The sequence below is a fragment of the Python bivittatus genome, unplaced genomic scaffold (assembly GCF_059951505.1).
Source record: "Python bivittatus isolate LINGU-HERP-01145 unplaced genomic scaffold, Pbiv_v1 ctg000070_np1212, whole genome shotgun sequence".
NCBI classification, from domain to species: domain Eukaryota; kingdom Metazoa; phylum Chordata; class Lepidosauria; order Squamata; family Pythonidae; genus Python; species Python bivittatus.
This window is the reverse complement of record NW_028277034.1, coordinates 33,269,691-33,379,253: the sequence shown is the minus strand read 5'-3', so window position 1 is coordinate 33,379,253 and position 109,563 is coordinate 33,269,691. Positions and strand designations below refer to the sequence as shown.

Sequence of the window (109,563 nt, the reverse complement as noted above, 5' to 3'; positions counted from 1 at the left end):
GGGTCTACCTAGCCCATCTGGCAAACAGGGTTTGGTGTGCCCTGGGAATTTAGAATATGGGACTGATTCAGTAAAATATAGGTGCTGGTGGAGTTGGGAAGTTCTCCCATCCAGTCTCTGAGAAGTATCAATAGATACCTCAACCTCAGAGGAGTTAGGTGGCAGATCTACTGCAGTTAATGGAATAGTTGCCACCTTTCTCCATGGCTGAAACAGCAGAAAACAACTGGCCTGACATGTACTTTCCCCACAGCACATTGATCCCGCTTCTGTTCCCTCTGTTCCCAGCCTCATGACTTCCTCCCAAGCAATGGATGACATACCTAACAGATTCATAGGCTGGGTATATGAGAGAAAGGCTCTATTGTAAGGACACAGCAGGAAGATGTTCCCAGGTCAAGTTTGTACTGTGCATAGGTACAAGTGGGGAAATCCCAAAGAGGATTCATGGCTTCTGATTCATTCAATGAAGCATGCTCCCTGGGAATTATACTAACGTCTTGGGCATGACTACTTTCCATTGGACCAGTAACTACAATTTTAAAATGTTCATATATAAATTGTTTCTTCTTTTTTCTCCATACAGATAGTCCTTGTTCAGTGACTGCATTTAGAAACCATTCAGTTACACAGTGATGAAAAAGCAAATTTGCCACCAGTCCTCACATTTATGAACTTCACAGGTCAGTAAAGCAAAGGGAAGCTGAAGTAAGATCATAAACAGTCCTGGTTTCACTTAGCAACTGCTTTGCTTAACAACCGAGTTGCCGGTCCCAACTGTGGTTGCTAAACAAGGATTACTTGTACTTTCTAACATGTTTTCTAATTGTAGTGAAGTGGTTATTGCTACTGTCTTCTTAGTAGTCTTGATAGACTTTGTTCCAGAGAATGCTGTCTCAGCAGACTGATGCTTCTGGTTGCTGCTTCTGTGTTCTTCCTCACACGCTACTGCAAACTTACTTTCATTTATTGTTCATATGCTCCTTAATGGCAGTACCAAGAGCTGCTGCCTTAGAAATCTCAGACCTTCCTGTTTTAACCGTGCAGGCACAATGAATCACCACCATTTATGTTGTCAAGAATCCAGTTGACTTCTTGGGGATCATTATCTTGTACTCAGATTGTTTCACATATATATTTATGAATTATTATGAATATTTAACTGCCTTTTATTTTCATTGTAGAAAATATTAATATAATGTCCAGTGACACCCAGGCTGTGCCAGCAGTCTTCCAATTTTGTGTGTGTGTGGTGTGTTCTTTGAGTCACGGTTGACTCCTGGCAGAAAACTGTCTCTGCAGTTTTCTTGGCAAGGTTTTTCATTAGTGATTTGCCATTGCCGAAGGGGGGACTAGAACTCACGGCCTCCTAGTTTCTAGCCTGGTGCTTTAACCACTAACCAAACTGGCTCCAAAGGTTTAGTAATCATAATTTATGGATAAGATCTTCATTGCTTTGTAGTTGATTTACCAATTTATTTTGAAGATCCTACCTACAATCTCAAGCTATTCTTCAGTCCTTAATGCCTACAGCCTCTCTACTAACCTAGGGAAATGCATCTTTGACATGCCTGTGCTAGGATACTGACCATACTGTAGACTAACCTTGCCATTTTCAGGGGTTTATCATTTTTTACTGCAAAATTATTGTGCACTGACTATATTGTAGACTAACCTTACCAAGAGGATTCCTACATACAACTATGCCAGTTGAAATACTGGATTAAGTTACATTTTTTGGCAGGTCTGATTTTGCTAGACAGTTTCACGACTTCATGAAATCCAGGATGGTTGCACACTTAAAATATTTTGGACTATAAATTCTTTGCTTGATCCCATTCAGCCCAGAGACAGTCAGGTTGGAATTAAAACAACAGGCCCTCAACCCTGACATTCCATAGTACTTACCCAAAGCTCATTTCTTGTATGGAGTAAGCTTGTTTGGGAAGCTGTTCTCTTATGCTAAATATATATTTTTTTAAATCCTTGCCTAACCTATAGGAGAGCCTTTACCCTCATCTGGTACAATATCTTGTCATATTCCTTCTTGGAAACAAGATTTCATAATGAATGGTCTCCTGCATCCTTTTGTGACGTTCCTTTAGATGACATGGGAAACAGAACTCGTTAGCACTTAACACACAGCGATAGTGGATTGGAAAAGGAGATTATTTGCTTCCTCTTGACCTGACAGATCATCAGAGACAATATCTCAGAAGGGTTGCTAAATTTGTTACAATTGCTATTGCTGCTAGACACGTAATGATCTGGCAATCTTAATCATTTGGTTTTTCTCAAGATGATTTGTATTGTATATGTATTTTACTTTGCATGTTTTTAATATGTATATTTGTTTACATTCACATGTTTTGGTTTTTGACTAAAAATTGAATCAATAAAAATATGTTGGATTCTGACACCAACTAGCTTTTTTTTTTCTGACTCAGCATATAGTTCTCATTCCATCCTCTATCATCCACTTCCCACCCCTCCATTTGTTGTTCAACCTGATGCTTCTAATTTATCCTTAGGAACTATGCTTCTAACATAAGTACCAGAGCCATCAAGTTATCCAAAAAGTATGCAATAATTCAGAAGGGCAGGGGAAGAAGTTTAGAATTGAACCCCTGAGAATATGTAAAAGCTCTGACACCTTTGCATTTCAATGGGCAATCAAGTACAGGTAGTCCTCACTTACTGACTGCTCATCCAGTGACCATTCAACATTACAATGGTGCTGAAAAAGGAGATTTATGACCAGTTCTCAAACTTGCAGCCATCATGGTGTCCCCATGATTGCGATTCAAGCACTTGGCTACTAGTGCACATTTATGACACTCACAGCATCACATGGTCATGTGATCGCCATTTCTGACCTTCACAGCTGGCTTTTAGCAAGCAAATTTAATGGGGAACTGGCAGGAAGTCACAAGTCGCAGTCATTTGACAACACGTTTAACAACCATGGATAATTCACTTCACTTCACAGCTGCAACTCATGTCATAAGTCTGACACAGACATGTGATGTGTCACTTTATGATCACGTTGCTTAGCAATGGAGTTGCCGGTCCCAGTTGCAGTCAGTAAATGAGGACTACCCGCATTGTGGCTTCATTCTTGTCTGCAATAAAGATTCTAATCTAGCTGTGTTGTGTCTGTACATTTTCTGCCAAGTCAAGCTGAGAAGTTGAACTAAAGGTGGTTTATCTGGTGATTTGCATTAATCATAATTTCAGATATGGTACACCCTCGGAATCATGAGCTTTTGTTGCTCTTCAGGTCTTCATGTCCTCACCTCACCAGCATCCCAGTGAATAAATTGCCCCATTTGCTCAACTATAAACTGTCTTGCCAGAATGGAACCTGCCTGTTTGGGTCTGAACAGATAGAGAGCACATTTATCATCATGAGTAGTACCCAAAGAAAAGAAGTATGAATGCTCAAGTTAGGAAAATAACATATTGTTGTTTTGTTTAGCAGAACATTATCTTACTCTGCTTTGTAGTCTGTCATCCAGAGTTGCTATTGATTGGGGTGTCTTATAAATATTGTAAAATAAACTTCTGTGCCAATAAATATTAGTGGAGGGAAGTACAGTATATTATATATATATAATGCTGTACCCAAATCTGCCTCCTTTATTTATCCTTTATTTATACTGTACAACACTTAAAGAGTTTTCTTCCTTATGAAAGAGGCTGTCAGCTTCATCCCTAAGCTTAGCAGTAAATCATCAAACTTTAGATACCTTCCCCTAAGTTTAATTTCTCAGCTTGCCTTGGTAGCAAATTCACTGATACAAAACCTAGATTAGAATCTTTATTGCAAATGAGAAAAGTATATGCAAATTAATATAAAATATGAATGCAAATTGAACTTCTTATGCAATCCTTAATTGGATTGTCTTATTCCCTGGCTCTGATCTCCTAACTGTGGCTCCTAATCCCATGTAATGGTTGCATACCAATTAATTGTAGTTATAAACAAAAACAAAAACATTGAAATAGGCACAAGTATGTTAAATTCCACTCACTCATCATTTTAACACAAGGATGTGCAATGTGTGGCCGTCCTGTTACTGCTGAATTCCAGTTCAAAGCAGACTTGCCCACAGTCCCCAATACTGAGGCGTTGTGAGAAATGCAGCCTAGCAATATCTGGAGAACTTTGCTCTGCATTAACACTATCTTCAGTGAATACAGGAAAAGCTTAAATGGCTGTGAATCAGTAAACTGCATAGAAAAATAACTGAAGTGTTTTTTCTGTTGTGTGTGTGTGTGCCTTCCCTAATGAACTGTCACTTGTTCATTAGAAACAGCAATACTAAAATATTTCTGAATATGCCTTTAGAATGCATATTAAGCACCTTCCTTAAGTTCTTAGAGCAGAGAGATACACGTTATGTTCACGTCCTCATGGATAAGATTTTACATGATTTCCACCCCTTTCCAATAGGTAAAGAGGGGAAATTTCTCCATTTTTACATTAGTGTTATTGTGTATATAGTGTATATCCTGTGTAACACTCTTATTTATACCGACCACCAGGAGGCAATACATGACCAGTTTTGTCCTATATGGTTCTCTTCAGAAATACACAGCCATATTTTTAGATAACTCTTTAGAGCAGTATTTCTCAACCTTTGCAACTTCAAGTTGGCTGGACTTCAACTCCCAGAATTCCCCAGCCAGCCATGATGACTGGGGAATTCTGGGAGTTGAAGTCCAGACATCTTCAAGTTGCCAAGGTTAAGAAACACTGTTTTAGAGGATGTATCTCTCTCTCTCCCGAGAGCTTTAGGAAAAGTGGATTGTAGGCCATCATAAAGGTAAACTCTATAAACTCCAGCTGGATCCTCTGAATCATACACCCTTGTGGCTGAAGCCACTACAGCAGGTCTCTTAAAGCTATGGCAGGTACAATCATAGTAAATTGAAGTGAGAGCCAGTTTGCTGTAGTGATTAAGGCATCAGGCTACAAACCAGGAGACTGTGAGTTCTAGTCCCACTTCATGCCTAGCTTTAGGCATGAAGCCATTTGGGTGACCTTGGGCTAGTCACTCTCAGTCCTAGGAAGAAGGCAGTGGCAAAATATTTCTGAAACCTTGCCAAGGAAACTGCAGGGACCTGCTCAGGTAATCGACAGGAGTCAACACTGACTCAAAGGCATTAAAATAAATAAACTGAAGTACCAGTTTGAAACAAGATGAACACAGGCAGCTGAAGACAAGATGGTAGCAGATTATTAAAAAAAAAAAAAAGGCAGCACAGAGGGTGCCAAAATATTTGAATCAGCTTTGTACATAAACTTATAAAAATAAAGAATAATTGCAAAAAGTCACTGCAGGTCTTAAACATTTGGACTTGCTTTTAGGTCTCTGAATGTGCCAGAAGAAAATATATCTTGAAAAATATTCAGAAACCAAAGAGGATAAAAAAGAGGGCTTCTGCATTTAACATTTTGGAAACAAAATATCTGCTAAAAAGGGGTTATTCGGACTGGAAGTCTGCCAGACAGGGAATTTAATTCTATTAGTTCAATCCTATTGCAAATTGCCCCCTTCACTAAACTATTATTTCCCTTGGGAAATAATAAAACATTTCCTCTGGATGCAAATAAGAGTTTTTGAGCAGGCATGTGGGAACTTGGGACCTTCCATATTTAATTGTACTACAACCCCTTGCAAGTCTAAACTCTATGGGCAATAATGCTGGATATTGTGGTACAGCAAATATACAGATGGTCACAGATTCCCCATCTCTTTTTACAGGATGATTAATCATCCCTTTCCAAATATAACATGGCTTCAATTATTTTTTTTTCTTGCAGTAGCTATTTCGATTACAATCACATTAAGTTCAATTTTTAATGTAGCATAGAATTTGCTTTGTACTATTTAGGTGTGTGCACAAAAAGGAAAGTATGTTTTGTTTCAAATCCAAAACAAACAGGATGCATTCCAGAAGTTCTGCCTAACCATTTCCAGACTGACCATGGGTTGGCAGAAATGACATTTGGATTTTTGTCATTCTGGGTTGGGCTAAAACAAGACATGATCCAAGAGTGCTTTTACAGCATGAGAAAGGCAAAGGTGATGGGCAACCTCCCTTCCCTTCCCTTCCCTTCCCTTCCCTTCCCTCCACATCCCCACCAAAAGTGGCAAGACAGGCTACTTCTATATATAAACAGGCAGCAAACCCCACACTCACTCACACTGATGATGTTACCTAGTTGTATAAATGAAACATTTGCAGGCAAAGAACCAATCTCAGAGAGCACCAAGAACTCCATGTTATAGCTTTCACCTTTTCCAAGCATGTGCAAAAATACTTCATAAACATACATGCTAGCATTCATTTATGCAAAATTCTAACAAACTGATCTACAAAAAGGATATGAGCCAAAAATATTGCAGACATGATGAAAAGCTGCAATGTATACAAAGCTGTGACTTTGAATCTATAATGGAAATACTTTTTCTGAGTTTGTTTTTGCAGATATATGAACATCTAGGTAAAACATTTTCTTCTTGTGCTTGGTGACTTATACTTATATGAAACAACCATGCTGAAATAATTATGTTATTGTCTGGGTTAGATGGGAAGAAAGTTCACTATTAAACTGGCCTTTGGGATCAGGAACAATACTGGCATTGTCCCAAATGTATTACCACAGAACATTTTAAATGTTCAGAAGGTTAAAAGAAGTGGAAAATTAAAGATTTACCATCACTGATGTAAGTTTAAGATATAAAGATTCTTCAATCTTTCTTATTTCCTGAATGATCTCCCTTTTCTTGTGTTGAATTGCTGACTCATAACATAGGCCATATAGCTCTGGGTAAAGCCATAGTCAATGAGCACAATGTACTTCTTATAGTTCCTCCATTTCCTTTTGAGACTATAATCTTCATTTAATTCACACAATTCAGTTTTTCATTTAGCCATGATTCCATGTTCCTTTTGAAGACACTTCAAAGGTCAGCTGACGTGAATGGAACTCTTCATCATTTGCAAGCTATCAACATCCACAAAAAGGGAATTTTCACAACTTGTATGCAACTTTAAGTAGATCTTTTAAGTTGTTCATGTAGATATTGTCTTTCTTTCAAAGCTCTCCATTCCATTTCCTTTTACAATATTTATTTTTTTTAGTAGGAAAGAACCAATCAAGTGTAATATGCCATCACCATCTTGTGATCTGAATGGAAGCATTGCAGTTGCTTTATTTATTTATTTTTCAATTATGAGTACTTGTATTTTTTAAGTATTTTTAATATTTTATCTTTTCTAAAATAAAATTTGATTTTGTTAATCACTAATGAGATTGCTCTATCTCCCAAGGAAGGATTGAAGCTGCATTACATATATTTACATTTTTTCTTTTTATCCTTTTATCCACCAGAAGGAAAGTACAAATTGTGGGAGCCCTCTGTCTCTCACAGACAGGACTTAGGAAAAAACAGGTGACAGGTGAAACACCCCCATAACAGATAATAGTAAGCAGGCAGGGCCAGATCCACAGACCTAGAGGCTTCTGGGAGAAGAGTTTGAGGCCTACAGCCATTTTCATTATACTTGTCATTAAACAAATTTCTATCCTGGTAAATGCCACATTCTTCAAGTGTTAACACCTTCAGAAATAGAACTCTATTTGGGTTTGCTCCTTCACTGATACATTAAATTCTTGTTCACAAGTAAATATGCTACCAGGAAGGATTTGGCAATAATCATGGGAAAGATATTAAATGACATAATTAATCTAATATCACTCCAACCCTCTGACATGATATAAAGTCCTGAGATGCTTAGGCATAAAGGAAGGCAGACAGATAATCAATCACATCTAATAGGAAACAACAGTTTACTGTTCATGGGAACTTTTTGAAGCTTTGGGTATAGAATTAGAATGTTCTAATAGTTATGCTGTGTCTGAAGCTTTCTTTAATGCATGTTTGCTCAGAAGTAAATCCAACTACCAGTGATTTTAATTGGACCTTTAAGCAGAGGGAGGGATATTTTTAAAATATTTTTGACAGTCAACAACAAATTCAGACTTGGTTTCAGTACTTCTACTAAATTCAGCTAATTTTCCAATATTTTCAGGAAAAAAGAAACACTTATTTCTCTTCTCAGAAAAGTGATAATTTGACTCTCTTCTTTAACACTCAAGTATTTACTGTAAAGGAATACAAGAAATGTTAATGTTGGAAGACTTCTTGATACTTTTCTACCATTCCTCACCATGAGTTGCTTTTTCTTTCTTCCCATCTACACTATATGTATAGGTCAGGCTGCTATGAAAGTCACTGAAAGAGACCAGATCTCGTTTGTTGGTAATCTGCTGTTCTGTTAAATCCAAAAGCCCACAACCAGAGGGCATGTAGTAACTTCAAAGTTCCACTGTACAATCCTAAACATGTTTATACTGGTTTAAAGCCTACTGAGATAATATAAGAATGGAATCTTATTACATTGCAACCCTAGATATTTATCTGAGAATATGCTCCAGTAAACATAATGGAGCTTTCTCCTAAGTAGATACACATAGAATTGTCATTTGTTTCTTGTATGTTCATTTTCAAGGCATTTTGAGCCTTATATGCTCTATTCTTGGACGTAAAATTATATCTGATTAGTTTTAAGACAAGAAAATTAAAATATTCTCAGGTCTTCCATTTATGGCTAGACGTAGATGGGAGTTAGTGTTTATTTGAACCAAAAATAATTCAGTGCAGATTTGCCAGGAGAAATGACTTGGGTTTACTTTTTCTATTGGCATGAACTTGGGGGGGATGCCTTTCACTGAAACATGAGCACAAATAGGAAACCAGATTCTTCTATGGCCAGTAAGGGACCTATAACATTATGCTGCCTTATTAGAGAATCCTAACATAGAACTCTCCCACATAGAAATCTCCCCTCCATTGGTTCAGAAAAAAATAAATACTGGGAAATCTGAATATCTAATAGGAAGTGATTCAGTTACTGCAATGGTGCTTCCACCATATAAATTACTGCAAACACCACAAAATATGTGGTTTGATATGAAAATTCTCCATATGGTGTTTCAAACTGTTAGTATGCGGAAGGATTAAATCACAGAATGGTAACTTTAAAAAACCCAAAAGTAGAAAAGTTCCATTACATTGTTTGGGATTCTGAATTCACATAGGGGAGGGCCTCACAAACAGGAGTATGAATCTACGTTGCTGACAGCAGAAGTAAAGGATTAAGTCTTTCCTCAGTAATTTTTTGTATTCCCTAACACTGGTTCTTGAAGACATTTTGGAAGAGTAAGAGAGGGAGAAGGAAAATGACAGGTTATTTTTTTTAAAGTTTAGAGGCTCCACTGAACTTTTTTGTGAAGAAAAAGTAACACAGTAGGTGGGTAGATGATACAGAATGGCCAGTACAAATTCACTCATGTAGGTTTGGCCAGGATTGTCAGGAGTTTTCTTCTAGTTAGGGAGAGATTTTTGACTTTTTAATCGAAGTTAAGCCTGCTATAGGGCTTACACTACATTGAAAGGGCAGAAAACCATGTTGTCCATTTTCAGCAGGTCCACAAAAAAGTGACTGGGCTTTGCATGCATCCCTGGGACCACAGGTTCTCCATTTCTGAGCTAGTCCAAACTTAGTCACAGTAGGAGTTGACCAGTGAAGTCACCAAAACCTGAGTTAATAGGAAAGTGCTCTTTCATGGCAATGTGGCATTACAATTTTTTGAAGATAGAGATAAATTTTGCCTATTTCAGGCAGCCAAATGTGTTTTGATCAAAAAAGAAAGGATAATTTGCACTAAAGTATTTAAAATCAGGGGGAAGTTTAGTCTTTCACACAGCAGGGATATTGAGCATTTTCTACTAGACAGGTAACCAAACACTTTCTTCTAATGTGTCTAGCTATTGCTGATATCACTGTGCATATAGTTTCTGAAATAGCTTCGTTTTTTTCATATTTTATTTTATATTTTATTATTCTTGCTATATTATCAGCTTTTATATAAACAAGAAATGCATTTTCTCCTTTAAAAAGCTGTTCTTAATCTATACTTGCAAAAATGTTAATAATTTTATAACATTTGCTTTAAAACAGATGTTCTGGTAATCTTCATTAGAATTCCTGGTTAAAAGACATTCCTGTATTACTTATCTTTGTGGTTTGCATAATGTTGTCATGCAGTTTTTAAGAGCTGGTTCTGCAATAACTCTGACTGGAAGAATACAGTATTCATAAAAACATTATGGTTAAATATTAGTTGAACTGAATTTTCAATCCCTAAAGATACGTATTTATACAGTTCAGGAAAACAAAATATGATCAGTTATCCCCAAATGCCCTTATTTTTGTAAACAGTTTGAAGTTTAAGGGTAAGAGATTAAGAATATTGATCATAATAATGAAAGCAATCATCTATCTCACTTAAATAAAAATAAAAATTGATAGCTTTTGCTGGATATTGCCCTATTGCATGTATGAAATTCCATCCTAATGTGAAAGCTTACAAAATAAATTAAAATACAGTTATTCTCCAGATACTCATATAAAACATTACAATAAAACAATGCCAAATATTTAAAGTATATAGGAAAAGTTGAGCATAGACTTCTAACATAGTGCTGGCATATAAAAGTTAATGGAGCTAATATTATTGGAAGGGCATAATTCAGAATGAAGTCCTAATATCTTCTCTGAATTATGCTTCCAATGGGATTCAGATCACAGTAGTGTTTTAAAATATGAAGTAGTGTCCAGCCACTCACAGAACAGCATTTTGATGGTCTGATTATATATATCTGAGGTGGAATGAAATTTATATGGAGATGAACAATTTTTCAACTTCTGTTTCCCAATTCATACTTTATTTCAATTCTGAGGGATAAAAATACCAACTAATAAGTACATAGTATGTTACAGACTTATGGGATTTTTCCCAATGGTCTAATCACATAATCTAGAATGGCCAAAAGAACTCCAAGTAATTGTATTATACATTTGTATTTCGTTTCTAATGTGAGTGACAGAGACATTCTGCTTAAGAAGATGCTACAGAAAAATCAATGCTGAGAAAATCAGTCATAATCAATTTTTTCCAGTGATACACTTATATGATTTGATGTATTTTGTAACCAATATGATAGAAATGGGGATGGAGAAAGAAGAGGGCAGGCTATTCATATTACTGTTACTTACAGTATTCAGACTCAAACCCTAAATTGAGTAAGGAGTTGAGCAACAATATTACCCACATTGCAATCATTCTATGTCATTACACAAACCATGCAATGCCTTCAAGAACAATTAAGACTGTGGTTCATTTGTTCACATGCATTTATTCCTAAAACACTACTTAAACAAGCAAATGCATAGCAAAGAACATTTTGAGAAGAGAGGTACAGAAGGAAATATTTTGGGTATTAGGCAACTTTGCAGAATTAGGATGAGCTTGCATTTTCTAGCAATGTATTTGCATTTCATGGGCTATATCTTCATTGTGCAAGGCATACAAAAAGTTGATTGGGGGTATGAGGGGGAAAAGGTGCACTTAATGTTGAAGTCATTAAAGCTGTATAGTTACAGTTTAGATGGCATACAGGAGACCCTTTCTGATACTGTGATATTTTGGATTATCTAGAATGGACCCCAAGAGTAAAGGAATTATGGATAATTAAATGATAATACCAATGTCACATCTTTCCCTCAGTTGGCTTTGAAGGCAGACATAAGAACACTCCATTTGGAGCAACAATGACACACAGAAACATGGGCTTCATTGGTGCCTGTACTATAGAGACATTTGCAATAGCCTCATCTTACCATTACTACATAAATATCCAGGGCACACATGACAATTTTACACCACTCTATTGCCTTCAGATATTATCCCTGCTACAACATACAATGTTGTCAGGTTCTGTGCAGCAGCGCTCAAAATACATCAGATGATGACTTGTAGTTGGGGTTCAACTTTGTAAACTAGATTTAATGTATACCTAGTTTGCCATATTAGGGTGCTTTGTAACTTGATACATAGTCTTCTACGTACTAACTTTTTATGCTTCTCTACTCTCAAATAATCCTTCTATACCTTTTTAGATTCTCACTTTATTTAAATTTTTATATAGTTTATATCTACTAGCTTTTCATAATTCTTTTTAGATTTTCATTTTCACTATATATATTTAGATCCTCATTGCAGTCAATGACCAGCTTTTTTTATTGACTGTACCCCAACCCTTATACTGATCCATGGCCATAATAAAGTTTTGATTTGTTGATTTACAAAGTGATGTGATCTAGTTCTCAGCTCAGAATTTATCATGTTCTGTTACCACTTTATTCCCAATAAGAAATATTTATTTAAACTGAAAGTGTATGAGGTGCATTAAATCTGCACACTTCACAGCTTCTTTTTGAAGGAAGTGGGTTGGGTGACTTGCACCTGTAGTGCCACATGTGTAATCACATACTCTTTCTCTTGGTCAATTGTCAGCATTCACCACTGTCATTTCTCTCCCTACGTCTGCCCCTTTAAGTTAGAATTTTCTCCCTGTCCCTTAAAATGCAGTAACCTGTTTTTCCATGTTAAAGCATCCAGATATTTCCCAACAGCATGTGATGCTGACAAAGGGAAAGACTAACTACACCAGAGGGGAAAGGGGGTGTACTGATACACTCACCAATTAGGAGGGAGCACAGTTTAGCACCAAGCTGCTGCAGATGCTAAGGAGCTATGATGGAACTAACAATCCAGAGACCTCAATTTATGATACTAATACTTTCTGCTGACAAAAAATGGAGATGGTTGGCACTTCAATCCACTATCGAAAATAGTGCAAATTACATATCAGTTCTGAAATTTTGCAGGATATATCTTTGGTGTATTCATGGGAGTTAATATTTGAAGACTCCCCTTCTAAACAGGATTATCAGACATCCAGCAAAAGGAGGACACATTCTCATTTTTGTCCTCATATCCTCTCTCTGGCAGGCATAGCCTTAAAATCAAATATTGTCCAGCTTTTTGAATATCTAACAAGCTGTCTCTTCCTTTTTTAGATAATAACTTAATTTTTTAAAAAAAGGAGCAGTAAAAACTAACAAAAATATTAAGAGAAGAATAAGAAGAAAAAAGAGAAAATTGAAAAAAGAGAAAATAGTAAAGATCAAAAGTGCAGAAAAGAAAGAAACAAAGAAACAAAGAAAAAAAAGAATTGACTTCCGATCCTTGTTGCAACAGATATAAGTAACAGTATACATCAAACTCTTGCTCTAAATTTACAACGTAACTTCCATTATTTCCATTAACCTGTACTATTTCTAACCATCAAATCCATACAACATAATTTCATTTTTTTCTGTTTCCTGCAAAAAGTCCAAAGAAGGTTTTCAGTAAGCATTAAAATGTCTTATCTCAAATCAAAGCCGTCAATTTCACCATCTCAGCCAACTCCATCATCTTCACCACCCATTCCTCCACTGTAAGTAATGTCTTATCTTTCCACCCCTTTGCATAATATGCCTTGCAGCTGTTATCATATATAAAAACAAAGTTCCATGGTTTTTTTCCAACTGTTTATCCATCAAACCGAAAAGGAAATCTCTGGTTTGGCTTGATTATTAATCTTTAAAATCTTCTGTATACAAATATGTATCTCATTCCATTTTTTTTTTTTTTTTGCTTTTTTACAAATCCACCAGAGATGATAAAATGCCTTCTTATTGTTCACATTTCCAGCATACATTCAATATACCTTTATACATTTTAGACAGTTTTTCTGGTGACAAGTACCAACAATACATCATTTTATAAAAATTCTCTTTAGGTTATAACATAATGTAATTTTCAGTTCTTTCTGCCATATATTTTACCATTGTTCCATCTGTAGCCAAAGTTTTTAGCCCATTTTATCATACAGTCATATGTCATCAGACCTGGGGATCTTTGGGAAGTGGAGACATTCTTAGATGGCTCCACTGTGAGTTCTCTCTCTCTGTGGGGTTTGTATATTTTAACATTTAGCATTTAAATTTTTAAAACTTTTTGATGAAGTTGTATTTTAATAATCACTTTTTAATCTTTTATGATTGATTTATCTATTTGTTATTTTATTTGATATTTGTATGCCACCCACAGTCACTTTGTGTGAGATGGGCGTCTATATAAATGTGATAAATAAATAAATAAAATACAGTCCGTGTTCATCTTCTGTCTCTAGTTTCAATAAAAGTTTATACAACTTTGCAATAACATGTTCATCACTAGTACATAATTCTGGCAAGCTATCTCTTCCTGAACAGCTTTTTTCCACCACATAGTGCTTCCCTAATAAGTGCTAACGCAAGTTAATGAGCTCTGCTCTGTGACCTTAACTAGTTGATTAGTACCCTCCAGCCTTGTACTGCTGCCTGAAATTGACAACACCTTAACTGGTTGCATGCTGAAGACTTTTGTTTCCTAACCAGCTGGCAGCCAGAGCACTAGGCAAATAGCCAGCACCAGCACATTCCTCTCAGTGTGTATTCCCCAGTGTGCCTGTTTACTCACTTGTAATCCCTTCCTCTCCTATGAATGTAAATGCAAATATAAGACACTTAGTGTGTCCTCCTTTCCCCCCCATTTGTTCTCCTTTCCAATTGTTAGGGTCCTCCTTTGCCTGTTCAGATATCTGGTAACCCTACTTTTAAAGTACCTTCTTGTAATATCCTTCTATAGTTATTAATCTAAGAAATCTCTGTCTTTTATTCTAACAATAACCTACAGAAAGGCTTAGGGCAATAGTCATATTTTTAGGACCCCAAAAATGTACATTCTTCTTGCACAAGCTTGCTGAAATCTGCTAAACTTCAATAAATCATATAATTCATACAGAGATGTATCTGTCTTCTTAACACCATAGAAAAAGCCATTTATTTTTGAAAATATGTTTATTCCGATTTTAATTATATTTTTTCTTCCTAATTATTGCAACGTGCAAATGAAAATTTTATTGACACAAACGATATGACGGTAGCAATGCAAATGCCTCAACCGTCAGGAGTCAACCTAAATAAGCATAGCAGAACTTTTGTGCACAAAACATGGGTCCATTTCTGTGCTGGGAATGTACGATAGGTCCCCCTCCTTCCATGGTTAAACAAATATTTTATACTAGCAAATATTTAGCGCTAATTTACTTTTTAAAAAAGAATGATTAGGACGCTAATTCTATCATCCGCACAGCATATTATCCTATGCAACCGATGTAGTCCATCCTAGCCTTGAAAAAATGAAGAACGCGTGCCCTAAAAAAAATAAAAATAAAATATCGTTCATGATGATTTTATTTACAAGAATTATTTCCACCATTTATATACTTTCCTGGAAAACATCACTTTCCTCAAACACGCGGGAGCAGAACTTTTTGCCTTCTACGAGGAGCCCAGAAGCGACGACGTCACTTTCTTATGACGTTTCTTAATTCCGCCTCTGTTTCCGGTTTAAGACAGCGGAAGTATCGCGTGAAGTAGGCGCTGGAGAGGCAGCGACTTTTCAGTGCACGAGTCCGTCGGACGAGGATGAATAGCCGCTTGCAGGAGATCAGGGAGCGGCAGAAATTGCGCCGGCAGCTTCTTGCTCAGCAGGTACCTACCGCCCGATGACCGGGCGATAATCCTTGGGAGGGCACGTCCCGCCTTCAGGAGGCTGTGAGGCCACTCGTGCGCGTCCCGGGGCTCACGATTGAAAGGAGTGCGGGGGACTGCCTTTCTGAGGGCCATTGGCGCAGTGTTGTGATGTAAAGGCGTAGTGGGACTGCGTGGGTTGGAGTCACTTCCGCCGCTGCTTTGTCGTCATGGAGAAGGATGGGCGGCAAAGCACTAAGTTGTTTCCCGGTGGGCTGCGAAGTCTTGCAGCTTCTTTCGCAGGAAATGCCAGTTTCAGCTTTATACACTGCCCAGCATGTTATGAGGCGCTTACAATCATCTAGTAAATAATAATGTTTAAAAATATGGTAGTAGTGATTGTGTTTGTGTATGACGCTGTTACTTAGTTATTAGCGTTATTTGATTTTTATCCCGCCTTTGTAATATATAACTCAAGGCAGTGAACATACCTAATACTCCTGCCACCTATTTAGTTAATTGTGGTTTACCCAATTAGCACAATTGTCTGGATTCATTCAATACAGTGAATCATTAATTAATACCCTGGGTCGGATTCGCATAGCTCATGAGGCTAACATGTTTTTGACAAATCTGTAGTCCAGAATCCTGAAAATAGAGACTTTATGTTCCCTTAAAGTGGGCAATATGTGGCCTGTCAGATGTTAGACTATGACTCATTGTTTACCATTGATTGCACAGGCTGTGATGATCAAAGTTGGAATTCAATATCTGTACAGCTATGCATTGTCTGCCCTTGCCTTAAATGAGTAACCAAATCACCAAAAAGTGGTGTTGGAGGCCTTTCTTAGACCTAATGAAAGCTCTAGTTCAAATCCCCTGTCACACATCAACAACATTACTGGATAACTCTTAACTTGTCTTTTATAACTTACTTCATAAGGTTGTGATAATTGAAAAGTAGACCATGTATGTAACTGAATGTTTTAGATGAAAAATAACAATATACAGTAACAATAAAGAGTTTTACAGTACAGCTGAACATGGTAGTGGCATTAAGAAATATCAGTTAATTAACAATGCAGCTTTATCTCCGCTTGCAAAGAGTAAGTACAGTATGTAAATAAATATATCCATTGTAATGTACTTACATCTAAATAAGTACAGTGTAAAGCTTTGACTTTGTGTGAACTTTTAATTGGGGAATTATGTTCTATTAAAACTCAGCGTTGTCAATCATTTGTGTAGTCAGAGTCTCATTAGGCAGTATGTTCTTGAAGAGGAATAGATAGTTCAGCTTCTCCTGTAGTAACTTGTGGGTTACCTTTGAAATTAAATAGACCATTGGCAGACGCACTGAGCACTGTCTGTTTTCTGGAAAACCAGTGCATCATATCAGCATGCAGTGTAGGAGGTTCAGTTAATGCATCCAGCATATAAACTAGTAGGATAGAAGATAGAAACAGTTCTTGTTTCTATCTCGAGCATTTTTATTTCAGAGCTAGACATGCAGCAGAAGCAGATTCTGTGCATCCAGTAAAAAAATGCAGCAGGCTTATTTTGCTGTGATAAAGATTTGTGAACAAATACATGTCACTGCCACGCAGCCAGCTTGTTTTCACTGTTACACATGTAGGGGGGAAAAAAACCCAACCTGAACAGCCAGCACATAAATCAAGTAACCCAAAAGCAGAATCAGGAAACATTCATTGTCTCCTTTGTGTGTTCCCTGTATTTGTTAAGGTTGCAAATATTTCATTGTTCCTTTTTACTTCTAGAACAGGTAAAGGATTAATCTTCCATTAATAACTCTCATGAATATAAAGTAGCCTAGTATAAAAGTTAGTAATGTTTGTGGAATAACTTACATTTGTGCATTAGCAGTTTGGGGAAAGAGGGGGCAGGAAGCATATACGTCTTTTAAATTTTACTGATTTATGGTACAATACTAATGTTGTCCTGGACTAATTTTAAATCTGAAGAAAGATTTTTTTGGAATAAAGAATGTGAAGCATTTGACTGCTATAAATGCCATTAGATGGATTTCTTGTCTAAGAGCAGTAATACAGCTTCTGGGTCTGTTTAACTTCACTTTAACTTTTGGCACATTGCATCAGCTGAATTTCACTTCAGCAATAGATTTTGAATGTGACCAGGAAAAAAAAAAGATATCTTGAATCTTCTTAAAATTAGAAGTAAATATCTTTAACATACTAGAAATTAAAAAAAAAAATAAACACCTTATTTTATATTAAAACTTTTACTGCTCGCTATTAATAATTATTATTCCTTTTTCTTTTTTCCCCCATGTTTTAGTTAGGAGCTGAAAATGCTGATAGTATTGGTGCAGTACTGAATAGCAAGGATGAACAAAGAGAAATTGCTGAAACAAGAGAAACATGCAGGTTTGCATTAAGTAACCTATTACTCTTCATTTTATAATGAATACATCACAGAGAGACAATGTTGACGTTCCTTGCTAAGAAACATGTCGATTTTGCTTGTTATTATTTTAACCCAAATTGAATTTTCAATTTCCAACCAAATATTTGAGAACAGATTCTGTCCTAGAATTTGAGTATTTATTTATTTTATTTTGTAAATTTATATCTCTAGTAATAGAGTGATCTGAATTTTATATAGACCTATTGCATATATACCTAATTAAATATTTAATATATCTATGATAAGGCTTTATGCAGAGTAGGAATACCATTGTATCATCAGACATGCAATGAAAGCTTTTACTCAGAAGAGGATTACAATGTTTAATATCATTAATATGTAACAATGCAGAAGAAAAGAATATGTGCACATGTAAAATTCATACATGAAAGGAAATGAGTTTAAATCTTTCCAGGCCAAAGATACAGAAATGAAATAAACAGTTAAAAGAATGCCTTCATGCCCTTTCATAGTTATGATTTCAACCCCTGAATGCCAATGAATTATCTTGAATTCTCAGTGAAAGGTGGGAGAACCTTTTCAGCACTGAGAGTTCTTTGAAGGACTGCATTAATTTGATCCTTTTCTATTTGCTAAGTGGCTACTGAATCCCAAAATAATAGAGCCAGTACAACAAGGATCCACACATATTAAATTAATTTTTCACAGCATCTTGCTTATGTAATCTGTTTTAAACTAATACACATTCAACTTTCATATTTCCAGGGCTGCTTATGATACATCTGCTCCAAATTCTAAACGCAGATATCCTGATGAGGGAGAAGCTGATGAAGAAGAAATAGAAGAATATAAAGTAAGGCAGTGATTTTTTTTTTTAAAGGCAGCCTCTTTCTAAAATAGAAACATGTTTCTGAATCTTTCCAATAAGAATTATATTAAATGCCCAAATCTGAAACATTAGCTTAAAAGATTTTACTGTAAATATTTAAAAGTATTTTAGCAATGTTTGTTTACAGACATTTTTGTTTGTTTTCTCTTTAGAAAGGACACTATTCTTGGATCATATGAATAAGTGTAATAATCCAAGCATGGTGTAGTTTATTACATCATGTAATAAATGTATGTATGCATAAATTTATGTGTAAATTAATGTAGTTCATTATTTATACATACATACAAAAAATTAGTACCCCATTCACAAAAGAGATTCTAGGTGATTTAAGTAACGGAACTATGAAGAGAAATCAAGCATCAACCAGCTACAAAACCAAATAAAATCACAAGAAAGTGTGATCTCCTAAAATAGATGATCAAAAGGATCAAAAAGGGAAACAGCACACATGCTGGTTAGAAAGATCTGCTTGCCTTCTGATGTACCATCTATGAGAACCAGTGTATGATAGTGGTTGAAACATTGGATTGTCACTAGGGAAGCCCATCCTCAGCCACAAAAGTTAACTGGATGACTTTGGACCAGTTATTCTCTCTCAGCACTGAGGTGCTCTTGTAGGGAAGAATAGGATGGGGTGCTACAGATGCTGCCTTGAACTCCTGAAGAAAAGGCAGGATATAAATCGAATAAGTAAATAAATCCTTTTGAAGTAAGCAATAGTTACATGCATTCTTTGCCAGCTTCAAAAGACATATCTCTGATAGAGTGGTTCACCCAACAGAGAACCATAGCAGGACATGAACTGTCCAAGGCACTGCATGCAGTATGTGATATATAAACATTTTATTTATTTCTTGTTTAAACAGTGTTGTTGGGAAAATGTAATTGGTTCACTGACTGCTTTCCCAGACTTACACTGGGACTACTCATGATCTGCTGTTGCAGGAAGCCAATATTCATAGACAGCCCTCTTCTTTCTTCATTAAGAAGTAGAATGCTAATGAGAAGACCCTGTTTCTACATGCATATAAAATGTGCTTTATTCCAAAGGATGAAGTGGAGCTGCAACAAGATGAAGAGAACCTACCATATGAAGAAGAAATTTACAAAGACTCCAGTACTTTTCTTAAGGTAAATAGTTATTATTTTTAAACTTTGTATTATGTTTTATATTTACTTTATTGATTTGTATTTTTTATTTGCATTTTATATCTTATTTTTACATTCAGAGAACTTAGGTCATTATGTGACATAAAAGGGCTGAAAATAAATTGACAGAGTACTTCAGCTTTAATGTTTTACCTTCCATTTGGATGTTATTATTGAGATATCTGGTTATACAAATTTAGGATTTAAATACTGCTTTTAAGATCAACAAAAGTGTCTTCACAGACATTTTATTCATCCATTTTAATGTAGCCAGCATTATTTCATTTTAATGTAGCCAGAACAATATTTCAGAGTTGCCAATAATACAGGATCATCCGCTATGCAGTATGGTGGTTTGATGGAAAACAGACAAAATGTCTCACCTAAAAATAGCTGTTCCTTATTTGGTGTACTATTTGCTAAAGAAGAAAACATTATCTTGAATATATCAGTCATGTATTCTTTGTTGCAAAAGAGACAAATGGAATAGATTTTCCAGAAGTCTTTATGGTAATAAATTAATATATCAGCAGTCTGGAATTATAGCTAAGGTCTAGGAAACATGGATAACTGTTTCCATGTACAGGTGATAATATCAAATCAGTGTATCAGTGATGTGCCTTATTTTGTTAATGTTTATTCTTAGGTGATTTTCTTCCCTTAGGGGACACAGAGCTTAAATCCTCATAATGATTACTGTCAGCATTTTGTGGACACTGGACACAGACCTCAAAATTTCATCAGAGATGTAGGTATGTCAGAGGAATATATAACAGAAGATTTCTGTGTATGGGTTGTAAGCGGTTTTATTTACTCTTCCTAGAAAAGTACAGGCTTTCAGTTTTCGTTCACAGATAAGATTTGAACTATCAGTCAAATTAATGGTACCAGTGGGGTTGGGCATTATGGATTTTCAAAAATGTGGGGATCATCAATTTTATGGTCTTAGGTTTCCTAGTGTGATGGAATGGAATTATGAAGGCCAGGCTCAGGGATATAAACATTTTCTTAGCTCACCAGAGGAGCGTGGGAAATACAAGAGGATGAGACTGGCACCTCCCTGAGGAATTCACACTGTTGTGGCTGGATGGCTTGGGAGCTGGAGTTTCAGTCTGGGAAGATTCTTGCTAGAGGTTGTAGCTAATAAACAAAGCTGAACTGAATTTGCATTGTCTCTTGGAGTTCCTTGGGCTAGGCCTGGCATCAATCTTCCCAGACTCTAATGATGTTAGATAATAATATAATAAAAATTCTTAATAAAAATTATATATATATAAAATGAAAAGACAGTAAACATTCACAGCTAAGCATTTTGAACATGCAAGTTAGAGGTACTAACAGTTGTTTCAGTTGTACACGGCCAAAATAATACCAGTCATGCCAGAAATAGTTTCAAATAAGTAACAGCTCTTATTACGCCTTAAAAATCCAGACACAGACATTAACTTGCATTCAGGCCTAGAAAAATTCTGAAAACTAATATGAGGAATTTTGTGTTATATAACATTGTTTATGCATAGTGTTTCATAGTAATATAAGCACATTGTTCAAATTAATATATGTATGTATGTATATATCTTTAGAAAATGTGCACTGAAATGGCTACCACTCTGGAAAACAATACACTTTTATTATGTGTTTGGCTAAATTGTGCTGAGCTGAAATCATAATGAAAAGAAACAATCAGAGCTGTGGTCTAAATCAAATATGTTAGATGCCTATTTTGTGACACATGTATTTGAAAGTTATTTTCTGTAGCATAACATTTATATGTTTTCCTGTTAGGTTTAGCAGATAGATTTGAAGAATATCCAAAACTCCGGGAACTCATCAGGCTGAAAGATGAGCTAATATCTAAATCTAACACGCCTCCAATGTAAGTACTTTTAATAAGCTGGATTCTTTTGTCTAGACAGGCTTATCTTTAGCTGATTGCTAATTAAGATTCTTTCTGTCAGCACCTGTTGACAATGGGAATGCTTTATTCTTGGGTTGTGTATATAAGCTTCAAAATAATTGATCCATTTCCTTTGGTGTGCTTTCTCAGTGAATTTTTGCTCTTCCACACTTTCACAGATTTCCTTTTTGCAAATATCTACAGTCAATGAGCCTTGGTTTGAAATGTGTAAATAAGACACATTTACTACACTAGTGGGCTGTAATAAGAATAATTTTCCTGGTGGAAGGGGTTCCTTGTTAATAAATCAGGAATAGATAGCCTGTGGCACCTGGGATAATTCCCCTCATTCTTAGGGAGCATGACTAATGGATAGGGATGATCTAGTTTAGCAATATCAGTTACAGCACAGGTTGCCTACCATACAATAGTCTAAACAGCTTTCTGGATGAAAGGGGCTTTAGAAACCATTGACCTGCCTCCAACATTATACAGCAAGACTTGCATTTCCATAGCTGGAATTCTTCTTCCTTGTGCATCCCCCCACACTTGGTTATCATTTTGTTTTGAAAGTTCCTCACCCCTTCAGAAAGTATTTTGAAGGTGACGGGGCAGGAGTGAAGAAGGAAGAATCTGTTCAGCTGATGGATGATATTTCAGCAGTTAATAGACATTGTTGGATACAGCTCATTTAAATTAATTTTGGAAAAAAGGTGGAAAGTGGGTTTTTAAATTTAACTTAAGTTGTGCTTATTTCAAAAGTTGCTTCTCCCAGATTAATTTATGTTCTAATTAGGAAGGTAATTTCACAGCAGTATTTGTAAATTTTAATAAGGTAATGGCAGCAGATCAGCTTTCAGAATTTAGTTTGTGTGTACTAAGCTAAGCAGTGATCAGCATTTTGTTTACAAATTATTCTACAAATGTGAAATGCTTTCTCAAAGCAGGAATACTATGTTTTTGTGCTATGCTTTCAAAGTGTGTAGCATATGTAAATAACGTATCCCAATCTAAGAAAGTTACACAACTTTTTTTAAAAATCACAGTTGGAGAATAGACACTATGAAATTGTCAACCTAGAAAACTATAATAATCAGAACATACCAATGTGTTTTTCCTTTGTATGGATAGGTATTTACAAGCTGAACTGGAAGCTTTTGATCTTCGTGAACTCAAGTCTAAGTTTGATGTGATACTTTTAGAACCACCATTAGAAGAATACTATAGGGAGACAGGCATTACTGCTAATGAGAAATGCTGGACATGGGATGATGTGAGTTTCCTGAAGAAGACATTAAGACTGACCTGTATTGTTTTTGTTTTGCATGAGTTGGCTTCTTTGTCCAGCTGTTTTTCAGAATTCCTGTGAATGTTCTTTCATCACCTGTTTAAAATATGAAAGAGGAGCAATACCTTCATTTTTTTAAAACCATGCATTAGCATTAATTCTGTCATGTTAGCATTTAGCTAACCTTAACATTGCAGCTGCAGTAGGTCTACCATCATCTGTTTCTAATTGGTAGATTTAGAAACAGTTTATACAACATATGATGATGATGCAATGAAGTTAGTTAGTCAGAACTGTTGTATAAAAATAATGTGAGCCATAAGAATTCTTCACTTACTTCTCTTAGAACAAAATAAGTAAATAACTAAATAATCAAACTTTGAATCTTTGGTGGTAGTCATAAGTACGCTTTTTTCATCTTTTATCAGAGTTTGCTGGATAGCATGTGCCAGATAAATGATCACTGTCTGTACTGTATGAAGAACAATTAAGATAATAGGAAAGAAGCAATTAAAATTCTGTATTTGAAGTAGTGGTTGAACCTCATAATAAAAGCAACTTTTTAGGCATGGTTCATGAGTTTCTAATATTAAATCTCTGAATTTAATTTGTTGAAACCATTAATCTTTAACAATTATGAAAGTGATATAGAAATAAGTTATAAAGAAATTATTTCTATGTCTATGCCTCTATAAGCTAATGTTATTTATGCATTTCTAATATCAAAAGTGAATATGTGGTTTTATTTTACTTCCTCTGTTCTGATACTTCAGTTCTAAAGATGTAGAAAAAAATGATGTAAGAAAGACTGTTTGTTAAATCATATTTTTAACAATAATAATGAATGAAAAAATAATGTAAAGTGAACTCTTAGCTGAAATGTTTTCTCAGAAATATGCATTTTGATAGTTAAGTTAGTTAAGCTAAATCTTATTTGAAGCTAATAAAAATTATACCAGAATATATTTGGTTCCTAGGCTATAACCTATTTGACTCTGCTTATTGAATTACATCCAGTACCATTTCATGTTTTCCTGTAAAAAAATAGAAAGGATTTTTTCCCTCACCTTTACCTTGTTTTATGGATTTGGAAACTGTCTTTAGTAAACTACTTTATCAAAATTAACATGTGATATTTGTCTGTAAGTCAGTTGTGCAGATTACATTTTTTTTAGATTTTTTTTTATCCCCCCTTTATTATTTTTATAAATAACTCCAGATGGCGAACATATCTAATACTCCTCCTATTTTCCCCACACAAACAGCCCTGTGAGTTGGGCTGGGCTGAGAGGGAGAGACTGGCCCAAAGTCACCCAGCTGGCTTTCCTGCCTAAGGCGGGACTAGAACTTAACGTCTCCTGCTTTCTAGCCTGGTGCCTTAACCACTAGGCCAAACTGGCTCTTAAAACATTACACATTTTCCACTTTTTGCAGATTATGAAGCTGGACATTGAAGAAATTGCTGCCCCACGATCATTTGTCTTTCTTTGGTGTGGTTCTGGTGAGGGCCTGGATCTCGGCAGGGTGGTAAGATGATGTAGTTCTATGCCATTCAGACCAATAATTACAACTTGTTCAGTGAAGCTTTCAGATAAGGCCAGCATATATAAGAACGTCTATAAAGAGTCTCTGACTAAAACAGCAACTATAGGAAGTCTTGAAAGACTAATCCTATTTTTGATTAAATGTAGCAGCGCTTCAAAGCAGATATACATATGATTGTGCCATTAGTATGTTTAATGTTATGGGTAATGTATAAATCACTCATATGAGGTGATGTACAACATATTTAAAGAGATTTTGAAGGGGATTCATATAGATACATATCTTAATGGAGGCATTGCTTGAAAATATATTAATTGCTTAAATTTTAGCAATCTGTCTCTAGGAAAACTGCATAAGAAATTAAGTTTTTTTCTAAAAAATATTTTTAGAACCAATATATTGGGTTATATCCAGAGTTAAACCTACTCGGTTAGCAGTAATGGATCCCCATCCTCCCTATACTTGTATTTCAGTCCTCCTGTAAGAGAGGATTACAGTTCCTACTGAATGGGATAGGCTGTAGTTCAGGAAAAGGGAGGTCTCAAATTATGCTGAGAGGTAAATTAGTGATGCACTACCTCATTCAACAGGATCACCCAACTCTCTCTTCAGGAAAGATTACTGAAGGGAAAATGTAGAGAAGGAATCTATTTCCAGCAACCTTGTTGTCTATGTCTAAATTTGGCTCCAACTCATTGTTCTTGTGCTTTGTTGTATTGTACAAAAATTCTGTTTTGTTGAAATGTGGTAGTGTTTGCGCAAATGGGGATACAGAAGATGTGAAGATATCTGTTGGATTAAAACGAATAAAAACAATCCTGGGAAGACTAAGACTCTGGACCCTAAAGCTGTTTTTCAGAGAACAAAGGTATATCTTTGTCTGAATTTCTCTTTGTCTGCATTATATCAGTGGATTCTTTTTTAAAGTGCTTTGTTGCTGTTGATCTTAATTTTAGTTTTATGAACATAGTTGTAGAACAAGTGACTTTCTTGGTACTTCAAAAAATGTGTTTACATAAGAAAGGCATGATTGTATCTGAGTAAATATTGAAGCTCCTCTGCCTGCAACATGAAACTCTGGAAAATTCTGGGAAAGCTCTTACTCACTTATTTTATTGAAATGCAAATCAGATTAAAGTTTCATGGAAATACTTTACCCTTTTTTCACCTTTCAGAGGGATAATGTAGAATGCCTTATTTTCTTTATGCTGAACAGTTGCTATAGTTGGAGTTCAATGTGATCGGCTTTCCTTTTGTCCTACATTGAGATATAAATCAAATGAAAGAATGGTGTGGGGCTGTGATCATTTCTTCCAGTATTCAGTCCTTCAGCAATGTTTGGACCTATTGTTTTGACAACTGCACTTACTGCTACAGCAACTGTTTTTTAAGAAGAGCAGATTTTGAGATATTTCTTTGTTTGACAGAATTTCATGAAATCTTTCTCAAGTTTTGTCTAATCATGGATCATAAAATAAACATTTGGAAAATGGGATACTACTCAACTAAACAAACACCCTTACTACCAATGTTTTAGTTTTTGGCAACGTAGGAGTTCATATTTTTTAGTGATCAGGATAATGATTATAGTACAACATTATGGAACAAGACAATGATTATGGTACTACAGGTAGTCCTCGGGTTACGATGGTAATTGGGTCCAGAATTTCTGTCGCTAAGTGATGCGGTTGTAAAGTGCAATGTCATGTGACCACATTGCTTAGGGATGGAAATCCCAGCAGTCCCTGTTGCCATCATTAACTGAATCCCACGCAGTCATTAGGCAAGCCCCCCGCCCCCCCCAAGCCATTCCTGGCTTGGTTCCTCCCAGCTCCAAGCCTTGGTAAGGTAAGGGACTGCCTCCTCTTGAACTCCCCGGCGCCTATCTCCTTCCCATCTCTGCCCTTTTGGCCACCCTGCACAGCAGCAGTCCATGGTGGCAGCAGCAGTACCAGCAGCTCTGGGGCTGACCTAGAGGCCTGGGGATTCAGTAATCTCAGCTGGCCACTCCTGCTGAGCCTCTGCTTCAGCCCCAACCCCACGATCGCCACTGAGTGCCACCTTAAGCCCTGTGCTGGGGCTAGCCACCCCAGCACAAAGCCCCAGTCGCCCTGCGCTCCACAGGCCCTGCCATCCCAGCTAACCTTCACCATCTTCCTCCTCCCTCTAATTTCACACATGAGAAGCCATGTGTGAAAAACTAAGTATACCCTTACTGCTTTCATAGGTATGAAGTGGCTAAGAGGCAGCCAGGTGCTGCTAATCAAATGCCCTTGATCAATTGATCATCAAGTGTGACTACCTCTATAAAAGCTGAAGTTTTAGGAGTTTGCTGGTCTCAAGCATTGAGGTGTGTGTTAACACAATGCCAAAGAGTAAAGACATCAGCAGTGATCTTAGAGAAGCAACTGTTGCTGCCCATTAATCTGGGAAGGGTTATAAGGCCATTTCCAAACAATTTAAAGTCCATCATTCTACAGTGAAGAAGATTATTCACAAGTGGAAAACATTCAAGACAGTTGCCAATCTTCCCAGGAGTGGACGTCCCAGCAAATTCACCCCAAGGTCCCAGCAAATTGCAAAAAATCCAAGAGTTACATCTCAGACTCTCCAGGCCTCAGTTAGCATGTGAAATGTGAAAGCTCATGACAGTACAATTAGAAAAAGACTGAACCAGTATGGTTTGTTTGGAAGGGTTGCCAGGAGAAAACCTCTTCTCTCTAAAAACAACATGGCAGCATGGCTTAGGTTTGCAAAGTTGCATCTGGACAAATCACAAGACTTCTGGAACACTGTCCTTTGGGCAGATGAGACCAAAGTGGAGATGTTTGGCCATAATGCACAGCGCCACATTTGGCGAAAATCAAACACAGCATATCAGCACAAACATCTCATACCAACCGTCAAGCACAGTGGTGGAGGGGTGATGATTTGGGCTTGTTTTGCAGCCACAGGACCTGGGCACCTTGTAGTCATTGAGTTGACCATGAACTCCTCTGTATACCAAAGTATTCTAGAATCAAATGTGAGGCCATCTGTCTGACAGCTAAAGCTTGGCCAACACTGGGTCACGCAACAGGACAATGATCCCAAGCACACCAGCAAATCTACAACAGAATGGCTGAAAAAGAAAAGAATCAAGGTGCAATGGCCCAGTCAAAGTCCAGACTTCCACCTGATTGAAATGCTGTGCGGGACCTCAAGAGAGCTGTGCATAAACAAATGACCGCAAAGCTCAATGAACTGAAGCAATGTTGTAAAGAAGAGTGGGCCAGAATTCCTCTACAACGATGTGAGAGACTGATAAAGTCATACAGAAAATGATTACTTCAAGTTATTGCTGCTAAAGGTGGTTCTACAGGCTATTTAATCATAAGGTGTACTTAGTTTTTCACACATGGCTTCTCCATTTTGGCTTTCTTTTTGTAAAATAAATGGCATGGTGTAATATGTCATGTGTTGTTGTTCAATCTGAGGTTGTATTTACCTACTTTTGAGAACTACTAAAGACCAGATAATTTTTATGTAAAACCATAGAAATCAAAGAGGGTGTACTTTTCTTTTTCACATGACTGTACATACATACAAACAATTCATCTGGAGGATGCCAGGTTAGAGAAAGCTGGCTTAGGACAGTATCTTGTCTATTCCAGCTAGTGCTGTTTGCCAGAGACGGTAAAAGTGAACTGCCATCTGTGTCTGAAGGGACATTTTTGTTTCCCTGGTTTTTCAGAATTTGGAACTTACACAGCCTTTGGGAGAGATCTGGAAGTGATTATTCATTCTTATTCATAATTTTGTAAAAACCATCTGGTGACTTCAGTAAAGCAGCATGTAATGATTTGTGGAAAATTGCCCTTTTGGATATCGCTCTTCCAAAACCAGATAAATCTACCCACCCCAAAGCTAATTGTGTAGACTTTCTACATGGAGGCCTCTTATACAATTGCATTCCAATATGACCTTACAAAAGAATACACAAAATGTAATTGTCCATGGGGGGGGGGGTGTTTAAACCAGTTTGTTCAAATTCGATGTTGCAATAAAGTTCTGTAAAAAACTAATACTTCTGGAGATGTTTTAGACTCTGTGAATGTTTATTTCCCTAAAATTCTGGTTTATGAGTATATACTAGGAATTTTTTTTTTTTTTTTTATCTGCGCTCAGTCGTTACCGACTCTGCAGTGACTGCTTGGACGAGTCCTTGCAGTTTTCAAGGCAATTGTTTCGGAAGTGGTTTGCCATGGCCTCCTTCCTAGGGCAGAGCCCAGCTGGCAAACGCAGGAGGCGGGGTTTCCGTTGCTTCGCGCCCTTTTTGGGCATGCACAGTTTTTTGCGCTTACCGGCAACTGCTCCCGACTCCCGATTCCGATACTAGGAATATGCAGGGCTTTAAAAAGCCCTTTAAAAAGATTATTTAAGAAAGTGTTGATCAAATCATTTCAAAGCATATTTGCAAATCAGTGTGGGACTGTATTGAATCAGATGGGTTTGAAGCAGTTCATAAAGCACTTTGCAGATTTAGTGTTTTTTCTGCTGCTTCTGGCATTGCTAGAGATAATATATACAATGCTGAAATTGAGAGAGAGAGAGAAAATGCTGAGGGAGGGTTGAGTGGTACGATGCGTTCTTTGACACAGATGTGAGTAATTGGTCAATAAAATTTATCATAGCATTTAACTCTACCTATCAGAGCAATAATTTGGGTGGCAAGGCTAGCGTTACTTTGGGTCATCCATTGTTTCCTAACCTGCCACATAGGATTGTGCCAGATAGGGATTTCATACTCTTACTGCTGCTTAATAATTTTAATTGTTTTCATTTTAGTTTTTATGGAGATGCAGGAAAGCCCTAGAATCTCTGTGTCCATAATGATTTTTGATGAATTATATAACTGAACTTACAAAGAAGCCACATTCTCTCTTTTAATTTCCTCTATCCCTCCCATCTTTTCTAATATACTTTATGAAAAAAATTCATTTTTGTTCTCTCTTTAGGAACATTGCCTTATGGGCATTAAAGGAACAGTCCGCCGTAGTACAGATGGGGATTTTATCCATGCTAATGTTGACATTGATTTAATTATCACAGAAGAGCCAGAAATTGGCAATATAGAGAAACCTGTGGAAATATTTCATATTATTGAACATTTTTGTCTTGGAAGAAGGCGGCTTCATCTTTTTGGACGAGATAGTACCATCCGGCCAGGTTAGTCTTAGTCTTCTTTTCTACAGAATCATTTCAAAGGCTTTATAGAAAAGATGAAAAATTCATAACATTAATTTGTGTGCTTTGGAAGGATGTAGATTTTAGAGGAATAATTCTGGCCTCCAGTGCAATATTTTACTTCATCCAGTTGAGCATAGAGGAGAGCTTGAGCTTCCTTACCACGACCATTTTCTTTTTAAATGGACTGCAGATACAATGAGGATATATGCATTTAGCAGACATGCACAAATGTTTTGAGCTCAGAATGGTTGCTGAGTGTTCAAACATTCATGCAGTTCAAGAGTTTTGTTCTATCCTCAATTTGTCATTTCAAGCAATAGCAATTCAGGTATTTAAATAATAGAAAACAGCCCTGAAACTAGCCATTCCAGAGCTGTTTTGTTCAGAGCTCAAAACAAAACTAATTTCCCATTTGCACATCAGAGCATTTAGATGTTCAGGCAGAGATGGATATTAAACTGACAACTAAGATGAAGTAAAGGTGAGATACAGAAATAAATATATCATGTCCAGAAGTGATACATTATTTTTTATAATTTTATTAATAATTGAGAGAGGATTATTGTTCTCATATATGCTTTTAAACTTACTTAGTATAGCAAGCTTAAAATCAGGGGAATGGCTCATAAGATTGAAATTCTCTCCTAGTGGATTGATTTTAAATATCTGTGGTTTTGAAAAATGTTGCCATGGAAGAGGAAAACTAGATTTGTTTGTATTTTGGTTCATTTCAGGTAGTCATGCTCATTGAGATGAAAGGAACATTTTTGCTCACAAGAGAACTAGTTAACTCTTGTACTTTTATGCTGATCCTACATATTTTAATCAAAATAAACACCTCCTTGATATCAGCAAAATGTCTTGGTTTATAATATTTTACTAGCAATTAGTACTCCCATCTGATTTTTCTTTTTTTCTCTTTTTCTGCAATTATTAGGCTCATGATTTCTTCTCAGTTCTTTTGACCAGAACTAAAAATGAATTCAAATTAAAAGAGAGATCAAGTAACTTCTCAGTGCAACATATCTCTTTAAGAGATGAGACAAATGAAAGATATTTCAGCTCTGACAGGATGGTTCCAAATTTGAAGAAAATTTTCTGTAAAGAAGTATGTCCAAATAATTATTTGAGCATACTCTTAAATTCTTGTGATATATTGCAGAGAGACTTGGTCTGGCATTAGAATGTAAGATATACTCCTCCCCCCTCCTCCAATTTTCTATGTGGGGACAGGGTTCTGTTAGTAGTGTTAAATACATACTTCTAAACACTTGTGTTTTAATAAGAAATAAACAAGATATAGAAAATGTAACATTGAGCAGTGGATTCATAGCAATGTTCATAGCTGGTGGTGATGGTGTTTTTATCTCAAAATGTAATTAGGAATATTTTACACTTCAATAGTAGACATTCAGCTATATCATGTAGAGTTTTATTGCTAAAGCTACTTGTTCTTACTTCATGGGAATAGTTTGCTTTAACTCCTACTCTGAAAATACAAATTATACTAAATTTAGGTAGCATTACAACAACCAATCAGGAAAGGATTAAGAGGTACAATTTTGTATGCATCTCACTCTTCCCTTTTGTTCCCTTCCCTCCCCTTAGGCTGGTTAACTGTTGGACCCACACTCACAAACAGTAACTTCAATGCCGAAACATATACGTCGTATTTCACAGCCCCCAACTCCCACCTAACTGGTTGTACAGAAGAGATTGAGAGACTCAGACCAAAATCACCACCACCAAAAGATCGAGGAGGTGGTGCGCCAAGGGGTGGAGGAAGAGGTGGGACTTCAGCTGGCCGAGGAGAAAGAGGCAGAGAGAGAAACCGAACTAATTTCAGGGGGGAAAGAGGTGGATTCCGAGGGGGACGGGGAGGTACTCACCGAGGTGGCTTTCCTCCTCGCTAAGCAGTGAAAATTTGTTTTTCCCCTGCCTTTATACTACTGGCTTTTTGTTTAAAAAATGCAATCTTAGTTCCGCAGTTATGTTTATTAGCAGCTCACTCGAGAGAAGTGCTACCAAAATGTTTTTGTGCCTATTATGGACCAAACCAGATATGGTACAATAATCCAGGTCTTACAATAAAACACATTTACTATCAAAGTTGAGTTGCCACATGATGGTTTTAATTATAGTTTTAAACAGTCATGTGCTTTATATTTTCTAATATTGTTTTTTTTAAAAAACTCTTAATTTGATATTAATCATTCTTTATAAACACTGAAGTATTTCTAGGACAAATATTGCTCTTTCTGTTACTTTTTAAATGAATGAAATGCAACTCAGGTTCTAAGAAGAGAAAATAGGTGCTCCTATTAAGGGAAACCTCAAATATATATTAGTCTCATAGTCAGCCACCTTCTAAAACTATTGTAAAAATGCAATTATTAGTATTTTGTTCACTTATCTGTATAACAACATAGAGTAAGTATAATCAGTTTCAGTAACATGTTCTTGTCAACAAAAAATATTTTTAAAAAAGAGTGCTTTAAGTAAACTACTTTTCTCTTGAAATGGTATTGTACTGTAATGCTATATTGCTTGGTGTCCAAGAACCTTAGGACACAGAATCATAATCCTAGATGTGAGATAGACAAAAACTTTATAAAATCCTTTAAAATAAGCCAGGATTTTAGTCATGATTTATTGAAAGCCCATCATATCCTGGTTCATACCTAACCCTAAGCTGAAAACCAACCAACCGCATAATGGCTTAGTAAAGTGTGAGCCCAGCCATTAATTAATTCCCAGATCATGTGATTCCCATTTTGAAAGTTAAAATCTGGAAAAAAATATAGTTAGCCAATGATTCTAAAGCAGTTAAGACAGAGTCGTGTATGAACTTGCTGCCTTAGTCAAATAAAGAATTTTATTTTGGGAATAAAGTAACAATAGTATTTTTGAAGTGGTAGTCTTGAAGTCTTGAAAGTTAGTATGTTGTACACGTTTAAATGTTTAAATGTTCATTTACTCCAACAGTCATTCTAGTAATAGCAGTTGCTACCTAGTTTTTTGCAAGGCATTAAATTTTGCTACGTTCTAAACCAAAGAATCACAAATCCCTTAATGTTGTCTCATAGAGAAAATGTTACAACTCAACTGCTTTGGCTCGTGTACAGTAATGGGAGCGTGGAGTATGTTAACAAAGCTTTGGGTGAATGACCTTGTGGAATATGTTGAGGCTGCATCTGGGCATGGTCAACACAAAAAGATTTTCTGCCAAAATAAAAACTGCATGTAAAAAAAATGAATCAACCCCAGAAAAATTGGCTTCCTTCCTTCTTATTCCCCTTAAGTAAACTACAAAAAAGAATTAATTTTAAAATTATTTACAAAATCAACAGGTGAGTGGGAGGCACATATAGGCCAGTTATACCTGGAAAGCCACAATTTCCAGTGGCCCCAGTCTTTGGCTATTTTGCTGGGGCTGATAGTCCACTATTTTGCAAGCCATGTCACAGAGCACCATAGCATGCAAAATAATGAAAAGCGCAAAAAACACTGTACATTAAATGTCTGGAGGTTGAGTCATGGCAACTGGACTTCTTTTCTTTTTGGTAGAGACATTTCACTATTTGTCCAAGCAACTTATTCAGTCTATACTGTACATTAAATGTGAGCTAGCAGAAAAAAAGTTAATAGGCCAGAATGTACAGTAACAAGAACCAAAAAAATTACATGAGTAATACAAATCATACATAACAGGACTTAATGCTTTGCAATTTATTAAAATTTATGAAATGAGAACCACATGTTTTACACAGGTTCCAGGATTCCAAACCTCGCCACTAGAAACTTACTTCCTTTTAAAGAAGGATAAAGGCTCTCCCATAGGAGTTATACCTGAGCACATACTTGCCTAGTCTACATAAATGTAGGTGGCTACATTATTATGAAACAGGGCACTAATCTATGAAATTAGAAACTGTACAATAAGGTAGCAGTATAAAGCACCTTGTGGTGGTTGGCCATTCTTGAATAGGTTCTGAACAAATGCAGAGAGAACTAACATCAAAGCATCCATTAGTTGAGAAGCTGACATATTTCTTTATGAACACAACATAAGAAGTCCACATAAGAAGCTCCTCCATAGATGTTCTTGTCTTCAACCAAGAACTGTTTGAAAACCATCTCTGTCTGCTCTCTTTGCTTCACAATGAGGATCTGAAAAAAATGAATGAACAAATGTAGAAATTCTGCCTTGAATCTGTTGACATTGCTCAGCTTAATTAAAGAACAAGAAACAAGGTTATTTAAATGTTCTCAAAGGAGGGAATTCAGCAACCATAGACTAGCTCTTTAATTAAAACGTAAACTTTTACCTTCATGGAATAAGGTGTTTTGCTTTGGAGCTGATCTATTATAGATCTCAGTTTTGAAGAGTAGGGATTATCCAGTTCTGGAAGACGTGTCTATATGTAACAAACAGAATTAGCAGACATGAAAATTGCTATACTGGCAAAACACAGACAATATGTCTTGTGGATACTTGCAATGGATTTGAAAGGTTAAAAGTTGCTGATGGTATGTAGAGTGGAAACTGGACCAAATTATTTGGTATAGGAAACATTTCCTTAAAATTATCTGTGAATGTAATTCACTGACAACCTGCCAAGATGATTGATAAATATGTTGTTTTATTTATGGTCAAATAAATTACAAGGAAGATTAGGAAGCTAAAATATAATTTCATCAAAACAACTACTATTGAACCACCAACAGTAATGATAATTGAACAGTACAATTTAGCAAACCTTCTGGAGGTAATCTAGGGCCCATTGGTTAATAGGACAATATTCTCATACAACTTGCCACAACTATTAATAAAGAAGGGCAATATTAGATCAATGTGCCAGGGCAGGTAAAAAGGCAAATATAAGGCAGATGTTAACAAACAGGAGCAAGTTCAGTGGACAGCAACCAAGATAGTGAAGGGACTGGAAACCAAGTCCTACGAGCAATGGTTAAAAGGTATGTTTATCATGCAGAAGAGAAAGCTGAGAAGATAGATGATAGCAGTCTTCAGATATCTAAAGGGTCACACAGAAAATTGAATGGCCTTGTTCTCTTTGCCCACTAGGGTAGGATCAGAAGCAACTGTTTGAAATCTACAGGGAACTAGTTTCAGGTTAACTATAAGGAATTTCCTGACATTAATAGCTGTCAACTAGTGGGATAGATTGACTTATGAAGTGGTATGTTTCTTTTTGTATTGTCGAAGGCTTTCACGGCCGGCATACAATGGCTGGTGTGGGTCTTCCGGGCTGTGTGGCCGTGTTCTTGAAGTTTTGTTTCCTAACGTTTCGCCAGCACCTGTGACCGGCATCTTCAGAGTGCAGGAGCACAGACAGGAGCAGTTCTCTGAACTGAACTGCTCCTGTCTGTGCTCCTGCACTCTGAAGATGCCGGTCACAGGTGCTGGCGAAACGTTAGGAAACAAAACTTCAGGAACACGGCCACACAGCCCGGAAGACCCACACCAGCCATGGTATGTTTCTCTTTGCTGGAGTCTTCAAACAGAGGCTGGATAGTCATCTATCCAAAATATTTCAGCAGGTGTTGCACCAAGCAGGTGATAGGACTAGGCAATCTTTGAGGTCCCTTCCAACCTTTATGATTCTATAAAACTTTTTTAAAAAGGGAATGATTTATATCTAATTCACATTACTTTCAACTGTAAACCGTGTGTTTCATTCTGAAAACTTGCTTATACAGTGGTACCTCTACTTACGAACGCCCCTACTTACAAATTTTTCGAGATACGACCAGCTCCGGCCCCAAAATTTACCTCTACTTATGAACTCGCCTCTACTTACGAACAGGATCCGCGGCCATTTTCCCTGCTGCCACGCGGTCGCGGCTTCCTGTGGGCGAGATCGCGGTAGCAAGGAGACGTTCGGTGAGGCTTGTGGTGTGTTTTGTGGCGTTTGGAAGGTTTTTGTGGCGTTTGGAAAGTTTTTGAGGTTTAAAAATAAAATGCATATGTTTCAGAACTGTTTAGCCGTATTTACATTGAACCTTATGGGGAAATTTGCCTCGTGGTGCGACCAAATTCGGAGGGCGGAACGGATTAACTGGATTTACATTGAACCTTATGGGAAACTTTACCTCGACTTGAGACCAACTCGAGTTGCAACCAGAGTCACAGAACGGATTAAGTTCGTAACTAGAGGTACCACTGGCGATATATCTCTGCAATTCTGGCTGGTTTCAGGGAGAAGATGGTAGAGGCACTATTTGGGAAATCAGTATGTTCCTGTAGACTTGAGAAATCTTGTAGCTGCAGAAACCTACCTGCTTTTTCTGTGCTTGTTTCTACACATCTGTGTTCTCAATTTTATAAAGGGAGCAGTGATTTCAAGGTTGCATTGTTCATGTCATGTCATCTGACATTTGCATCATAGTCAGCTTGGAAACGAAGTATCAAATACTGAAATACATAATACTATACTCACAGCCTCAGTGCTGACATGTGCAAAGGAAGGCACATTAAATATCCCTTGGACAAGTTCTGGTGGGGCACTGACTCCGAGCCACAGAAACATGTGTAGAGAATTTGCCAGTAGGAATACTCCTCCTTCAGACAGACGTTCCTCCGAGCAGCGAACAGCAGGAGGAGCTGCATCTTTATTTACATCCATAGAGTGCTGTAGAACAACATTTAAGTTCTTAGATTCATTGCCTTTTTTAAAAATTCTAAAAAACCATGAGAGCCAGTCTGGTGTAGTAGTTTAAGGCATGAGGGTAGAAAGTGGGAGACCGTGAGTTCTAATCTTGCCTTACACACAAAGCTGGCTGGGTGACTTTAAGCCAGTTACTATCAGCCCTTGGAAGAATGCAATGGCAAACCACTTTAAATTGCTTGGACTTGTCCAGATAGTCGTCAGCAACACACATACACATAAAAACCACATAATTAATATTATGATTAGTCTTGGGATAGGCAATCTTATAATTGTGGGAATATGGGAATTACCATGGGAGACCGGGCAATGAGACTCAACCAAGTCGGATAAAAGGCCTGTGGTAGGAATGTGGGCAGGGCAAGACGTTCAGAAGAGACTCTCCCTAGTTTTCGAGCTGTAAAGGGGATGGGAGAGAGAAGTACTTTGTAACCATACAATAAAATAGAATTAGCTCATCTGGTCATGTTTCCTATCTGGTCTACCATGTAAGGCTGACAATTTTTTTTATGCACCCAGGAGCTGTGGTTTGGCTTTTTAAATGACTCTGAGGGCAAGTTCAAAAACTGCACTTCAATTTAGGAGGAGCCTGAGCAGAGGCATCCAGGGGCATGTGTGTGTGTATGTGTGCATGTGTGTGTGTCAAAAAAGTTAGATGGCAGCTGTGATCATGCTATTGAAGGTCCAACCTTTTTTCACCTATACTCCATGCAGTACACACAAGTGATGAGCAGGGTGCTGATCACACAGCTGCCATCTTGACTTTTTTGACCCTATACTGATTCAGTGAGCTGATGACCCTACACCTATAAATTCAGGAGACAATACTTCTACAGTTTCTGCAACTTTAGAAGTGGCTTCGTAATCCACATTATGATCACAATGGCCAGATGCATATTCCTACATTGGCAACTCTAGATCTTGTGCTGTATATACAAAGGATAGTGTTTTAGGCACAAAAATGAGTAGAGTATTCTTAAGATGAACAGATTTGTAAAATAATTTATTCGTAGATGAAAATCTACCTGCAATGATCCCTTCCAGGTTTATGCAGGGGAACGAATGGAAAAGATGCTCTGATTTTCCTTTACTTACCAATACTTGCCAATGTTCCCCAAGTGACTGCTGTCTGGCTGTTTTTGTCACTGCTGGGGGGTCAGCAACTACTTGCCTGTTGACAATAGCCACGAGTTGCTCTAGAGCAGTGTTGTCCAAACTTGGCCACTTTAAGATGAGTGGACTTCAACTCCCAGAATTCCCCAGCCAGCCATGCTGGCTGGGGAATTCTGGGAGTTGAAGTCCACTCATCTTAAAGTGGTCAAGTTTGGACAACACTGCTCTAGAGGGAAGTGTGGTTGAGCAGCATGAACTGTGCTTCTTCAGTGCCATGCCACTATCATACTTATATTGGCTCTTCCCAATCTCTGGGGGCTGAAGGAATTACAACGGTAGAACCAGCAACTCAGGCTAGATGGACTGAGTAGCATCAGCAAGAGCACCCTGGAGGTAGCATTGACCCCTAGCAGATTCTCAGAGTTGCAACATCTGTCCTGCCCAAAATCTGCTGCTGGCAAAACACTTACAATTGGCAGAAGCTGTGGGTAGAATAAAAGTTGAGTGCCAGCAACATCCATTGACATGACCAGCTGTCTGTGAAAAGTTCTTTCATCTGTGGGAATTTCGGACTTGCCCAGCAGCACACAGCTTTTCAGAAGGCAATTCATGTAGACAGGAAGCACCTTCATTGCATCAGGAAGGATAAGCTTAAAGAGAGGAAAATGCATCAGACAAAATGTCCTGTCATTCCTGTACTCCAAGTCCTCTCTAGCAGGAGTTGCATTTGATTAAATCCATAAAGCATCAGCTGTTTTTGTCTGACTGGCTTCTATAAATTTAGCATAAGTTTAATTTAAATGGTTTTTCTTTCTCCACATGTCACAACTGTTTCTACTTCAGTCAACCTATAAATGAGTTTTGTGACAAAAAATATATTCAGTAGGTAAAAGAAAACAAATATGAAAACCTCTGAGAATATATTCAATTTCTGAATTTTTCTCCCTGCCTATACACTCTTACTTTGTATCTAAAATATAAGGGTGAAATCTGCTTTCTGGTATCATATAAAGATAGTACAAGTCAGGGAGTCACATGACTTAGGACTTAATCTTGCCTTCTCAATCATACTACAATGAAAACTGTTCTTTATGATCAAAACTTGGTAACTAGGAAAAAATAAATCTAGCAAGTGATTTGAGACTGAACAAGAACCCTCCTAATTTTCACAAATTGTATTTTTTAAAAATAATACAGAAGTACAAGTTTACAATTGCAGTTCATTTTCAGTGTCTAACAGGACAATACAATATTCTTCTTTTATGAATGAGCATTTTGTCAGCCATATACCAAGGGAAGCAAACATTATTAAAATTTATATACTAAATTGCATGTAGTTAAAAACGGTCTTGAATGATCTATAACCCAAATGGCATTTAGAGATTATCTTATCCTGCACATATAGAGATGCCAAGATTGTTGAAGGCCAAGATTTTAAGCAAGCAGTTGCTACAAAATCCAGTGAAACCACAACACAACTGTGTTGGGTTGGGAGTGATAAATACAACATTTAGATCTTTCATCATAATCAGCCTGGGCTAACACTGACCATAAAAGGTGCTAGCTAAAGCTGGAAAACATTTTCAGTTGAAGAAATATGGATAAAATGAGAGGCAATGAATTCGATGCCAGGGTGTTCAGCAGGTGGTATCTGCCCCCTTCCCCGAGCTTTAACTTTGAATTCTGTGCAGTGCTTCTTCACTGAATAATTAGGTTTTACGCAAGTGCTATTTTTGTATTCCGGTTTATATTGTATAATTTATGGTCCTGCCTACAAAAATAATTGAGGGAAAATGTGGGTGAGGGAAAATGTTTATTTCAGATTGCAGTTTATGTCTTTGTAAGGTTACTTAAAAATCAGCATACCAGTGCAAATCAGTTAACATTTGGAGGAAGCAATGCACAAAATCTTACAAACATTGGCTTGGATCCTAGCATTTTGTTCTTTGAATTGAAAATAAAAATCCAGGGAGCACGAAGCATCCATATCTATTATTTTAAAATAAAATAACTGGAATATTAAATAGTGCCATGAGAAATTTTTATATTACAATTTTATCTGGCTGTGTCTACACTGAGAAAGTTCATAGTGTCTTATGTTTATGATGATTCTCAGTCATCCAGGTGGAATTGTCTGGAGGTTGAGTCATCCCATCCATCCATCCATCCATCCATCCATCCATCCATCCAATTTCTAGGCTGCTCAATTCCATAGACTATTCACAAAATTAAAAACAGAAAAATGTAATATACAGGTAGTCCTTGAGTTACAACAGCAATTGGGTCCAGAATTTCCATCACTAAGCGATGCCGTCATAAAGCACAATGTCACGTGATCACATCGCTTACCAACGGCAATCCCTGCAGTCCCCATTGCCATCGTTAAGTGAAGATTGTAGATCAATAAACAAGCACCTCCTTGCAACTTCCTGCCAGCTTCCAAAAACCAAAGTCAGTGGGGAAGCTGGCAGGAAGTTGCAAGCCCCAGGCAGCTTGCAAGCAGGCCAGCAGGCAGGTAAGTGGCTGCTGCTGGATAGAAGAGGGAGTGAGTGGGTGTGTGGGTGACCGGAGAGGTGCAGTGTGAGCGGGGCGGGGCTTGGGGAGGCTGCTGCTGGGTGAGGGGAGGTTTGTGAGGGTGTGTGAGTAGTGGGGGAGGCACAGCACAAGCATAGTGAGGCTCAGAGAAGATGCATGAGTGGTCAGGAAGGGTGTATGAATGGCTAGGGAGAGTGTGTGAGTGGCCGGTGAGGTGTAACACAAGCACCCTGGGGCTGGAGACGGTGTGCAGATGGGGGAGATTTATCCAAGCAACTTGCGACCTTACCTCCCAGCTTCCCCACTGACTTTGCTTGTGGGAAGCCAGCAGGGAAGATCACAAATCACAATTCCATGACTGTGGGACGCTGCAACTGTCGTAAGTGCAAGCCAGTTGCCAAGTGCCCAGAACGCAATCACATGATTGTGGGGATTCTGGGATGGTTGGAACTTCGAGGACTGGTCACAACCACTACTTGTTCAGCACTGTCATACAAGCAGTCACTGAACGAGTGGTCATTAACTGAGGACTACCTGCATACATAAAGCACAATTGCCTCAAGGGAACAATGAAAATAACAATATCCCGCATCACCCCCAACTTAGAATGGCCCACCAGACACCCTACCCAAAGACCTGAGGGAAGAGCCATGTTTTGGGGGCTTGCTTGAAGGTGGGTATGTGGGGCTGAGTGAATCTCTGGGAGGGATGCTGTCCCAGAGAGCAGGTGCTGAGGGCCTCCTTCCTAGGTACCAATAGATGATATTGCTTAATTGATGGGATCTGAAGCAAGCCAATTCTGTTTAATTACCCAGGACAGGCACATAATACAGGAAACAGAGGATCTCTCAGATAGCTAGGCCCTATGCCAGGTAGGGCTTTATAAGTAATAACCAGCACTTTGAACTGCAGCCAGAAGCATACCGGTAACCAGTGCAGCTTACAAAGCAGAGGTGATACATGGGCATAGCAAGGCCTGCCCATCATTGCTCATGTTGCTGCATTCATGACCAGCTGTAGCATCTAAGTGGTCTTTAAGGGCAGCCCCCTGTAGACCATGTTGCAATAGTCTACTCACAAGGTGACTAAGGCATATGTGACTGTAAGGTGAGCCTCTCAATCCAGGAATGGGAGCAACTGGCACACAAGTTGGATTTGTGCAGAGGCCTTCCTGGGCTCAAATGTCACCTGCTCCTCAAGCAGGATCTCAAAGTCCAGGAACACCCCCATATTGCTCACTATTTCCAAATGGGGGAATGCTATCCCATTTAGGACCAAGAATGAAAAATCCCAGAACCAAGAGATCCAAACACCTGCTAACACTTGGTCTTGCTAAAGTTAAGCCAGAGCTGTTTTTCCCCCATCCAGATCGATATCTCTGAGAGAGATATATCTCTCAGTATACTGAGATTTTGTGACAGCTGAAACAACAATCCCATATTATTTTTTATCTGTTGACTGCTGTAAAAACTCAAAAAGAATGGTGCATATTAAAAGTAAAATATCATACATACATAGCAATTTCTATCACATTGGCAATTATAATGTGAAGCTCTAGCCAAGTAGAGATGTTTGAAGAATATGTTTTGTCTTGTAAATTTGCCTCTATTTGATCTCTGAGTTGCCTCTATTTGATATACTGAGTCAAGTCCTTGACAGCATCACTTGGCCAGAGATCAAGATATATAACTGAGTATCATCTGCTTACTGATGATACCTGACCCCAAACCAATGAATGAGCTCCCCCAGTGGCTTCTTACAGATATTAAACAGGAGGGGTGAGAATGTCAAACTCTGTGGCACCCCACAAAGTAGGGGCTTCAGACTTAACCCCCCCCCCACAACACAGCCTGGAATCAGCTGTGGAGAAAGGAGAAGAACCACTTCAACACTGTTCCTCCCACTCCTGTTCCCTACAGCTTGTCCAGAAGGATACCATGGTCAGTTTTAAAAACACTATGGAGGGCTGGAGGTGGTTAGTACTGGAATGGAAGTCCTCAAACAAATCCCAGGGCTGTAAGTTAGGTTGGAAGATAAAAATCAAAGCAAAACTGACAAAAGGCAATGGTAAACCACTTCTGTAATGTTGCCAATAAACCATATAGACATGCCCATGTAATCCCTAGAAATCAAGTTCAGCTCAAGATGGTTTTCCTTTTCCCAGGATTAAAACTTGTAAGGAGACAGAAGCCAAGAGAAATACCTGGTGGCTGGGTAGAGGCACCCAATAATTCGGGGCAACTGGCCACAGTTGAACTTTTAAAAACCTCTCATTGGGTAGCCTCACAGATGATTGCTAGTGGAGTTGACCAATCACAAAATGGCTGCAATAATGGGCATAACCATTCACAAAATTTTGATTTTGCAGAAGTCTAACTGGTGAAGATACTCTCCATCACTCTCTCTATACTTCACAGAGATACTTATAGCATACCCATTTCTCTTTTGCTTTGTTGTGGAGGCAGTGGACACACCTTCCAACAAAGCAATAGGCTCTCATTACTTACCATCTTTTATTTTGAAAATTTAGCCCCAGATTCTTGAAATAGAGTTTGCTCAATAATGGAGTTCTGCAGCATACCAGCTTTCAACCTCTAAAATAATTTAGCAATAGGGAGTGTGGCAGAAGGCTCACTAGTGTTCACAAGCACCTAGGCTACTTAAGGGAAAAATAAAATTTGAATATAAAACACTATGGAGATGCAATATTTCTGAACTTGGTATCACATGTTCTCTGCCTGCATTTGAAAACAAGAGCCAAATAATGCCCAATTAAAACATTTGGAGCTGAAAGTATAAAATACCTGGCTCACTGCAGATGGGGTAGCACAGTTCTTTCGGTAACACGCCAACATGCGAGCTGTTTGATTCACCAGGATCTCACGGACAGTCTTCAAGGGCTGGCTGAGAATGGCTTTATAAGCTATAATGATATGAAGGAGTGATAAAAAGATATTTCTTAGGTTACCCATTATGTCTTTTCACAGAAGAAAACAATTCAGACTTCACGTATTAAAAAAAAAAAGGTTTCATTTAATATACGCTTTCTAAACATAGTATAGAACTAGAATGTGAGCTTATTAGTTTTAAATTATGAACTGTGTGAAAATGATTCACCTCGCATCACCACACTCCTGCTCCAATGCTGTCATAGTGACTTAACAAGAGTGATCCTCTATTAATATTACTATGGTAAACAGAAATTCTGAACTAAAAGTACAAACTTGTGATTTATCCAGGGACTTAAATTATATATATTAAAAGCATTCAGTAAATGCTCAGTGTTTACAGTCAATCTCTTATGTCAATTTCTGATATGTCTGTGACAGGAATTGATTATTCCTGATTTATAATTCCACGTGTTTTAGCATATGTTAAATGTCCATCATCACTTTCCAGCCTCTCTTCCCACTCCCAAACCATGCATTATAAACTTACCTGATTTTGCAAAGAAATTTACTAGGGCATCAGTCTCACAGCTCTTGTAGACATCAGCTAACTGGGAACTACAGTTGAGTCCAAGGTTATGTACGCGCAGACGTCTTTGACCAGTCATGGATGTATAAAGGACTGCACACTGCAATGACAAAGACAAGGTGATAGGTAACTTGAAATTGTTTTACTTGCATTTGCTATGAAAGTGTTTCAACTTGCTTTTAAAACAGTATTTTGGGATGGTGACTTAAAATTATTTATTATTTTATTTTAATTAATTAATTAATTAATTAATTAATTAATTAATTATATGAATGTATATAGCCACCCATCTCACCATTGCAACTTTGGGTGGCACACATAGGGTTAAAACCTAGGATAGCACTGTAATAGAGTAAAATGTGAAATGTTACAAGTAGAAAAATTCAGATGGAGTTTTACTTTCTTCTTTTGTATACAAACCCAGATGAACTAAGACATAACAACACATTATAATGAGTTCGACCAAGGTCCGTTTTAAGCCAGTATGGTTCATTCTGACCACTCGTTGACTTCCAAGGTTCTACGTACAGGTCCTTCCCAGCTCTACAATTAGACATGCCAGGGATTTAACTATTTTCTTATTCACATGTACCCTACCACTCAAAATTATATAACTAAAGCTCATGAATTGCAATAAATTTGATTTTTTGCCATGTGGCAGTTTTCCCAGATTTACAAAATTATATGTCCCCTTTAAAAATATTAAGGACTTTTCATGACTTACACCCACTTATTTTAATTTACCTGACTCTGTCCCTTATTCCCAGGAAAAGCACCAATCACTTGCTTTGGCATGTTGGAGCTTGAAATAAGGGTATATTTTACTAAGGAATGATGCTTCCTTTACCAAGGATCACTATTTACTACCCTTACATGAGGATTTCTGACATTTCAAGGTATACAAATAACTATAATAGTAGAAAAATGTTGAGGTAATTTTGGAACTCATTTATAATCTGCAGGAAAAAAGAATGCAGTCTTGACAAAAAACAAAAGTCTTCACTACAAATGATGGTTCACAGGTTACTTATGTTTTAAAGAAAAGGCAGTCTTCATCATTTTAAAATCAAAAAGCTTGGAAAACTATAACCAGTAACAAATTAGGATGTTAAAAAGGCCCACTTACAGTTGCCTTCAATGCTGCTGTATTCGGCTGAAAATTTTAATAAATAAATAAATAAAAAGATACTAAGAAAAAAACTAAGACAGCATCTGCTTGTCTGAAGCAGGAGATGACTGAAAGTAGATGGGAACTTCTTTTCCTTATTGTGATGAAGATTCATAATCTTGTCACAAGCAACTAAACTTCAGTATACTTTCTGCTAGGAAAGCAGAAGAGGGCTGCATGAAGAAAGCAGCTAGTTGTATCGACTGTCATCGGCCACGCAGAATGCGTGATCCAATGAAAATTCCACTGTTGCATTCAGCAGATGTCACTCACAGTAAAGGGAGCCAGAATTTCCCTGAGAGAAATCACTGATCATATGTTAGGGAAGTCATATGGCACTACAAGATGCACAACACTGCCTGTACGTATTAATTGTGCATACTGATGTACTGATCACCCAGAAAGACGCCAAAATGGCACGTGACCCAGGAACTTCTTACCTGGATTAAAGCCCCACCATCTTCACTCAGTTTATCATCATGCTTGAACTCCACAGTCACGGCTTTGTCACAGTCTATTGCTGCCAGCTCAACATCTGTGGTGTTGTTCATGAAAATAGCTCCCAGGAAGTCTGTTGCTCTAAAACCTAGGGAAGATTTAAAACGACTAAGTTGTACAGTTAATAACAGCCACCAGCACCATTTTTGCAATAGGTAAGATAGCTGATAGCCCTACTCACCCACCCAGTGCCATTCTTAGTACCAGTCTGAATCCTATTTAATGTGGGAAGCTGATCCATTATAGAGTCAATACCACAAGCACCATGGTCACTAGAAATATTAACCCAAAACCAGCAAAAAGTCCCATTATTTCTAGCTGAAGCAGTAATGTGGAAACTTACTTTCAAAAAGAGAACTGTGCTTGAAATTAAGACTGATGATCATATATTTTTTTTTTCCAAATGATCCACTATAATTATCCCAACAATGATGGATTTATTTCGGCCTATGTAATTGAAAGTTTCAGTAAAAAACCTGGGTGGTTTCTCATCTAAAAACCAAGACAAATCCAGAATGCATTTGGAATGATTGGACAGATTTTACATCAAGGTTTACTAATTCCCAATGCCTCACAATTTATTCCTGTAAATATTAAAACTATCTCTTTATATAAAACAAACAAACCAATCAACTTCTGTAATAATAATTGTTACCTGTGCTAGTTCGAACTCTCATAATAGCATCAAAGCCCACTTTTTTTTCTATATCCTTCCTCAGGTCATTCAGAAACTGATGACTATCAGAATGTATCTAAACCAAAACAAGAGATTGAGACAAACGTGACTAAACAGTGTCTGCCACTGGATGGCAGCAGTGCAACATAAATTGTTTCAGGATGTAACTGTAAGGAATTAATAGCACTAAATCACTTCTTTAATAAAGAATTTGGTTAATACTTGCAGGACTTCACGCTCTCACATGGTCATGCAAATTAAAAGAAAAATCAACTACATGGAAAAAAAAATACAATGCTAGTAAAGAAAACCCATTCTTTCAAAATGGATTGATGAAAAAGAACAGATATTTAGAAAATAGCCTACCCTTCTATTTAAAAAAACAACCAAAACTAGAGTAAGCATGCATTTTATGTTAGGAGTTTGCTACACATTATATGTTCCCAATTTAACAAAATAATTGTTTTTCATGATCTTCCAAGATCATGCTGCGGATTGTCATCTTAAACATAGGCAACAGATGGGAATGGGAAAAGAACAGCGTGACTTACAGTGGGGCAAAAAAGTATTTAGTCAGCCACCAATTGTGCAAGTTCTCCCACTTAAAAAGATTAGAGAGGCCTGTAATTTTCATCATAGGTATGCCTCAACTATGAGAGACAAAATGGGGGAAAAAATCCAGAAAATCACATTGTCTGATTTTTAAAGAATTTATTTGCAAATCATGGTGGAAAATAAGTATTTGGTCAATATCAAAAGTTCATCTCAATACTTTGTTATATATCCTTTGTTGGCAATGACAGAGGTCAAACGTTTTCTGTAAGTCTTCACAAGGTTTTCACACACTGTTGCTGGTATTTTGGCCCATTCCTCCATGCAGATCTCCTCTAGAGCAGTGATGTTTTGGGGCTGTCGCCAGGCAACACGGACTTTCAACTCCCTCCAAAGGTTTTCCATGGGGTTGAGATCTGGAGACTGGCTAGGCCACTCCAGGACCTTGAAATGCTTCTTATGAAGCCACTCCTTCATTGCCCGGGCGGTGTGTTTGGGATCATTGTCATGCTGAAAGATCCAGCCACGTTTCATCTTCAATGCCCTTGCTGGTGGAAGGAGGTGTTCACTCAAAATCTCACGATACATGGCCCCATTCATTCTTTCCTTTACACGGATCAGTCGTCCTGGTCCCTTTGCAGAAAAACAGCCCCAAAGCATGATGTTTCCACCCCCATGCTTCACAGTAGGTATGGTGTTCTTTGGATGCAACTCAGCATTCTCTCTCCTCCAAACACGACGAGTTGAGTTTAGACCAAAACGTTCTACTTTGGTTTCATCTGACCATATGACATTCTCCCAATCCTCTTCTGGATCATCCAAATGCTCTCTAGCAAACTTCAGACGGGCCCGGACATGTACTGGCTTAAGCAGGGGGACACGTCTGGCACTGCAGGATTTGAGTCCCTGGCAGCGTAGTGTGTTACTGATGGTAGCCTTTGTTACTTTGGTCCCAGCTCTCTGCAGGTCATTCACTAGGTCCCCCTGTGTGGTTCTGGGATTTTTGCTCACCGTTCTTGTGATCATTTTGACCCCACGGGGTGAGATCTTGCATGGAACCCCAGATCGAGGGAGATTATCAGTGGTCTTGTATGTCTTCCATTTTCTAATTATTGCTCCCACAGTTGATTTCTTCACACCAAGCTGCTTGCCTATTGCAGATTCAGTCTTCCCAGCCTTGTGCAGGTCTACAATTTTGTTTCTGGTGTCCTTCAACAGCTCTTTGGTCTTGGCCATAGTGGAGTTTGGAGTGTGACTGTTTGAGGTTATGGACAGGTGTCTTTTACACTGATAACAAGGTCAAACAGGTGCCATTACTACAGGTAACGAGTGGAGGACAGAGAAGCCTCTTAAAGAAGTAGTTACAGGTCTGTGAGAGCCAGACATCTTGCTTGTTTGTAGGTGACCAAATACTTATTTTCCACCATGATTTGCAAATAAATTCTTTAAAAATCAGACAATGTGATTTTCTGGATTTTTTTTCCTCTTTTTGTCTCTCATAGTTGAGGTATACCTATGATGAAAATTACAGGCCTCTCTCATCTTTTTAAGTGGGAGAACTTGCACAATTGGTGGCTGACTAAATACTTTTTTGCCCCACTGTATATTCATTTAATGTCAGGAAAAGGACCAGAATACTACTAAACATAAATAAGCAAAGACAGACATAATTCATATAGTTCTTTATCCTATTTGGAATGGAGAAGAAAATCAGATTAAAATTTTAGTTCTGATCATATACACGGCTGCTAGACAAAGTTTTTTCCTCACTTCACTACTAGAGAAATATGAATTGCATCCTTCATTATTTGTTCCTATAAGTGCTCAAGACTTGTCATATATTTTTTTTCCCATACAACAACCCTGTGAGATAGTTTGAGCTAAATGACTGTGTCCTGTCAAATTTTCAACCCTAATCCTCTGACTGAAGGTAGACTTGGACCTTTAACCCCCTGGTCCTTGTCCAACACCTTAATCACTGCACCACATTTTCAGAGGTCTTATCATAAAGTTTCCTGATGGCCAAATAACACATTATGCTTATCATACTGTTGATGAGTGGCTCTCCTGATCTGTATTTCCCATCAGACTCAGCTAAAATGGTCAGTGTTGAGGACTGCTGTTGAGGATTGAAGTTGGATGTGAAGGTTATTATCTAGTGGGAAGTCCTCCAGAACAATATCCAAAGAAAGATTTTGGGCCTTCCTGTGCCTGTCGAAGATGGAGGTGGGATATCCTACAATCTCTAACAGAGAATTCACACTACATTTATAAAAATCATCAATTGATTTGCTATGTATGGACCACTATTTTTGGGACCGCTACATAAGCTTGTTGTTGGCAAATCGTCATCAGGTGATATAATAATGCTTGTGACTCCTTTATCCACAATGTATGCATCCCAGTTTCTAAATAAATAGATAAAGTTAAAAATGCACTGAAATCTTGCAAACTTGACAAAATTTAATGAGATTTCAAGAAAGAACAAATTTTCGGCTATTTCAATTGTTTATGTTATTTTGACAGCTGTTCCATAAACCATCTACAATATTGTCAGAGTGATCTACTAACCCCAGGTTGCAAAGGAGCTTTTGTCAGTTACCTGAAAATTGTTGTACTTGTACAGTGTTCCTCCAGTATGCAAAGTCACAAGGCCCATGGAAGCTATATCTGCATACTGGTTTGGGAAAAGGAACAAATCTACACAACAGCCGTTAGCAACACAGTCTTTGGCCAAGGCCTCGTAAGTATTTGTCTGGGGCTGAAACAGCATCTGGAGAATGTAAAGTAAGCATTCTAAGTAACTGGCAAACAAAAGAACAAGATTTCGCCATGAATAAAGAGGCAAACAAAAAAGTAAATGCAATTAAAATATAGTTTTAAGAGTTAAACAATTTTCACCAGCACAGGTATCAAACACAAAGGCAGCTGCATGTTTTCTTGAAAAGGATATATAATCTGTTTTCAGGTACTAATCAAATATCTTAATGTACTGAGAAAGAATTGTACAGTTTGCACTGATATGTTCATTAACTGGTACAGACAGTCCTCATTTACCGATGGTCATTGGGACTGGAAACCGTCACTAAGCAACGTGGTCATAAGGCGCAATGTTATGACAGCGGTTTTGGCAGTCCCACTTGCCATCATTGGGTGAATCCCATGTAGTTGCAGCATCCTGTGGTCACATGATCGCCATTTGCAACCTCCTGCCGGCTTCCTCATTAACTTTGCTTATTCGAAGCCGGCAGTGAAGGTCACAAATGGCGATCGTGTGAACTCATGACGTTGATTCTTTGTATTTAGTACATATGTATTTTATTACAGTATTTTCTTTTACCTATTTTATCTTGAAATAGACCTTGTATTTTGCCTTTGTTTTATTTTATTTTATTTTTGATATGGTCCTAAGAATAATCAAACAATAAACTATCTATCTTAGTTAACAAGATACATATAACCGGCTATGCCCAAATGAATAATCCACACTATGTTCCTAACCTGATAGTCTAGTTCATAAAATGTTATGACCAATGGCTGGGTTAATATGACATGCTGAACCACAAGTTACTCATCCCCATTTTAACCTAGTCTTATCAGCTAAATGAGAGAAGCCGTCATTCCACCCCCATAAGAATGTTTCCAAAATTCTCTTCTCTTTTGAAATAATTTCTAAAGCTAATTTTACTCCATCAAACTGAATAAAAACTAGCAGAAAAACAATGCAAAGTAATTTCTATGCTTGACAGCAATACATCCCAAAGCAGAGTTAAAACATATTAATTAATGCTGAAGGTTCATATCGCAGCTTTCTATTCACTACTACTACTTAATACTACTGCTACTTTTATCCATTCGTTTTATTAATTCATATTCATTTTATTATTTATTCTATTTTTGTTCAGAGCCGTTTTCATAGTTTGTCATCACTGCTAACTGGATGAGTTGCAAACAATGGCAGCTTCCCACAGAGTTTGTGTCAGTGCTACTAGGTCAGAATGCCTCAATAGTGAAAGCATCTTCTGACTACAACTGTCTCTGCTATACTGAGAATTAAACTGGCTACATTAACCTAAATTCAATTTGTAAAACTTTTATTGGCAAAAAAAACAATTACAGATGAACTTAGTAAAAATGAACTGCAGCAAACATAACCACGTTTACTCTTTTATGCGGCAAGTTGTAGAATAATTCCTTTGTTTAATGAATACCTTCTCTTTTTCTGTATTGACCAATTTTCTGTCATCTCTGTTCTTCAGCTTCCCTGGTGCCTCTGCAGTTGGCAATGAAGAGTGGAAGATAAACAGTTTTCCAGTGCACTCCGCTGCCTGTAACAAAAATAGAAAAGAAAAAAAAGAAAAAAACAAAAATGACCTTTATTCTCCCGCAGATATAAACTTCTGAGATAAAGCCTTATACAGTTCTGTTATTCCAGTATAAACTCTCAGAGACTTTATAAACTAAATACTCCATTTGTTTAGAGCTTGAACTTCATTTGATACCCTAATACTTCTCCCACCAACCAAAAAAAAAAAAAAAATTGAAAATTGAAACCTAGTATCTACAAAAAAATCTAACATAGTAGTATTTAGGTCATGGATATACTTAAATCTCTCTCTCTCTCTTTCTCTTTCTCTCTCTCTCTCTCTCTCTGTGTCTGTGTGTGTCTGTGTGTGTGTGTGTACACGTGTCTTTGTATTAACAGGCACATCAGGAAAGTTGAGATTGTCCATCCGCAAAGTTTAATCCAGTTAATTACAGTGAACGACTTTAGAACTTGGGGGCCCTGAAGTGCCCATTAGGGACAATCCTTCAGCTCAAGACTCAGCGTCATGAATAGGGGAAGGAGATAATATGACAGATTCTCTGTACAAGTACAGCAATACAGGGTTTGTAGCATTAATTTCACTCATGTTCATAATGCTGTTGGCAATAGAGAAAATGATTCCATATGGAACACAGTGTTGACCAGAGTGTGGAAAAACAGCATGGGTTTATCTAAAGATTGTTAGAATGGACATACAAGTTTAAACATCTTGATAACGAAACTAGCCAAAACACATCACTAAAATAACAAAGTTTATTCAACTGCACTTTACAGTTATACTTTAGGGCTACCTAGAAGGCCCAAGTCAGGAAACAGAAGAGTTTCGAGGCAGACCAGGTCAGGAAACACAAGAGTCAATGGGACTCTCTTGTTGTAGGAGTAATAATGGAATCTTGAAAGCCCTACCAAATTTTCTTCTGTCCTCTCATACACTATTCAGAATCACAGACTTATTTTAAACCTGTTTCTTAAACTTACTACTTTCCCAGGGCTGAGATTTCTTGAACAGTTTCTTTTATCAATTAACAGCTCTTGAGTTTCTTCACCAATGTTCACTCTGACTCACTTTACAGATGGCCACACTTGGATTAAATAGAGAAGCAAAAAAAGTTTCCACAATATTTATTTTATTTCAGAGATATCTTCCTAAAATACCCGGAATACACAGACATCTACTATCCATCACTAATTATCAGTGTTTACTTGGTTCTTTCATGTTATTCACAGAACTAGAAAGAAGCCTAGTCTTGAGGCAATCTGAATTTTTCATATAAATGTCCACTGAATCTTATTAAGGATTGAGATGCTGATTTTTTAAATATTAAAAATCCATAAAATGTATGATGTAGTAATTTTGTCTAAGTCATCATTACACTCTAGGTAATCAAAGGTTTCACATCAGAAAAACAAAAGAAATGGAGGTATCATGAAATATATGTAATCACTTGGGAGAGAGGGCAGTTAAATTTGCATCAACCCTTCTCACATGTCAATTCTGCATTTGTCACAGAAGCAGTACGATTATTGTGTGTGTCCATACACACACACCATTACTTTACCCGTCCACCCCTGAGTTCCAATCATTTGTTATGTGTATGTGTATGACAGGAAGCCTATCTTATACTTAGTCCCTCTATGAGCAGTTTAAATTGTAATTTTTTACTCCACCACCACACCATTTCAGACAGACCAATTATTATTTAAACATCAAATTGCTCTTCCTAGGAAGATGATAAAATACAAACATGCTGTGATCATCTGATTTATGTAGCAAGGCATGCGTTATTGAATTTGTTCACAGTTGGCATTGTGAGGGAAAAAAGCAAAGGAAAATAAATGCAGAGACTATAAGTCTGCTGAGCCATTGATATCACTTTCATGGTAAATACACAAACACACACACACACACACACACCCCATTCCAGATGGATCCTCCTTTGAAGTTATGATGTATTCAATATATGGAGTATGGTTTTAATTTTCTTGTGTATGTGCTTCCAGCACTCTTGTTCATTTCTTTTAGACACAGTTGATGCCATTTGTCATTTATCTAATTTATATGACTAAATGCATTTTCCTTAAAATTAAATGTATGTATGTGTGGATCTCTGTCCACAGATATGTGACTATTTTTAATATAAAACCAATATATCCATACTTAAATACATACATTCTAATTAAGAATGACCTAGAATTATTACTTCCAAAATTAGATTCCATCAGGACAACAAATAAACCACATGCTATTTTTAGATATAGAAGCAGCTGCCTTTTTAATCAGATCATTGCTCCATCTAATTGAGCATTGTCTTGATCAGCAGTGGCTCTTCAGTTCTCCAGAAATCCTTTCCAGTCTTGAGACACCAAAGACTAATCTGGAGTCTTTCTGTGCAAAGGATGCTTTCAAAAACAATATGCTGAACATGATATTTCTGAAAATAAGCTACATTCTATGAAACAATTCACATTTTTCCATCATCACCATCCACTTTTAATTGCTCTGGAATCTATATTTCCATATCAGAAAACACAATACGATCAACTGTTGACTTAGAATTAAAGCTATTTCAGTGTTTTCTCTACAGAAGCATCAAGCAGATATGTGCAACTGAAGGAGTGAACTAAACTGGAGGGTTTAACTAGCCTTTAAGCAGCAACTTGAAGGTCACACTCCAAAGTGAGTGCAGCTAGGACACAAAGTGGGTGGGACCAACTAATGTTTTATTATGAAAGATACAAGAGCAATTAAGAGGTTCTGAATATGGAACAGATCATTATTTGGTAGTCTTAAGAATGGATCTTCAGAGATGCATCCATTAAATCACTAGAAACTGTGCTTAACTCAAATGAAATTTACCTCTTTTCAAATAAATTTTAAAAATGTACTTAAGTTTCCTTTTTTTGGCTTCTATTAAGGAAAGCAGCATACACAAAGAAACTTCCAGGTATAGTACAAAATTCTATTGCTACACAACAGTAGTAGTGTTCCTAGGTTTTATGGTGCAACCTGGGGAAAAATAAATCAGTATTTTTCAAGGAGAGTTTTTCATAACTTAGCAAGGCTCTGAAGTGAAAAGGAGTCTAACCTTGAGTGCTTCCATGCCTGCCTGGATCACAGGAGCAAAGACTGTCTCGCTCTCATTTGTTTCTCCAAACATCTCAGGAATCTGGTCCAGCAAGCTAGACAAGGGAATAAAAATTGGTGGTTCAAAAGATTGGACTAGACAGAAGAAATCATCCTTCCCCAATCTGGTGCTCTCAAACTTGGTGAAACTACAACTCCCATAATAAAAATCCAGCTTGTCCATTATGGGACTTAATCTGCAATTAAAGCGTTTAGGAAGGCTGGGAAATTATAAAGATCCATTTTTCCCTTGAAGGCCTCAACATTTTCATTAAACAAAAGGTAAAACAATTATATTTATTTAGATCATCCGCCTTTACAAAACTATATAAAGACCCTTATTTGGCAAGAAAAAAAAATAGGAAGCTCATGCAAAGAACATTTTTACTTGGACTATAATCTATTACGTGAAAAGAAATTACATTTTAAACAGGGCTTGAAACAAAGTACAAAATTTGACAAGTATCTTTCACAACAGTTTTAGGAAAATTATTTATGAACATACATTTTATAATTTAAACAGTGAGTTCAATTGTACTGAACATGTACACACAAATATACAAATCTACCCAACTGCAATATTAGCTACACAATTCCTCAAAAGAATAGGTTGCAATTTGCTTAGGTTGCTAAGAATGAGACTGATAATCTTTTCAAGGTTTAGGTGCCATTACATGATTTTGTGCAATGGCCCAGCCATGCCTCCAAAAGTTTTCCCATTAATTTGGGAGAGTTTGTCCACTAAAAAAAAAAAAAAAAATTAATCTGGGAGGTTTTGTGATGATTGAAATTCTTTCTCGGAGAAACTGTGCGTCATGCTTTTGTAGCTATTGAAATAGTCTACCCATAGAAATATGCATAGTACCATATATGAGCACAAAGATATTAGTTCATGTGACTGCTCTTTATATTGTAAAATATAAAGTTCATATTGTTGGGAGTGCCTGGCTTTTTATACATGTGATCCCTGCTGAGATACTAATATGAGAAACAAATATATAAAATATTTACTTACTTATTAATAACAGACTGTGACTCTTGGAAGTTGACAAGGAAGCCATCCAACAAAGGTACAAACACTTCACTGACATCAGTGACTACCATCATTTGAGGCTGTGCGAGAGTGCTTTTTACATTGAAGAAATGAAGGACTTTATTGTAAGTGACAAATCCAACTCGAATTGTTGAAACTTCTTGTTCCTCCCTTGAAGAGAAATATTTTTAGAAAGCACAGTTGCAGGAAATTGCTTTATACTGTTATTATATTACCTTACTCAAACATTCAGATTTTATCTGAACATGGTAGATAAAAGACTACATCCGCACACACGCAGCTCTTGTTGAGACCTTTCAGTGAATCCATTTCTGGCCGACATAGAAGGTCAGAATCTGGATCTGACTTAGAAGGAATAAATCAGTTATGAAGAACACTGACTGACTTTCAAAGCAAGCATTGGGCTGTAGACACCCAACGTTTTGGTTTTCTAAGAGTAACTATATAAACTATGTATACCTCAGAAGTATTTTTAAGTTTTTTGTTTTAATAAAATTACCTTTAAAAACCCAATTTAGACCGTGTAAGTAGCCTGGTAGACACCAAAGAAATGAACACTGGTACCTCTAGGAACTATCCTGGATGGCTCTTACAACAGTTCCAAGGAACTCCTTTCTTCAGCCCACTTATCTGACTACTTTCGAAACAATGCTCCTACTGAAAAAAATAGCAGTACAATCTCCTTAATTCAAGCTTGACCCCTGGTAGCTTTATGGACAGGGCCATGCAGTTTTCTTGCTCATAATATGGAAGCTATTCGCCTTTAAACATGGGATTTCCTGGTGGCTTCCCACCCAAGTTCTATCCAGATCTAAGCCTGATTAGCTTTTTGAGTTTGGCCAAAGTGAGCTGGATCATGCTAAGCTGGCTCAAGAAAGAGAAAGAGAGACAGAATCCAAACAAATTATAAACATGTGACAAGCCTGATTCTGTTTTTGTTTTATTACATTAAATATCTGCTTGAAACTGAGTGCAAGGGGTTGAAGATGACAACATGGTGTGCATCATTACCGAAGTGAAAGCAGAAGGAACGAAATCAAATAATCTATCCATCAGTCAAGACTTTCACCTATCAGTTGTTTTTAAAATTAAAAAATGTTATTACTTTTGCTGAATATTTATTACACTTTTTTCTTACTTTGGAAGTCTGTTTAGCACAGTTTTTAGTTCTTCACAAATGAGCTTAACAATACCACTTTTTATGTTATTGTATGACACATCAATCATAAAAATATAGGCTGGTGGCCGGGGCAGTTTGTTGTCCTATGAAGAAAGAAAAAACAACAATAGTATTTTCCAAGATTTTCAAACCAACCAGAGATTTCCAAATACTACATTACTACTGCTGCTGCTACTACTATTACAATAATTATAGCTAATTAAAGTGTCACTCTCTGCTGATATTAAGATTCATTTCAGTGAAAGTATTGCAAAATTACAAAATTCAAACACTGTATATTGGGCTAATTTTCTATCAGTAACTTATCTTTCATTTATCATTCTCTGTTCACACTTCTTTGGCATGAAGTTTATAACTATGCAGCTAGTGCATGAAAAATATGATCTAACCAGATGTTGATAAGAATTACCATACAACATGATTTAGTCAATTCAAACTCACTGTGGCATCATTAAAAATCAGGCATACACTTCAAAAATCGCAGTCATCCTGCCAAGCAACTTCCCACCCAGAAGAAAAAGAGGTGGGAGATTTTCATCAGGATGATGGTGCAAGGCAAAAAGATATAAACACCATGATCTGTCCTGGGTGTTGTGATCTCAATGTGGGGGTGCAACATACATGCTTATTTAAAAAGGAAGGTAATTTTCATTGCTTCCCTCTCGCACTTTCCTAATACCACTTCATTTAAGTTACAAGGTACAAGGGACTAAAGGGCAAAAATAATTTTATGAAAGAATCTCTTGTTCCTCCTCCTACAGGTGGAGAGTTCCCATGCAGAACACTGTTCAATATATACACTCACTTTTATATGTACTGCATGTGCACGTATATATGTTCTACACATTCTGGGTTAGTCAAATGTTCTGAAGTTCCACAATTTTTACTTAATTCTAGGAGCTGGATGATGAAGTATCTTATGAACTTAAGATATTAATAATATTAATCAAGAATGTAGGCAGTGTGTTTCTCAGATCTTCCCGAAGAAAACATTCAGCATCGAGACAATTTATGCGAACGTTATTGAGGATAACTGCTCAACTGCTCAGCTGTTCACTGCAAACACTCATAGGTCGCCTTTGCTCCAGGAAGATAAAAATTATAAATGACTTTCCCTCTGCTCCAATTCAGGAATTCTGAATATTCCTTGAAGTCAAATATAAACTTAGAATAGGCTCCCATATTTCCTCTTTCAAACAATCAGCTTGAACTCTAGCATGAGTTAAATGCTTTATAAAAACCACTTCCTGTACCGTAAGTAACTCATAGAAGTCCATTTACACATTCATAAGTTAATTGTTGAAAATAAAGGACAAGTTGATTAGAATGTATCATAGTAGTAATTGCTGAGTAATTGCATCATAAGCTATTAATGTCAATAATGACTGTTTCTTCTCCTTTCAGTCATAAGCATCAGATGCCAGCATAACATCACTCAGAGAAATAAGGGAACTGCAGAAATATATGAGGAGCTTTGAGTTTTAAAAAGCTGTTCTAACTAATCTCCAAACACCACCACAAAACACCTATCTATATATTAAATTCTCCCTAGATATTTATCATCATGGTTAATATTCCTACATATTTATTATCAATAAACACAATAGAAAGTAGTCATTTTCCTCAGATATTGAGGTGGAGAGTTTCAATATCTTCCCCCAAATTATCAATGCTCTACACTAGTGAGAAAGTTTACAATATGAAATGTCAACTATAAAAGGGGTATGGACAGTTCATAATTCAACTTAATTAAGAACATTTTATAAATTAGAAAGAAAAAACTGAATCCTACAAAGCCTTATCCAGAGATCCATGCAAGTTCAAGAGAACACGTAAGTCACAAAATGATAGGTTGGAAGAGAATTTGGAGGTCATCTTGCTCAACCCCTTGCTCAGTGCAGGATCCACTACAACATCTCTAACAGACGACTATCCAGTCTCTATTTGAAGACTTCCAGAAAATGATAACACTCCACCCTGTTCCATTGGTTGACAATTTGGGAATGTCCTGCTGATCTACTTCCTTGTACCTTTAACCCACTGGTCCTGGTCCTGGTCCTGGTCCTGGTCCTGGTCCAGGTCCAGGTCCAGGTCCAGGTCCAGGTCCAGGTCCAGGTCCAGGTCCAGGTCCAGGTCCAGGTCCAGGTCCAGCTACCTGGGGCAAAGAGAATATGGTTACTCTCTCTTCCATGTGACAGGTATGAGAAGGGAGTTGAAGGCTGCTATTGTACCTCCCCTCAGTTGTCCCTTTTATAGGCTAAACATACTCAGATCCTTTAACTATTCCTCATAGGCTGGGCTGGCTTTAAGCTAAGGATAAGTAGACACTGGCCTAGGATTCCAAAACTTAGGGGGCACCAATGCCACCCCTTCTTCCAAATCATTCTAAAAATACAAATCTTCACATCAGCGCAAGGTGGCACCATCAGTCAATGTGGCAGTCGCCATATACTCTTGAGCCAGTAATGCTCAGAGGGCTTTCTTTCCAGACTCCTCACCATCTTGGAAGCCCTACTCTATATTCTTTCCAATTTGTCACAGTCCTGTTTGAAATGTGGTATCCAGAACTGAACACTGAGTAGGGCAGAGTAAAGTGGAACAATTGTTTACATTGATCTGGGCATTATGGTCCTGTTTAAGGCAGCCAACATAGCATTTGCCTTTTACCAGCTGCACCACACTATTGGCTGATGTTAAGTTGTGGTCAAAAAGTAGAACCAGGTCTTTTTCAGATGTGCTTTGAAACATCAGAGATTTCAAGTCAGATCAATGAGGGAACCCTGTTCTTTGGCTTACCAGGTTATCAGGTTAAAGAAATAGTGGCTATATTCGTAAAAAAATGGTAAGCTTGGTTAGTTTTAACCCTGATCAGATTTTATGAGCCTTAGTGACCTGTCTGAACGCAGACAATTTATAGTGATATTCTGTGCAAATACAAAAAATGAACCAATTCAGTAATCATATTAAGCATGTTATGTGAACACATTTATTATATGGCTGTAAAATATGGATTCTGCTCCTCAAAATAAATTTCTTAGGGGGAGAAAAAGGAAAATTCCATTACATTAATGTAACTTACCATATTCATCTTTAAATAAGGTAAAATTAAAGATGGTAAGATAAAATATGGTAAGATTGGATTGCATATTTCATATTACCCTGGGTGTAGATTTTAACCTTAAACAAACAAATAAGGCTGCACATTTTTTACAGATGTAATGAATTCTCTCCGATTTAGCACACATACTACAATTTTTTTCCATGATGAATCAGACTTACCTTGCAATAATCTAAAGTAGCAACATACTCATATGATCCAAGTGACAGTTCCGGTCTTTCATAGTGGTCTATTCTTCTACCAATGTGATCCAGATGTTGAAAATAGAATGGAGGAACTAAAAAAAAGGGGGGGGGATTATTTATCTCCTTTTGTTCCACACAAATGACTATGCAAAATCTTACACTGCATTGTTCTGAAAATGAAAATACCTGATGCGTAACAGATTTTATATAAAAGGAGCAACATTGCAAGAGACGTGAGTAGCTCTTTTTCTAGCTCTTTAAATTGGTTTTGCATTACAACCATTATTGGCGAAGATGAAACCACTTGTAATATAAGTTTACATTTCCAGTCAAATCTCTTCATCTTGAACAGACTTCTTTTACTTGTCTCATCCCTATTCCTTCTGTCAATCTAATCGCACACCTTTTCAGTTGTAGGATTTAGGAGAGTTTCATCCTGTTAATATGCCGTCTGCCTATGGGATGCACAAGCAAACCCATACCTTTGATGTTATTCCTCTTCATATTCTGTTTTTCCTCTGACCACTTACATGAAGTCTCTTACTGGCTACTTCAGTATTTGCATGTTACCTACTTGCAATAGCCAATGCAGCAGTTTTCAATATGGAAGTTGCATTTCCTTAGGTAAATGCTAAACGGCAAACAGAAGGAAGAAGAAAAGAAGTGAGGTGGACTTGGATTGCCTCTAAAGGTTTTGGAAAAGGACTGATCCTGCACCTCAAAAGAACCCAAGAGTTTTTGTTCTTCTCTGGGGGGGGGGGGAAGCAAAGAGGTGCTACCTCTATGTTTTTGCTCATCTAGTGCAATTAGAGTTTAAGAATTTGAAAAGAAAAAGGGCTTTCCTTAGACCTGTCCTTGAGGAAAAGCAGTTTGCTGGAGGTAGATAGCAATTAAAAAAAAATGGCACACCTTCCAAGATGTAAAAATGTGATGGAACAATACATCTTACATTGTATTACTTCATAGAGGTAAGTAACACAGATAAGTAACGTTTGTGAAAATGCAGCCGCTCTCAGACCTCAAACAACTGTTTGCTGTAGAAACCTGTGACCTCCTCTGACATTCATACAATACACATTTGTGTACGATCTATCCTCCTGTTATGAACCCAGAAAATACTAGGCCATGCAGTGTTTCAGATTTAATTCAGGACCGTACCTTGAAAATTGTGAGAGTACAAAAGCATCACCTCTATCTGACTCCTTCAAGCAACAAGTTTTTGTAGAAACAGTTAGCTGCTGAAGGGGAGGCTACTGCAATCCTGGAAATACATTCACTATTATTTGACTATGACCATCATCTCCACAAGACGGGACATTGTTCTTTTAACTTCTGCTTATGATGAAACCAACAGTGCAAAAAAGAGGACAATGAAAAGAACACTGCAGGCATGCAAACCATTCTAGTTAAATGGCAATATCGGTCTAAATGTTTGACAGCTCACTGCTATATACATGTGTGAGAACTTTCTGCTGAATAAACAGTCCCTGCAGCCAACTGTCTTCTCTTTCTTTACACAGATTAAGCGTGGAGGCAAATAAAAGTTGGCAGAAGTCTTTCAAGGTTCATGTTGCACAGTTGAAAAGATTACTGTATTAGGGAAAGCTCTGTGCTGCTTCGATCCAGCTGAGGAAATCCAACTAGATGCAAGCATCTTGAAAGATGCATTCTGGCAAAGCCTTGGGACTCAGCCAGGAGCTCAGGAACTTGTATTTATGAGTCACATGCAGTTGTACTTGGACAAATATGGCATGGCATCTCCTGTTCAAAGCAACTCCAGTCACAGTAAAATTAATGGATGACTTAACCATGGGAGTCCTCTGTCTTAAAGGGAGGCAAGGCACCTTAATATTTGTTCTTTTCTAAATGGTTCAAAATGCATTTCAATCTATATAGAAAACAGTTTCATTCAATAATAAATACCTTTCTTTGCCTGCCTCCCTACTTTACTGAAATCACCCGTGGGGTATCAATTGACAGCGGTCCTATTATTTTACAGAAGTGATCTTTCAGAAAAATTCAGGTACTTTTCTAAAAAGAACAGATTGACTGTTCTTGTTGTTCATTCTTGTTGCGCATACACAGTACATGTATCTGTATATCTTAGGGAAAGCCTCTGATTCTTTTCTCTGCATGTCAAAATGGAACATTCTGTTTGTATATGGAAGCAACAGCACTTTCTTAATACGAAGGTTTCTAGCTTATCTTCAGTTGTTATTCTAACCTTGTAGAAAACAAAAGCTATGCTATTTGGTGTTCTTTCTATTCAATATATTCCACATAATTCCTAAAGCAAAGATTGAATGACTGTATTGCACATTTACAGTATGGCTGCCAGGGTAACACAAGGCTTTGAAAAGTCGACCTCCAATCAGGCAGAACATGAAGGTCCATGCTGAAATGTTTCCAATGGACAAATTCAAAATTTCAGTTCATGTGAAGTGAAATGTTTAAGGAAAATACCAATTCATCCTGGCATGATGCAGTTTCTTACTTTAGGATTGCAATTTTATACCTACATGTCTTGTTTTTTTTTTTTTTTTAATCTGCGCTCAGTCGTTACCGACTCTGCAGTGACTGCTTGGACGAGTCCTTGCAGTTTTCAAGGCAATTGTTTCGGAAGTGGTTTGCCAGAGCCTCCTTCCTAGGGCAGAGCCCAGCTGGCGAGCGCAGGAGGCGGGGTTTCCGTTGCTTCGCGCCCTTTTCAGGTGCGCGCGGTTTTTCGCGCTTACCGGCAACTGCTCCCGACTCCTTTTTTTTTTGCAAGGCGCCGCACCAGCATTTTTCCTCCCACCGGAGTGAGAGTCCCCATTTATCTACTCACATGAGTTTTCGACCTGTTGGGTTGACAGGAACTGGGGAGGAAACAGGAGCTCACCCTGCTAACGTGAAGGCTGGACTCGAACCGCTGAAGCGTCGACCATTTCTGGCCGGCAACTTTCAGCGTCATTAAGCCGCTGCGCCACCGCGTCTCCCTACATGTCTTGTGGTAATCCACAAACATATGCCTTTGGAGAAGCAGGCATAAGATTCAGCTGTCATGTGTATTTTAATATTGGAATAGAAACACAGAGATGCTAAGAAGAGAATAGAGTAGTGGGTGAAGAAAGTTCAGCAACATTTTCCAGGGGTCCTTACTTAAGAAGAAGATTAGCATGAACATCTAATCTTCATTCCCTTTGGTCTTAATTGATCATTCATTGGAATCACAGAGTTGGAAAGGGCCAATTATGTCATCATACCCAACCCCGTGCTCAGTTCATGAATCCAAATTAAAGAATCCCTGAAATATATTGTCCAGCTTATGTCTGAACAAATAATAAATGCAGAAGCAGTTCTTTGGTCAAGCATTCTCTATTTTCAAAGGCTATTGCAATAGCCATAATTTGTAAGCAACAGCTTCATTCAAAAGACAAGGAACTGCATTAAAATATATTTAACCTTCTTTGTCATTCAGCATAGTCTCTGAAAATAAAACTGAAGTATACAATCTCTATTAATTCATCTATACTAGATGAGATTTCCACACAAGTGACAGATTTTTAAGAAACAGTAATTCCATTTGGAATAAAGTGAAAGAAAAATCTTCTGGTTTTATTCTTTCTAATTAACCCAAATATTTCAACACTGGCCGCGCTTTTGGATGATCTCTGGCAAGGGCGTGATGGGGTTGTGCATCCATCCTTGCCCTACTCGACCTCTCTGTAGCTTTTGACACCATCAACCATGTTATCCTTCTAGATCGGCGCAGAGGATTGGGGGTGGGCAGCACTGTGTTGTGCTGCTTCACCTTCTTCTGGAGATGATTCCCATTGGTGGTGGTTGGGGAGGTGAGATCCTGCCCTCGGCCCCTCTTCTGTCGGATGCTGCAGGATTCGATGCTTCCCCTCCCTCCTATTTAACATCTATGTGAGGCCAATGGGTGAGCTCATCCATTGCCATAGGGTGAGGTGTCATCAGTATGCTGATGATACCCAATTATACATCTCTGCCCCTGAAGAATTAAGCGATGCTGTGAATGTCTTATCTCGGTGCCTGGAGGCTGTGAGGGTCTGGATGGGGAACAACAGGCTTCAGTTGAATCCTGGCAAGACTGAGTGGCTTTGGGTTTGGGGCCGTTTTGGTGCTAGGACTATGCCATCTTTGGTACTGAATGGGGTCGCACTACCCCAGACAGACCCAGTGTACAATCTGGGAGTCCTCCTGGACTCACAACTCCTGCCTGAAGAGCACGTGGCAATCATGGCTAGGAGGGCTTTTGCACAGCTTCGTGTTGTGCACCAGTTGTGCCCATTCCTAGATCAGAGGGACCCACTCACTGTCATTTATGCCCTAGTCACCTCCCGTTTGGATTTCTGTAATGCGCTGTACATGGGGCTGCCCTTGAAGAGTATCTGGAAGCTTCAGCTGGTGCAAAATGCAGCAGCCTGGGCAGTTATGTGTGCCCCTAGGGCAGCATGTTATACCTCTGCTCCACAAGCTGCATTGGTTCCTAGTTTGCTTGCAGGTCCAATTCAAGATGCTGATTTTGATCTTTAAAGCCCTTTATGGCATAGGACCGGGTTACCTGAGGCACCGCCTCTCCCCAATTACAACTGCCTGTCCCATCAGGTCTGGCAGAGAAGGCATGCTGTGGGTCCCATCTGCCAGAGAATTACATTTGGCGAGTCCCAGGAGGTGGGCCTTCTCTGCTGTGGCGCCCGCCTTGTGGAATCTTCCTTTCCCAGAAGTGCGATTAGCTCCATCCTTCTTAACATTCCACAAGTCCCTCAAGACCTGGCTATGTGATCAGGCCTGGGGGTCCCAGGGGACTGGGGAGATTTTGCAATGGCTCCTTTATTAATTTTATCCCCTCCTGTTTTGTGTGCTTTTATAGTTTTTTATTTGAAATTGTTTTTATGTATTTATTCTTTTTAATTGTTGTACACCGCCCAGAGTCACTTTGTGTGAGATGGGCAGCTATATAAATACGATAGATAGATAGATAGATAGATAGATAGATAGATAGATAGATAGATAGATAGATAGATAGATAGATAGATAGATAGATAGATAGATAGATATCCATTTGGAATAAAGTGAAAGAAAAATCTTCTAGTTTTCTTCTTTCTAATTAACCTAAATATTTCAACATTTGTTTGGAGAATGAGTCCTTTCTCATTTCAAAAACAACAAGAAAACCAGTGCTACTTACCATCATTCATGCAGTTACAAAACCCACACTGATATTTTCTTCCTCCCTCAATGAACTGCATAAAGGGACACATGTAAGCTTTGCACCGATTGCATCGAATTGGTCCGGTCTCCCCATGGTTTACCAGATAAAGTGGGGTCTGCAGACAATTAAAAAAAAAATGGTAATGCAAATTCAACAGGTCAGTGTACCAGCTATATATAGTTATATCTGAAGGGTTGTTGCTTTCATATTCCTGTGAGGGAGTTTTTAAACCACCAGTTTTCTTAATGAATCCTGAATCCTGAATCCTGAACCACTTTTAATGTTTTGCAATTTACAGTACTGTTCTTGTTGCTTCATGGAATTCATATGAAATATAAGCGAAGATCAGCTTGTATCAATACTCCACAATGGAAAAGTAGCTTTAAAAAAGCATGCATTATCCTTAATGTATGTGAGCCAGTTTGGTGAAGTGGATGAGGCATCAGGCTGGAAACTGGGAGACCGTGAGTTCTAGTCTCACCTAGACAGAAAGCCAGCTGGGTGACCATGAGCCAGTCACCCTCTCTCAGCCCTAGGAAAGAGGCAATGGCAAACCACTTCTGAAAAACCTTGCCAAGAAAACTGCAGGGACTTGTCCAGGCAGCCTCCAAGAATCGGACACAACTGAACGGATTAAAAAAACAAACTAGCTTATTAATCATACATCACTCAAGCTTTTCTTATGGGAGAGTTGATTACAAATCTTTCCCACTAAAATGAATGGCATGTGAAAGTACCTAATTTTGGGCTGGATTATATCTACTGTAAACAAAAATTAAAGCAACTAATTGTATATTATTGCATAGTATAACACAGTGATAACATTTATTCGGAAATACTGTAATTACTATTGTAATGACAACATTTCTTCTGCGCAATGTACTTATGAATATATAAATATTTTCTTTATATGATCCTTAGCACATCTCTCACACACACACATACACACACACATTGAACAGTAAAATCTCATTTCAATAGACTAATTTGGGGAAGAGAATGTTCATTATTCAGAAATGTCTGATGAACTGAAGAGTTCAGTATCAAAGGGATGTGTATCATTTGTATAATGAAGTCATTATGCAAAGGACCACAGCATGTGAAACTCAAGTCTCTGATATCTGATAAATCAAAGTTTCACTGAACATATTGAATAATATGCTAGACTGCAGATTGCAGTTTCAGACTCATAGTCTACTTCCCCATGAATAAGAAATGGCTCTTGCTCACATACAGAGTCAAACCTCTCTATTAAAGATAGAAAAAGGTAGTATTTTTCAGACAGAAGTCTATAGGGAAAGCCTAGTAAAGAATAAGGTTTTCCCATCTCCCTCGAACCTCTGATTCACTTTTTGGAACTTTCAAGAACCTGGAAAAGTAACTGAAGAACATTTGCTTCAGGAAGACTTTTGTTTCCGCAGAAATAGATAAAAATGTAGAGCCAGGAATTTGCACTGGGTTGTTGTATTTCTGTTTTCTGTGTTGTGCTAAGTCTTACGTTCTTCATCTCTCTGTACAAGTTATGGAACTGAGTGTTTGATGTCAGCCTTCAATCAAATCTCAGGCAATGTTCTTGAAGATTTTTTTCCCCTTTAGAAACATGTGATCTGTAATAATATTTGGAACTTTCTTCCCATTCTGTTTGAATAATTTGGGCAATGGGGGTCTCCATTTGTAACTGACAGCCCCTCAGTGTAGTCCAGATACCACAAGAAATGCTAGAATTTTATTTTATTGATAAAGGCTATAATAACATAATCTTATCTTTCTTCAATCTTATACCAAAAAGAGAGCCGGGATGAGGCAATCCTGAGTTTCTTCCTCATGCCTTCCTGTTTTTCTGGGTTAGGTTCACATCTTCCCAATAGCTGCTGCATATTTTCTTCAAGATCCCCACGGTCTGCCTCTACACCAGCAGACTAGTACCATTTTGTGATCTGCTCAAGTATTTATTTTCCTTTTGTAACTAACTTGCAAGCTACTCATATCATAATCTAGGCCAGCATATAAGTGTCTTCTTCCACACCGAAAGTTTGCATTTTAATATTTAAAGTTACAACTTGTTTTTACATTTTCTTTTTAAATATAATTGGATGTTGTTTATCATCCATGAGATTGGTTTATCTCCTATAAAAGAGGAGGGAAGGCTGAATATTCTATTAACCATCTTTATGCTACTCAGCCAGGAGCCGCACTGTTGACATTCTTTATTTTTTCCTCATTTAACCTGTTAATCACTAGAAATGCAACACTCTTCTCTATGAAGGAATGTGTGTCTCTCACACAGCAGTGTTAGGGTGTGGGCACCAAGTGAGGTGCCCCCAATGGACAACTGAGGCAGCAGCAACTACCAAGCTGCTATCCCAAAGCAGGAGGTATAATCATTTTTCTATCACCTTGAATAGTCAGTTTTGAACGTTTTCTACTTCACGTCATATCCAATTTAACAAAAGAGAGAAGCATGCATAATCCCTTCCACTGAATCTCACAGGTTAAGGAATAAAGTCTTCTAAACTCAGCAAGAATTATTTTGAAGAAAAATACATGGAACTGGACTGTTTGGGCAGGATTGCATCCAATAAGCCAGTAGTTTGGTCACCGCATATTAAATGGTGTTGTCATTAACACAATTATTTATATGTTCTTATGCACATATATTATTTAATCTATCTTTTCTTTCAAAATCAAATTGTTTTGCATTGAAACAAGGCTATGTTAAGAAAAGTAATTTATCTTCTAAGAATTATTTCCTCAAATTAGCAAACTCAAAAAAAAAATGCTCATAAAAGTCACTCATTGACGTTAACAGGCTACAGATATATTAACCCATTTGCTTGTATCTAATATATTACTAGAGACAGATTTAGTAAAATCAAAACAAAACAGATTTTTCTAATGTTTTCTTATTAGAGGTGGAAAGTTTATCTTTCTACTCATTCTGATGCTCATAAAAAACTCAGGTTAGCAATGTATCATTTTAGTCTTACATTAAATGTTTTTAAGAATGGTTTTGCATTTTTAATTGTCAGCAGTACTGAACTAAAATACTTATTGCAAAGAAATAGTATAATTGAAATATAATAAAAATAATACTTTGGGGGGGAAACCCTGTTATATTACCATGATCAGAACTATCACTTCATCAACTATTTTATTTAGTTTATATATGCAAATATATGCAAATTACCTAAAATGCCACCAATTGTAGTAATCATTTATTCCAAGAACAATAAATGTCAAAGGAAATGCATATTTTTAAAAGACTGCTTTCTCTGGTATTCTCCTATTCATATCAAATCCACATTTTATAAAGAGTTACCATAGTTGTTAGGGGAAATTCTTATAGCCTGAAAGCTTCTTTGATGTCATTCCTTTTTTCATTTTAAATGAGGGCTGTTTACTATCATCTTCCCAATAATATCACTTATTTAAATCTGTGGCCATTCATTTCCTAAACATGATCATGACTTCATTTCAAAGTCAGAACAACACAGATCTTGGTGTTTTATGCCTGATCTAACATAAGACTTATATGCACTAATTTTATTATTATTTTTAAATGTAGTATTTCATTTCATTTATCTAATATAAAACTGAGAAGCTCATCCGAGTATGATGATTTCAGCTATTATTGTCCACAGTCAGAAAAGACAAAATGTCAGCTTTGCAAAACCCTTCTTTATGTTCACACTGTCTGTAGGGGTCACTGTGCCCAAAGAGATACAGTACTCATAATATGCAACAGGCTTGTGCGAATTGCAATATCAGTAGAGTTGCAGTAAATGCTAAAATACAAATCTAATGAGTCTGAGAAAGACCAAACAAATGTTATTAATTTGTCTTATAATGAAATAATGTGCTAATGTTAGTCACTGAAAAAAGGGCACTGAGAATCAATATTAATAAACCCAGTTTGTTCCTAACAATGACTAAAAATGTTAACAAGACAACTGGCAATAAAATACTATGATGTACAAAGTTACTACCCCAGATTCTCTATTGGGCATGTGTGATTTCTGTAGACTACTTTTAAAGTGTGGGTGATGTTCTTTTTCATAAAATTATTTAGTCATCCCATATTTTGACACATTAATTAGAATGATCTAGTAGAAACACATATTTTGTTATCTCTGGGGCAAAAAAGTAGTATTTGATTCTTGACCCAGCAAGAAGTGAACTGAACTTATTTTAAATGTATTATTTATCAGATATCACTCTTTTTGGTAGAGTCGTATTAGCTATCTTAGATCCATCAGATAACTGGAATTTGAGACTTCTTTTCTACTGTGGCTTTGCAGTAGCTGAATAAACAGAATGTGTATGTGTGTGTGTGTGTGTGTAAGCAAATCAAGTGATATTTGTGAAAATTATATCAGGAATTAGGTACTGTATGTAACATTATTTATACATATATATATATATATATATATATATATATACACACACACACACACACACACACATACAGACACACACACATATACACAGAGACCAACTGACTGACCAAACTGAGCACAGCCTGGATTACTACAGGAAACCCTACAACTCAATGGATCTGTGAATGCCTGGCACTATACGAAGTCAACAGGACATTAAGGACCTTCCTTCAAGGACTCAGTGGGACTGTGAAGGACAACACTGGAAGTCAACTCAAGACAGCTCACACAAGTAGCCATCAAGTGCGGCATATACCAAGGTGATGCACTGTCTGTGCTGTTGTTCTGCATAGGCTTGAACCCCCTCAGCCAGATAATCACAAGGACTGGATATGGATACGAGTTCAAGAGTGGAACGACCATCAGCCACCTCCTCTACATGGATGACATCAAGCTGTATGCTAAGAGTGAATGAGACATCAACTCGCTGTTCCACCCGACACAGATCTACAGTGAGGGCATTGGGATGTCATTCAGACTGGGGAAGTGTGGCCAGATGGTACTAAAGAAAGGGAAGGTAGTTAAGACTGATAGGGTGCACCTACCACTGGGCCACATAGAAGACATACAGACCAGCTACAAGTATCTTGGTATCCCATAATCACATGGGAACCACGAGGAGGAGTCAAGGAAGACAGCAACGTCCAAGTACCACCAAAGGATAAGACAGGTCCTGAAGAGAAAGCTCAATGGGAAGAACAAGATCCACACCATCAACGTGTATGCCCTACCAGTCATCAGATACCCTGCTGGTATAGTGAGCTGGCCAAAGGATGACATGGAAGCTGCCAGTGTGAAGACCTGAAAGCTCCTCACAATGTATGAGGTTTCCACTCCAAGTCCAACATCCAGAGACTGTACACCAGACAGAAAGAAGGCAGGCGGGGTCTGGTGAGTGTCAAGGCCACTGTCCTGGATGAAACCCAGAGCATCCAGGGGTACATCAGTAAGATGGAACCCAGAGATGAGCTTCTGAGAGAATGCCTGAGACAGCAGCAGACATGGGAGGCAGTTCAAGCAGAGGAAGTGCCATGGCAAGACAAAACCCTGCATCGGATGTACCACCGACAGATAGCTGAGGTGGCTGCCATGGGGAAATCCTACCAGTGGCTGGAAAGGGCTGGACTAAAAGACAACACTTAACAGCATAAGAACAGGCACTAAGCACCAGATCCATAGAAACACGGGTCTACCATACTAGACAGGACCCAAGGTGCAGACTGTGCAGAGATGCCTCAGAGACAGTCCAACACATAGTGGCAGGGTGTAAGATGCAGGCAGGAACAGCATACAGTGAACGGCACAACCAGGTAGCTGGCATTGTGTACAGGAACATCTGCACAGTGTATGGGCTAGTACCACCCCAGATGGGAGATTCGACAGAAGGTCGTGGAGAATAACAGGGCTAAGATCCTGTGGGACTTCCAGATTCAGATGGACAGGCAGGTATTGGCCAATCAACCAGACATCATGATAGTAGACAAGGATCAGAAGACAGCAGTGGTGATAGATGTAGTGGTGCAAAGTGACAGCAACATCAGGAAGAAGTATGAGAAGCTGGAGAAGTACCAGGGCCTGAAGGAGGAACTAGAGAGGATGTGGAAAGTAAAGGCCAAAATGATCCCAGTGGTGGTAGGAGCATTTGGGGCAGTGACTCCTAAGCTAGGACAGTGGCTCCAACAGATCCCAGGAACAACATCAGAGCTCTCTGTCCAGAAGAGTGAGGTGCTAGGAACAGCTAAGACTGTACAGAACCCTCAAACACCCAAGCCTCTGTTAGAGGACTCGAAATTGAGGAAGAAACATACCACCCACAGGGGTGAGAGAGGATTTTATTTATATATAAATACACACACACACATACATACACACAATATTTTAATATTATGTATGTATGTATGTATGTATGTATGTATAATAAGACCAGTGATGGTGCTATACACTATTAAAACAATTTCCTCCTACGAACAGTATGAATATGTTCCCTCTCAGCTTTTGTATCAGTCAACAGGTAATGAGGTACAAAGCTGGGCAGTCAACACATTTGCGGTTGTCAAGGAGTGCAATATTTACTGACATACCAAAATCAGAAAGGCAGAAAAAACAAGTTCCCTTGAAATCACACAACAAAGCCAAAAGAATCAAGACATTGTTTATTAACTAAATGTTGCTTTATAACAACATTCCATTACCAGTGACACCATCTTAACTGTGGTTACCTGCTATTAACTGCTACAAATTAATGCTAGAGGAGCCATATACATCGCTGAAATGTGAATGTATTGACAGTCATCTTTAGCAGTGACCTAGCTGTAGCATTCTGCCTACATTTGTAAGCTGCCCAGAGTCATCAAGGGGTCAGGCAGCATTGAAATTTATAAATAAATAAACAAATAAGTATGCCATTATTTTTTAAGATCTTTACAGTAAAACATCCAAATATAAATTCTGAATTTAGTAAGTTCTGGGTAACAGGCTGAAGTCATTAATGGCTGCTTTATCTTCTTGTGACAAAGTAAGGAACCCACTCAGTTCTAGTCAATAGCAACAGACTTATATCACAAGGCTGGTTTTTATGGGTAGATTGCTAATGCACAGTATATTATATGACCAAAAATTATACTGGCATTGGATGCAGCTTTCAAATTTAGTTCCCACAATTTGTGGCATGAAACACATGGAAAAATGGATAAGCACAAATAATCTTAGCCTAAACTTAAAAATAAAATCCCAGCCCTGTCTACAGGCATTATATAGCTTCAGCAATTCTGTCTGACTACACTGCTCATTTTAGTCTTTTCCTCATCTCTTCTCTGGAAATCATTAAGCATGGCCAAAGAATTCTACAAATTGCCCATATCACATTTACACAAAGTCCGTTTTCAACAACTATCCTTCATGTCCCACAAAATCTTATAGGGGTATATTAATTTTAAGGGTACTAGTTTTAGCTCAAGTCTCCCCCACCCAAAGTATGATATGTTTGGCATCTACAGCAGAGTCCCACACATTCTAATGACTGTAGCAACCAAGCAGGGAGTGAATAAATTAGAATGCCCATGACTCTCCTTGGCTCTGAAGTGCTGATTGTTATTTGGTAGTTGGGTGGTGCTGTTTATCAAGGGAAGGTCAGCAGTCAGGATTAACCAACGATAGAAGTACAAACATGAAATCAGAACACAACATGGTAATCAAGAACCTCTACTAGACAACGGGTCTCCAAAATGTCAGGCAGCAGAAGCAATCAGAACAGAGGAACTGGAAAGAGAAATTTAACAAGCTAATATGCAAAAGAGATGGGTAAATTGCCATAATATCAGAGCAGCAGTTTTAACTTTGTTGCTAGAAGGTCATGAAAATAATTGACCGCAAAATGCTTATTTTTTCATGTTAATCTTCTGCCTTTCATAGCTTTCACTTAGCACTGAACTGACATTTGGATTACTGACATTTAGAAGACCATACATAGAGCTAGTATCTGATGCATCTGGGTTTTGCTTTTTTTACAGATTGTTACCCAAGGTTCTTGAGAGCACTGGAAAATAAGTTTATAGTTTCTGCTAAAAGCACCATATTGGCTAATTTTCAAGAATGAAAGAAAAGGAAGGGGAAAGTTTTACTTGTTTCATTGATCCATTCTGGAAATCATTCTAGAGCCACTTTCAGACTAGAAATGGTATTTATAGCTTTAAAATTCTACTCAGTCACACAATCACATTCTCCTTTGTTCCTTGTTAGTTAAAAGAGGCCAGCAGTATGGTTTATGGAAGATGATTAAGATTTATCCAAGTCAAGCTGACAAGTCAAGTGTGAAGCGACAGAAAATCTGTGATTTACTGCCAAGCTCCGGTTGGGAACCTAACAGTGACAAGTTCTGACACCTGTGTTTTCTGCCCAGCAAAAGAGAGCAAACACAATGTATTTTTGCTCTCACTGGATATAACTACAGCGATTGGCAACTAACCATGCCAATTTACTGATAATTCAGACATATTATAAATTTCAACAGCAAGGTGACACTTAGTAGATCATCAAGACATTCTAGGGCCTGCATGAGACTTGTGAAATGCCCAGTCCTGCCATAACAGGGGGAGGGAATAATTAAAAAAAAAATTGATGGTTTTAAAAAAGGTATTATTTTCCAGAGAATCTATTTAAGTTTTATAGAAATTCATTAAAATAGCCCTTTAAGCCAAATTCTTGAAGTAGTGAGATTTAGGATAAAAATTTTAATGTGTACAGTATACATAAAATAATTCTCAAGGAGAATTTTCCTTTATTTAAACAACAACATTGTCATGAGTTCCTGAAAACCAACGCATTCAACTTTACTCAGACTCAATGAACTCTGCTTAAGAAACTGTACCACGTCCCTTAAGGCTGTAAGTCTTGAATTTATAATGATTACGATTACTCAGTTTGGCAACTAGAGAAGGGAACGCTGCTCCATTTCCACAGAGAGAAGCCAAGTTCCCTCCTGTTGACAGTGGCTAACCAGGCAATCAACAGAACTTCCTGCCAAGTCACTTGGAAATTCCCCACAGGAAGCTTTCTGGATCCATGAGATGCCTGGTACAGACCATCCAAATCAATCTATTCACCCTGTAAAAGTCTCAAGATGCAAAAAAATTATCTGACCAGGGCAAAGGGCTGGATGTTATACCCTCCATATCCAAATCATCCAATGATGATTTGTTCCAAGGCAAAGTCAGGGTCCAGTGTGTAGCCTTTACATGTGCCAGGCACAAGATTATTTAGGATCCATGGTCACCATGGAACCAAATTCTCCTAGATACAGCCCCCCAGTAAAATGGAGGCTGAAATCACCAACACCAATAGGCATAGGGACTCCAAACTCAGCCCTGAGAATTGGTCCGATAGCCAGGCAGGGACCACATTGGGTAGCAGAGCAGCTGTTATACCAGTAGGATCCATAATTCATCCCTGCAATTCAACTTAACATACAGGCTTTTACACCATGCTACTTGAAAACAGAGCCCCTGGCCACAGGCAAGGTATCTTTACAGATTAATGCCATCCCCCATCCCCAGCCTTTGTGCTGAGGCTGATGAAGGATCCAAAACCCAAGAGGGCAGATTTATGATAGGATGACATGTTGATCTTGCATAACCAGATTTTGGTAATACATTTCAGCTTCTCTTGCTCATCAACCACTAAGTCATGGATAAACAAGGCCTTATTACAAATGGACCTGGCATTTTTTCATCAAAAGTCTTTTATATCTATCTATCTATCTATCTATCTATCTATCTATCTATCTATCTATCCATCCATCCATCCATCCATCCATCCATCCATCCATCCATCCAGGGGTCTACCACACCACACTAGACAGGGCCCAAGGTGCAAACTATGCAGAGATGCCTCAGAGACACATAGTGGCAGGGTGTAACATTGGGGCTGTGACTCCTAAGCTGGGAGAGTGGCTCTAACAGATCCCAGGAATAACATCAATGCTCTCTGTCCAGAAGAGTGCGGTGCTAAGAACAGCTAAGATACTGCACAGAACCCTCAAACTCCCAGGCCTCTGGTAGAGGACTTGAGACTGAGGAAGACACATACCACCCACAGGGGTGAGAGGGGACTTTTTTATTATTATTATAGTAAAATCTAATACAGACTCAAAGAAAAAAGAGAATAGAGAGAAGGAATAAAAAGTGCAAGGAAAACAAAAGAAAAAAGAGAATAAAAATAAATAAATAGAAGTAAGAATATAATAAATAAATAGAAGAGAAATATATAAAGAATTGACTTCCAACCGGCATCACAAGTATAAACAAACTGAGTAATTCTTCACCCTTTCTAAAGTTTCAAACATTTATCTCTTCATCCCATATCCCATCTCTTATCTATAAACAAATCCATAAAGCATCATCTTTTCAGTCCTGGTGTCAGCAAAAAGTCCATAAAGGGTAGCCAGAAGTAATAACATATCTTATTTTAATCTTGATCAAATAAACCAACTTATATTCCTTCCTTTTACTTCTAACAGTCTTAATCTTTAGTTCATTCAAATATTGTCATAGGATTTGATTTCTCTTCATTTCTTCTTTGTCTCATTGCACAGAGTTCTTCAAGGCTTTATCAAGCCTCTTTTGTAAATCCAGTAGGAAAAAAAAATATCCACATCACTCTCTTGGTTTGTCATTTGTATTTCCCTTTTAAATTTTAAAGTCTCAGCCAGTTTCTTTTGTAGATCCAGTGAAATATCCTTTTCTAAATCATTCTCTTGGCCTGTCAGTTCTAAATCCACTTTTGATACCATCTTTATCTTGTCAGATAAAATTTGTTCTACATTTATCATTTCTTCAATAACATCTTTTGGACATAGTCTATCCACAGAAGCAGACATCATTACTGACACTGTTGATATTGTCGCTATTATTTTTTGATTCCATTCTTCAAAAGTCTCCTTCAATATTTTTATTGTCATAACCATCTTGTAGGCCTGTATATCTTTCCCCTACCTAAAATTTTTAGTCCCCTCTAGCATCCAGTTTTTGAAATAATGAAATTTATCTGTTATAACTTGTAAAAACCAAAACAGGATCTATGTCCCACAAGAAATTATTTGTACTTTATAATTAATTCCAAAATCTTATTGTAAAAGTTTCAATATTCCAATTTTATCTGGACTCGTAGTCCATTTAAAACTTTCTAGGATCAAAATCTTATTTAGGTTTTTGCTGTTTATTTCAGATTCTCTAAATTCTTAAGCTTATAATTAAAGTTTTCTTTTGTTCAGGATTGAAGGCAAACTCACTTGGCATTTTCAAACTTGTCATTCTGAAGGTCTCTAATAGCTCAGAAGTTGTTAATGAGAAATTTCCAAAAGTGATTAGAAAGTGTAATTGTATGTGGGAAAGATCTTGGGAGACAGGGCAAAGAGATGCTTCCTAGGGAATGGTCAGATAAGAGACAGCATAGCCCATAGCTGGATAGTGGGAAGGGGAAGAGGCTCAGAAGGGACCCTCCCTAGTTTCTCAGGCTGTAAAGGAGACAGCAGGAGAATTGTATTTTCAGACTTGCAAGATTCTGTTAATGTAGTTTTACAATAAAGCAGAATTAGCTTATCTGGTCATGTTTCCTGTCTGATCTACCTAGTAAGGCTGACAGAAAATGAGGTTTGTGAACTTAGTGTCCTTTAACGTCTCCACTGCAGTTGCGACCAAGATGGATAATCCCATCGTCAAACCTGCGGAAAACCGCTATCCTGTGGTCTCCTAGCAGAGAGCAGCCGTCTGCAGCACACATGCTCTACTCACCAGTTCCTTGGCCTTTGCCAGGGTCATTGGCTCCGCCTTCACAGAGCCATCTTCAGTTTTCCATACCTCCCCCAGAAGTCCGCATTTTTCATCAAAAGTCTAAGGCCAAAGTCACCAGCAACTTGACAATGAGGATCCAGGATTGGGGCCACCAGGTGGAAGTAGTAATTGACAGCAGATTGTTGAGCCTTCTTTCCCTGGAACAGCCTGCCTGGTACGCCCCACCCTATCTCCTTTGGCCCATAGTAACAGTGTCCCCAGTTACATGGAAACTATCACCAACATAATGCTACTGAATAGCAACAACACTTAAACAAGAATAGCAAAAATAATAACAAAAAATTAACAAAAAATAATAAAAATAAATCCATAACAACATCAATCCCAATCACAACTCCACAGTATCAAACAACCATCTATATACAGGCCAACATTCTGGCAAATCATTCATATTAGCCTTTCTCATTTTCTCCACATTTCACATAAACATAGACTTCCTTCTAATCCCCCAAGAACTCTAGATATCCTCTCACAGGGCCCACTAGTGGCAGTTCTCCTGAACTATGCTCTACTTTTAAATCAGGCTTTCTTCAGATACCCCCACAATAAGAAAGGTTTGCCCCAATCTGACCTCCAGGTGACAATGCCAGAATACCACTCTTTCTAGTGCTATCATCTCACCAACCTCGGGGGCTAAGACAGTAATGGGTCCCAGTAGGTAATACTGCTGATCCACACCCTTATATACTAGCCTTCACTGCTGGCATACCTACCCTCAGGGCCACCAGCCCAATCCTTACCATCCTCAAATCACATGGCTCAGCAGGCCAGGAAGAGGCAGCTCTCCTGGAGAGGTTCCCACAGTCAGTCTGAGTGAAGGGAAGACAAGAAGCCTTCACCTCTGACCTCCCACCCTACATTTAATTTCCAAGAGTTCCTGGTCCTTATCACTGCTACCTCCACTCCCATAAAACTTCTGAATCTGTTCAGATAGTACCATACTAGGTCAAGGAATAAAAATCCTAATTTCCAAACAGCCTCACAATTCATCCCAGATTTCCACAGTCCTGTCCAGCAGCTATCTTTCTCCCCAAATGTCCAGCAAATGCTATTTTAATCTATCTCTCACCATCAGTCCAATTTCAACTTCAACCAAGCCAACATACAATAATAGTAGCCATCAGATTATATCCTCCCTTCATGCTGCTGTCTCAAACCTGAGTAGAAGTCACATGTTGATTGCTAGTACTACAGCTCGCTCTCCATCACAACTCTTCCCCAGTGACATCCCAAGATGTCAGCTGAACAACCAGCTTCCTCAATGCCAGGCAGATGAGATGATTTTCTTGGAGTGTAACACATTCACATTTCTTCTCCCATTCTCCCATCTGACTCCATGCTCCTCAACTACCACTGTAACTCTCATTACTCTTAATCCTTTTATTAACTCCTACCCTTACTATCTTGCTAATCAAAAAAACCCTCCCATCTACTAACATATTTAGAACATAACATAACCCATTTAAAACCATGTATATTCATTGGAAATGGTAACCCTGCCAGTTCCCAACTCAAAAAGTTAAAAATGGTTGCACACCTCCAGTTGCAACCGTATTATTACTATAGCCATATTTCTGAAGAAGTTTTTAAAAATCAAGCATCAGCTTAACTTTTCTACAACATATACAGATAAATTTAAGGAACTATAAGAAAATTACAAAATATATAAATTTACTATGGAACGCTTCTTGAAGTACCTAATTTCTTCTAGGCACTGCAAACATTAAAAAGAGGGATTTACTGGATTCTAAAACTGTAAAAAGATAGCCTCTAGCCAAGATAATATTAACAAGCAGCATTAAATGTTAAACAAAGATCATCTGGTTTATCCAATCCTGGCCAATATTAATACATCATAATACAAAAGCAACATGCAAAGTGCCTGGAGAAGCACGATAGCTGTTAGCTTTTGTTTTCATGATCTGTTGCTAAAGCAATAGTTTGCTAAAAATATACTCTGTCACACAATCATACTGCATCTTCAAAAAAGGAGAGGAGAGGAGAGGAGAGGAGAGGAGAGGAGAGGAGAGGAGAGGAGAGGGAGGAAAGGAAAGGAAAGGAAAGGAAAGGAAAGGAAAGGAAAGGAAAGGAAAGGAAAGGAAAGGAAAGGAAAGGAAAGGAAAGGAAAGGAAAGGAAAGGAAAGGAAAGGAAAGGCCTCACAAATCACAGAAAATAAAAACAATTTGTATTGTCAGAATGGAGAAGGAATCAGCAGGGATAAAACAGTGAAATACAAAATTACAAACTTTAATTTCTCCATTGAATTCTACACAATTATTTCTACTCCATTCAAGGACGACTGCCTGTACACCTAGGTGCATAAATTTATCATGGTACTTGAGGACGGATACACAGGCAGAACACTCCTTTCACATCCAAAGATCCTGTTAGATGGCATGTATCTTTTAATGTGTATTCTGTTGTCTTGTGTTTATTTTGTATTGCCAAAAAAACTTATGATTTGCATTTTGTCCTGAACATGTCGCAGCTGAGAATATATGCAGCCGCCAAGTACTAAAGGCTTTGATTACTATTCAGTGGCCCTGTTTGTATAACATGCTAAACCTAATCAGCCATTATCCTTCTTAGTGGTTCTAGTAACAATTACATTAACTGCTTTGAAACCCGCTGTTTTAGGGAACAGAGTGGCCACTTATTTCTCCCAGGAAATGCATGGAATCCGAAAGCTATTGCTCCAGGTGAGGCTTCATTGCATAGTCAAACAGGCAGCAAAGGGTAAGGCTTGGGCACTGCAGCTTACCAACAGGAGAAAGGTATGTTCATTGGCTACCAGGACTCTACAGTAAATTCTGTAATGGACAACTTCATTTTTTTTCAGCCACTCCCTGCTCTTCATATCTGCCCTAAGGTTTCTAGTTAAACAACATAATTTAGTTTATTTACCATAACATATATAAACTGCATCCAGTCCTTAGTCTACTTTTCCTAGTAGAAGGGTTTACTTCCCAGCCTTTACTTTCCTTCGTTTAAGACACAAATTATATGTACTCCAGAAAAATAAATATTAATGCTTTCTATAACCCTGCAGTAGAACATCAGTCACCTCTAACAGCATTTGAGCAGCACTCGAACCTAATAAATAGTTTACACAAATTAGTTTCTATAATGTGTAAGGTTTCAGATCATTCTGTTCTAGAAGTCAGCTGAAAACAATAACTATTCTAAGGGGTGGAGGTATAACTTGGTCTTGAAATTTTGGGCTGTTGGTAAGCTTATCTCACTTGACCCATCACTAGAAGTTCTTGTGAACTAGGCACAAATGTCTTCTATTCCTCAGAATAGCCTCATCTACCCATCATGTAATTTTTTTTAATAATTACATTGTTTTTATTCTTGTACTTTGCCCAGAGTTCCTGTTTTTAAAAACTGGCCATTCTTGCAATCTGTAGATACCTAAAAAAACAGCCATGACAACTATATAATTACAACCTCCTATATCAAAAACATCAGCTCTAATTATCTTCCAGGTTCCATCTGGCACTGGTGTAATTATCACATTTTTTTCTGACGAGAGTTATTTTTGTGGGAAAAATCACAATCTGCTATAATTTAAGGTTTTGACTCATCTATGGTCAAAAACAGATAAGCTTGCCCATTCTGTGCATTTGGAGCTGCCTAAATGGCCTTTTTTCCAGTACTTCTGGTTGCATCTCAGCTGGAATAACAACTCTGTTACCATAGAGAGTTAGTCCCTGTGATACCATAAATCTTCTCTCTGCAAAGAAACCGTAACAGATTGAGTGTGGTAGGCAAGATGTATGTATGTGGCAGCCAACTATTTTGTATAAAGTTGAATATTGTTGTTCCTGGATAAGAAGCAATAATGTGTGTACACACTGAATAAATCTATCAGAAACAAGCTGAAGCCTACAATATTTCTTATGCTCAGTACCTTTCCATTTCTTCTACAGCAGTGTATTTCAAACTTTCAGCAATCATAGACTACTAAATAAAGCTTTAGGGAAATGCAGGGCTATCCAGTTGAACCCATAGCTCCTTCCTACATTTTCATCTTTAAGATCATTAAAGTTCTTGTTTGTTTTTTCTTGTGGCAAATAACATAACTATAATAAATTATTACAGTTGCATTTGTGCATGCCTTTCCATACCCTTTCATTTTGAAAGGCCTTTTTAAATGAAATTCTGTAGCAAAAAAATTTATTTAACAATTGTGGCAGGCACTGGATAAACAGGTAAGCTCTGATCTGGCCAGCTGATTGGTGGTGAATGTGAAGAGGAACAGCTAAGATGACGAGCAGGCTCTGAGCAATGAATGTAGGGAGGCTACAGTTCTAACATCTGGTGGATTCTGAGGACCACCAGATGCCAATCTAAAAATTACTATTCTAAGGTTGAATGTTTTGCCTGGATGATATTCATTATGAGGGTTATTTTGCATCATCTATGTAAGTCTCTGGCATTTTATTGCTACAGAGTCCAAACATGTGCAATGTTACCTGGAAAGTGTGGTCTGTATATTGTGTATACTATTCCAGTCCATTAAGATACTTTGAGAATTGTTCACATGCTGCAATATACTCTCTCAGAGTTTGGGCATATTGTATATCTGGATCTATGACTATTTTGGAAATGTGAGCTATTAGCATCAACATCCCTTCATGATCCTGAAACAAAACTCTGCCTTCTTTATACTTGCTAGCATCAGCACTCACAGTAGTACATCACTGACATTACTAAATGCCAGCAGCAGGATTTCAGTTAAGTGGTTTGATAATCCTGAAAACCTCTTCTTTGAAGAGATATCTATTTTAAAGGACACAAGACTGCTGTCAGTTTGTAGTATAAATCTTCCAAGGTTTGTGCTACTCCATGCCCCAAAAGTCTCTTTGCTCAACTACAGATTTTGGGAAAGTTAATTTCAAAAATAATCTACACTGTGACTGGATCTGGACTCATTCCACATCCATTTATGGGATCCCAAAATATCTGTTCTCTTGGAAGTGAAAGAGGCATTTGCATCAGTTTAGACTTTTGGCCTTTGTGGTCGCTTTATGGTTTAGTTAGTTTACAGTTATCCTTAGCAAGGCCATAACATCAACACCTTCAGAGATTGTAAAAGTTCAGATAATTCCCTTTCAAACAACTTCTGAGTGCTAGAAATCCTGAAAGGTAAAAGAAAAGCCTACCAAATGGTATAACGTACATACAGGTAGTCCTCACTTAACAACGCCCTGTTTAGTGACTATTCAAAGTTACAAAGCCACTGAAAAAGTAACTTTACAATCAGTCCTCGCACTTACAACCATCACAGTGTCCCACAGTCATGTGATTGCCTTTTGTGCACTTCACAGCTGGCTTCTGACAAGCAGAGTCAATGGAGAAGCCAGTACTAAAATCACAAGTTGTGGTCACGTGATGCCTCATTTAAAGTGCAAGTGATTTGCTTAACAACCGCAGAAGAAGTGAGGTTGTAAGTCCATCATGGTCACATGATGTCTCTCTTAACAACTGCATCACTTTTGCTGGTCCAAGTTGCTGGTCCAAATTGTGGTTGATAAGTAAGGACTACCTGTAGTCAATTAAATGCAATTTGGGTCTAACTGGGTATTCCAAATCCACTGGTGGCTTTAACAGTGAGAACAATTAAGCACCTTTAACTCACAGGAAAATGTCATCTACAGTAGAATGGATGTACTTCTGATTTTTCAGTTTTGTTAATTGAGAACTATCCTCTCTAATTCTGCTTTTACCTTGGGGAATAGTAGGACTGATATCATTCTGGCTGCATGGACTGCACCGAGAATAGCATTATCTTTACTGAAAGAAACTCTGTAGAATACATATATTTAAGCTCATATTCTGTATTTCTATACTGTGTGCTGGTTATAAAGTATTCTAGGAAGTGTAAATCTCACTGCAAAGGGTGAAATAATCTGCTGGAAATGAAACAGGCTCTGACAGTTCTTGTACAGAGATTCTGAAATCATTAAAGTACATTGAATGACCATTAATTTTCTAAGACATCTCCTATTATTACAGAATACAATTGGTCCACATAAAAATATTCATTATTTCACAATATGTTTCAATTTATTTAATTTCTCAGATAAGACAAACATTTGCAATGTGACCCATTGTCTTACTTTTATGGCATTCAGCACTCCTTTAGGAGGACATTTTACCCTCTATACCTGTCCTTTTCACAGCAAATAGACCTTAAGGCCTTTACTATATTGGTACCAAATATTTTTTTCTACTTTGGTTTTCTATCTGTATCTCTTCAGTAGGTTCATTTGGATGACCTTACTGTGGGTGGAGCTGTCCCATTAAGGTTCTCTTGTCTTGAACCTGGCTGTTGATGAAATTCATTATTATCTGCATAGCCCCTCCAAAGGCTGAAGACATCTGCATCAGTAACTTGTGGAACAAAATATTGTCCAAAATGCCCAGAACCAATTAATTCCTGATTTTTTTCTTCACAAACTTCCTTATAAGAGCCTCAGCAGTACCCTAGGCTTTTATATCCTTTGATGAAAACAAGCACTGTCATGGATCAGGTTTCCTGGGGACAAAGTATTTACCAACATTTTTTGAAACTAAATAGTTATCTATCTTTATCTTCAGCAGCCCCTGATGTTTGCCATAACCTCTTGTCCTCCATTTTGGTAAAAATGATTTCCTTTCTGTTTAGCTTCCCTACCCCAACCTATGCTCAAATATTTACCATTAGTTTGTAAGCCCACATGTGAGAGAAAGGGCATGATCTCTATTCACTGATCTCTGTGTAAACTGATAATTAATATTTCAGTAAACTATTCCTGTCCCATCACCTCTGAATGTGAGGATTTGTTAAGTGTTCCTCAACACTTGTGAGTTTTTAATGAGTTTACATGCTCCCAAACTGCAATAACTACTTCCAAAAATAATCCCACAATGCATAAACCTTTACTATTCATTTCACACATCTGCAAAATGATTATTTGGACCACATTGTGGATTATGCATGCATATGCCTAAACTCACAAGCATGTGAATATGAAGGATCTCTGGCAAAAAGTCATAATTATCTCCACTGAAATGAACAGAACAGCATATGCAATCTAGGAGTTCTCCTGGACTCACAACTCCTGCTCAAAGAGCAGGTAGCAGCTGTGGCCAGGAGGGCTTTTGCACAACTATTGTGTGCCATTTGTGCCCATTCTTGGACTGGGAGACACTGCTCACAGTCACTCATGCCCTGGTCACCTCTTGAATGGATTTCTGTAATGTGCTCTACATGGGGCTGCCCTTTAAGAGCATATAGAAGCTGAAGCTAGCACAAATGCAGCAGTGTGGGCAGTTATGTGTACTCCATCAGCGCATGTTACACTTCTGCTCCGTGAGCTGCATAGGCTGCCAGTATGCTTCTGGGTTCAATTCAAGGTGCTGGTAATGAGCTATAAAGCCTTATATGGCATGGGACTGGGTTATCTGAGGGATTGCTCTCCCCAGTTACATCCACCCATCTCATCAGGACCAGCAGAAGAAGCATGTTTTGGGTCTTCTCTATGAAAGAGTGTCATCTGGCAGGACCCAGGAAGAGAGCCTCTTCTGCCATGGTGCAGAACATCATCCCTGTGGAACATCATCCCCTTGGATGTTAGATTGGCCTCAACCCTCCTGGCCTTTAGGAAGGCCCTGAAGACATGGCTCTGCCGCTGTGTCTAGGGGTCTGGCAATTTACAGTTTACAGTTTTTACAATGTTGAGTGTGATACAATGATGGATTTTACCACTGATCATGGTTATTTTTGTACAATGTGGTTATTTATGATTTTTACATGTTGTATATCTGTTTTGTTTTTTATTTGGTTGTTGTTTTTAACTGCTGTGAGCCACACAAAGTCACTTAGGTGAGATGGGCAGCCATACAAATTGAATGAATGAATGAATGAATGAATGAATGAATGAATGAATAAATGTGCATCAGAAATCTGTATGAACATCTGTAGCTACCTAAATACCTATGCATTATCCAATATCTTAAAAATTAATTACTTGGAGTAAAGATATAGAATTCCCATACCATTCTAAAAATATAGGATTTCATGCAAATGATAAATGTATTGTAGTATTTCACATATGTAAGATTCATGCTGAACATTAATGAGCTCAATAAAAACTTAACGGCTTGTAAAACAGTTCCACACTGTACATGCTAAGTCGACCAGATTATACAAAAGAACCAAGAGCTATGCATAGAAAAGTAACTTTTATAGATGTTCAAGCCTTTGCCTTAGTAATTTAACCAGAAAGATAGCTCTTGGCTTTGTCCAGTTTATGAAATATACATAAAGTTTATAAAATAAAGGTCACAGATGTAAGGCTTTACATCAAAGGGCTCTATTCACATGGGAAGTAGGCTGAAATCCTGAACAGTGAGCTAGATTCACAGTAATAATAGGAGAATTCATGAGAATTTCACAGCCTCCTGCAGATGCTCCTTGACAATTGAGCCATCACTGGGGCTGATAGCTGATTTTATTGATTCATCCACATAACACATTATATTCTGCTTTGCTATCAATAGATGTCTATTCTCTACATGAAGAAACACTAAACATCTTAATTTACAAACGTATTTTCTTTGTCAGTTTTCTCTCTTACCTCATTTGCTGGAATATCAGCAAAAGGTTTGATGATAGCAGCTAATGGAATCTGAGCCTGTTTTGCTAGGTCAGAAGATGAAGGAAAGCAGTAAGAGGTACATCGAATGTAACGTGGACTGGCATTACCTGAATAATTCAAAATAGTGACAGACGATAAATAAAAGCAAACACATTTTGACCTTAAAATCGTAGTTATGAGAATATTCCTTCACATAATCCTTTGGTTTGGAGGCTTTGGAATAGGAAGATTGCTCACATGACCACCTTTTTCATCAGCACATACTTTGTGACCTAGGAGGGTTTTTTAAAATAGCCAATTTAAAAAGTTTCCCCAATGAGAACAGGAAGCATTGCCCTCATTCTGCTTTGCTTCCTACCAAAGAAAGGGCATCATTTGCTTCTGCCTTGAAACTACATCAGAGTAAAGGCAATGTTCAGTTGTCTCAGCCTAGAAACCTGTGAAATTTTAAAACATGCTTTTGTGAGTATAATCCTGGCTTCTGAATTGCTATCTTGGCCTTTCCATCTTGCACACAGAATGCAAAATAAATACCTTTTGACTAGGTTCAACTTAAAGATAGGTGCAGTTAGGTTCTGCTCGTCTCAATCAAATCTCTAGTGCTCTTCTACAAAAGAATTCTAATAGGGTAAAACTCAGAACTACACAAGTGAAAATTCATTTCTTCAGTGTGGCTTCTCCTCCTTTCCAAACCTGCTAAACATCTCCCAATCAGCTATGGAAGTTTCTCAACTCTACAGAGAAGATTTGAGAACTCATAGGGATAAAGAATTGCCCAAGACTTCCTTCCACAGATAGAAACAACCAACAAAAAAATTAAGTTATGTACAGAGAAGTTTGGAATTAGTTGCAAAAACATCAAATCCCTACAGGAATGTAAAAAAAAATTTTTTTCTCCCACAAAAGCTTAGCTTTAATCAAGGTTCTATACAGCTACACAAGTTATTTCCAGAAGAAGTTACATTAAGACAGAATTCCATGAGTTCACCAATAACACACTTTAACACATTGTTCTCCTGTCACTTTGACAAATAGAAGTTGACTAATGAATGCTGTAGATCAATTTAACAAACATTAGAGAAATTAAATATGAATATCCCAATCAATAAAACTCATAATTCAAGTTCACTGATGCTGTCTGTTTACCTTGATCTTGGATCACACAATCTGTTGTAACAAGAGGAGGGACTTGACCTCTGATATTGGTAGCATAGATCTGACCTCCTCTGGAAACTTTATCATTTTCAATTACTTGAATCTTATGGATAAAAATAAATAAACATTGTAAGCATTGAAGGCAGGCTTTAATTTAAAAAAAAAGGTTACAGACATCTTACCACAGTTCGAATATCAAGACAGGATTTATAGATTAAGAAAGCAAAAGTTTTTGCTGCTGCTTGGAAGAAATCTTAGAATATCACCTAAAAACTGAAGAACCTTATACTTCAAACATATCTTTAAGCATTATAATTGCTTATACCTCCCTACTGTCCTCCACCCATGATACTAATGTTTCAACCATATATTCAAGAGAAGTTTTTGTTGACTTTTCTCAGCCCGACAAAGTATGGACAATGTTAGGGATTTATTTCATTATTTATTTTTATTCTTTCTATCCCACCTTTCTGCAGATAATCACAAAATTACAATAACAAAATAAAAGGAGCATTTAAAGGTCACACAAACAATTTAACACAAGCTAAAAGAGGAAAGTCTGGATCCTTTTTAAAATAGGATAATAGGAATTACATTTTCAGGTTTAGGATGAAATAAATAAAAAAAAAGTTCCTCTGAGCCTGGAACAAAACTGCCCAATTCAAAACATTCCATCTGAACATTTTAAATGAGTGGGAGTGTACCAATAGCACAAAACCTGACTATTTTAAATGTCTTATCTTAGAAGCAAAGGAAAGTTGTAACAAGGCCTATTGCCTTGTTTTTCATTCGAAGGTCCTGAAAGTAAGTGGGAAGTATGATACCAGCCAACTTCCAGAGAAATTGAGCAACCCTCCATATTAACTATAGTTGTTTGAATTATTATTTATCTATTAAATCCATCCCTCTGCCTTTTTATCTATAGTTGGTGGGTTGGTAACTATCAGTGCTCAAATTACACTTATTGCCCTAGGATGAAAAACAAGGAAAGAAGAGCTTGTTGTGTGGAACACTCAAAATAATATGGAATAAAAATCCTGTTTTGTTTTTAACTCTAAGTACTTTAATTGAGAATTCGAGGCTCATAATATTTGGGCCATGGAACACCTGGCATGCCCCATCCCAGGGAGCAGAAAGGATGAAATCCTTACTCACTGGGCTTGGAATGGAATCTGGATCAAGTTTCCTCTGCTGTGGTCCAGCTAACTGAGCTGGACCAGAGGGAAGGCCACTTGGATAAGACAGCTGTGCCCCTGCCATTGGAGGACCATAATTTCCTGCAAAAAATAACAAAAGAGAAAATATAATAAACTCCCCAATTAAGGTTTTTTTCCCCTTTGCTTAATACTTGACCTATAAGATGTCTGGAACTCTATTTTATAACCTATGTTTTTTACCTGTTTTGATTTTTACTAAAGGACATTTTTTTAACTGAAGAAGCTAGTGCTTATTCTCTGTTTAAAATCTATGCTCCAATCAAGATGTAGCTATTTACCCTCTTACATGATGGGGAAGGAGAAAGAGAGATGTCTATAAATAAAGATCTCCTGGGAACATTCCATGGGAAATGGCAAAAAAGAAAGGAGAAACTAGCTTAAGTCATGTAAAATTAAATGCTTTCCAACATTTCTTTTCTATACTTTTCTTTAAAAAATGTTTAGGAGTAGCTGTTTTCCAAACAGGGGAAGAACAGGTGAGATAGCTTAGCTGGCTATTCAATTTTCTGTTTCAAAGTTGTTTTCTCTCCTGCCTCCTCCTCTGTGTGCTGGTGAGTGTATAGACATGTTTGCTGAACATGCCATAGCTGGTCTTATGCTACTTATCGGTAAGTTATTCATCGTATGAGTATCTGATTCAGATGATCCAGCAAACAAAGGCCATTTTTAGTGTCTGGCCAGGAATCTTCTGGTAATTGGCTAGCTGACATCTCCTTAACAATTATTTTCACTGTAAGATTTTTTTTTAATTATTATTTTAACCAATTTATATGTGGCCCATCTTGCAAAAGCGACTCTAGGTGGCTCACATAGGCTTAAAAACCCAAATACAGTAGCTGATAATGCATGTATATGGTGGCAACCAAAGACAGCAGAAATCATTAGCAGATAACACATCCATTTCATAGACCCAATTTAAACAGGTCTACACATTCTGTGGTAGTCCAATCAGAGTTGGGGTATATATATCCCCTTTTTGTTCCTCCTCTGCCATGCCTATGGAAGGGTGGAAAAAACGAACATGTCTCATTTTGCAGCCAGCCAAGCCTTTTGTCTCTGTGTTCAGAACTCATAACGGGTTCCAATGATACAAGGAGGTCAAGTTAAGAGGAACAACATCAGAACACATCTCAGGTAAAAAACGTGATTGTATCAACGAAAGTCTGATCTATAGTACAGTCTAGTCAACATGTTAAGTCTAGAGTTAGCTTAACAGGTCACACAAACACAATCTCTGATTGTTATGCCAGTGCATGTACAGTAGAAAATCTACAGACAGAAAAAGAAAGCATTTAAACCTTATTGATTCTAAATTCTAGATGCTTCCCTCACTTCTCATCAGATGCTACCCCCTCGCTTATCCTCAAAACAGAAATTGCAGCCTGCTAGTCTTACATACTGTAGGAAGTCACACTTACCATACTGAGAAGAAAACCCAGGACCTGGGGGTTCACTTGCAAGTTGCTGTGGCAAGTTGGTGTTCAATGGATTTGAACCAGGGATCCCCTCCTGCCTGGCCATTGAAGGAGGTAAAGATGGAGGGCAGTGACTATTCAAGTTATTTGGTGGAGAAATAGGAGGACTTGTTGGCAAAGCCATTTGATGTGGCCGAGGCAGTGGACTTTGCAAAGACGACGGAAGGCCTGAAGGCCCAGAAGAAGGTGGGTTCTGAGCATTACTGGCACCTATGCAAGAATACTATGATTAAGTATGCATCTAAAACTCAAATTGTTAATCGTTATGCAGTTACTTCCAGGTAATCTACTATTGTAGATATTTACATACATATTTTTGTCAATGTTTATATTTCTTTGAAATTACAATGAATTAGATCCAGATTCAATTATGCTTAGAGTATGCTTAGAGGGACTGTGCCCCTCAAGTCAAGCTAGACTCCTGGTGATTTCATGGACATATTTATGTAGTACTGTTGATAACAATACAGAAGTGGTTTGCCACTGCTTTCTTCTGGTTTTTTTCCTTCAACTTAGTCTTGATTCATCAAAACAGATCAATGGAAGCTATTCATTTATGACTATTTTATTTTCATTTGTTTCTGCCCTAGGCATGGCTATGTCTGAATCCAAATCATTAATTATTGGTAGATTTTAATTATATTCATATTAAACCAAAATGACTCTACAAGAACATCTACAAAAATATTTACTTAAATTACAAACTACTACGTGATGTCACACTCCTAGAAGTAATTATTTCATTCCATTTCAGTATGTTTCCTGGTAAAATGAAGTATTCTTCTGGGTACTTAACTACTCTGATACAGATGAAAGATGACAACTACAAAGATTTTCAATCAATACTTTTACTACCCATACAAAACAGAGTATAAACTATGAGGATCCTTTGCTGAAATGTTAAGCCTAATCCATATGAGCTCCATGGCATGTATAATATTTCAGAGATCATGTCTGAATACACACAGTCTCCAAGTTACACAGGAATTCTTGCATGCAGATTTTGCACGTCAGATTATGTGCTGTACAGTATGTGTGAGCAAATAAAGAAGTCATTATTTTGCACATATGTAATCATGAAGGCCACTATTTCTGCATGCACTAACATAATGGTTGCCATTCTTGCACCCTCTTTCATAAAGTCAGATATATTAAGGCAGGGCTTGTATAAACCAAGAATTGCTTGTATCTTTACATATGAAACAAAAGGATGGGAGAAGATAGTTTTCAAGGATTAACGAATTTATGAAGTTTGTAAAAATGAACACAGTCTACTCAATTAATAAATAGCCATGATTTCAACAAAATCCTTTAAAAATACATTTACAATGGGTAAAATTTGCATTAGGAATCTTGTACTTATGCTAAAGTAAGATTATGAAGGTAACTTTAAAAGCCATAATCCATTGATTTATTCATTTATTTATATTACACATCCCATTAATACTGGCAATTGCTAGTATTTGGAGGCATCCAATATGCTTTTGAACTATCCAATACAATCTAAAATATCCTATCAGATTTTTGTCCTTCACCAAAAATATGTTTAAATAAACAGTACAATAGTTCAGCCTAATTTTTTTAAGAATTTTCAAGACAGAAGTTGATAATCCCAGGAAAATAATATTGACTTAACCATAAAATATGGTTTGTCTGTTTGAAGTATTTTTATACCACCTTTAGATGACATGTATATGGTAGTCAGTCAATGTAAAATGAGTGCAATGTAAAATGCTTATTTCTAGGGGTCCAGATCCCAAAGATCTCTGTTTTCTACTTCCCCAAATTATTGCACACCCAACTCATCCCCTTGCCCTACTATGTTTTGTGATGGTGCAGGATTCTGCAATTGAAAGCCCTTTAATACAAGCAGAAATCTACTTGCAACAATTGGCCCCAATGTGTTTTTGTTGTTGTTTAGTCGTTAAGTCGTGTCCGACTCTTTGTGACCCCATGAACCATATTGCACCAGGCCTTCCTGTCCTTCACTGCCTCCCTGAGTTTGCTCAGTTTCATGCTCATTGCTTCAGTGATGCTATCTAACCATCTCATCCTCTGCCGTCCTCTTCTCCTTTTGCCTTCAATCTTTCCCAGCATCAGGGTCTTCTCCAAAGAGATCTCTCTTCGCATTAGGTGACCAAAATATCTGAGCTTGAGCTTCATTATCGATCCTTCCAATGAGCAATCAGGGTTGATTTCCTTTAAGATTGACTGGTTTGACCTCCTAGCAGTCCAGGGGACTCTCAAGAGTCTTCTCCAGCACCACAGTTCAAAGGCATCAATTCTTCGGCGCTCGGCCTTTTTTATGGTCCAGCTCTCACAGCCATACATTACTACTGGAAAAACCATAGCTTTGACTATGCGGATCTTTGTCGGCAAGGTGACGTCTCTGCTTTTTAATATGCTATCTAGGCTTGCCATAGCTTTCCTCCCAAGGAGCAAGCGTCTTTTAATTTCATGGCTGCAGTCTCCGTCTGCGGTGATCTTGGAGCCCAAATAAATGAAGTCTGTTACTGCTTCCATTTCTACCCCTTCTATTTGCCAGGAATTGATGGGTCCAGATGCCATGATCTTAGATTTTTTAATGTTGAGTTTCAAGCCAGCTTTTGCACTCTCCTCTTTCACCCTCATCAAGAGGCTCTTTAGTTCTTCTTCACTTTCTGCCATTAGGGTGGTATCGTCCGCATATCTGAGGTTGTTGATGATTCTCCCTGCAATCTTAATTCCGGCTTGTGATTCTTCCAGCCTGGCATTTCTCATGATGTACTCTGCATATAGGTTAAATAAGCAGGGTGACAGTATACAGCCTTGTCGTACACCTTTCCCTATTTTGAACCAATCGGTTGTTCCATGACCGGTTCTGACTGTTGCTTCTTGGCCCGCATACAGACTTCTCAGGAGACAGGTAAGGTGGTCTGGTACTCCCATCTCTTTAAGAATTTGCCAGAGTTTGTTGTGATCCACACAATCAAAGGCTTTTGCATAGTCAATGAAGCAGAAGTAGATATTTTTCTGGAACTCTCGTTTCTCCATGATCCAGCGAATGTTGGCGATTTGATCTCTAGTTCCTCTGCCTCTTCGAAACCCAGCTTGTACATCCGGTAGTTCTCGGTTCATGTATTGCTGAAGCCTAGCTTGTAGGATTTTGAGCATAACCTTGCTAGCATGTGAAATGAGTGCAATTGTACGATAGTTTGAGCATTCTTTGGCGTTGCCCTTCTTTGGAATTGGAACATAAACTGACCTTTTCCAATCCCGTGGCCACTGTTGCGTTTTCCAAACTTGCTGGCATATTGAGTGCAGCACTTTAACACCATCATCTTTTAGTATTTTAAATAACTCAGCTGGAATACTGTCATCTCCACTAGCTTTGTTGTTAGCAATGCTTCCTAAGGCCCACTTGACTTCACTCTCTAGGATGTCTGGCTCAAGGTCAGTGATCACACCAGCGTGGACATCAGGGACATTAAGATCTTTCTTGTATTGTTCTTCTGTGTATTCTTGCCACCTCTTCTTAATCTCTTCTGCTTCTGTTAGGTCCCTGCCTTTTTTGTCCTTTATCATGCCCATCTTTGCACTAAACGTTCCTTTCATATCTCCAATTTTCTTGTAGAGATCTCTAGTCTTCCCCATTCTATTGTTTTCCTCGATTTCTTTGCATTGTTCATTTAAGAAGGCCTTCTTATCTCTCCTTGCTATTCTCTGGAAATCTGCATTCAATTGCTTATATCTTTCCCTTTCACCCTTGCTTTTCGCATTCCTTCTTTCCACAGCTATTTGTAAAGCCTCATCAGACAGCCATTTTGCTTTCTTGCATTTCTTTTTCTTTGGGATGGTTTTAGTTGCTGCCTCCTGTACAATGTTACGGACCTCCGTCCATAGTTCTTCAGGCACTCTGTCTACCAAATCTAATCCTCTAAATCTATTCATCACCTTCACTGTGTACTCACAAGGAATATGATCTAAGTCATACCTGAGTGGTCTAGTGGTTTTCCCTACATTCTTCAATTTAAGCCTAAATTTTGCAGTAAGAAGCTCATGATCTGAGCCACAGTCAGCTCCTGGTCTTGTTTTTGCTGTCTGTATAGAGCTTCTCCATCTTTGGCTGCAAAGTATATAATCAATCTGGTTTCGGTATTGACCATCTGGTGATGTCCATGTGTAGAGTCGTCTCTTGTGTTGTTGGAAAAGAGTGTTTGCTATGACTAGCTTGTTCTCTTGACAGAACTCTATTAGCCTTTGCCCTGCTTCATTTTGTACTCCAAGGCCAAACTTGCCTGTTATTCCGATTACTCCTTGACTTCCTACTTTAGCATTCCAGTCCCCTATGATGAAAAGGACATCTTTTTGGTGCTAGTTCTAGAAGGTGTTGTAGGTCTTCATAGAAGCGGTCAACTTCAGCTTCTTCAGCATCAGTGGTTGGGGCATAGACTTGGATGACTGTGATATTGAATGGTTTGCCTTGGATACGCACTGAGATCATTCTGTCGTTTTTGAGGTTGTACCCCATTACTGCCTTTCCCACTCTCTTACTGACTATGAGTGCAACTCCATTTCTTCTAAGGGTTTCTTGCCCACAGTAGTAGATATAATGGTCACCTGAATTAAATTCACCCATTCCCGTCCATTTCAGTTCGCTGATTCCCAAGATGTCGATGTTCAATCTTGTCATCTCATGTTTGACCACATCCAGCTTGCCTTGGTTCATAGATCTTACATTCCAGGTACCTATACAATATTGTTCTTTACAGCATCGGACCTTCTTTTCGCTTCCAGATACATCCACAGCTGAACGTCCTTTCGGCTTTGGCCCAGCCGCTTCACTCTTTCTGGAGTTACTTGGAAATGCCCTCCGCTCTTCCCCAGTAGCATATTGGACACCTTCTGACCTGAGGGGCTCATCTTCCGGCGTCATATCTTTTAGCCTTTTAACATTGTCCATGGGGTTTTCTTGGCAAGGATACTGGAGTGGGTTGCCATTTCCTTCTCCAGTGGACCACATTTTGTCAGAACTGTCTGTCATGACCTGTCCGTCTTGGGTGGCCCTGCACGGTATAGCTCATGGCTTCACTGAGTTACGCAAGCCCCTTCGCCACGACAAGGCAGTGATCCATGAAGGGGCCCAATGTGTTAGATCCAGATTAAATTAGCCATGTTTGAGTCCCACTCAAATCTATGGAGTTTAAGTCAGCGTTTCTACCCTAAGCATTATTTAAATTCAATACAAATTAAAAGAAACCAACACACAGTTAAGATTCTGATCTCTCAGTAACTACCCAGTGGTCTGCAAAGTTCATGTTATTAGCAACTTACAACAGAATCACGGGCATAAATAAGTTATGGATGTTTATAATGAAATAGGGCTATCATTCACTAAAATGCTAATGTTGAACTTTTCTATATGTATAGATATCCATGAATATATGCACTGTATATTTTTGTTTCCTTTTTTAAGATTTTCTTTTCTTTGGAATTTCTTCTTTATAGGGCTGTTGTTATTGTTCTCTCTCTTTGTTTTTTGTACTCAATAAAAAAAAAAAAAAAAGCAAAAAACCAAACCAAACCAAAAACCTTTCATGGATTATGCAATTCTTACCATAACTATGTATTTGCATGTTGCCAAGCTGATTTGTCAGCTGTACTGTAGACCGAGGAGGGCTATTTGGGTAGGACTGTAAAGAGTGATGGTAGGAAGGATAAGAAGCTGGAGAAGCTGGAAATCTGAAAAGAAGAAAAATAATATTACGGAATCCCAGGAAATCACTATACAGTATGATATACTGCTCATAAACAACTCATAAACCAAACTGCCCTGAATTATTCCTGCAGGCTCTGCTGAGAAAATATCGCACATAAAATGTCTAGGAAGCTAAAAAGAAGCTTTGTCTGTAGCCACATCATGATTAATTATTATTTATAGGGGAATAATCCTGGGTGAGCCAGCCTCAGACATATTCTTTTGTCCCTTTTATTTTTCCTGAGGCACCTTCAAAATAAGAGGTTTTCTTCCACGTCTACTAGTGACAGTTTATCATTATGTCTAAACCCATATAAACCATTAGCTTTCTCTGTGACTTACTGAAACAAACAATAACTTTGATATAGCAGGGTTGTTTCAATAAAGCATAACTGACATGAACCACTGTCGTAAAAGTGCTTAATACCAAACTGCAGCTAATCGAATGTCGAAGTTTCCAATCTCTTCTTCATGGCTGCTCAACAGTAGAGAGTGCAAGTCCTAAGTTCACCAAGACTCATTCTCAGGATAATAAAACACAGTTTATCATTACACAGGCGCTGTTTTCTGTTAGAAACATTTTGCACAACTGAAATTTCTCTTCTAAAAAAGGCCTCCATTGTGACATTATGTTTTATATACACAATGGAATCTGAGCTAAAACTATTAGCAGTATTTTTATTAGGAGGCTGAATAGTAGTAAGCAATCCTACCAGAACTCTTCTCCAACCTAAACAGCGGGGAAGATAATACATGGAAAGTGTCCTCTTTTCATATTGCAAAAAAAATGAGATGGAACGGAAGAGGTACTTTGCAAACAACTTATATTAAACCCTATCTAATGCAAATGATCTCAGTTTGCAAGAAGTGAATATTTCCTATGAAACACAACCATATACTATAAACAACATTACTGAACAATTCTGTATTTAAGGTTCTTCTCCTTTCTTATTCTTTCTGCTCTTTCATTGTTGATCATCGTTCTTTGCAATTTTTTTTATAATCTGCAATGGAAACACATACATCTCACATGTACTCAGAAAGCTGTAGACTGGACAAAGTGAGAACTGCTTCATACAAGTCATGCTTTGATTAAACATGGTTTATTGAATAAACCACAATTTGGCAGGTTTGAGACAAGAACAAGCCCTAAGCCATGGTTTATAAACCACTATGAAAGGATTTACAGAATTTGCTAAGCTAAGACCAAACAATCACATTGTGACTTTGCATGATGCAGAAGCCTGAGTAATCACGAAGAATACTGTCTTAGAGTAGATTTTACTTCCTAGTAACTATGATTTCGACTGAAGTCTAAAATATCTTTCCTTCTTTCTTTTTATCCATTTTAGCAACTACGTTTTATAAAGTTCTCTTAGTACTAAGATCTCTCCCTTTCTGTTAAAATCTTGAAAGAAAAATAGATGAAAGAATCAATAATGGAATGCATTATTTTTTCCTTAAAATTTAAAACTGGCTTAAACAAAGCAAACCTTAATAGGATCAGCAAGAAGATTGGTCTCAATTAATAGACAGCTCAATTTGAATAATTTTCCCTTATTCAACAATAATTTCTCAAACAAAGATACAACACAAAGTCATGCGTGAATAACTTCACAATTTCTATAAAATATGACACTATTAATTCCTGTGTACACTGCTCATATAATGACCAAGAAGAAACAAAAAGGAACTGAAATAAGATTAAATCTCATCTCATGGCTCATTGACCTTCAGCTTTGGTCTTTTAAGTTAGACCTAGAGGTCAAAGGTGACTGTCTGCCCAGAGAATATGTTCTGCATTATGGTTGCTCAAAACATATGGATTAAATTAGGCCTTGGACTCTAATTAAAGTAACTGCTCGATACAACAGTAAAAGAATTAGGCTTTTCCTTTTGGTTAATCCAATTTATGCAAGTACTTCTTTATCAATATTCCAGAACTTAGTACAAAAGTGATTTATTTTATAAAAAGGCTATGTTAAATTGTGTCTATAGAATATACAATATAGTGCAATCTCATTTTAATAAACTAATTGGGGAAAAGGGTTTCTGCTTTTCCCCCAGTCCAGTAAATCAAAGGGTATGTCACCCACAAGGATGCAAATTACATCATTTGCATTATGCGGTCATTATGCAAATAGCATCAAAGGACACAAATGTCACATGTATATTGACTTCACTACAATATACTAGTGTATATTGTACACCACACACTACACACATTATGTTAATTGCATAATGATATTACATATATGACATAAGTTATAACACAGTGTGACCTGTTACATTCGAATTCCATTGCATCAACTTTTGTAAAATCAAAGTTGCGGTATATACAGTTTTAATGATGCCCAATATAAGTATGTTTTCAAATCACAGAAAGTATTAGTTCCACTGCATTCTCATTGGTCAGATACTACTCCAGGTACTCTGTCCTGTTCTGGTCATCATACTTTAAGACCAAGATAAACCGGTAAAAGTTCTTAAAACAGTAACAAGGATGATGAAAGAGCTGGAAAGTAAATCCAGTGAGGAAATATTGACTGTTTATATTTAGCCTTGAGAAGGGAAGTACTAGGATAAATACAATAGCACTCATCTAATATAGGAAGCATACAATACAAGGCCAAGATTTGAATTCTGTTGGTCCTGAATTTGGAATAATGGTCTTAAAGTACAGAACACCAGATTCCAGTTGAATATTAGAAAAAACTTCATAACCATTAGAGCAGTTTTATAGTGGAACCAACTACTAAGAGAGGTGGTGGGTTCCTCTGTATGTTGAACTAGGGATGGATAACCTTCTTTTGGGACTCCTTTAAGTTGGATTTCTGCACTGAGCATAGGTTGGTCCCTTCCAGTATTATGATACTGCGCAGCTTACACAGCATATGAGAAATGGAGCTTCAGCCAGACCCAAGGACACCCAAAATTATATGAGATCATACTGCCAAAGGAAGGCAGATGCTGCTTACATCATATTCATGGACTGAGCATGGCCTACTGGACTTACAAAACAAGTTCCTGACAGATACTAACAAAATGCTTTCAGGAATAGATGTATCATACATTTCCATTGTTTTTAAAGTATTTCTGGATCTACAGTGCAAAGGCACAAAACAGTCACAAGTCATTGCCTACTCTGCAGGCCCCTGACCTCCATGCCTTCTGAGCATGTATGGGTTTGCACAAAAGACACTTCTGTAGGGACAGCTAGCATATACCAAAGACTTAATGGATGGCCTTGAAAAGCCACCCTGGAGCTTCTGAGCCTGCTTCATGTCACATGAGCAAAGAACTTCATCTAAGGATCTGCACAGTCCTCAAAAGCATAAAGAAGATACCCAATACTTTCTTCTGCTTTATTTTAAATCACCTGGGTGGCTGCTGTGCTGCTGCAGTGCCAGGTCCATTCTGGAAATTAATCTGCTTAGGTGGGTGGAGGCTATGAGGTGGAGATCCAATGACAGGAGGAACTCCAAAAGGCACATTTGTTTTCAATACACCTAAAGTAAAAATAAACATATAACAATGGAATGGACAACAATGGAAAATCATTAAAGGGGTACACCATAACAGTTAAAACATAAGTAACGTCAAAGAAATAAATTAATAAATTAAATTACGCAAATAAATACATTCCAAATTATCCAGTGATCTTACATTTATATCAGTACCAAGAAAGAAGAGAAAGCAATAAGCTTTTTCAAAGTTAACTTTGCAGCCACACTAGAAGGGGAGCAGGACCTCGATGAAAGAAGCCCACAAGAATCAGTATTTTTCCCAGGGCTTAAATGCTGAATCAAACACATACAAGCTGAGTTCATAGATCACGTAAACCCTTATTTATTCGAATTATACTTGGTCTGACGAGTTTTTTATGATAATAAATCATTTTCTATGACTCATTACATCCAGAATTCCCCACAAAGATAGTCCTGGCTGAGAATCATGGAAAATGCAACCCATTATTTTTAGAAAGAAGCAGGATAGAACAGACCATAGATAGAACATGAAGTAACTGTACCTGACTGAGATGTAGAAGTTGCTGTATTTGCATCATTATAGTGTCCATGCAGAGGTGAAGAGACTGTTTGTCCAAAACCAGCAGAAAACCCTCCCATTCCTGGCTGGGACTGGGAATATGGAGGTGCTGCAACATATCCTTGGTGATTCATGTCAGCAGTATTTTTTTTTCCTGTTATAAAAATGTGAATTGAATTATTATTATTCTATTGATACATTATAATAGTAAGAAACAGAATGAGATTTTTGACACATCAGGGCCGAAGGAAGTGGTCTATAGACTGTTAATTAATTCTCTTAAGAATGATGGCTTTGGTCTGGACAAAGTACATGACAGTTCTTCCATATCAGGGATACAGATGCAAATTTATGGTTTTACTGTGCAAGTGGATAATATTAATTGGCTTTACTTTATAAAACATGGAATTTTTGCCAGATTGCCTCCATGGAATTTCTCCTCAAAATCTACCTTTTTCTGGATGAAGTCCAGCAACAGACACTTCTTTGGTGTCTGGAGACACACTTTTTCTTATGATTGGGGAAGGAGGAGGAGGATAAATAGTGACATCATCTGAAGGAGCAGGAATTAAATCTTCAACCTTACTTTTTTTTTTTTTTGCATTTATGGGATGAGTGAAAGAAATTGGTAAGTTAAGCCTATTGCAAGATAATCTACCCTTGGTCATGTTTCTTTTGTATGTGTAAAACTATGTACCTGTAATTTAGGAGCACAATCTTAGGATGCTCCAAGAGCAGAAAGAAAAAGACTGGAGGCCACCTGTTGCTTTCAGGACACAAGCTGCTTGTCCTGGCTTTAATCTCTATACATTACTTAAGTAGGACAATGTATGTGCAACTGAAATAATATCCACCCCTCTTCTGATCCATTCCTCAATTTTCTCTCTCCTACTATTTCCCTCTGTCTCATTTAAGTTTTATGTCCCTTTATACCAACTTTTGTCAAATGACACGAACATAGTGAGTGATGTATATAAATAATACCAACAGTAACTGAAACATGTATGTTTCTAAGAAGGTAAAAATTCCCCAAAGCCCGCCCCCCACAATAAGCCAATATGTGGCAACAAATGAATATTTAATCACCAAAGAAGCTTCCAATGTGACATTAAGACCCAGCGCCTACTTGCCCTTACTATCATGCCCTGACTTCATTCTTTTTATACTCTGTTCACCTAACATTGTCTCATTCCCACCCCATAAATGAGAGAGACATTAGTCATTATTAGCTGTACCATTCTAAACATAGCATTTCCCCCCTTATTCCAACATCATCAAAAGAGAGCTGCAAGATGAATAAAACATGTTATGTTGCTCGCCATTACTTTGGAAGCAGTCAGGTGGCCTGGCGTGGGTGTGACTGGTAGTGTTTTCGGGAGTACTGCAAGATGTAGACTTGCCCTCTTCACCCTCTGGTTACCAGCCAATCTCCACCTTATTCACTTCTCTTCTAGCATCTGTTCTTTCATCTTGTTTCCCAAGTTCTTTCCACATCTGTTTTTTTCAACCACAGCTTCTCTGCAGGCTTCCAACCAAATACAGCAGTGTTTCTGAACCATGGCAACTTTAAGATGTCTGGACTTCAACTCCCAGAATGCTGGCTAGGGCATTCTGGGAGTTGAAGTCCAGACATCTTGAAGTTGCCAAGACTGAGGAACAATAAAATACAGCAACAGGAAAGCAAAGCTTCCCAATTTTATCTAGAGCGAGTGTTTATTTGTCCCTTTCCCTCTATTTGTCAGTTTCATCCTTATTTCAATATTTCTTGCTTTTAAAATGGGAGCTGCCCAGGGTCATTCAGAGTCGGGCAGCCTCTAAATCATATATATATATATATAATAAATAAATAAGCAAGCCAAGCCCTCCCAACACTATGGGGAAAAAAAACACCAAATTGCTCAGCAGCTAGTTAATTCTCCTGCTCTACAGGACCTAGCTAGTTTGCCTAACCATGAAGGGGTCTGCCTCCCTGCTCTCTAGGGTTATGGGTGCTCTGTATATTTCTTTATTTTCTACTATTTTAACTTGGGGATGCCCAAATGGAGTTGGGAGAATGGGCAGATAACCAGCCCAGAGAAGGCAAAGACCAAAAATGAGAATTCCCCCAATCCTGCTGCAATGCCCCCACTGGTGGGTGTTCTGCCTACTGGCTGGCAATGCACTGGAAAGGAATGGCATCATAGCCAGAAGAAAAAAGCAATCACTTTGCCTAAGTGATGAATGGTGCAGAATAATGCCCAACCCAGCCTTGGATTAGAAACAATAGAGAAGGACAAGGACTGGCAAGGGGGAAAGCAAATCCTATGAGTTTTGTGACAACTCAAAGATGGCACTACTTCAACTCATAGGCAAGTCTCTGACATGAGCAAAATGCAGTCAGGTACACTTTTCCCATTTGTAGAACCAAAATGTCAACCTCTACAGTTCTATGCCCACTACTTGCAAGGAAACCCTATTTACTTGTTTCATATTACTTACTCATTAGTAGATACATATATGATTTGTTTAGGTTAATAGTTATATAATTGACCTAACTGATGAAGATGTTATTTAAAGTGGCAATTACAGTTTAAAATGATAACTGGATTCAGATTTACTGTAGGAGCAGGCACTTTGAAAGAGGGAAGCAGACTTCCCTATCTATTCTGTTCAATTTTCTGGGATTTTTTTTCCAGTTCAGAAGAGTCCCCAACTTTCTCTGCAGTATGTATGTATATTTGTTTGTTTATTTATTTACTAGATTTATAAGGCCACCCAAATCAAACAATGTGACTCTGGGTGGCATACAACAAACAATAAAACTACCCCAATAGCATTAAAAGATATACAATATAAAAATATAAGATACAAAATAGAAATTGCTACCAAGCACCAAAAACAAAAAAACAAAAAAACCAACCCAAAAGGGGACTCCATAAATGCCTGGGAGAAAAACCAGGTCTTAATGGCTTTCCTAAAGGCAAGCAGAGTTGGGGCCTGTTGTACAGTATATGGGGCTCGATATCGTTCCAGAGAACAGAGGCAACCCCAGAAAAGGCACACTTCCTAGGTCCCAGAAGATGACAAAATTTAAAAGAAGGAGCCTGGAGCATGCCCCCCCTATGGGAGCATGTGGGGCAGGCAGATGTTCTTGGGAGAAGGTGTCCTTCAAATAACCTGGCCCTATGCCACGTACAGCAGGGTTCCTCAACCTTGGCGACATGAAGATATATGGACTTCAACTCCCAGAATTCTGGGTGTTGAAGTCCACACATCTTCACATTGCCAAGGTTGAGGAACCCTGACATAGAGCTTTAAAGATGATAACCAGCACCCTGAATCACATCCAGAAGCCTAATGGAAGCCAGTGCAGCTCACAGAGTAGCAGTGTTACATGGGCATAATGAGATCCCATAACTACCTGTGCGGCTGCATTCTGGACCAACTAGACCATATGTAAGGTTCAGTTGGTCCAGAATGCAGCCGCACAGGTAGTTATGGGATCTCATTATGCCCATGTAACACTGCTACTCTGTGAGCTGCACTGGCTTCCATTAGGCTTCTGGATTCAGGGTGCTGGTTATCATCTTTAAAGCTCTATGTCTCCAAGGGCAGCCCCATGTAGAGTGTGCTGCAGGGGTGCAATCAGGAGTATGACTAAGGTGTGAGTGACCATGAGCAGGTCCTCCAGATCCAGACATGAGCACAACTGTTACACAAGACACAGTTGTGCAAAAGCCCCTCTGGCTACAGCTGCCACCTGCTCTTCAAGCAGGAGCTGTGAGTCCAGGAGAGACAACTAGAGTGAAAGGGAAACAGGAAAATCCATATCCACCACCCTAGTTTCACAAAGGCAAATCTGGATTCTGTGAATGTGTACGGAGAAGCAAGTCCCACACATTTCAAAGGGGATCATTCCTATGTAAATATGTACAAAAACGCAGCCAAAGGGGCACCTGTCTAAAACTTTCTCGCAGTCACTTCTCTGCTTTTTAGTACCAAACTGAAACTACAGAATCGCCCTAAAAGTAATTATGACAAAGCGTGAGAGAAAATTGTAGCAGAGCCGCAATCATGCTCATTACAAAGCTTTATTTCTTTACCCATTAATTGGTATGTGTAAAATTACTAAGGAAAGGCTCACACAGACCTTTCTATCCCCTCTGACACACCACTGTAGGCCCTGCATCAACACGTGTGGCAGTTTGAGGTATTTGTAGTTTGCAATAATTGAATGTACTACATAAAGTTATCCAATTTCTCAAAATGAATTTATGCAGAAATATGAAATGCACCAAAGGCATACAAAAAGCAAACAAATTGCATATCTTATATTTCAATATGTTTTTAAAAATAAGTACAAGCATGAATTAAATTTATATATGCCATTGAGTTTATATAAGTTTGTTGATTACAGTGGCATTTTTAGGGAAGGAAAGGTATCCCATTTGGACTACTGGAATGTGCTCTACATGGGGCTATTCCGGAAGAGCATCCGAAAGCTTCAGCTGGTCCAGAATGCGGCCGTGCGAGCAATTTTTGGGGCCCGAAGGACCCATATAACACCTCTGCTCCGTGAGCTGCATTGGGTACCAGTTTGCTTCCGGGGCCAATTCAAGGTGTTGGTCATCACCTTTAAAGCCCTTCATGACACAAGGCCAGGCTATCTGAGGAGCCATCTCGCCCCCATTATGTCAGCCCACCCCACTCGGTCCGGAAGAAGGGGCATGTTGTGGACCCCACCAGTCAAGGAATTCTGGCTGGCAGGGTCTAGGAAGAGGGCCTTTTCTGCCATGCCCTCTGGCCTCTGGAACAGCTTACCACCTGAGATGCGGTCCGGCTCCACTCTCCTGGCCTTCCGTAAAACTGTGAAATCTTGGCTATGCCCAGATGGCGTGGGGACCGGATGGGGGCTCGCACTGTTGGAATTGGCTGGTGGGATAATCAATACTGTGCCACTCCATCATCTTTAATTGTATATAGTCTTTTATACAGAATTATTTTTAGCTAATTTAATATGGATATTTATATTTTTACGGTTTTTTACTGTGTTGGATTTTAATTGTGAGCTGCCCAGAGTCACCCTCTGGAGAAGATGGGCAGCATATTAATTAATTAATTAATTAAATAAATAAATATCCATCAGTGCTTTACAAATTCACAACTTATTGCTTATTAAAACTTAGACAATGAGAAAATGCTAATCAGTCAGCAGTATTCTAAATTATGAATGTTAACACATACATCTGATCTGCATTGCAAATCAGTTTTCCTGACTGTTATTTCTTTTCCTATATTGAAGACATAAATGGTTTTGTACACTAAATTAGAGCTTTTAAAGTAAGAGTTGTGATGTCTCAAATGTCATGCAAATAACATGAGAAAACTCTATTTTTGATGAGGTGGCACTAGTTAATTAAATAGATGCCGTGGAGGGATCAGGTTGCTGCCAGTGATTCCCCAACTCCCTGCCCTCACTCTATTTTTCTTTCCTGGAAAGAATGAAACGTGGCAGTTAGAGCTCTGGTCATCTCAACAGGTGTATTTAACTGCTTGACATTAAAGCCATGCTGATTGTCATTATAAAGAATTCTGTTCCAGCCAGTTACAGTTGATAATATTCTTAGCCAATAAAACAACTTCCTGCACAGCTGAGAGAGAAAAAAACTGTGCCACGTCAGAACTTCCTATACAAACCAAAGGACCAAGAATGACTCAGAAAGACAAACACAGTGGTGCTTATTTAATTACTTAAATCTACTTTCAGTTTCATAATAAACAATTAAGTTAACCTAATAAATGAGCCTCCCTCCCTCCCAACAATGTATATCAACAAGATACAAATTAAAACCTATTTCATAAAGCATCTCAGCTACCAAAAAGCTAATCTATCAATCCTAATTAGTTTAGTTATACCAAAAAAAAAAAAACTTTATAGTAGTTTACATATTAGTTTTTTTTTTTTAAATCCCTGCAATCAGGCTTTCTAAAAAGACATCAAATAAACCATTTTTTAGGTAAGAAGCAAAAAAAGTAATTCAGACTCTAAGGCTTAGTTATATAGTTACTAATGACTAGTTAGACTAGAAAACCATCCAAAGAAGAGCCGAACACTTTCTTAACTAAGCCAACAGAATGTGTCCCTACTTTCCTTTCTTTGCTCATTATATAGCCAAATGGGATGGCTGATGCTAGATAACAACAGATGGAGGGAGGAGCTTAATTTCTCTAATACTGTACAGCTGATGACTTCCTTCTTTTTCTGTCTTACTATAACCTCTTTGTGTCCCATAGTGCTGTATTCTTGATTTCTTCCCTATCTTTCCTATTTGCGGCATAATATGGGACAGAACTGGTTTTGAAAATCCAGCTGGAGCCATAGTTCCCAATTCCAGTTTCCAGAATTCTGGGAGTTGAAGTCCACCCATCTTAAAGCTGCTAAGGTTGAGGAACCCTGGTTTAAGGTTCTCATATTAATGATGAAGAGAATCATAACTAACAGTAAACCTGCACATTTTATGTACCAAGATACTACAAATCAAAGAAGATATAAAATCAAGAAAGATCACTAAATTACATTCAATCAACAGGGAAAGTAAATGCCACAGTAATGATAGCAGATAAGACAGCTATTGAATTGCCAACTTCCTATATTCCTACAGCTGAGATATTATGTTGTTATGATTGTCCCATCTATTCTTTAATGTATGATGAACCTTCTCTGTGACCTATTTTCAATGTCAGACATCAGAGCTTACCCAAAGTCCACCCAGCCTATCATAATTAAAGAGTGAGAACTGGGTTGCAAGATAAAGACAAAAGATGGAGGCCACCACTGCACCACATATGTCAAAAAAGCTATTTCCCCATTCTTGGTGTATAACATGGCAGGGTCACCCTTCCCCCCAACACAATTTGGATTCAGGTGGTTTGTTTGTGGTGAAGATTATCCCAATCCGAAAAGCAACACAAATATCTTTATAATATAGCATTCAGGGGAACCCCTTTCCAAAATTACTATTTCAATCTAGGTATAACATATTTGCATGACATGCAATTAGCCCATTTCTCCCCCAGTTTTTGAATATGTTACAAATTCTTCAACCTTGCAATATAATTAGGAGCTAGTTGCATCCAAGCTGGGGGAATGAGGATTTTTAATCCTTTGGGTCTAACTTTCTAAAAGAGCTAAACTTATTTAGAATCAGAGTAGCTTCGAGATAATTAAGCAGGTTGCATACAAAACCACAGGACACCTTTAGAACAAATCCATCCATCCATCCATCCATCCAAAGACTAGACAGATTCCCAGATGTGAGTCAGGTACTGCATTTGCAATGTTCCCTATGGGACACCTAATTTGCTGCGGAAGACGATTCTCTGTATCTCTTGCGCTGAGATAAATCTCCTCTTCCCTTTCTTATGGGCAAGTTCAAAGGGTTTTCCAGCCCTTGATGTCCCTTGGCTCAATGGGATGCTATCATCTCTGCCTGCCCTACCTCACAGATGCAGGCTCCGTCCAAACGCGGAGATAGACTGTATCCTGTATCCAGACTGTATCCTGTATCCAGACGGCACGTCCCAATAGTTTGCTAATTTCTCTTGCCCCCTAATACCTGCCGAAGGTCGCTCCCCTTACCTGGCCGTCCCCAGCCTCCAGTTCGCTACCGCGCCCTGCTCTAAGCCGGTCCTGCAGACGCTTGTCAAAGAGCCGCGCGACAAGCCGGCTGCTTTCTGGCTCTCCCCGCCCGGGAGCGCTCAGTGAACTGCCACGTGTAACAGTGCTCGCGGGAGCGCGCGCTGAGGCCACAGCTGGCCTCGAAGCGCGCGCCGCCGCCGCCGCCACGCAAGCTCTGCTCGCGTCTAAGCTGCCAGTCGAGCCGCGAGCATGCCCAAAAACGAAAGAAAGAGGAGAGCATGCGTGTTGCCTGTGGTGAAGCTTTTTGCCCTTGGGTTGCGTTCCAATAATCGCATCTTGGAAAAAGAGCGTTTAAAAGGGAAAAAAAAAAAAAAGCGCCTAGGTTTTAACAAGGACTGAAATACTGAAAGGATGAGCCGGGAAATTAAGTGCCACTATTTGAAGACAGTGACAATGGTTGTCTTCACAGCGCATGCTTAACCAACCATGGTTTACCCAATTTTCAGGGTTTACATGGTACGTGGAACTACACCTTAATCCCACGGGGTGGACTTGACCAATGTGATCGGATAAAATGTGCTTGAGTGTTTTGTATTTCAATGGGGTGTGTGAACAAATGTATCTATCATCCTTTAGAGAGCATTCTAAAGCAAGTTGCAGATGATTAACAATCGTAGGAGCAAATATTTTTTGCCTTTTTTAATAGGCCAATGTGTAACTTTGGAGATTACTTTGGAGGAGGCAAACTTATTGAATAGGAGTACAGCTAATAAATGGAAATGGGGCAATTGTACTAGGAAAAAAGATGCAAATGCTTAGAGTTAGTGGAAGTGTCTGACTTACTACATGAGCAAGTTATAATACTTGCTCCAATTATATAAAATATATCAGAAACATTCTGAAAACCAAATTAAATGCAATTAAAGCCATAAACACTTCAACTGTTCCAATTATTTGATATACTGTAGGTTTAATTGACTGGATGCAAGCTGAATTGGATGTACTAGATAGGAAAACTAGAAAATTAATGTCAGTCAATCGTGGTTTCTACCCAAGAAGCAGTTCATAGGCTCATCTTTGCTAGAAGCAAAGATGGGAGGGAATTACTTCAAATGAAGCAAACAAGGCATATATAGTCTGAATGATTATAACAGATACAATAAGGATGTAATTTGCACCAGGAGCATCAAACATAATTCACGTCATTTGGACAATGACATGACACACTTGACGTTATCGTAGTTTATTTCAAACACCTATCATAGCCTGGCTTATGAACTAAGCCAACAACAAACAAATCACTTTATGGCTCTGATTATGATGTGTGAATCTGGCCACAGTTCATCTGTGATTTAAATCAGGTGTGATTTCCCTGCAATTGTTAAACATCTATTGTGTGGTGCCCAGAAAACTCCTATATCTCCAACTACTCTTTTATATGGGTTTCATTTGATATGGGACTTGTTTGCCTCCTGACACTTAATCACAATGTGATTTGATAGGTTTTGGCTTAGTGTATTACATAAACCTAACCAATTCTGTCTGACTGAACAAAGCAATTAACCAAACTATAGTTTGCTGAAATATGTAACTCAATCTATTTCTTTCAACCTGTCTTATTGTTTTGTTTTATTTGTTCAATATCTTAAGTTGCTATGCCAAGAAAGGATTTAAAAATGCTGAGACATTCTGATAAACATGGGGGGTGGGGGTGGGGGTGGGGGTGGGAATATTTTAAGTAGTCCTGCCCACTTGATGGAAAAAAGATAGTTGAGATGTGCACTCCCTGTTCAACCAAAATGTTGGCCAAGATAACAAGATACAACAATCTCAATTCTTGCAAGAGTTGTGCTAGTACATTTTACAATGACCCGGAGAATGAACCACTGAGATTTCTGTTTTGGCCAACACAGGAAGTACCGTAATGTCAAGTCTCTAAGTGGTGCTGCATCTGTTGCTCGCAATGTCTCCATAATAGCACTTTTCTTTTGAATATTTCTCTTCCCTGCAACTCTCAGCAACAAGAAAGATCCCAAATGGGCCCTATCCACTATAGCTTAATGAGCAGCTTGATTTTTCATCACTTAGATATTCCACATTACTTATTTTAGACTTTCTTTTTCTTTTAGCTAAACAGAATTGTCAAGGAAATATACCAGTTTAATAGAGATGCCATAAATGAAAACTAAAAGTGTCTGGAGAGTACCACAATGGTTGAAATCTAATCCCCCAACTTATTCCCAATGACAACATAGAACAGGAATACAAAGTATTTCAGTAACTACTGTATTGTAAGGATAAAAGGTATAAGCAAGTAAAGTGGAATTATCCTTTGCCATAAGAGGCATATCTTAAGAGTATTTTATATTATTACTTTTTATATGCTATAATAATCAGATATTTAGATTTTTTTATCAATAGTCAATGTGTTCTGAAATGCAGGTGTTTATGTAACTACCATATCTTCTTTGATGAAACCTCCAGACTGAATTTCAGAACATTAGACTCTCAAAGCTTTGCCATTTTTTAATATCCTTGGCATAAAACTCCGCTTTGTGACTCATAAAAAGTGTAGGAGATATACATAATGAAATATAATATGAAATATTGCATTGCCAGATGTGACCTTGTCATTTTTTGATAGTCCACATAAGGCAGGACCAGATCTTCAAACATGAAATATCATCAAATACTTATAACTACTTTATTGTGAGTGTGCAAACATGTGCCATCTACATTTTCAGAAGGGAAAAATGATCTCTACAAACTGCCATACTGCCCACTCTGACATGGGGGAATGGAGTAATACATTGGAAAATTGCAAGCCTTCTCCAGACTCTTTAAATTGTATGAGAACCAAGTTTATAGCAGACCATCGTGTGACCTGCTTGGAACATTATATTTTCTCCTATAATTGTTTTTTTTCCCCCAATCAAGCTGTGTCCCCATAGACTGAA

The 109,563-nt window shown here is 37.9% G+C and overlaps 2 protein-coding genes across 2 annotated transcripts; one reads left to right on the top strand and one right to left on the bottom strand.

The window, feature by feature from the left end:
- Positions 1-15,478: 15,478 nt before the first annotated feature.
- On the top strand, positions 15,479-32,721 carry METTL14 (methyltransferase 14, N6-adenosine-methyltransferase non-catalytic subunit). The gene is made up of 11 exons (XM_007437567.4): positions 15,479-15,627; positions 17,923-18,011; positions 18,778-18,865; positions 19,955-20,035; positions 20,718-20,805; positions 21,839-21,929; positions 23,082-23,223; positions 24,673-24,765; positions 25,535-25,651; positions 29,781-29,991; positions 31,621-32,721. The coding sequence occupies exons 1-11, from the start codon at positions 15,562-15,564 to the stop codon at positions 31,923-31,925; spliced, it is 1,371 nt and encodes a 456-aa protein (XP_007437629.1). The 5' UTR covers positions 15,479-15,561; the 3' UTR covers positions 31,926-32,721.
- Positions 32,722-32,856: 135 nt separating this feature from the next.
- Positions 32,857-106,759, bottom strand: SEC24D (SEC24 homolog D, COPII component). The gene is made up of 23 exons (XM_088132919.1): positions 106,607-106,759; positions 98,972-99,142; positions 98,321-98,450; positions 94,801-94,925; positions 89,148-89,414; positions 87,668-87,789; positions 86,504-86,615; positions 85,337-85,464; positions 64,903-65,041; positions 59,685-59,800; positions 56,364-56,488; positions 55,187-55,375; positions 54,134-54,227; positions 50,932-51,048; positions 49,323-49,493; positions 46,148-46,244; positions 45,435-45,580; positions 43,788-43,926; positions 43,154-43,272; positions 38,285-38,464; positions 36,474-36,665; positions 34,341-34,430; positions 32,857-34,182 (listed from the first exon to the last, which is right to left on the bottom strand). Exons 2-23 carry the CDS (start codon positions 99,120-99,122, stop codon positions 34,042-34,044), a joined length of 3,090 nt encoding a protein of 1,029 aa, XP_087989045.1. The 5' UTR covers positions 99,123-99,142; positions 106,607-106,759; the 3' UTR covers positions 32,857-34,041.
- Positions 106,760-109,563: the final 2,804 nt, after the last annotated feature.

What these genes read in the sequence shown, in the direction of transcription:
- METTL14 (XM_007437567.4), top strand. Translation starts at nt 15,562, where the DNA reads ATGAATAGCCGCTTGCAGGAGATCAGGGAGCGGCAGAAATTGCGCCGG. An exon ending in GAAACAAGAGAAACATGCAG is followed by an intron (nt 18,012 to 18,777) that starts GTTTGCATTAAG and finishes TCATATTTCCAG; the next exon opens with GGCTGCTTATGATACATCTG. An exon ending in ACTCCAGTACTTTTCTTAAG is followed by an intron (nt 20,036 to 20,717) that starts GTAAATAGTTAT and finishes TTCTTCCCTTAG; the next exon opens with GGGACACAGAGCTTAAATCC.
- SEC24D (XM_088132919.1), bottom strand. Translation starts at nt 99,122, where the DNA reads ATGAATCACCAAGGATATGTTGCAGCACCTCCATATTCCCAGTCCCAG. An exon ending in GAGAGTTCGAACTAGCACAG is followed by an intron (nt 45,581 to 46,147) that starts GTAACAATTATT and finishes AATCTTCCCTAG; the next exon opens with GTTTTAGAGCAACAGACTTC. An exon ending in AAATTTCTTTGCAAAATCAG is followed by an intron (nt 43,273 to 43,787) that starts GTAAGTTTATAA and finishes ATATCATTATAG; the next exon opens with CTTATAAAGCCATTCTCAGC.